Raw genomic sequence first — 129,956 nt, 5'->3', positions numbered from 1 at the left:
TTCCACCCAGTTATGCAACCCTGCACCTTAGAGGCTGTGCCCTATATACACATAGACTTTGAATCACTGTCTACTTTGATAATGGAACACTAGTCACTTTAATAATGGTTAAATAATGTTTACATACTGCTTTACTCATCTCATATGTATATACTGTATTCGATTCTACTGTAGTTCATTCTACATTTAGTCTATGCCACTCCGACGTTGCTCAATCTATTATTTATATGTTTCTTAATTCCATTATTTTACTTTTAGATTTGTGTGTATTGTTGTGAATCGTTTTTAGATGCTACTGCACTGAGCTAGGAACACAAGCATTTATCTACACCCACAATAGCATCTGCTAATTATGTGATTGTGACCCATAACATTTGCTTTGATTTAACTATTATTCTACAATGTAGAAAATAGTAAAAATAAAGAAAAACCCTTGAATGAGTAGGTGTGTCCAAACATTTGACTGGTTCTGTATATGATCAAGAGTGGGTGCGCTCTATTCCTGGCAGGCTGATCAGATTCAATAGCAGCCTCAGAGGCTGATAAATCAGCCTTGTAGTCTGTCTGCAAGGAGCCTTAGATAAGAAACAGCCTACAAGGCAGCATACTGATTTATCAGCTTTTGAGGCAGCTATTGAATCTGATCAGCCTGCCAGGAATAAACTTCACCCCCTTTTGGATTATATGCATCAGCCTATAAAGCGCCGACAGCTAATCTGCCTGCATGGAGCTTTACCTATGAAACAGCCTACAAGTCAGCATCCTGACATCAGCCTCTGAGGCTGCTATCAAATCTGATCAAGCTCTGAGGCTGAAATTGAATCTGATCAGCCTGTCAGGAGTGGAGCTCACCCATTGTAAATATTATCCACAAAACATTAAATGTGTCCCTTATAATTATAAAAGTATCAGTTATAAAAGTTAACAACCAGCATTGATAACAAGCTAACTAGCTAACAAGACTAGCCAAGTTAGAGTTAGCTGCATTGTTCCTTGCATGTGACTGGTTGTGGTCTTCGGGGAGCACACAGTCTGGGAGACAGGGCTGCCTGTTAGCCATTGTTCAGTGCTTAAATGCCCCATGAGTGCATAGCAATCACATGGCTCCTTCATGAGGTGGTTATCGTGCATCTGAACAAATTAATGGATGATGCGTGATACTTTTTATTATCTCGTGATCTTGACAAAACAACTTTTGTTATGTCATGATCATGAGATGAATACGTTTTGATCTTGACACAAGGGAACAATTGTTTTATTCATATGTCCTCTCTGGACAACTGTTCTTACCTTGAGAAGAAACTATAAACTGTTGGCCTCAGAATACTTTTGATGTCAAGTGGGATTCTAGTGTGTACTGCCGCCAGACACCTTCACTGCACTGAGGCTATTGCAATAGAAAATATTTTGTTATCTCGATAACATAGCCTAGCCTACAAACATTACAGTAGCCAATGTAGCTTGTGCTTTTATGCTTGTGTGCACAATGTTATCGATAAAGACAGGACAATGGTGCAGCATCGATTTTAGCATGTACATTTTTTAAAAGTGCGATGCCTGCCAGCAATGCCACTACACAACACTAAACAATACATTAATTGCACTATAACAGTGACAAACAGTGCCCACAAACTGTTAGGGCCTACATAAAGCTGTCCCAACAGCAGTTCCAACATCTTACCACTGCTACACCTGGCACCTCAGCGGATCCTTGTCTGGCAGCGAAATAGTTCATTCAGCGTCATTTACTGCCTTTAAAAAAAACATAGCTAATTTGGCTGACTTGCTTAAACAAATGTGGTTTCAAATGACAATTGAGATGTACAAACTATGGCACAAGGGGACGACAAGCGGAAAAGAGGCAATCCGTAATTTCAATTAAGACATTAATGAGCAAGCTAGGACGGACGCAACATTAGTCAATATAACTATTTGTTCAGCACTTTTGATATGCACAGAGGCAGAATTCAGAACATAGGCGGTTCTTACAGTGTGACTTAGAGGTACTCAGCGTCACGGCTTCATTGCTCCAGACCACCACAAGGGGGAGTTAGAGCACTTATTATTCATTTGGGTCCCAAGGTTTTTATATGACCAAAAATATTGAGTGGTTTCAATGACAAATTTTGCTGCAAGCCACCCTTACCTTGTGGCGTTCTTCAACAAAGATGGCTGACAAAACATTATGGTGGAACCAGATGTAAGTTGTTATAACATCACAATGAGTCAAGCAGAACATGTACAATTGAGAATAATATGTTAATGTAGAAACAAAAGTTTTTGTCATAAAGTTAATTTACGAAAATTGCTATTTAGCAAGTTATCTGACTAGCTAACATTAGCGAGCTAGCTAGTGTTAGGAGAATGAATTTGTAATTTGTGTTGTTTAATCTTTTAGGGACTCCTGAGAAAACCAGCAAACCAGGCTATTGTCTTGTGAAACAGTGGATGTAATGAATTTAGCTAGCTAAAGTATTTACTGCAAATTGAATGTACAATTGTGTAAGCTTGCCTTGCAATGCAGCTGAAGTTGTTCAATGTAGGTAGCTAACTATTTACTTGCTTATTGTGTAGTGGAAGATACAAATAACTGTATGCGTATGGATGTGCAGCTAGCTACAGTATGTAGCCGATCTGTGTATGGACCCAAAAACGTTAGGTTCTGAACTGATATTCATACCAGTCTATGAACCTCAGCTGTCATAGTTGTTGTATCAACTTCAAGTCTAAATGGCTTTAATGAAGCCTATGGATAGAGTAGAATATAATAACTTCATTGTGCCAAATATGCAAGTCCTATATACACATGTACTGTAGATTCCCACATTGTAGCCTGTACATTTAATATATTCACTGATCATGTACTCTTCCTTGGTAAATAAAGGTGTGGTTCAGGTATGAATCTCTGAAATATTCTTTTTCAGTCATATCAAAGTCCATTATTTGAATGATGCTGTGTCTGCATGTATGTATTACAATTATACACTTCAACAGTGTTAACCACCTGTGGCTCCTGGGATGTCAATGATTGCACATTGAAACATGATTGATTTGTAATTCAGATATACAGAAATAAAACTATGCATATCTAACTCCCTTCGTCTGCATTAATCTGAGGACACAGGAAAGTATTTCAGTGAGACACTTAATTACAACCAGTGGAGAATGTGAAAGAAGTTCATTATCCAGGTGTTATAGATACATAAATGCATTATTATAAATACAAGTTCAATCTGTACGTCAATGCACATATGGTGTGCATTATAAAACGAGGAAGAAAGACGAGGTGGGGAGAGAGGTGTAGAAGACAGAAAGGGAAAGAGGTAAGAACAGAGGCAGACAGCATATGATTCATGAATTACAGTGCTACCATAATCTTCTCTCAGTTCATTACAATTGCAGTGTCTCCTAACCAGCCATGGGCTCCCAGTTGGCCCGAAGGTTATCTTAAGAGCAGGTGAGGTGACAATGATGGGACTGGCTTCCTCTCTCAAATCAAAACATACCTGCAGACGAGAGAGCATGATTAAGCCTTGTTTTTTTATTCTAACACGGTCAGTCATCTTAAATCAGGAGGTGAAATGCAAAACTGACCTTGGATCATTAACTTTGGGATTACTACATCTCTGTCTGTATTTCAATGTAAAGCATCTCTTTAATAATACTTCCTTTTGACCCAACCAAGTGACATTTCACCTATGAACATGCTGTGCCCTCTGTGTCAGCCAGTTCAGATGCAGCAGGGGTTCACCAACACAGCTGATATAACCTAGAGGATTTAGGGAGAAGGGTGAGAGAGACTTAAGTGAAGAGAAGTGAAGAAGAGAGACTTATGTTGTGTTTGTGTGGTCTCACCTGCTGTCCACACTAAGTGGCTACAGAGTACTTTATGCTGAAAACAGATACTTGAGGACAAACAATAGAAGATAATGTCAATAGAAGATAATGTATGTGATGTAGACACCTATCGGAGTGTACCTGAAACATTTAAATATAGAGGGCTATGTGTCTCACTACTTGGTTATTGCAAGTCTAACCCCCAGGGAAATCATGACTTGGCAGCAACAGATAGTCCAGTGAAAATGGTTGTTTAGGTGGTGTGAATCTGAAAATTAGCAGCTGACATCTTAATAAAAAATAAAAAATGATGCATGTGAGACAGGTTCCATTTACAACAAGACAGGCAGAGATGGAGAAAAAGAACACAGAAGAGTTTAATTACCTCTGGTTATGGACACTTTTGCCAGCAATAAAGCTTCCACGGCCTGTTCCTCGGACAGTGAACATCTGGCAATATATACATTTCCGACCCCTTGGTCAGCTCGCTCTCTGAAAGTAAAGAAAATAGCTTATTTTTTATAGATATGAAAACAATAACTGAGACATGACCGTTCAATCTTAAGCAGCAGATGTCATTTTTAGGATATGTCAGTACAGTCCAGTGCTGCTTACCTGAGATGCCATCCGCGTAGGTGTCCGCTTTGACTTCCTATATGTTGGACAAAAGTTGCTATCAGAACAATTATTTTTGATTGAAAATTAAATGGTTTTGCTCTCAACAAAAATACACAAATGTACAACCGCTGAATTGCATAGCGCCACATTCAAATAATATTACAAAAATATTTATATTCATGAAATCACAAGTGCAATATTGCAAAACACAGCTTAGCCTTTTGTTAATCCACCTGTCATCTCAGATTTTGAAAATATGCTTTAAAGCGAAAGCAATCCAAGCGTTTGTGTAAGTTTATCGATTGCTCGAAAAAACATTATGTACACTTAGCATCAAGTAGCTCGGTCACGAAAAGCAATCAAATTAATCGTTTACCTTTGATGATCTTTGGATGTTTTCACTCAGACTTCCAGTTACACAATAAATGGTCCTTTTGTTCCATAAAGATTATTTTTATATCCAAAATACCTCAGTTTGTTTGGCGCGTTATGTTCAGAAATCCACAGGAAAGAGCGGTCACAACAACGCAGACGAAAATTCCAAATAATATCTGTAATGTCCACAGAAACATGTCAAATGTTTTTTATAATCAATCCTCAGGTTGTTTTTAAAATATATAATCAATAATATATCAACCGTAACTGTCTTTATCAGTAGGAGAGGGAGAGGCAATGGCAGCCCAACTCTGTTGCGCGTGCAAAACTCATGCCAACACCTGACGCAATGTTATCTTTCTTGCTCGTTTTTCAAAATAAAAGCCTCAAACTGTGTCTGAGGACTGTTGACACCTTGAGGAAGCGATAGGAAAAGGAATCTGGTTGATATCCCTTTAAATGGAGCAAAGGCAGGCTATGGAACATGGATTTTTCAAAATAGAAGCCACTTCCTGGTTTGATTTTCCTCAGGGAAAATCTGCAGTATCAGTTCTGTTATACTCACAGACAATATTTTTGACAGTTTTGGAAACTTTAGAGTGTTTTCTATCCTAATCTGTCAATTATATGCATATTCTAGCGTCTGGTCCTGAGACATAGGCCGTTTACTTTGGGAACGTTATTTTTCCAAACATAAACATAGTACCCCCTAGCTTCAAGAGGTTTTAACTTCTTGGATATAGGGGGCGCTATTTGAATTTTTGGATGAAAAACGTTCCCGTTTTAAACAAGATATTTTGTCACGAAAAGATGCTCGACTATGCATATAATTGACAGCTTTGGAAAGAAAACACTCTGACGTTTCCAAAACTGCAAAGATGTTGTCTGTGAGTGCCACAGAACTGATGTTACAGAAAAAACCCAGATAAAAATCCAATCACGAAGTGCCGCATTTTTTGAAAACGCCTCATGGAAATGACTCCTTATATGGCTGTGGAGGAGCTAGGAGTCAGCTTACATTTTCCACGTTTTCCCCAAGGTGTCTGCAGCATTGTGACGTATTTGTAGGCATATCATTGGAAGATTGACCATAAGAGACTACATCTACCAGGTGGTCGCTTGGTGTCCTCCAGCTGCAGTATTTTTCCGTTTGCTTCTGATGAGAAACCAACTGCCACGAATGATTTATCATCGAATAGATATGTGAAAAACACCTTGAGGATTGATTCTAAACAACGTTTGCCATGTTTCTGTCGATATTATGGAGCTAATTTGGAAAAAAGTTTGGCGTTGTAGTGACTGCATTTTCGTTTTTTTTTCTTAGCCAAACGTGATGAACAAAACAGAGCTATTTCTCCTACACAAATAATCTTTTTAGAAAAAATGAACATTTGCTATCTAACTGAGAGTCTCGTCATTGAAAACATCCGAAGTTCTTCAAAGGTAATGATTTTATTTGAATGCTTTTCTTGTTTTTGTGAAAATGTTGCCTGCTGAATGCTAGGCTTAATGCTATGCTAGGCTATCAATACTCTTACACAAATGCTTGTGTAGCTTTGGTTGAAAAGCATATTTTGAAAATCTGAGATGACAGTGTTGTTAACAAAAGGCTAAGCTTGTGTTTCAATATATTTATTTCATTTAATTTGCGATTTTCATGAATAGGAAACGTTGCGTTATGGTAATGATCTTGAGGCTATGATCGCGCTCCCGGATACGGGATTGCTCGACGCTAGAGGTTAAGAACGTTGGCTAAACTGGAACACTAGCGCGAACCCATAGCAAATTAATGTAATCCAGTTTTGACTGGAGTGATGCTTAGAATTCCATTAAAAATGTATCCCTTTTTATTTTACCACTACAATCTGTTCGTCGGACGAAACTTGGAAAAAAAAACGAGAGTCTCTTGATTAAAATGGTGCCCGTGTAACAGTTTTGCTTCCGTCCCTACCTGGGCTCGAACCAGGGACCATCTGCACACATAGACAACAGCCATCCTCGAAGCATCGTTACCCATCGCTCCACAAAAGCCGCAGCCCTTGCAGAGCAAAGGGAAAAACTACTTCAAGCTCTCAGAGCGAGTGACATCACTGATTAAAACGCTATAATATTAATCAAATTAATTAAGCCAAATTTCTTAAAATCTATCCCATATACTATGTTATTACAAAAAAAGGTTTTAAATTCTCTGTTAATGCTAATACGGAATTCTATCAAATGCTTCTCAAAGATGATCTCTGTTGGTCAAACTAGCAATCATTTGGCTGAGAATGGCTGAGAATTAAATGACGTGCCACAGAATGCTGCAGCTGCACTCAGGGTGTGCCGCAGTATGACACAACTTTTAAAGGAGGAACCACTGTTTAAGCAGACAATGAAAGCTCTTACAATATTTGATGATTACATTTCCCTAGAACAGGTTATAGGCTACGTGTGCATCATCAAGTCAGAACAGTAGGCAAAATTAAGAGGGGTAAATAGACCAAATTATTAGGATGAGGCACATGGGCTACTAATATCTTACAATTTTATACATTTTATTTAACTAGGCAAGTGAGTTAAGAACAAATTATTATTTACAATGATGGCCTACTATACAACATACACTGTTTTTAGCTACAGTATACATATCTCCCTGGCATATTACATAATTTATGCAGCACCATACAATCCATTTTTGTACTCACCTTGTTGCGCTGTGCTCACATGAACAGGAAGGTGGTGCGGCGGTCCTTTGTGGGCAAATTATGTCATCAAAGTCTGGCATTCTCTGGATTTATGGTGCATTCAAAACAACTGGAGGCCAGATTTACAATTCCTAGTTGACAGACCGTTCAAAATGTATTTTCCCAGTCGGAGCTAATTTATTCCCGACTTCCCAGTTGTCTTGCACTCCATGAAGTCAAGTTTTCACAGTTCTGAGTTAACAGTTGTTTTGAGCGCGGCACAAATCATGCTTTATTGACAGCAATGGCCAATGTTGAATGTCTATCATTTTAAACTTGGAAAAGAGCCCTTTATAATCCCAGATTTGGGACCACACTGCTACGGTCACTGATTCCTTCCAAACCACTCGTTGAATTTGCGATTTCCAACTTGTTGTGTAATGTTTATGTCCAATGGCCGATGAGCACAGAAACATTTTATCTATAATTTATCTTCCTTATTTCTCTTCATATGACAAGGATTAAAAAGGATTTGCCAGTAGATTGTCGACTTGATTCATGATGACTGCTAGCTAAGATTTTGAAAGTATGATGTTGACATGATCAGTCCAATCAAAGTTACTGAACATATAACGTGATTTGACGTTATTTTATTTGTGGCCAATGACCTTGAACCTTCTTGGATGGGCACTTCTGTAACTCTATGGCAGCACCCAAAGGGCTAGAATTTTCGAGGTCTCCTCTTAGACTTTGCAGTGACGTAGTGTCCCCATGAGTGACAGAACTGGCTTGCCCCACCACCACAAAGCATTGAGCTAGGCTGAAACACCTGCATTTTGGAGCTGCCTTACTCAAGAAAACAAAAGAGAGACCATGTTTGTACGCGGCTTTATTAATACAATGATATATTATTTTTTACATTGTGTGCAAACTGATGTGTGACATGTATTAATGCCAAAATAACATGCAAAACAGGCAAGCCCCAGCTGCCTTGAATGAAGGGTCGCCACTGCAATGGTGTAAAATGTAGCCATCTACTGTAAACCTCTGTTGGGAATTTGGCATGGCCGAACAATCACCGCAATAGCTTATGCAAGGAAGCAACATGCCTACTTTAACTTTCCTTATAATATATTATTATGGACTATTGAACTTAAACAAATGCTATGCAATGCAATGCATACCATGCAGCATTGCTCATCTTACCTGACAGTCCCAGAAACAAGATGCAATCATTTCTGCTTAGCTGTCTTGCATGTTTAAAAAAAAAATTGTCTCGTCTGCAGACATCCACCCCTTGTTACAGATATGGCCCCGCTGGAATACTGGATACACAGAAATATCGGAGTGGAGTTTTCAACCGGCAAGTTGATCAAATCAAATTTGTGAAGAAACTAAATGCCAGGTTTTGACCTTGTCGTACAGTAAAAGTCAAAACATCCTTTAATTAATTAGTCGCCAGGTTCATGTAACACATACTGTCATGTTGGGAAGATTCTGAGAACGTTGCACTTATATGCCATAAAAGAAGCACTCCTGGTTTGAATTGGGCAAATAATCAAGATCAGCTTTTCTTCAGGTGTGCTAGTTCTGGAATAGACCAAATAAGTGGAATTGACAGGGGGAAGCCTACTATGCAGGACAGTCATTAATAAGGTGAATATTCACATTTCTATCATAAAATCATAGTTGTAGTAAGTTTATACAGAAGCCTACACATAAAAGGAGACATGCGTTTCTAAATGAACAACCGTATTGCTTTATTGCCGTTTCAGCATACATCCAACACCCTATGCATTTTGGCTAAATGAAGCAGCATTTACATATTTGTCGTGTGTGTCAACATACAGTTTTAAAAATTAGGATTCATTTTTCTTACATATGATACATTTTTGCACACCTGTTTATAAATATCAATAAAATCTGTCAAACTTATCACACACCATCTAAACCAGCCTTGAAATGATGTAACTTTTTTGTATTCACAAATTCTCAGTGTATGTATCTATCAATACAGAAAAATATATAAAACTGTGACCAACCAGAGATTTACAGTTTGGCAGAAAGGCTAGTAAGGTCAAATGCCAAACAAAAGCACATGGTCCTGTGACTGACAGAATAGAAGTGGTTTAGAGCAACCTTCCTGTCTCCACTTCTACTCATAACTGCTGTTTGACAACCTGTAGTTGTATGAAAGGATTTTACCAAAAAACACAACATAAAAATGTACCTCTGGTGGGATACATAAAAGTTTAAACCCTAAAAAGAAAACTAAAATATTAAAACAGAAGGGAAAAAGCAGGTAATGTACCTCAGCCCCAGGGATAGCGAAGCCAGAGTTCTATGGTTTAGAACTTCCATATTGAAGCATATCCACTGACGTAAGTGTCTCATGACACCAGTTAGTGATGTCAGTTCACTTATGGTATTATGATAACACGATGTATTGATACTGTGTAAGCCCAATAAGACACTGCCCCTAACGTTATTCTCTTCACTGTTTAACCTACACTGAGGACATTTCATGGTATATGCCAATTAGTATTGAATACTGATTATAAAATGAACTATCAGTGTGATTTATGGTGAATGGCATGGTATGGAGAAGCCACATGATCGCTCAGAACTAGGGCACCAAGAGATGTGTCAAGTGGGTTGCTTGCTGAAGTATACATGTGTCAATGAATCTATGCTACAGGTTAACTATTCACACCAGCACAACTTTCAGAGTCAAAGACAATGTAACGCAGGATATTTTTCTGAGCCTGCAGCAGCCTCCACCTTACACAATGGCTTCTTGGTGATGGAGTTTTGAGTTGATTTCCTTGCAGTCAATGTTATAAAGAGAGCACATGTGCAATCCGTCGAGCCTCCAGTTCAGGCACTCTCCTCCGTGAACATGGAAAATACCAAAATCAGTTCATTCAGGTTCTCTATCAAAACCAAGCGAATAAATACAAAACAACCAAGTGACCAGATTCCATTGATCCTTAGTGTTGACTCTTCAGGTGAATCTCTGTGCAAAAAAATGATGCGACTTTTAGAGTCTCATCCTTATTGGCTCCTCAGAATGTGGAAGCCAATGTGTAATTGGAGTGAAAGGCAGCTAAAGGAGAGGATGTCCCTCCCCAGTCAGCAGTCACAATAGTAGAGTATGTTATGAGGTTAGGTTGAGACTGATAAAATGAGAGAGACCACTCCTCCCCTTCCCACAGAAACCTACCCTCATCTAAAACCCCCGCTTTGCTAATATGTCGTGTTCTACACATGTAGTACATTGAAACAGGTATCATACATTGAATTCCTTTACATCAGCAGGACCTAACCTCTTTCTTCCCTTTGCGTGTTTGAGATTAAAATAAATAATAAAACATTGTTCCCCATTCTGGAGAACCGCTCCAAGAACTTCTGAAGTTCTGAGAAAGTCCAGGCTGTAGTTGCTCCTCCCACCGTGATTTGATAGTGAGGGGAGATATCATTTGAGGTAATGATGCCTGGCTGGTGGCAGGGTAGATATGTAAACATTATAGACTGCTCCAACAGAGGAGCCGTAATGGAACAACTCCATTCTGCACACATTCTCTGCTGGGTTATCTGGGACCAAGAACCAAGAATGAGGCCGTGGGTTGGGCCTTCACTGAGCCCTGACACAGAGTAGGGGTAGTGTATTATCTGAGTTACGGTGGATGGTGAGTTTAGTCTCTCCTCCTCAGGCCCAGTTGAGGTTGAAGCCCTTGGAGAGCATGACAGACTCCAGGTCCTTGTCCTCCTCCTTCTCACTGAGCCTCTGCTCCTCCAGGAGGGCTACCAGGGAGTCTCTCTGCTCCACCACCTCCAGCATCTCATTCAGGATGTGCTTCTCCTGCGCCAGCTCTACCTCCGTCTTCATGTGGTCTGAGGAGGAGAGGGGGATGAAAGCAAGAGAAAGAGGGACAGATAAGTAGAGAATTCATATATGGAGAGGAACGTGAAAAAAGTGTCTCACTGAGGTAATCAGGATTTGGTGAAACCATGAATGTTGTTTCCCATGGTCCTGAACCTTTCATATTTTTTTATGCTGCGCACGAATTGCCCTTCGGGGAAAATAAAGATTTATTGAATTGAAAATTGGCGGTCCTCACCTTCAATTGCCATTCGTTCCCTCAGGTCCTGCTGCAGTCGACTCTGGCGATCCTCCAGCTCCAGTTCTCGTGCACTGGGGGACAGAAAGACAGACTTACGGCCCAACTATTACACCTGTGGCCCTGAATTATGTCTCATGTCTAAATGATGTCTCCAATCTATGTCTAAATTATGTCTGTCTGCCTTTAGTTACAGCACCTTATATAGATACAGAGTTCACCTTCAGTAGGCCAATAACATAGGATAATAATGGTTAACTCACAATATCATCAGCTCAGATTCGTATCGCACCAGGGCGTTTTTCTCCTGGACCAGTTTGAACCACTCCTGCATGAGCTTGGGGTCGTCCTTTTTGCCCATCCCTGGAAGAAGAAGCAACACGGAAAGGGGAGTGAGGGAAACGGCAGGGCAGAGGAGGCTTTAGGTGGTTCTGATGCAGACACTGACACAGGCAATGCAATGACAGCCAAGCCAAGACGTCTTTGTTGTGGGAATGGATGGCGAAGTGGGGATGATGGGCCGGGCTGGGCCGGACTGTTGACCAGGGGTCGGGATGGTCTTGCCGTACGCCTCACAGAAGATGAAGTGGAGGAGATTTCAACTTTGGAAAATGAGCGGGAAAAACAGGCGTTTCAAAGTTGAAAGTTTGTGTATCACTAACTTCTGAGACAGACGCCCTTGCTACTGTACTGTAATATAATAATAATAATCAATAACAACACACTGAACAAAAATATAAACGCAAAGTATTGGTTCCATGTTTCATGAGCTGAAATAAAAGATACCAGAAATGTTCCATAAGCACAAAAAGCTTATTTCCCTCACATTTTGTGCACAAATTTGTTTTACATCCCTGTTAGTGAGGATTTCTCCTTTGCCAAGATAATCCATCCACCTAACAGGTGTGGCATATCAAGAAACTGATTAAACAGCATGATCATTACACTGGTGCACCTTGTGCTGGGGACAATTAAAGGCCACTAAAATGTGACATTTTGTCACACAACAAACACAATGCCATAGATGTCGCAAGTTTTGATGGAGCGTGCAATTGACATGCTCACTGTAGAAATGTCCACCAGAGCGGTTTCCAGATAATTGAATGTTTCTCTCTCTACCATAAGCCGCCTCCCAACGTCATTTTAGATAATTTGGCAGTATGTCTAACTGTCCTTACAACCGCAGAACACGCCAACTCAGGACCTCCACATCCAGATTCTTCACCAGCCATCCGGACAGCTGATGAAATTGTGGGTTTGCACAACCGAAGAAATCATCTCAGGGAAGCTCATCTGCATGCTAGTCGTCCTCACCAGGGTCTTGACCTGACTGGAAAATGCTCACCTTCGATGGCCTCTGGCACGCTGGAGCAGTGTGCTCTTGACAGATGAATCACGTTTTCAACTGTACCGAGCAGATGGCAGAAAGCATGTATGGTGTTGTGTGGGCGAGAAGTTTTACTGATGTCAACGTTGTGAAGAGAGTGCCCCATGGTGGCGATGGGGCTATGGTATGGGCAGTAATAAGCTATGGACAATGAACACAATTGCATTTTATCGCTGGAAATTAGAATGCACAGAGATCCCGTGACGAGATCCTGAGGCCCATTGTCGTGCCATTCATACGCTGCCATCACCTCATGTTTCAGCATGATAATGCAGGGCCCCATGTCGCAAGGATCTGTACACAATTCCTGGAAGCTGAACATTTCCCAGCTCTTCCATGGCCTGCATACTCACCAGACATGTCACCAATTGATCATGTTTGGGATGCTCTGGATCGGCATTTTACGACAGCGCATTCCAGTTCCCGCCAATATCCAGCAACTTTGCACAGCCATTGAAGAGGAGTGGGACAACATTCCACAGGCCACAATCAACAGCCTGATCAACTCTATGCGAAGGAGATGTGTCGCATGAGGCAAATGGTGGTCACACCAAATACCAACTGGTTTTCTGAACCACGTCCCTACCTTTATAAAAAAAAAAGATATCTGTGACCAACAGATGCATATCTGTATTCCCAGTTGTGAAATCCATAGATTAAGGCCTAATGAATTCATTTTAAATTGATTTCCTTTTATGAACTGTAACTCTCTGTAAAATCTTTGAAATTGTTACATGCTGCGTTTAAATTTTTGTTCAGTATATATGCCATTTAGCAGACACTTCTACCCAAAGCGACTTACAGTCCCGCCTGCATACATTTTTAACATACGGGTGGTCCTGGGAAACAAAAACTCTATCCTGGTGTTGGAAGCACCATGTTCTACCAACTGAGCTACAGAGGACCCCTGTATGTTCAGAGCAGTTGTCGTCTCCTACCACTGTTTGTCCTACCACTGTTTGTCCCCCCCCTTACGGAGAGGGCCATAGGTAGGGGGACAGGGCAGAAAACCATGGTGTATTCCACCACATTGTACCCGGGATGTTGTACTCAGGGAACCTATGGATGTTCTACACAGAGATAAAACACCAGAAGAGTTTCTCTCTATGGAAGTTCTACATCCCTACATGCAACAAAGTACCACCAGTAGAAATAAAGTATCCTGTCAGATCCTATTCATACAGAGCAGTTCCAAAAAACCTGTGTTATGAATGATTTAATTCTCCCTATAGCTTCTACTACTGGGTCAAATGATGGCGCCGATCTGTCATTTAGACCAATAGTGAAGCTATCATACTCCCCTATTAAACCTGCCTGAGGGAGAAGACTGGTATTTGGCATGCATTACTGCAGTCAAGGGCCAGCGGCCAAATAACTTTTACCCTTATGCCACTGTAAAGGTGGCCAGTCCATGCTATGCTATAGAAAGTCTGCTAGCATTTTTCATCTGTCGCACGTAGGTGGGAGCCAAGCGGTTTCAATGAGACACAGGGGGGCAAACCATTGATGCAGCATGATGTACTTAGCTGGAGTGGTGGAGTCTCTTGCAAAACAAAAAGGAAAAACACAGCATAGACATAAATCAAATGGCTGTGCTCTCGGGTGCTGCTGCCGGTTTTCGCTGATTAACAGACAAGGACAGAGAGAGGCAAAGCGGAGTTCCTCAGACGGAGGAACTCAGACAGGACAAAGAGGAGATGGAAACAGGTGGATTTGCTAACTTAACCAACAATGTGCTTGCTTTTCCCTCTCCCTCTCTCTTTCTTTCTTTGCGCCTCGTCCACCACCCTTAGCCCAGGTTCCAAGATCACAGGAGAGAAGAGCCACAGTTAACAACATAACACACATCCAGCCTGAAAACCAGATTGCACAGAACACACACAGGCATGTTTTGTTTACATTGATCAGAAAGCTTCTCAAGCAGTTTCACACAGACATACATGTGTTAGAGACAATAGACCAGATGATCCAGAATGTTGTAGAATATGGAAAACTGAGATGCGTCACAAGTTGTAGGTCTATCGCTCTCTTTATCACAACCTTGTCACACACAGTCTTAGTTGTAACACACTATAGTCAAGAGAGAGGCTGTCAGGCAGCTTTCACACACTATAGAGAGACTACACCACTCAGTAGTGGGAGATAGATGGCTTTTCATGTCCATTAGTTTTACAGCAAACAGAGGACATGCTTTTGATTAAACACACAATGAAGCAGAGTAGTTTCCCCTTTAGCTTTAGGTGCAGCTACTTGGAATGATGGAAAAATGTGTGCACAATAGCGGTTTACTTACTTGGGTTGTTAACCAGGGTTGAGGGGTTTCTAATATGTTTCTGCTTGAGACTGTTAATCTCAAGGCAAATTAATCTGGGAGGGGGTCTATAGAAGCCTCCATGTTACATGGTTGATTCAAGACTGTAAATAAACCATTTAAAAATACTATTGGTGACAGTGTGCACTAGGTTTCTGAGTATCCTCAACTCCACAAACCAAATGTCACATTGACATGTCCTGTCCTTATTTTCTCATCTACACCGTTCCAGCAAGTTTACAAATGTCTACATAAATGTGTGTAATGTTCAGTGTGATACGACTATGGTAGATAGCGAACAGTGACATCCTGGGGAAATCTACTGAGCCTGGACACACAGAGGGAGAGGAGGAGGAGTTTCAGGAGACCGAGGGGAGGAGCCCTGCTTTGTGGATCCCCGCGGTCGGTTGCTGTGGTAACCTGAAGCAGCCAGCAGCAGGCAAGGCAATAGGTTACGTTACCTTCAGAGGAACAGCAGGGACAGAAGGAGATAGGTCTTCGGCGAGGGGTCCCGACAAAGGGCTCAACTACTTCCACAACATAGGGAAAGAGTGCCAAGAGGTGGGGTGGAGGAAGAGGAGGAAGAAGTGATAGAGAAAAAAGTGTAGAGGACATAAAGCGTGAGAGGAAGTGTAGGAGGGAGGGAGAGATGGGGGGAAGATGAGGAAGAAAGAACAGTGAGGAGAAAAATCTAAAAGAATGAGAGCACTAGGAGAAGGAGGGAGAACTGAAAGCACCTGTAGAGAGGAGGTGAGAGAGATCAGTTGTGTGGGGTCAGAGAAGGTGGAAAAAAAAAGAGTGAAAACACAAAGGGCTGGAAAGAACGGGGGAATAATCCTCATCTGTCATCTGATGTACTCAGAATAATACTCCTCAAATTCAGAAAAACTGTTGTGACAATAGAGTTCTATGGGGTGATACAGAAGCCTTCACAATACCAATGTTGTGTAATGTGTTGACAATGCTCTGCAAATTAGATTCATCTAAATGAAAACAGCTTTTTATTCATCATCACTTGAGATTTACAGAAATAGAAGATAAATCATCTAAGCGGGAAAGAGTTAATTATTCAATCTTTGAAAATATTTCAGCTCTCCCAGGTAAACATAACTTGTATTTGTTGACGTTGTGGCTACTTTTGAAGTGCAAATTAGCATTTTTGTGCAAATGCGTGTGAACCTCCGCGAGAAAGTCCTCACATATAATGAGGTCATACTGTCTACCGAATATAGTGAGGATAGATAAACACTGTACTAGGCACAAACTGTAAGGTGAAGAGGAGATATAAAGTAATTGAGTTTCTCAACGAGGAAGAGCCTTCTATCAGAGAGTGTATCGGACAAACGATGAGTAGGGGGATGGTGTCACACACCGATACAACAGGAAATGCACACAATGTACTCAACAGTCTGAGACTTGGGTGAAAGAGCTCAGAGAGAATGGAATGCTGGTGAAATTAACCACAAGAGACTATCACAGTAGAATCATAACTCTCCACTCAAACAAGATAGGCTGTCTCACATACTCACTGCTGTGAGATTTTAAAGTGCAATGGTTCTGCCTCATACCTCATCATAAAACCACAGTTATTTATTATAATGTGTATGTAAAGTACCAAATCATTGAGAATCATTGTGAAACTAGCGTGCCTATTTGAAGTGATTATGGTTGTAAATGGAGTGATAGATAAGATGTGTCACTGCAGTCAACCCTGCTGGCCAAAAGCGAGAGCATGACAGCAGTTTCCTTTGTTAGCTTTTAGCACCCCCTGCAGGGCTGCTGCACACACAGCACAGCCATGCTGCTTCCCTCAATAGCCTGTGTTTCAGTTCATGATTTGGCCAGTGCCAGCTAGATGGAAGCCAGTCCAATTCACGTCACCAGACAGGGTAACACTGTATCAGGCCAAAGTTGCAGAATGCCGACCATGTATACCGTGTCCTCCACAGCCCAGAAGCTTGAGACCATCAGACACATACTGCATTCAGTTTGGAAGATCAAACCAAGTGGCAATGGTGTCTCTCTTCAATTTCAGAAATACTTACCTTCAATGGATGCCTCATTTAACTTGCTGCGATTTACTCAAAAACCGAAACATTTATAATTGTTGCATGCAATTGTACCGAGGGTCTATAAACCACATAGTGAATATGATCACACTATTGGGGGACAATGACCAGATAGATTTTTCCAGTGTTACAACACTCCATGCCATCTCCTTTCTAATGGGTGACAACTACAACATCATCACAGAGAGCGGGACAGTCAGACAGTCAAGACACCATATCCACGCTGGGTCACTAATACAGACTCTTTTGGACAATCACAGGTAGCATCCAAAATGGCACCCTGTTACCTATGTAGTGCACTACTATTTACCAGAGCCAAATGGCCATATATGGGACACTAGTTTAGACCAGGGCCCATACCCAGTAGTGCGTAATATCGGGCCATGGTCAAAAGTAGTGCAATATATAGGGAATAGGCCATTTTGGATACACACACAATGTGAATAGGATGGCTATGAGGGGTCAAGACCAAACACTGCTTTTCAGCACAGACACGTATATTACAGGGAGTTATGCAACAGGGCAGGTATGGGAGAGTCAGAAGAGCACGAGCACCAGAGCTGGGACTACAGGGATACAGCAGCACCAGAGCTGGGACTACAGGGATACAGCAGCACAGCTCTAAGGCTAGCCAAGGGCCAGGAGTTTTGGGGTCAGTAAGGGGCAGGGTGCTGTGCTGTGCGTGTGTGCGTGTGCGTGTGTGTTTCTACTTTAACATTATCCCTGCCACCTAGCCTAGTGGTTAGAGCATTGGACTAGTAACCGGAAGGTTGCAAGTTCAAATCCCAGAGCTGACATGGTACAAATCTGCCGTTCTGCCCCTGAACAGGCAATTAACCCACTGTTCCTAGGCTGTCATTGAAAATAAGAATTTGTTCTTAACTGACTTGCCTAGTTAAATAAAGGTTAAAAAAAATGTTAGCGTGTGTGTTCTTTACTAAATGCTTTCCTAGTTATTATACTTGTACACTACTCCAATGCATAGATGTTATTATGTAATCTAGGGGTTCCCAAGCTTTTTCCACTCAGGGACCCCCTTCCAGCATTGGGGAACATACTGTGCAAGTGCCATGTCTATTTCCTGCAATTCTACACATTTTGCCATGGGATGCAATTCTACACATTTTGGGATGGGATGCAATTCTACACATTTTGCCATGGGATGCAATTCTACACATTTTGCCATGGGATGCAAAGAAAATTGTTCAGATTTTAATTTTCTTGCAATTCTATACATTTTGTGACTTAAACAACTACAACAATATTTATGGGCAAAAAAAACCATTAGCTGACATGGGCTACTTGATCTGGACATTTCTGACAAGTTATAAATAGCTCTCTAAGTAACGTATACAATGACTGATATGACAAGAGGAACTGATGACGTACTACCTCATTTCGAAATTACACCTTGCGCATTCTACTATTACAACCTTCAAGAGTACGTTTAACGCCCCACAGTTTGGGAACCACTGATGTAATCAATGCAGTGAAATGAACATTAAAATGATCAAAGAGTGTGTGAAAATGATCTTAACAAGAAAAGGGGGGAAAAAAAAGTGTGTGATCTTTCTGACTGTGTGTGCGCTAAGTTTCTATTAGAAGTGATACTGGAGGGATCTGAGAGTGACTAGGCTTCTGCCGCAGCAGGGGATGCAGCTCTGAGGAGACAAGCTCCAGACCAGTACTATAGAAGGGAAAGTCAGATATAGGTGGGTTAGCTGTTAGTTATTTGGAAGCGACAGATTTGAAATACATACCGCCCAGATGCAAGTCCATGATTTCACTGTAATTAGACTCTCCCCAATAGTCTACAACAGGGATATATTAGAGATATGAGTTATTGTACACACACATCCTCCACTGGGCAACACCAATCTGCAACAAGATGGTCATGCACATGCTTGCACACACACACACCACAACCACACACAGTTCAAACATGTACACAAGTACTCACCACAATACATATGCAGTCAAGTACACATATTGGCTTTTACTTTTCCGTAATGATAGGGTGGCTACATATATTTCCTGTAAGGCTGTGTACTGCCTCTGTGTATGAGACATTAACTATGTGTGTGTGAGGCAACACCAGGTATGGAGTGTCACGGTACCGGTGACTCACTCATCTGATACACTGATGCTTTAGAGTAGGCATACACCATATCAACCACAAGGGTGTAGTGGGTTAAGATGTCTTATATGTACAGTAGTATTCCCACTTTTGATTGGTAACCATACCAATACATCAATGCAATGTAGCATATGTATGCCCTTGGCCACAATTGTATTCAGTCTTGGTAAACAGAAACCCTTCCATATGAGGCTATGTGGACAAACACATCCAATGTGAGCACACACAAATCTATGTCGAAACACAAAGACATTCTCCAAATCGCATGCAGCTCAGACGATGACCGACAGAAACAATTAGAGTACAGTATGGGTGTTGTATTAACTACAGTGAGTCTGATGTTTTGATAAAGTACAATAAGTCCCCTTATACAGTCCTTTGAAAGCGTAGACGACAGAGAGGTTAAAGTCCACTTGAGAGAAAATTCACTCTGTGATTTAGGTTAGTATTGTGGAGTAACTAAGAATGTTGTTGATCCATCCTCTGCTTTCTCTTATCACAGCCATTAAACTCTGTAGCGGTTTTAAAGTCACCATTCACCTCATGGTGAAATCCCTGAACGTTTTTTCCTGAGTGGTTGGAAGGACGCCTGTATGTTTGAAGTGACATATTTGTAGTGACTGGGCGTATTGATACACCATCCAAAGTGTAATTAATAACTTCACCATGCTCAAAGGGATATTCAATGTCTGCTTCTATTCCTTTTTTTTACCCGTCTACCAATAGGTGCCCTTCTTTGCGAGGTGTTGGAAAACCTCCCTGGACTTTGTGATTTAATCTGTGTTTGAAATTCACTGCTCGACTGAACGACCTTTCATATAATTGTATGTGTAGGGTACAGAGACGAGGTAGTCATTAAATAATTCTGATAAACACTATTATTGCACACAGTAAGTCCATACAACTTAATTTGTCACTTGTTAAGCAAATCTTTACTCCTGAACGTATTTAGGCTTGCAATAACAAAGGGGTTGCACTTTTTATTAATTCGCTAAATTGCAAAAAAAATATCTAAAAAACATAATTCTACTTTGACATTATGGGCTTTGACATTATGGGCTATTGTTTGTTGACCAGTGACACAATATCTCAATTTAATACATTTTAATTCAAATTCAGGCTGTAAAAGTTATGGGGGGGGGGGGGGGGGGGTTGGTCAAGGGGTGTGAATACTTTCTGAAAGCACTGCGAGCATTCACCAGTTTATATAGTTCACATAGGTTACCAATAATTATAGATTATTTTGAGACTTACAAAATTGTCTCTATTTATGCTATACTTTGCATGCCTTGAAACCCTATTTAAAAGTTGTTAGCATTGTATTGTGTAATGTTCTACAGTAAACAAGAATGACTTCATCACAGTGAAAGTTCTGATGTCTGTGATAGTCCCTTGTCTTGCACAGTGTGAATGTATTGTTTCAGAGTAAGAGATACCACCAGTGTCTAGACACTGCATATCTAGATACAAGATTAACTTAGATGAGGATTTCTACAAATTTAAGAATATACTTTCATTCACTGCTAAACCAGGGCAACTGGTTTTATGAAAAGTATAGTTTGGATACTCTCAAGCAAGAAAGATAAGCAGAATTGCTGCTACCCCAGCTACTTTTTCTACATAAAGGGGAGGTCAATGCCCGTTTAGAGGAAATGTGGTACATAGATAATAACCCCTCAGTAACAGTACTTGAGAATGCTTGAATTGATTCTGTATTTACAGATCTAGAATGTAATTAACATACAATTAGCGTATAACTTACATAAATGTATTACCATAAAAACAGAGATTAACATATTCAACTGTTGAAGAGGATCATCTCCACCCAACTAGGACACTACATCAACAAACTGAATGAAAAGCTCCAAACTCATTCCCCAATCCCAACATTTAAAAAGTAGGCAGTGGCTATGGATACAGAAAATTCTCTCTTAAAGCTAAGGATCCAGATCACGTTCTGCATGTGTTATTTTACGCACACATTCATTTTTCTAACGTAGCTGCTGCGCACACTCCCCCCAGTTGTGTAAAGTACTTCATTGAAAACACTAAGTCGTTTTTGGAGTCTGTACTTTACTATTTTACTTTCACTTCACTACATTCCAAAAGAAAATAATGGACTTTTTACTCCATATATTTCCCCTGACACCCAAAAGTACTCGTTACATTTAGAATGCTTAGCAGGACAGGAAAATGGTCCATTCATGCACTTATCAAGAGAACATCCCTGGTCATCTCTAGTGCCTCTGATCTGACGGACTCACTAAACACACATGCTTTGTTTGTAAATGATGTTTGAGTGTTGCCGTGTGCCCCTGGCTATCCATACATTTAAAAAATAAAACGGTGCTATCTGGTTTGCATAATAAGGAATTTGAAATGATTCATTCTTAAGAAAATTTAAAACCAAATACTTTTAGACGAGGTACTTTCACTTCAGTCATTTTCTATTACAGTATCTTTACTTTTACTCAAGTATGACAATTGGGTACTTTTTCCACCATTGACTCCACCTCCATATTTCACTCTTTACTCACCCTCTTCTGAACCATGATGATGTTGGCTATGTCTCTGCCTCATATTTCTGAACAGCTGTCTGTTCTTCTCTGTCGGTCTGTTGTAACTAAATATTGCAGTCACCCCCAACACTTTGGAGCAAAAATAATCCGTGTTTTGTGTGTTGATGTAGGCTTACAGTGCATTCAGAAATTATTCAGACCCCTTTTTCCACATTTTGTTTCAGTACAGCCTTATTCTAAAATACATTAAATAGTTTTTTAAATCCTCATTCAACACACAATACTCCATAATAACAAAGCAAAAACAGGCACAGACCTGGGGAAGGGCACCGAAAAATGTAAAAGTACTGAGTAAAGGGTCTGAATACTTATCTAAATGTGAACAGTTTTTTAGGTTTAATACATTTGCAAAAAAATACCATTTAATCAATTTTAGAATAAGACTAACATAACAAAACGTGGAAAAAGGTGAGGGGTCTGAATACTTTCTGAACGCACTGCATCTTTATAGTTTCTGCCACATCCTAGTTCCTGAAAAAAGAACACTACTTGACTGCCTGTCTTCCTGCACAGCTTGTTTGCAATGATGATAACATTCAATCGCTAATTTTACTGCATATCTTTGTCTTGCTACGTTCCACACCTGGGCAGCCGAACGTTCTAGGCAGCTAAGCGTGTATCCGGACCGGTAAAAAGAGTCGGACAATGGGAAGTTCATTTAGTATCAACCGGTGCCATAGTTATGCTGCATATGCTGGTTTATTCGCGAGAGTAAATAGCTGCATGTACCTCATCAGCTAAGAAGAACATGAAATCGCTAGACTGTTTGTGTCGTAAGTATGTTTGATATACTGATTTGTTTATATGTTTCATATGTTTGCAATACTGAATTTTGAGTAATACATGTAAATAACTGCATATAGCCTCCTCACCTCCTGAAAAAAGAACATGAAATCAGGCTTATGCTTACTGAGAAATGGAATGCAATATTTGGAACAATTTAGTGTACAACATGACGTTTGTAGGAAATTGCGCTTATGCTTAATAGCCTACTGAGGGAATGCAAGAGTTCGAACAGTTTTGTGCACAACATAAAGTCTGTAGGCTACACCAATGACCAGACAAAGGTGATCAAGGAGGAGGGAGTGGCAGTGGAGTGGGCACACTGATACAAAAAACTAAATCCTGCACATGAGCAGAAATATCCATATTTTTAGCCTGGGAAAACTGGGATAAAGAAACTCCATATCCGTATCCACTTCGTAACAAGTATGATCCCACCCCATGTGTGGACCCTGGGGGGGATGTAACCCAATCAGAAAAAGAAGAAGTGAGTGACAGATGGGTACCTGCTTCCCCTCGCAGGGCTTTCTCTACGGCCACGCCCCTCTCCTCCAGCTGTCTTTGCTTCTCCTCCACCTGCTCCAGCTGTCTCTGGATGATCTGAGGGAGCAACGACATGCCAGAGAACAATTCAGAACACACGCACACACACACTAAAGCTTAATAACCTATTTTGTTGGGAAGTAATACCTAGTGATCACAGGCTATTGTGAAATAGTAGAACATGCTGCTAGCCATGTGATTTTTCTCCGTGACCAAAACATGATGACTTTCGATTTTTAGCTGATATGGGAATAAATACACAAATCAGCATATCAAACTGGTATATTGTTTTAGGTTACACAGGCAAGTATCAGAATATTTGCCAGAGCATATTTTTTTATTATAAATATTATTATTTCACATGGCGATGTGGGAAGCTAAAAAGGATAGCTAGCTTGCAATGTTTTTAGCCAAGCTGCTGCCAGCTATCTACTACTAGCAAAGGAAACTCTTCCTTGCTTTCACAAAATAAAAAATGTTGCTCTTTCCCCAATGTGAATAGGACCGGCGAGGATATTATGTTACCAAAATGTGTCCGCTACTCCAAAAATCCCACTCCACCTACGTGCATACACGAACATAGATAAACGGAGTGAAATGTGGAGTAAACTTAACCCTAACCCTCTGAATTATCCGAGGGAGGAACGACAGGCCAGAACCCACACATATGAACACACACACACGAACATACACAAACATGGAGTGTCTCATTGCACACATATTCATAATATTTCAATGAACTGACAGTTCCCTGGACTAAAAACTTTAGTTTAAAGTTAAAGAGTTTAAAGTTCATGTCTGAAACCCTCTTAATAATTAACTTTTAAAAGTTGGATTGGTTTTGTTCTTTGGTAAAAAGGCATACTTTTTGTCTTATAAAATATTAATAAGCAGTAACACCGAGGGTGCATAGCTAATTAGTATTGTATTGATCTCTGCATGAAGTTCTGTTTTGATGATCTTCAAAGACATGAAACTGGGCTTGCCAAAATCATTCAAAATTCACAGCGGTCTTGGTTCGCAAGTTGGACCCTTCTGTGGACTCATACACAAGATCCATACTCCACCAACTACATTTTCTTCCAAAACAACATATCCTATTGACTATTTACCTGGGCTCTGTGCAGCCTCTTCAACTCCTCCTGCTTGGCCTGTCGCCGGGCAGCTTTCTGTACCCTCCGTGTCAGCTTGGCATTGAGCTCCTCCTCTGTGTAGGTTTTCTGTAACAACATTACACCGTGTTAGAGGCCTTTAGAGAGGTGCTCCCTCAGGCTCCGAGGGAACCAAGCCCTTCATATACAGGACAGCGGAACCTCACAAGTTCACAGAATGCTCAGAAGACCTTCACAGAACGCTTTCTACAGGGGAGAAACCAGCTAGGGGTGACTGATAGATTGTAGATTACATTATACTATATGAAACCCCAGAGGAGCCTTCTCCTATGGGAGAGAACAATAGCTCTCCATCCCCACAATGGGAGTAAATAGCAAACTGGTGTTTCTTTCTGAGAGGTGGCTATCCATTATACCAAAGATTACCATTGAGAGTACAAGAAGAGATCACCAATTCTAGAAATGGCATAGCTAGGACAAAGCTAGGACAAGCCCCACAATTAAAACTGAACAGACATAAATACACATAAAACTACAAATGTCTGAGATACCTTAGATTTCCTTGTACAATATTTCACACTTGTATTATTTCCCCAGTCTATAAATTCTCAGAAATGTATGGAAATATATGGATATTTTATGAGTTGTCCATGTCAATTTGTCATCTTTCGGTTATTATTCTTCTGCACTAAAAAGCTGGAGCAATATAGGAAAAGCGATAGTAGTATAGAGAAGTAGACTATAACAAGGAAAGGTAGCTGGAATCCAAGTGGATCCGATAGCAGCACTGGAGAACACTGGGTTGGTTAACATCAGACCAGTACAGACCAAAGATAAGCTGATTGACACCCGACCAGAGAAGACAAAGAAAAAACATGGACGGCCATATTGGAAAGTTGTCATTCATTGTGACCAGAAAAGTAAGGAGTGCAGTAGTGTTTACTTCCAGCGGGGGAGGGGGTAAGTTAGGCGGTCAAATTGACCGCTGGGGCAAAATGGAAAGAGAGGGTTAGGATAGAAGTGCAACGGTTGGCGCATGCACAGGGGTGATATGACGTGGGTCAATGGACATGTATGCACACACTACCTTTGTGGCGTACGCTCTCTTGAACGCCAATGCGTGAGGGACATAAACAGACTTGGGGGAAGACAAAACAAAACAAACAAACAAATGGAATGATTAAATGTATTAATCGGCAAAACCCCCCACGTGTCAACCCAATCACTAACACAACCAAACAGGCAATGTTAAAGGCCCCCCACCTACACAAAGATGAGGGTGCAATGATGAGTTATGGATCAACATTACTACCAGGAATTATTCATGGAACATTTAAATTAAATTCTTTGTTTTTAAATAGATACCCAAGGGACAAAATGAAAAAAACATTGATGCACAACGGTTGATTAAATTAATATTAAGGGATTGCCCAAAAATAGATTAACCTGAACAGCTAACAGCAGAGCAGTCTGAGCCAAAAATAGGTGACAATAGACTACCTACTATTCCCATGAGAAGAAAATGTACTACTTCACCTCACAGAACGGTCACTACTCAACATCACATCTCTAAAGAACAACAAACACTAAATTAACCACAGAACTAAATGAGCCCTAGTATTCCTCATTGAGCGTCAGAGGGCCTATTAGGATTTAGGACTAGGTGCCTGGGTCCAAAATATGAGGAAACTTGGAGCATGTTTGTCATGCCCATTGATGCAGGAACACATGTTCCGAGACGGTTGTGACCATAACCATGGGCAAGACAATAACAACAGGAAAAGACCACTTTCCTTCTTGCCAGTTGCTTTGGAAAGTGTGTAAAAGTTTAGGATGATGAATGCGTGCCTCTGGCACTGAGATCCATCTATTCTACTGTATAAACCTCCACAAATACAGCAGCAGTGGACTAAACAAGTTTGAATTTCAACCATTTCAGCGTAATAAATGCAAATGACACTGCATATTTTGATTATTCGCTAATATGATAAGCAAAACTAATTAAATTCAACTCCCACCCTAGACGATGCCCGAGTCCAGTTATAATGTGAATATAATACTTTGCTTGCAGACAGAATAAAATTCCAATTCAATATGTAGAAAATGGAAAAGCTCCAGACCTTTTTTTTGATTACTTTTATAATTCTGTTTTGGGATGAGTTAGGGCTTCTAAATAACTTCCTGTTAAAAATAAGAATTTAGGTGATTTAGTGAAATATAGTCCTCAAACCTGTTATTGTAATTGACATTCAACATTTGAATTTTGATGCTTGTTTGAAATTCATAAGCGTTCATCCCACTGTTGCACCTGGTGTAGTACCTCTATGAATTCTTCATGATTCGATCAAGGTCTCGACCTCGTTCTCATTTTTTCTCTCTTTCTTTTTCCCTTTCCCTCAATTTTTTTCTCCTTCTCCATTTTCTCCTCTATTATTTCCTTCTGAATTCCTGACACTAGGTCATATGCCGCTTCGGTTAAGAGTTTAAATCATCATATGAAATCAAAAAAAATTACCACAGTGGGGGTGAGGTTTTCATTAGTGAACTGATCATAGATGAAAATAACATGACTCACATCTGCCTTAGACTTCAGGGACGACCTCTCCAGCACATCATCACATGACAGATCTGAGTCCTCAGAGAAGCTCCGGTTTCGGCGCGACTTCAAATCTGGAATGGAGAAACAAACAAAGACAGCATATCTACCTGTTATTTCTGTATGGACTTGAAGTGACCATAACTAAAATAACTAGCCTAGAACATATAACCAAAGACTGACCAAAAGGCTTTTACCTCAAAGCCATAAGACTGCTGAACAGTTAAACGGCTACCCAGACTTTCTGCTTTTCACCCCCTACCTACATGTACATAGTACTTCAATCAATCCCCTAACCAAACCTACATGTACATATTACCTCAATCAACCACCCCGACTAATTCGTACCCCAGTACACTGACTCGGTAGCGGTACTCCTTGTATATAGCCTGTGTATAGCCTCGTTATTGTTATTTTGTGTTATTTTATTGATGCTATTTTCTTTATAACTATTTGAAAATTGTCTTACTTTTTAACTGCATTGTTGGGAAAGGGCTCGTAAGTAAGCATTTCACGGTAAAGTCTACACTTGTTGTATTTGGCACATGTGATAAATAACATTTGATTTGATATCTAGACCAAATGCCTTGATCAAGCTCTAAGCAAGTCAGTGCAGTATGGTCCATTGTAAACTACAGGCTCCATGAACTCCCTTGTTTCTCTGTCTGTCTCACCTGATGACTTCCCGAGAGGAGATGATCTCTTCTTCCCTGAGTCATTGGTGGTAGAGCTGGACGGCGTGCTGGGACACGACTTGTCATCCTTATTCTTCTTCTTGTCTTTCTTGTACCCTGAGAACACTGCCTTCCACAGGGACTTGTGTTTGGGAGGCGACGGCGTCTCGTCTGCACCGTGCTTGTAGGAGAGCCGGCTCTCGTTCTTGACTTTCTTCTCCTTCTTGTTCTTGCGTGGCGAGAAAAGGGAGCTGCGCTTCTTGCTCTTGCCTCCCGAGGTGGAGCCGTCAGAGGAGACAGTCGAGCCGTCCAGACTCTTGTTAACCTGAATGCTGAAGAAAAGCTCTGGCAAAGTCTCCGCCTTCTTTGACTCCAGAGCAATCACCGCAGATGTCTTTGGCGAGCCGGACAACTTCTTAGTACTTTTTCCGGGTGTCTCTGATGAGGCCATGTTCCACACCACTTTAGCAGTGGCGGCAGAGCCCTTGGCCATGTCCGTCTCTTTCATCTTGCTGAGCTGCTTGGCCATAGCATCTTTTAGAGCTTGGCTCTTGATTGACTTCTCTCTGGCTCTCATCCGCTCTTCAGCTATTTCCTTGGCCTCAGGGGAGAACTGCTGTGCCTTATGGTTTTTTGAGGCCTGCTGGTTCCCGGGGAAATTGGCTGTTCCATTCTCCATAACCAGGGCCATGTGAAAAGGAGGTTTCTCCCTCTCCCTGTTGGGCCTGCTTGTGGGTGGGGTGTAGAACCTGTCCATGGTTGTGTCTGGCGTCCGCTCGTCATACGTGTCCTCCACGTCGTCTGCAAACGGGATCTCTGCCACGCATTCCACGAATGACTTCCTCACCTCCTCCCGACGTGGTTTGCTGCTCTTCTCCCGTCTCATGATCACCACAGGAGCATTGACCGGAGCTGTGATTGGTGACGTGACCAGTGTAGCCCTGGGGGCAGGCTTGGGCACAGACACAGGGCTGAGTTGGGTCCTCGGTACAGGCACAGGGCTCTTGATCTTGGTGGGTGCTGCCTTGGCTGGCTCAGGTGTAGTGGGGCCATCGATCCCATTGTTCCAGGAGACATGGTGCTTCTGCTGCTGCCTTAGGGTGGCTGGCTCCTCGTTGGGTGGGGGCGGCGGGGGGCTGGAGGGCGGGGTGAGCATGGTGGAGTCGGAGGTGTTGTAACTGTCGCTTGCTGCCTGGCTGGTCTGGCTGGTGGTCGTGCTGCCATTGAGGCCCAGGCCAGAGCTGCTGCTTAGGTCCCTTTGATCTGTGGCTTTGCTCTTGGGATCCACAGGGGAGATGACCTGGCCCTCCACTGTAATGTTAAGCCTGCGGATTACCGAGCGGCTGGTGAAGGGGGAAAGCTGCTCCGACAAGTCCTCTGGGGTGTAGGACTTGGGCGAAGAGGAGTCCGGGGTGGGAACCCTACCCACAGTAACAGGACTCTTCTCTGGGGATTTGCTGCTGCTACGTTCCATTGGGGTGAGACCCAGACTCTTTCTGATCTCTGCACTCTTCAGCCAGAACTCCTCGATGATGTCCGTCTTCTTGACAGGGGTTTCCAGGTCTGATGAGTCTAGGGATTTTTGTGGCTCGGGGATAGCCCTGTCAGATGAGGCTGGTTTGACCAGCGGCGTGGAGGTGACTGCAGGGACAGGCTGAGTCCTGACGGGGGTGTCGGAGGTGAGGGATGAGGAAGGCTCTTGGCAGGGCAGGGGCTGGGCACAGATGGGAGACAGCGGGTTCCCTGTCGGGGGACACGAGCATGACGGAGAGTTAACAGGGGATTTGGTGGTAACGGTTTCGAGCAGTGGGACAGGCTGGGAGCAGATAGGGGAATGGACGGGGGAACAAACAGGGGAGCGGATGGGGGACATAGTGGGTGCAGGGTATGGAGGGCTCTTGGCATTGGGAGTCTGAGATGTCCTCTGTGGTGTTGTGATGTCCTCCAGTGGAAAAGGTTCTGGGAAAAAGTGCATGCCAGGGGATTTGACCAGGCAGGGAGAGGGGTGAGACATCTGGAAGACAAGCAGAGGAAGAGGACCATTTAAACTCTGAGAAACTCATAGAATGCCATGAGGGGGAAACATTTCGGTAACCCTTTACATTAAGTTGCCCCTATTATTACGTAACTAACACAGTAATAACTGTGTTAACATAGGAGTTATAGTCTTTACTATGCAATTACATGGCAATACCAGAGTTGATAAATATGCTCAGACCTGGTAACAAGGAACACCCTGCCATTAACTACCGGTCATTTTCAATTTGTTAATTCTTATGTTATGACCTGGCTCAAAGGCTATACCAAATCAAGTGTAACGTTAGAACAATATAGTTACACTATAGTTACATAGGATCTACTTGTAATTGTCATGTACCTACCCAGGAGCAAGCAACTTAATGTAACGTGAAACCCAGTAGGGTATAATCTTTATAATTACTATGTAGTTACAATGTAACAACCTTTGCAGACAATAGGCTAACGAGGAAAAATTAGGAGAAAGGACAACATTAGGTATAACTCTTTTAGTTAAGATTGTTACATTGTCAGTACAAAGTAACCATATTTAACAACCAACTCAGTAATTACAATGTTGTTACACGGGATATACATGTATTTACAATGTATTTACCCAAGAGCAAGCAACAATGTAAAGTTACATTTTTTTATTACTTTGTAGTTACAATAGGCTAACCAGGAGAAATAAGGAGACAGTTTGACTTTTCTTTAATGGATGACAAACCATATTCAAACCATTCAAATTCAATTCCCCATTTCAGACTCAAAGCAATAACTATTTTAGCTACTGCAGGTGGTGGTCAAGCTAGCTGGCTAGCTCTTCCCCTTCACTCACTAATGTAGCTAGCTAGCTAACTAGCTAAGTACTGGCACAATGTCAACACATTTTCCAACTCGGTAAATAAACGTTACAAAATTGTAATAAAACCTATTAAAACATTTAGTTAACAATGTTATTTCACTATTTTTTAGAGACTTACATGCACATTTGCACATTACAAAGAAATAGCATGTGCCTTCCATTTTGGCTACAGAGGAGAGTGTGAGCTAAGACTTGTAATAACTAGCCCAAGATAGACCAGAGCCTGTTGTTTCCAATGAGAGCAAATGAATCATAGTGGGCAGAACAAGCAAGGAGGTGGGCAGAACCAAGCACAAGCTAGTGAGATCCTATTGGCATGTTCTAGCATTTATTTGCATATTTCCGTTAGGGAACGTTAACTCTGAAGTGTACGTGTGCAATAACTCAATTAGCCCTTGCACTCCTTCTAAACAACACATTTCTTAAACTCTGGCAAAGGGTAAAGTCTGCAAAACGTAGCACACTCAGTTTGTTACAGATTATAGTTTGAAAACAGAAAGCTGTATGGAGATCAAATGTTTTTTTTTGTACCTTTATTTAACTGGGCAAGTCAGTTAAGAACAAATTCTTATTTTCAATGACAGCGTAGGAACAGTGAGTTAACTGCCTTGTTCAGGGGCAGAACGCCAGATTTTTACCTTGTCATCTCGGGATTCGATCTTGCAACCTTTCGGTTACTAGTCCAACTCTCTAACCACCAGGCTACCTGCCGCCCCTGCCGTTTCATCGATGACAAGATTTGTAGAATGTCGACCAAAATCCATCTTGCGCCATCTGCTCCTACTGCCGGCCATTGGGCTTCCTCTCATCACCATACTTGCTAGTGAGTGGAAATGTCAACAGGATGCTTCACATTTATACATCCGGTGAAATATCTGGCTCATTGTTCTATCTGTGGTGTGAGAGGTGAGAGGTAAATGTGATGTCACTTCCTGGTGAATTCGTCATTATATACAAATCTGGTATAAGTGCAAGATGCTCATGTCTCTGCCCTAACAATGGGAGTCGTTGTCCGAAAGGCAGAAATGAACAGTATGAAGATAGGCAGAAACTGACGCTCCAATAAAAATCCCTGATCACACTTGTAGGTGATGTCATGGCGACGTTGGCTAGCTAAGCTCAGAAACACGTCATCAGGTCTAACAGTCCTTTGATATAAAGTTGTTTTTGACGAAAATGAAAATGGGCCAGTTTGTCACTTTCACAAGGTTGGAGAAATAACATGTTCTTGACATAAACTAGTGGGCCTGGAACCTAGTATCATATCACATTCAAAAGGCATTTAAATATTTTGTCTTGCCCATTCACCCTCTGAATGGCACACATACACAATCCATGTCTCAAGGCTTAAAAATCCTTCTTTAACCTGTCTTCTCCCTTTCATCTATACCAGTGATTCCCAAACTTTTTATAGTCCCGTACGTACACCTTCAAACACTCAACCTCCAGCTGCGTACCCCCTCTAGCACCAGGGTCAGCGCACTCTCAAATGCTGTTTTTTGCCATCATTGTAAGCCTGCCACACACAATACAATAAATGTATTAAACATAAGAATTAGTGTGAGTTTGTCACTTCCCACAAGCCAGGTTGTGACACAAAGAGCTCTTATAGGACCAAGGCACAAGTAATATAATAATAATCAATCATTTTGCTCTTTATTTAGCCATCTTACAGTTACAACTTTATTTATTCATCGAAAATTGTGAAAAACTCATCACGTTAATGAGAAGGGTGTTCTTGAAAGGATGCACATAACTCTGCACTGTTGGGTTGTACTGGAGAGTCTCTCAGTCTTAAATTATTTTCCACACACAGTCTGTGCCTGTATTTATTTTTTATTTTAGTGACGGCCGAGAATCCACTCTCACATAGGTACGTGGTTGCAAAGGGCATCAGTAACAGCGCGATTTGCCAAGTCAGGATACTCTGAGCGCAGCCCAAACCAGAAATCTGCAGTGGCTTCTGATTAAATTAAAAATGTTCATAGAACCGCTTGCTGCAATTTTGATGAGGCTCTCTTGTTCAAATATCGGTAAGTGGACTGAAGGCAGAGTATGAAAGGGATAACGAATCCAATTGTTTGTGTCATCCATGTTGGGAAAGTACCTGCGTAATTGCGCAACCAACTCTCCCAGGTGCTTTGCTATATCACATTGTCAGTAAGCTTGAGGTCATTTGCACACAAAAAAATCATACAAATGATGGAAAGACCTGTGTGTTGTCCTTGTTAATTAATGCAGACAGAGAATTGCTCCAACTTGTTAATCATAGCCTCAATTTTGTCCCGCACATTGAATATAGTTGCAGAGAGTCCCTGTAATTCTAGATTCAGATTATTCAGGTGAGAAAAAACATCACCCAAATAGGCCAGCCGTGTGAGAAACTCATCATCATGCAAGCGGTCAGACAAGTGAAAATTATGGTCAGTAAAGAAAACTTTAAGCTTGTCTCTCAATTAAAAAAAAGTGTAAATACTTCACCCCTTGATAACCAGCGCACATCTATCTGTATGTTGTAAAAGTGTTACATGGTCGGTGCCCATATCATTGCATAGTGCAGAAAATACACGAGAATTCAGGGGCCTTGCTTTAACAAAGTTACCCATTTTCACTGTAGTGTCCAAAACGTCTTTCAAGCTTTCAGGCATTCCCTTGGCAGCAAAAGCCTCTTGGTGGATACTGCAGTGTACCCAAGTGGCGTCAGGAGCAACTGCTTGCACGCATGTTACCACTTGTTGTACTTAAGCCATTTTGCCACAACTTTGGAAGTATGCTTGGGGTCATTGTCCATTTGGAAGACCCATTTGCAACCAAGCTTTAACTTCCTGACTGATGTCTTAAGATGTTGCTTCAATATATCCACATCATTTTCCATCCTCATGTTGCCATCTATTTTGTGAAATGCACCAGTCCCTCCTGCAGCAAAGCACCCCCACAACATGATGCTGCCACCCCCGTGCTTCATGGTTCGGATGGTGTTCTTCGGCTTGCAAGCTTCCTCCTTTTTCCTCCAAACATAACGATGGTCATTATGGTCAAACAGTTCTATTTTTGTTTCCTCGGACCAGGGGACATTTCTCCAAAAAGTACAATCTTTGCCCCCATGTGCAGTTGCAAACTGTAGTCTGGCTGTTTTTATGGCGGTTTTGGAGCAGTGGCTTCTTCCTTGCTGAGCGGCCTTTCAGGTTATGTCAAAATAGGACTTGTTTTACTGTGGATATAGATACTTTTGTATCCGTTACCTACAGCATCTTCACATGGTCCTTTGCTGTTTTTCTGGGATTGATTTGCACTTTTCGCACCAAAATACATTAATCTCTAGGAAACCGAACGTGTCTCCTTCTTGAGCGGTATGACAGCTGCGTGGTCCCATGATGTTTATACTTGGGTATTATTGTTTGTACAGATGAACGTAGTATCTTCAGGCATTTGGAAATTGCTCCCAAGGATGAACCAGACTTGTGAACCAGAATTTGTTTTCTGAGGTCTTGGCTGATTTATTCTGATTTTCCCATGATGTCAAGCCAAGAGGCACAGAGTTTGAAGGTAGTCCTTGAAATACATCCACAGGTACACCTCCAATTGATTCAAATTTGGTCAATTAGCCTATCAGAAGCTTCATCATTTACTGGATTTTTCCAAGCTGTTTAAAGGCACAGTCAACTTAGTGTATGTAAACTTCTGACCCACTAGAATTGTCATACAGTGAATTATAAGTGAAATAATCTGTCTGTAAACAATTGTTGGAAAAATCACTTGTGTCATGCACAAAGTAGATGTCCTAACCGACTTGCCAAAACTATAGTTTGTTATTAACGAGTTTCAACCACTCCAACCTAAGTGTATGTAAACTTCCGACTTCAACTGTATACCAGAAGATGTGCCAGGCCCGCCACATCTGCTGACTCATGCAGCTGTAACGCATAGAATTCATTGGCTTGTACGCAAAGTCATGTCACTGATGCGTTGTGAAACAGTGTTGTTTGATGGAGACATTGTATGTATAGTTTTTTTTGGCCTTTTCCCCCAGCATCGTCCCAGCCAAGTCCTCCACAATTGTATGGGGCTTGCCTGTCCTAGCCACTCGGTAGCTCACCATATAATACGCTTCTAGCGTAACGCTCATTCCTTCGACGATAAACGTGGATCCGACCATCACCTCTGGTGTGAGAAAACTGCAACTTGTCAGTGAATAGCACTTTTTGCCAGTCGTGTCTGGTCCAGTGACGGTGGGTTTGTGCCCATAGGCAACGTTGTTGCCGGTGATGTCTGGTGAAGACCCTTCCTTACAACAGGCCTACAAGCCCTCAGTCCAGCCTCTCTCAGCCTATTGCGTACAGTCTGAGCACTGATGGAGTGATTGTGCGTTCCTGGTGTAACTCGGGCAGTTGTTGTTGCCATCCTGTACCTGTTCCGCAGGTGTGATGATCGGATGTACCGATTCTGTGCCAGTGTTGTTACACGTGGTCTGCCACTGCGAGGACGATCAGCTGTCCATCCTGTCTCCCTGTAGCGCTGTCTTAGACGTCTCGCAGTACGGACATACGGACATTGCAATTTATTGCCCTGCAGTCCTCATGCCTCCTTGCAGCATGCCTAAGGTACGTTCACGCAGATGAGCAGTGACCCTGGGCATCTTTCTTTTAGTGTTTTTCAGAGTCGTTAGAAAGGCCTCTTTAGTGTCCTAAGTTTTCATAACTGTGACCTTAATTGCCTACCGTCTGTAAGCTGTTAGTGTCTTAACGACCGTTCCACAGGTGTATGTTCATTAATTGCTTATGGTTCATTGAACAAGCATGGGAAACAGTGTTTAAACCCTTAACAATCAAGATCTATGAAGTTATTTGGATTTTTACGAATTATCTTTGTAAGACAGGGTCCTGAAAAAGGGACATTTATTTTTTTGCTGAGTTTAAGTGAACCCCAAATCAATGTAGTTATCATCATATTTTCACCTCTTCGATGGTCCAACGTCCCCGTCTGTTGTTCGTTCGGTGCTTTCCAGGTAAAGGGGCAGTATCTCTTCGACTGCATCAGATTCACAACTGTCAGTGTCCATGCTAGCTGGGCTAACAACAAAGGTAGGATTACTTTTGCTAGCATTGGATGTGCTCGTGGAAGCAGAACAACTTGTGCCTTCAACAGGTGCAGGTGTAGTACTGCTGGTAGTAGCAGTACAACCAGTAGAGCTGGTATGTGTCTCTATGGACCCGGGCCTTCCTTTTTTTTAACCATTTATCAATTTTAGAGCAATTTTTTTTTTTTTTTTTTTGTATTTTTTAAAATGTATTATGTCAATCACATTTATATTTGGCGTACCCCCGTTTGGGAATACCTGATCTACACTGATTTAAGTGGATTTAACAAGTGACATAATTAAGAGATCATAGCTTTCACCTGGATTCACCTGGTCAGTCTGTCATGGAAAGAGCAGGTGTTCTTAATGTGTCGTACACTCAGTGTATATCCCTTGTAACAATATTGTAATTACATGATTGGTTATTAAAGATTGTACATACAATGTAACTAAAAGGCTTATACCTAAAGTTGTCCTGTCTCCTAATTGCTCCTGTTTAGACTAGTGTCCGCAAAGGTTGTTACATTGTAACTACATAGTAATTATAAAGGTTATACCCTACTGGGTTTCGAGTTACATTAAGTTGCTTGCTCCTGGGTAGGTACATGACAATTAAGTAGATCCTATGTAACTATATTGTAACTATATTGTTCTAACGTTACACTTGATTTGGTATAACCTTTGAGCCAGGTCATAACATAAAAATAAACACATTGAAAATTACTGGTAGTTAATGACAGGTTGTTCATTGTTATAATTGTTGTTAAAGGTCTAAGCCTATTTATAAACTCTGGTATTACATGTGGATTCAATGGTAGTGGCACCTTGTAGTGAGTGCCACATGTAACAAGGTCAGATTTTGGTTTGAGTTGTTAACATTGTAATTCACAGGTGACTTTCAAACATGTAATCACAAAACAGTTACATAGCGGAACAAGAAAATGTGTAATAACAACAAGATACACATGTGGAATAACACATTCCATGTTCCAATTGTGTAATAACTGATTTTGCAACAACACGATAACCATGTAATTATATAGTAAAGCCTATGTAACTCCTGCATTGTGAGTAATAAGGGCAACTTAATGTAAAGTGTTACCAACATTTCTTACCTGTGAATCAGGCTGTGGAGTCGGTGGTTTGACTGGCAAGAGCACAACTTCCCCAACTAACTTCACTGGACTGACACTAGATTGTTCAATGCTGAAGGCGAGCCCCTGACTTTCCGACTTCTTGTCCTCTTCAGGAAACGCTTCACTTATCTCTGACTGGTGTAGAAGAGCCTCAGCCTCGGCGTCAGAGGGAATGTCTTCTGTAATAATATAGACAATAAGTATATCTTAGAACTCGATAATGTACACTACTGTTCAAATGTTTGGGGTCACGTCCAAATGTCCTTGTTTTTGAAGAAAAAGCTATTTTTTTTGTCCATTAAAATAACAGCAAATTGATCAGAAATACAGTGGCAGCTTCATTAAATAGTACCCGCAAAACACCAGTCTCAACGTCCACAGTGAAGAGGCCGACTCCGGCATGCAGGCCTTCGAGGCAGAGTTGCAAAGAAAAAGCCATATCTCAGACTGGCCAAATAAAATAAAAGATTAAGATGGGCAAAAGAACACAGACACTGGACAGAGGAACTCTGACTAGAAGGCCAGCATCCCGGAGTCGCCTCTTCATTGGACGTTGAGACTGATGTTTTGCTGGTACTATTTAATGAAGCTGCCAGTTGAGGACTTATGAGGCATCTGTTTCTCAAACTAGACACTCTAATGTACTTGTCCTCTTCCTCAGTGGTGCACCGGGGCCTCCCACTCCTCTTTCTATTCTGGTTAGAGCCCGTTTGTGCTGTTCTGTGAAGGGAGTAGTACACAGCATTGTATGAGATCTTCAGCTTCTTGGCAATTTCTCGCATGGAATAGCCTTCATTTCTCAGAACAAGAATAGACTGACGAGTTTCAGGAGAAAGGTCTTTGTTTCTGGCCATTTTTAGCCTGTAATCAAACCAACAAATGCTGATGCTCCAAATTCTCAACTAATCTAAAGGAGGCCAGTTTTATTGCTAATTTAATCAGCACAACAGTTTTCAGCTGTGCTAACATAATTGCAAAAAAGGTTTTCTAATGATCAATTAGCCTTTTAAAATGATAAACTTGGATTAGCTAACACAACATGACATTGGAACACAGGAGTGATGGTTGCTGATAATGGGCCTCTGTACGCCTATGTAGATATTCCATTAAAAAAATCTGCTGTTTTCAGCTACAATAGTCATTTACAACATTAACAATGTCTACACTGTATTTCTGATCAATTTGATGTTATTTTAAATGGACAAAATGTTTGCTTTTCTTTAAAAAACAAGGACATTTCTTAGTGACCCCAAACGTTTGAATGGTAGTGTAATTCACCATATTTGGTTGTGAGTGGAAGTGCCAACCAGATGCTTCAAATTTATACATCCGGTGAAATATCTGGCTAATTGTTTTATCTGTAGTGAGAGGTGAGAGGTAAGTGTGATGTAACTTCCTGGTGAACTCACTTATACCAGAGATCTGCATATAATGATGAGATGCTCATGTCTCTGCCATAACAATGTACTAACGAGTACATCTTTGAACCCGATAATGTACCTCACCAGTCTAACCCTTGCTGTCATCATAGCTCATAAATTACATTTGTTCATACACATTCTGTGAAACCTCACTCTAGTATTAAATTAATAATTAGAAAACTAAACAGTAGATATGTTGAAAAAGTTGGTTGCATACCCTGATCCATCTCGGTGCCCGGCTCAAAATCATGGCTGCCAACTTCTACTTCCGGGTCCTCATCCTCACAGGTCTCTGAGGGCAAAGGAGAGCGAGGAAACAGTTAAACAGGGTACCAACTGAGCTTTTAGTTAGTTAGTTCAACTAGGGCTGTGGCGGTCATTACATTTTGTAATTGACCGTTAATTAACATAAACACATTTAGCATAGCCTACAAGCCCCTGATGCAGAACTTTGGAATATCTACATTTCAATAAATGTTAAATAAATCCATGTAATATAGCCTACACTATCACAATAAATCTATTATTTTTTGAGAGGTCTAAAGAAACATGATATGAAGAAACTATTTCAGAAGAACAGAATAGCATACTCTGCGTTGTACTTACAGTGGGGCAAAAAAGTATTTAGTCAGCCACCAATTATGCAAGTTCTCCCACTTAAAAATATGAGAGAGGCCTGTAACTTTCATCATAGGTACACTTCAACTATGACAGACAAAATGAGAAAAAAAAATCCAGAAAATCACATTGTAGGATTGTTAATGAATTTATTTGCAAATTATGGTGGAAAATAAGTATTTGGTCAATAACAAAAGTTTCTCAATACTTTGTTATATACCCTTTGTTGGAAATGACAGAGGTCAAATGTTTTCTGTAAGTCTTCACAAGGTTTTCACACACTGTTGCTGGTATTTTGGCCCATTCCTCCATGCAGATCTCCTCTAGAGCAGTGATGTTTTGGGGCTGTTGCTGGGCAACACAGACTTTCAACTCCCTCCAAAGATTTTCTATGGGGTTGAGATCTGGAGACTGGCTAGGCCACTCCAGGACCTTGAAATGCTTCTTACGAAGCCACTCCTTCGTTGCCCGGGCGGTGTGTTTGGGATCATTGTCATGCTGAAAGACCCAGCCATGTTTCATCTTCAATGCCCTTGCTGATGGAAGGAGGTTTTCACTCAAAATCTCACGATACATGGCCGCATTCTTTCCTTTACACGGATCAGTCGTCCTGGTCCCTTTGCAGAAAAACAGCCCCAAAGCATGATGTTTCCACCCCCATGCTTCACAGTAGGCATGGTGTTCTTTGGATGCAACTCAGCATTCTTTGTCCTCCAAACACGACAAGTTGAGTTTTTACCAAAAATATTTTGGTTTCATCTGACCATATGACATTCCCCCAATCTTCTTCTGGATCATCCAAATGCTCTCTAGCAAACTTCAGTCGGGCCTGGACATGTACTGGCTTAAGCAGGGGGACACGTCTGGCACTGCAGGATTTGAGTCCCTAGCGGCGTAGTGTGTTACTGGCGGTAGGCTTTGTTACTTTGGTCCCAGCTCTCTGTAGGTCATTCACTAGGTTCTGGGATTTTTGCTCACCGTTCTTGTGATCATTTTGACACCACGGGGTGAGATCTTGCGTGGAGCCCCAGATCGAGGGAGATTATCAGTGGTCTTGTATGTCTTCCATTTCCTAATAATTGCTCCCACAGTTGATTTCTTCAAACCAAGCTGCTTACCTATTGCAGATTCAGTCTTCCCAGCCTGGTGCAGGTCTACAATTTTGTTTCTGGTGTCCTTTGACAGCTCTTTGGTCTTGACTGTTTGAGGTTGTGGACAGGTGTCTTTTGTACTGATAACAAGTTCAAACAGGTGCCATTAATACAGGTAACGAGGAGCCTCAAAGAATAAGTTACAGGTCTGTGAGAGCCAGAAATCTTGCTTGTTTGTAGGTGTCCAAATACTTATTTTCCACCATAATTTGCAAATACATTTATTAAAAATCCTACAATGTGATTGTCTGGATTCTTTTCTCATTTTGTCTGTCATAGTTAAAGTGTACCTATGATCAAAATGACATGCCTCTCATCTTTTTAAGTGGGAGAACTTGCACAATTGGTGGCTGACTAAATACTTTTTTGCCCCACTGTATGTTAGTTAGGTCCTGATCTGGCTATGCCATATTGCTGTGGGCTACACTAGTTAATTTAGCAGACAAGATTTGGTTAGAATTCCGTGGCATTATTTTATAATATTAAGAATACAATTGAACATACTGTAGCTGAATAAAATAGAAAGGATATTTTCTCCAAACGATTTGAGGACGCACATGCGGCTGTTCTGTGTTGAGCGGTTAACAAAGAAACAGGTGCTCTTATATGCTTAATTATTTATATTATTTATATTTAATTATTTATGTTTTTTTTATGAGTTATTTATGTAACTTTAGTTGTGATACAAATTTTGGGCTGTATGATTTGATTTTTAATACATTCTAGGCTACATGATGTGACTAATGATGATTTGAAAAAAGTTGCATGAAAGCCATGAGCTCAGCTTTGTTTTTCGCACAGGCTGTACACACTGTAGTCTCTCATTCACAAATTTGACAAGCACTTGATAATCCCTCGAATTTCCCAGCTGCAAAAAATAAAATCCCCTAAAAAAAAAATCCATGCCTTTAGCGGCCAGTTGCCGTTGTGCCACTTCCTCCCGCTGCGTGCCGAAGCACCTTTCACTCACATGGCTTTCAGTCACGTGATCGGGTCTTTCTCACAGGCTATAAGTGAAGACGGACACATCGGGGACGTAACCTTGTGTGTCCTTATCCAATTCCAAGGCGCATTTTGAAGATATTGGAAGTACAGTCCACCTTTACTTTTCGTCAGCCAACAAGATGAGTAGGCCTAACGAACAGCAAAAGCACTAGCCTATGTCAATCTACTATCCCCCATAGTAGAAAGGTTGACCTATTCTATTCTGTGCAAGAAATAAATATTCCAAACAGTCAGATAGATTCCAAATTAATACAACCACTAGCATGAAAAAACCTGTTTGACACAATGAGCTTGACGCAACAGATGAGAACGTTTAACCTGTTGAGTGTAGGGGGCAGGATTTTGATGTTTGGATGAAAAACGTACCCAAATGAAACTGCCTATTTCTCAGGCCCAGAATCTAGAATATGCATATAATTGACAGATTAGGATAGAAAATACTCTAAAGTTTCTAAAACTGTCAAAATATTGTCGGTGAGTATAACAGAACTGATATTGCAGGCGAAAACCTGAGGAAAATCCAACCCGGAAGTGCTGTTTTTCCTGAAAGCTCTCTTGCCTGCCTTCATTCCATTGCCTGCCTTTGCTCCATTTAAAGGGATATCAACCAGATTCCTTTCCTATGGCTTCCCCATGGTGTGAACAGTCTTTAGACATAGTTTCAGGCCTCTTATTTTGAAAAATGAGCAAGAAAGATCACATCGCGTAATTGTATGGCTGGGTGCCAGCAGTGTCTTGCATGTGCAACAGCTTGGAGCAGACATTTTCTCTCTCTCTCCTATTGAAGAGCGCTACAGTCCCGGTTGAAATATTATCGATTATATATTGTAAAAACAACCTGAGGATTGATTATAAAAAAACTTTGACATGTTTCTACGAACTTTACGGATACTATTTAGAACTTCCGTCTGCCTGGTCGTGACCGCACGAGCCTGTGGTTTTCTGAACATAACGCGCCAACCAAATGGAGGTATTTTGGATATAAAAATAATCTTTATGGAACAAAAGGAACATTTATTGTGTAACTGGGAGTCTTGTGAGTGCAAACATCTGAAGATCATCAAAGGTAAGCGATTCATTTTATTCATTATTATTTTATTCGGCTTTCGCCAAAAAGCTTTTTAGAAATCTGACATGCCAGGTGGATTAACAACAAGCTAAGCTGTGTTTTGCTATATTGCACTTGTGATTTCATGAAATGTAAATATTTTTAGTAATTTAATTTGAATTTGGCGCTCTGCAATTCAGCGGATGTTGACGAAAATGATCCCGGTAACGGGATGGGTGCATCAAGAAGTTAACCTAAAATGTTGATAAACTATTAGGCTGTCACATTATAGGCACAGCAATGTGCATATGGCAGTAGGCTATAATCAAATGTTCCATTAGCAGGAAAACACCATTCTCAAAAGTGACCACAAATACGATTATGCACGATTATTATAAAAGGTAAAATTAATTTTATGGTGAAAATGATCTTCCCCAAACTTGAAACTCAAGCTCTGCGTATGTATGCCAGTTAGGCTCTACACCGCTTGTAAAGCAGATTAATGTGCTTGATTTTAAGAGGTTATTTGACCACTTTAGTTGTGATACAAACCTTAACAAAAAACACAAGCCTATGGGCTAGGCTACATGCAGCATGCGCTGTTTGTCTTAAGCTGGGCATCATTCACAAATGATAGACTAATATTGTCACCCATCAAGACCATTCTTGATTTAATCTGGTCTTTACATATAGTAAATAATATGTGTGTGAAAATTGGACCATTATCATGCACCTGTCTCGAAACAGGGGCAGCGGGAAAAAAATACATGTCATCTATCCACTTAAATAGCGAATGGAGGATGCTTTTCCTGTGGTTCATTTTCATGCCAGCCAGGTAGGCTATACTCCTGTTGTAAAGATAAGCAATGTACTTAATATTTTCTTAACATTAGGAAAGTTGAGAAATAAATGTAGTAGGCCTAGCCTATAGAAAGCGGATGGGATACTCCTCTTTTTAAGAGGCCATCACTCTGTTTTCTCACACAATTGCATAGCCGTTAGAAATGTTGCGCAACATGAGCGTTGAAGTGAAGTGTTTGATTAGATTTTCGATACATTTGCATTGATGTCAGATTGATTAGAGGGACATAATAGTGCGGGGGTACCAGGCAGTTAACAAGTTTGGTAGGTTATTAATGACCATCAGCAGCATCAGAGCTTGGAGAAGCCTAATTACCATGAGTACGGTCACATGGAATTTGACTGCCATCAAGACTCGTGACCGCCGGTGTGGCAGTAATACGGTCACCGTACCAGCCCTAGGTTCAACCAAAGAGAGCTGTCTAAGACTCCCTCAAAGCTGTCTAATCTGAACCCTCTGAACCCTCTAATCTGAACCCTCTGACCTCAGGGCAGGCAAGAAACGAAAGGTTAAACAAACACTTAAGAAAAAGACCTTTGGGCGAATATGAAGCATGGAGACAGGAATGAGAAAAGCATTTGACTAGGCCTAGGAGAAGTCAATTTCTGGGACAATTATAAAAATACATGTGTGGTAAGATGTTCATAGACACGTCATAACATTTACATATATTTGCACACAACAGGCTTTGCAGATAAACAAAGAAAAAGAAGAGCATATATTACCATGACATGATTGGTAGTTAGAGACAGACATGCACTGATCCATTACTGAAAATGCAAACAGAGGACGCTTGCATCAAGAAATTGCAAATCCACAAGGTGTTAACGGCATCCATGTTGAAGTGGAAAAGCAAAAGTATCCCTCCTGTCCAAATGGTCCTTGTGAGATCCATATACTATACAGTATGTTACAAGTTTGTATGTTTTTTTGTGTGTTTGTCAAGAACGAAACCACCCCAAAAGCTTGAAAAAGGAGTCAACCCACCTCAGAAACATGCCACTGTTAATATCAGAGGAAAGAGGAACCCCCCCCATAACTTATCTCCTTCTACTCCGATACTTTATAGTGTGATCTGACGTACAGGGAGGTGAGGTTGGGTGGTGAGAAAAACTGGTAAAGTGTTGGTCTCTTGCGATGTATAGTTCCAGCATGCATGCTTGTGAGTGTGTGTCTGTGTGTGCTGCCATGCTATAAGGAAGGTAGAGTAGAATAGAGCTGCAAAGCCAAGGTATAGGGATCATCATATATAATGATCACATATATCGCTCTGCACTACCTCCAGACACCGACTCCAACCAGACTCGCACAGCCTCATGACGGGCGGATGTGTTGGCAGGGGCTACATTTAAAACAAACATGGTTGGGACAGGATATTAACAGAACGGACACATGGGAAATAAATAACAGAACAAAGCCAAACCAAATGAACAGACAGAATAAACAAAAGGGATAAATAAAGGAAGGAACCCGGGGTGTGATTGGTGACCTTTGATCAGACCAAGTGAAACCTGTGTCTCTCTGTCCATCGGTCACAACCCCAGACTCCTTAACGTCAACACTGAGACACAACATAAATGCTCAAAAAAAGAAAGCAGGACAATCAAAACCACAGATAATTATAGACAAGAGGTTGGTTAGTGTGGAAGGGTTGGTCCTCCTGGCCCAGACACACACAGCAGTAGCCAGTCTGATGAGAGACACTGGTCCCCAACCGGGAGACCCACAGTCAGGGAGCAAAGGGGCTGGCCTGGGAAGTGTACCCAGGGATTAGCTCCTCTGGGCTTGGTTACCTGTGGAGGAGGGCTGGGAGGCTGAGGCAGGAGGCCCCTCCAACAGCACGGAGACTCCTCTGATATTCTTAATGACTGTAGGATCCACAGGCTGCGGCACTTGCTGGATCTGCAGGTATCTGGCTGTATGGAGGTGTAGGGGGTGGACCGTATATGGTTGGTGTGTGTGGATTTGAGATCCATATTGTATGAAGTGTAAGAGAGTCGTTGAGCAATGGGAGTAGGAACACCAAGGGAAACAGACAGGACAGAACGGGAAACAAGAGGGATAAGAGAGAGAAGGTATAGAGGTGATTTTAGACCAGTAGGAGACAGTACGGTTGAAATATGATATACCACAGGAAGGAGATGGAGGCTGCATGCAATAGTGTCCTGGAACAACAGTAGCAGCTTTACAGTAAAATATTATAAATCAGAAAGACAAAGTCTCTACCATGGTAAAACTGTTGACTGACTAAAAAAGGAACACTGTACATGTTCTTAGTAGAAGTGGATTATTACAAAAACAAAGTTGCAAGAAAACAATTTAATAGGAAGAACGTTAAGGGGTAGAATAAAACAGGTAGAGATATTTCAGCATGAGAATGTAAAACAGAGAATTAAAAATAACCGTCCTTCTCAGTCAAAATTCCACAATTCAAACATAACCATGCCAACCCAACACTGCAGGAGAAAGCCTGGTAAAAAGAAACAAATCCAACACAAGAGTTAATGAATGAGAATGTCCCTTCACTCGTCATTAAGTGTGCAAACCCCATCAGCAGGCAGTGGTGCTACCTTTAAATGTACCTGTATTCTCTTCATCTTTGAGGTTCTCCAGCCATACGCCTGACTGGAGCTCCCTCTCCCACGGGCAGTACTCCCCCTCTGCCAGTAGGGGGAGACATGCCCCACAACAGACAGACAGACAGGCAGACAGGGAGAGGGGGGAGGAGACACAGAGAAGATGAGGAAAACAATGACTTCACAGTGACAGGTGAAAGAGGAATACTTTTCTTTAAAAAACAGATTTAGTGAGATAAGAGGACCAATAGTCAGAGTTAAGATGAAGACAGAATGTTCACATACAAATGAGGAAGACATCATAGGGAAAACACTGACACCAGTTTACTGTAGAACCCACTGACTGAGTGACTAGACAGGTCTGCTACATTCCAAATCGCACATATCATAATTTTTTATTTTTTTATTTCATGACAGAATATCAGCACTCCAAACAGGACATCTGAAAACTGAACCTGTAGATAACGACATATAGTAGACACACTTTGTAAACTTTAAATTGTCACGTAATAAAAAATAAAAAACTATTTTACCATCACTCGATTCCTCCTCATCGTCCTCCTCTTCATCTTCCTCCTCCTCCACCTTTAGGTCTCTAACAATTTGAGCCCTGTCCTCTCCCCCGGCCCCTGGGTCGCTGTCGGTTTTCAGCTTAGCATGGATCTCCACAGCCTCTTTCCAGGGTACCCCTCCCAGGTCTGAGGGGCTGGGGGGCTCCTGCTGCTCCTCCTCCTCCTCATGGTCCTCATCCTCCTGGTCCTCCTCCTCCATGTCAGACTCAGAGCTGCTGTAGGAGTGCAAGAGAGGCAGATGTTAAAGCAAGCAGGGAAGGAGAGGATATATACACACACACCAACACTTACTGGCACCGTATATATCCAATACTTTACAAGCACTGACCATAACATGCCAGCATGCAATATTAAATTATAATTTAAGCATCAGCCACAGTTTGTGTGCATTACAATACAAATCGGAGGGCATGTTGTCCGGTCCTCTGGCAGTCTCTATGGGGTGCCACAGGGTTCAATTCTCGGGCCGACTCTTCTCTCTGTATATATCAATGATGTTGCTCTTGCTGCGGGCGATTCGCTGATCCACCTCTACGCAGACGACACCATTCTGTATACTTCTGGCCCTTCCTTGGACACTGTGCTATCTAACCTAACCAAACAAGCTTCAATGCCATACAACACTCCTTCCGTGGCCTCCAACTGCTCTTAAACGCTAGTAAAACCAAATGCATGCTTTTAAACCGTTCGCTGCCTGCACCCGCACGACCGACTAGCATCACCACCCTGGATGGTTCCGACCTAGAATAGGTGTCTGGCTAGACTGTAAACTCTCCTTCCAGACTCATATCAAACATCTCCAATCCAAAATCAAATCTAGAGTCGGCTTTCTATTCCGCAACAAAGCCTCCTTCACTCACGCCGCCAAACTTACCCTAGTAAAACTGACTATCCTACCGATCCTCGACTTCGGCGATGTCATCTACAAAATAGCTTCCAGTACTCTACTCAGCAAACTGGATGCAGTTTATCACAGTGCCCTCCGTTTTGTTACTAAAGCACCTTATACCACCCACCACTGCAACCTGTATGCTCTAGTCGGCTGGTCCTCGCTACATATTCGTCGCCAGACCCACTGGCTCCAAGTCATCTACAAGTCCATGCTAGGTAAAGCTCCGCCTTATCTCAGTTCACTGGTCACGATGGCAACACTCACCCGTAGCACGCGCTCCAGCAGGTGTATCTCACTGATCATCCCTAAAGCCAACACCTCATTTGGCCGCCTTTCCTTCCAGTTCTCTGCTGCCTGTGACTGGAACGATTTGCAAAAATCGCTGAAGTTGGAGACTTTTATCACCCTCACCAACTTCAAACATCTGCTATCTGAGCAGCTAACCGATCGCTGCAGCTGTACATAGTCCATCGGTAAATAGCCCACCCAATTGACCTACCTCATCCCCATACTGTTTTTATTTATTTACTTTTATGCTCTTTTGCACACCAATATCTCTACCTGAACATTACCATCTGATCATTTATCACTCCAGTGTTAATCTGCTAAATTGTAATTATTCGCCTACCTCCTCATGCCTTTTGCACACAATGTATATAGACTCTTTTTTTATTTGTTATTGACTTGTTTATTGTTTACTCCATGTGTAACTTTGTGTTGTCTGTTCACACTGCTATGCTTTATCTTGGCCAGGTCGCAGTTGTAAATGAGAAGTTGTTCTCAACTAGCCTACCTGGTTAAATAAAGGTGAAATAAAATAAAACATAGGCCTAAACTGGTGAGATTCAACAGTTGCTCCCACTAGCCATGCCCTCGCAGAGCTGACTGTCCCTCTGTCTTACCTGGATCCCAGCTCTGCGTGTTTGTCCTTGTCCAGCACGCTGCTCAGGTTGTGTTCAGCCAGTGTCTCCTCGGGCACCTCCTCCAGATCTTCCTCCCGCTGTAGAGAGAGACGATAGTTCTCCAGCTCGATGCGCTCCGGCGTGCCCCGCAGACGCTTAGGCAGGCTGGGCTCCTGCAACCCGTTGACCTCTGGGACTGGGGTGGATCGTGGAGGGGCGAGGGCGGACGGTTGTCGGGGAAAGAAAACAAGACAGGCTTTCTAAGAATCAGATGGGTAGCATGATTGAGGAGAGGAGCTGGAGGGATACAGCAGTGTAAGAGCCATGCAAGGTGTAGACACTAGGCAGGCTCGGGAATCATTCAAACTGGGGCTATCCTTATCTCCAAGTGCAGTATACCAGTATACTGTACCTACTGTATAACATTCTAGCAACCACATCTTTCCAGAATCACGTTTCCATCTATGTTTCTTCCATGACTATAGTTGAGCACTAATTTTGTATGAACTGATGTGTGTCATGTTTGAGCCATTGTTATGTTTGTATACACATGTCTTTAGATTCTAGGACAAACAGACAAAACCACACAGTCATTCTAATAATTTATTGCATTCATTGTTTTTCCTACAGTAGCTCACAAATATAATAGATTTATTATAGACACTATAATATATATGTATTATATAACATAAGGCTGGTACTACTTTGCCTTTTCCCATCCTTCCTAGCAAGTCTTAAAACTGACAGTCTAATACAGGGATGGGCAACTAGTGTCCCAAATCAGTACCCTGTTGTAGTAAACATGGTCAATTTACCGACTGGGGGGCCCACATTGACTTTGTTTTCACTTTCACTCAGATATCATATTAATATGGCATTAGTCAGGGCAAAATGCATTGAATTGCAGTAAATTAGCTTAAAAACGGCTAACATTTCTCTCCACCCCATGACAAAATGTGTAGAATTGCAGGATGGATATGGATGTGGGTACGCAGACCTGGATCGCATTCCCTCATGATGAGTTCAGATTTTTTGTGGCTCCAACCCCCATCAAAGTTGCCCATTCCTGGTCTAGTAGAATCAGTCTAAATTTGAGATGAGATCATCCACTTGCATAGGGCACGGCAACACTTAAAAATGTGTTCTTTAAAATTATAAATTTAGCTTAAAATAAGGTGAGAGAAACTTACCAACAGAAAATGTGTTGTAAGCAATGGCCGCATGCAACCCTCACTAAAGCATGGTTTGGTGAGGCAGAGTGTGATATTTCATTTGTTTTCATGCGATGGCGCATGTGGTGACATTTTGTCAGATTAGTGAAACTGAAGAATGCAGAACTCTAGTATCACAGAAGGACATTTAGAAGTCAATAGAGCCTGCATCACAGTCTCATGAGACAATAAATTCATGAGCCAATGAATTCTATTCGACTAACCTCAATTTTAAAGATAGGGATTACCACAGGTTAGCATGTGTTATGAAATGATCAATGTTAGCCATTAATAGAAACTATATAAACAAAATGATGTGGACACCCTTTAAATAAGTGGATTTGGCTATTTGGCTATTTCAGCCACACCCGTTGCTGACAAGTGTATAAAATCGAGCGCATGGCCATGCAATCTCCATAGCCAAACATTGTCAGTAGAATGGCCTTAATGAAGAGCTCAGTGACTTTCAATGTGGCACCGTCATAGGATGTCACCTTTCCTACAAGTCAGTTGGTCAAATTTCTTCCATGCTAGAGCTGCCCCAGTCAACTGTAAGTGCTGTTATTGTGAAGTAGGAATTTCTGGGAGCAATAACGGATGAGCAGCAAAGTGGTAGGCCACAGAAGCTCACAGAACAGGACTGCCGAATGCTGAAGCGCGTAGCGTGTAAAAATCGTCTGTGCTCGGTTGCAACACTACCATGTTCCAAACTGCCTCTGGAAGCAACGTCAGCACAAGAACTGTTCGTTGGGAGCTTCATGAAATGGGTTTCAATGGCCGAGCAGCCGCACACAAGCCCAAGATCACAGCGTTGGCTGGAGTGGTGTAAAGCTCACCGCAATTGGACTCTGAAGCAGAGGAAAAGTGTTCTCTGGACTGATGAATCACGCTTCACCATAATTGTTTTATTTATTTAACCTTTATTTAATTAGGAAAGTCAGTTAAGAACAAATTCTTATTTACAATGATGGCCTACCCCGACCAAACCCTAACAACACTGGGCCAATTGTGCATTGCCCAACTGGCAGTCCGACGTAAGGAAACTATGTTTGGCTGATGCCAGGCAAACCCTACATGCCTGAATGCATAGTGCCAACTGTAAGTTTGGTGGAGGATGAATAATGGTCTGGGGCTGTTTTTCATGCTTCGGGCTAGGCCCATTAGATCCAGTGAAGGGAAATCTTAATGCTACAGCATACAAAGACATTCTAGACGATTCTGTGCTTCTAACTTTGTGGCAACAGTTTGGGGAAGGCCCTTTCCAGTTTCAGCATGACAATGCCCCAGTTCACAAAGCAAGGTCCATACAGAAATGGTTTGTTGAGATCAGTGTGGAAGAACTTGACTGGCCTGAACAGAGCTCTGACCTCAAACCCATCGAACACCTTTAGGATGATTGGAACGCCGACTGCGAGCCAGGCCTAATCGCCCAACATCAGTGCCTGACCTCACTAATGCTTGTGGCTGAATGGAAGCAATTCCCCGCAGCAATGTTCCAACATCAAGTGGAACGCCTTCCCAGAAGAGTAGGGACTAGAGGTCGACCGATTAATCGGAATGGACGATTAATTAGGGCCGATTTCAAGTTGTTGTTTTTTTTACACCTTTATTTAATCGTTATTTAACTAGGCAAGTCAGTTAAGAACACATTCTTATTTTCAATGACGGCCTAGGAACGAGGCAGAATAACAGATTTTTACCTTGTCAGCCTGGGGGATTCAATCTTGCAACCAGTTAACTACGCTAACGCTCTAACCACCTGCCTCACGAGGAGCCAGCCTGTTGCACGAATGCAGTAAGCCAAGGTAAGTTGCTAGCTAGCATTAAACATATCTTATAAAAAACAATCAATCAACGACTGTCGTTGCTCCAATGTGTACCATAAACATCAATGCCTTTCTTAAAATCAATACAAAAGTATATATTTTGAAACCTGCATATTTAGCTAAAAGAAATCCAGGTTAGCAGGTAATATTAACCAAATTGTGTCACTTCTCTTGCGTTCATTGCAGGCAGAGTCAGGGTATATGCAACCGTTTGGGCCGACTGGCTCTTTGCAAACTAATTTGCCAGAATTTTACGTAATTATGACATAACATTGAAGGTTGTGCAATGTAACAGGAATATTTAGACTCATGGATGCCACCAGTTAGATAAAATACGGAACAGAATAAACGTTTTGTTTTCGAGGTGATAGTTTCCGGACTTGACCCAAGGCTCGTATTTATGCGTGTTTATTATACACTGCTCAAAAAACATCCTAGATCTGAATGAATGAAATATTCTTATTAAATACTTTTTTCTTTACATAGTTGAATGTGCTGACAACAAAATCACACAAAAATTATCAATGGAAATCAAATTTATCAACCCATGGAGGTCTGGGTTTGGAGTCACACTCAAAATCAAAGTGGAAAACCACACTACAGGCTGATCCAACTTTGATGTAATGTCCTTAAAACAAGTCAAAATTAGGCTCAGTAGTGTATGACCTCCCTACAATGCCTGGGCATGCTCCTGATGAGGTGGTGGATGGTCTCCTGAGGGAACTCCTCCCAGACCTGGACGAAAGCATTCGCCAACTCCTGGACAGTCTGTGGTGCAACGGAGCGAGACATGATGTCCCAGATGTGCTCAATTGGATTCAGGTCTGGGGAACGGGCGGGCCAGTCCATAGCATCAATGCCTTCCTCTTGCAGGAACTGCTGACACACTCCAGCCACATGAGGTCTAGCATTGTCTTGCAGTAGGAGGAACCCAGGGCCAACCACACCAGCATATGGTCTCACAAGGGGTCTGAGGATCTCATCTCGGTACCTAATGGCAGTCAGGCTACCTCTGGCGAGCACATGGAGGGCTGTGCGACCCCCCAAAGAAATGCCACCCCACACCATGACTGACCCACCGCCAAACCGGTCATGCTGGAGGATGTTGCAGGCAGCAGAACGTTCTCCACGGCGTCTCCAGACTGTCACGTCTGTCACATGTGCTCAATGTGAACCTGCTTTCATCTGTGAAGAGCACAGGGCGCCAGTGGCGAATTTGCCAATCTTGGTGTTCTCTGGCAAATGCCAAACGTCCTGCACGGTGTTGGGCTGTAAGCACAACCCCCACCTGTGGATGTCGGACCCTCATACCACCCTCATGGAGTCTATTTCTGACCGTTTGAGCAGACACATGCACATTTGTGGCCTGCTGGAGGGCTCTGGCAGTGCTCCTCCTTGCACAAAGGCGAGGTAGCGGTCCTGCTGCTGGGTTGTTGCCATCCTACGGCCTCCTCCACGTCTCCTGATGTACTGGCCTGTCTCCTGGTAGCGCCTCCATGCTCTGGACACTACGCTGACAGACACAGCAAACCTTCTTGCCACAGCTCGCATTGATGTGCCATCCTGGATGAGCTGCACTACCTGAGCCACTTGTGTGGGTTGTAGCCAGGAAGCATAGGAACTGAGAAGTGGTCTGTGGTCACCACCTGCAGAATCACTCCTTTATTGGGGGTGTCTTGCTAAATGCCTATAATTTCCACCTGTTGTCTATTCCATTTGCACAACAGCATGTGAAATTTATTGTCCATCAGTGTTGCTTCCTAAGTGGACAGTTTGATTTCACAGAAGTGTGATTGACTTGGAGTTACATTATGTTGTTTAAGTGTTCCCTTTATTTTTTTGAGCAGTGTAGTTAAGTCTATGATTTGATATTTAATAGAGCAGTCTGACTGAGGGGTGGTAGGCAGCAGCAGGCTCGTAATAGTCAAAGGTACATGGTTTAGAGAGAAATAGTTGACGCGTTATAATTCCTGTAATAACTTGCGGCTGAACTTGAAAGGGGTTCCTTCGTTATTTTACCGTTCATGTCTTCCATAGAGAATGTCTTGATCTACTTCAAATAAGGTCTGTGTTTCGTGCTTAAACCACCTCTGCGTTTTGGTACCCGTGTAAATCTCACTAGGATAAGGTAACGTTTGTCAACATATTTTCATAAATCCACTCTACAAAAAAAAAAGATCTTTGCTTATATTTAGCCAATATTGGTCAGAGTTACCTTGTCCTATGGATATCTACACAGTTATAAAATTGGCAAGGTGGTGTAAGCCTACACGAAACACAGACCTTATTTTAAGTGAATCTAAAAATATCCTATGGAATAAATTAATGAAGGAAGCGCTTTTCAGATTTTGCTAGAAGGTGTCATGGGAATTATGACTCGCACTTTGGAAGTCAATTCTTACCATGTCCATTATTAAAATAGGATTTCCTGCATATAGAAATTACAGTTTTTGTTTTCAACATTCATCACAGGTAACTTAAACTCTATTTTTATTCAAACAGTTGAGAGTATTTGTCTACTAAGCGGACTCTTCAGTTTCATTGTCACTTCAGAGCTGTGTGTGTGTTTTACAGATGGCAGAGAAAAGCAGAGCACCAGTGTGGGACTATTACATGGAGTTGGCACCAGGGAAAGCAAGGTGTCTTATTTGTGATAAAGATGTAAGCATGGGGTCAGCAACGGCTAAATCAAAAAATGCCACCAACCTGTGGAATCACCTTAAGAACACCCCCCCAAAAGCCCATAATATGTATTATATTAAGTTAAAATAAAAGTGTTCATTGTTCATTCAGTATTGTTGCAATTGTCATTATTACAATAATGTGTATATATGTACACTTTTTTATTTATTTATGATTATTTATTTATTTCTTAAAGCGGCCGATTAATCGGTATCGGCTTTTTTTGTCCTCCAATAAATCGGTATCGGCGTTGAAAAATCATAATCGGTCGACCTCTAGTGGAGACTATTATAGCAGTAAAGTGGGGACCAACTCCGTATTAAATGTACATGATTTTGGAGTGAGATGTTTGACGAGCAGGTGGCCACATAATCTTGTAGTGTATACATCATGTTTGCGGCCTGCTTCTATCTTATTACCAAGTATAAAAATGTTCTAGTAGTTGTGGGATGAATGCCTTATACTTACCTTAAATCTAATACTAGCCTAGCAGGCCTACAGATTTCTTAATAAAGTAATCTAAGCTACAAACTTCACATTAGATAATTAGCCGTACATTAGATACATCAACCTACACGTTTCATCTGTAGAATCTATAAAGTATATGCAAGATAAATGCAGCATTTAGCAAAACCAGTGTGTGTGTGTTAGAATGCAAAGAGGGATGCAGGAAGACAGACAGGACACCCACTGATGGTAGAGTTAGAGATGAGGGGCAGGGTGACTTTCACAATGGACCAATCACAAGCCCTGTTTCAAGCACTAGCTCTCAGCTTCAGGCTACTCTGATAGGAGGGTGAAAAGGTAAAGCTTTACAAAGAACCAATCACAAGCAGTGATACAGGCATGCTCTACTGAGAAGGTCAAATAGGACAAGGTAAAACTAAGGAAGTCAGAGAGCACTACAGGTTACAATCACAATAGAGTTGGGCCTTCAATTAAAGCACAGGCAGGCAAAAGAGCATACTCAACACATTTGTTGAGTAATAAAACATATTTAATATTATAATTAAATTAATATAAATATTACATTTAATGTACAACTATTAATCAATTCAACAGGTTACTGTTAAATTACTTAATTTGTTAAATGACTAATAACAGTGCGAAAAGGTAAGTAATTACAGTATAATTAGGTCTTAAAAACCCACAGAAGTGAACAGCGAAGGCTCATCATTTTGCCTGACTGTTATTTTAATTTCCCAGCTGAGAGAGATCGAAGATGATGCACCATTCTTTTAAAATGTAGCTGCCAGCGGGGGCTACTATATTGACCAAAAGGGGAGGGAATGCTGCATCTTCAAGAAAAAACCAACACACCACAAGCACAGAATCACAGAAATAACATCAATAGGACAGCAAGCTATACGAAAGAGGAATAGAGGACGCTAGCTAACATTCACTCAGAGTCATTAGTTGTGAAGTAAAGCCACAGAGGTCATATAAGGGAGGGGGATACAGTATGTTCTATGGGTACTGTAGTACATCATGCTACAGGTCATGCTAGGAGATTGAGCAAGGCGTTGAGGGTGAAACAGCAGAAGAGGTAGATACAGTAGGTATACAGAAGCTGAGAGTTGAGGGAGTTTAGCTCCACCTGGTGGTAGGTCCAGGACAGGGTGCAGCGGAGGGTGCGCAGGGGCCCCTCCCCCAACCATCGAGCCCGGGCCAGTGAGGCCAGGCGGGGCAGTGGCCCCACAGCTAGAGGTGAGGAAAGTGGGCTAGTGGGGGTACCTGAGGTCTGGCGCTCAGCGGGAGACAGGGATGCCATCTCCCCCCTCCCGGGGGAGTCCACGGTGACCATGACGGGCAAGGACGCCTGGTTGTCCTGAAGACAGGGGTGGAGGGGGTCAATACACACCCTACACTTCCTGATTGTCCGACATGACAGATCCAGTGTGTGTGTGGGGTGGGGAGAGAGGATGGGTCAGTAGTACCTTTGTATTGAGCAGAGCAGAGGTCGGTGCTGGCCTCTTCCTCTGAGCCTGACCAGACAAGCGGTAACAGTAGTGCGGCTTGCAGTAAAACTTCCCTGCAGGAGACAAAAACAGAGAAATATCAAATCAGCGCAAAACAAAACACCTTTCCAGATCAGCCTGCATTCCCCTCATCTGGCTGTTGTATAATCTTTAGTACGGTGAAAGCATCTGTGTGTATTAGACTATGCTGTTCATAGATAGACACTATTATTGTCCTCCTTCCCTCCCTAAGTTCCCAGTGGGCATTCTGGAGTCTGCTCTACCAGTGGGATGACTGGGATCACAAACTAAACAGGGAGAAACAGCCACTCCCTCATTGCTAACAATCTTCTACTTGTTCAATGAGCACAACAGAGACCTTAACACCCATAGAGAAAAGGGAATGACATCACAAGACTGGAGCAGGCTCTATGAGGATAATGCAGGACAATCTGATAACTCTTACTGTAACCACAAGGACAAGGCTTGGTATAATTGACCATGCTAACAGTACATGTATGTCTACCTATGAGTAGGCCAACATTTCAGTCAGCATTTTCTACAGTATCATATAATTCTCAAATGATCCCTGCTGGTCATCTATAAATGTTTGAACATCTTGAAGAACAATCTGGCCTTAATGGTCATGTACTTTTATAATCTCCACCTGGCACAGCCAGCAGAGGACTGGCAACCCTTCAGAGCCTGGTTCCTCTCCAGGGTTCTTCTTAGGTTCCTGCCCTTCTAGGGAGTTTTTCCTAGCCACAGTGCTTCTACATATGAATAGATTGCTGTTTGGGGTTTAAGGCTGGGTTTCTGTACAGCACTTTGTATCATCTGCTGATGTAAAAAGGGATTTCTAAATACATGTGATATATCTGATTGTGTGTCAGTAATGTCTGTGCCCTGTTTGAATTTTGTCAAGACAAAACAAAGTGACTGTCATTCAGTGGGGTGTTCTTGTTCACATGCAGTGAACAATGAGAGCCGGAATTCTTACTGGTTGGTAGGTGACCAAATAATTATGTCATGCAATAAAATGCAAATTAATTACTTTAAAAAAATCATACAATGTGATTTTCTGGATTTTTGTTTTAGATTCCATCTCTCACAGTTGACGTGTACCTATGATAAAAATTGCAGACCTATACATGCTTTGTAAGTAGGAAAACCTGCAAAAGTGGAGTGTATCAAAAACTTGTTCTCCCCACTGTATCAACAGCGTATGCAAGCTAGATCTGTTCACATGTAACAAACAGATCTGGGACCAGATTACATTTGTATTGACTGAAAAGTACACTACATTATGATCATTGCGAGTGGTCTAAAGACGCATCTAGGGAGCACGTACCATCCTCCACATCGAAGGCGTAGGATGACAATCTAAGCGTCGTTCCGCAGTAGTCACACTTGAAGCAGCTACGGTGGAAGAACTTGCCCTCGGCACTCAGCCGCTCCATCACGTACACACGCTTCCGGCAGAAGAAGCACACATCACTGCCCCCGATGTTCTGGGGAAACTCCTTCCTCAGGGAACCCTGTAGAGGAAGAGGGGGAAAGGAGATTAGATCAGGGGCAGGGGAGAGGTGCAGAGCGATGGAGAGAGAGGGTAGGTATTTCCATGGAGCCCCAGCTTTACAACTTAGTGGGAAAATCAAACTGATAGAGAATAATGGGATCAACTGTTCCATTGATGTCAAACCATTCACAACCTAGTAGGTCATAACATGGGCCACTAAAACAAAAGAAGTTTGCATTGTCAGAAACACCTGAGATTATAGCACATTTTGGATACCACAACAAACACAAGGTCAAAATGTTCCACATACACACACAGAACACTGGTCACAGAGTTAGTTTCTAAGAAACACACAATTACAAATCGTTCTCTAGAACTAGCAGGAAGTCCTAGTTACACTCATTATCCCCAAACACCACAGCTGAATTCGCAAGCTGGAGTCACTTCACTCTTGGGTCTACAACATGCCTAGTGCCCTACGACACCATTAGCTCTTACCAATTCCACCAATTCCCTCTCGTCAAGTAAGGGCTTGGGTTCCTCCTGAGGTTGAAGCTGATTGGCTATCTGATCAGCCAATAAGCTTACTCCCCCTGTGTACATCTTTAAATATCTCTATCGAGGGCAGAGAAAGAAAGAAAGGACGGTAGGATGAGAGAAAGAGACATGGAGGAAAAATAAATACATGCAAAGAATGCAAAGGAATGTGATAGGTAAGGCACTAAAGAGCACTGGAAAATAACTGATATCATGAGAGGGAAATGAAGCCATGTTTGGTTGATCAAGCGTGTAGATGTGTCGGCTCACCAATCCAATGAACTGCTTTGAATTAGTGTTTTCAAATATGTGCAAACCTGCATAGAACTCTTGAACCCTCATTTACACTAATAAAGCCATGAGACACACCACCACATGCAGTGTCTGACAGAAAGGGTGCTTGGAGTTTAACCATTACAACACCAGTGATGTCTACACACCATTACTTTAATGAGGAGCAACAGCTGTTGACTAGTATGCATTCCTGTATGCATTGTCCACATGCTTGTTAGGACACACATTGGAAATCAGTTCAATCACATATCAGAGGACAGGCAGTGAGTTATTTGGCCCATCTCCCAGAGGCAATGAGTGTGTTAGAGTCAGCCCCACTGCAGATCTCCTCAGGAGGGAGAGGGTACCTGTCGGAGCGTTTCAGGGGAGGAGAGGGGGCTCTCTGGGCTATGGCTGCGTGACAGGTGCCACTGTTCTATAAAGAAACGTGAGCGCTTTCTCTTAGGCTCCAGGGGAAAGAAAGAAATGAGAGGACAATTAAGGCAGGAGGACTTGGCATGAGAACAAAGAGAATAGGCAAAGATGCAAGACAAGCTGATATGGAAAACCCCTGGCTGGGTCATATTCTAATTCTACATAACACGAATGACAGATACTGAGTAAACAATAGGATTAATGGCAGTGTTTTATTTATAGTTTTATTACTCGATCTGACATTAATGACATCTTGTAAAGTAACTAAGGAGATCAGAGATCAGGTCAGTTCTTTGGGTAAAGTCCTCAACTTTGAACCCAGGCCAAGGCTATTGAGTGGTGTGTATCACCTGTGGCTTTGTCGGCTTGCTTTGAAACTGTGAGGCAAGCTGCTCAGCCCTCTCCTGTATACTAAGGCTATGTAACAGCATTTGGTCATCAGAGCGCAGAAGCTCTAGCTCCTGCAGAAGAACACATTATTAGATTACAAAGAACAGAATAGGACTGGTAAGGAAGAATTTAGCCAATGCGCAAAGCATCCCATGCTCCACACAACATCCAAATTATTTAACATTTATTTATCCAGGAAAGACCATTGAGGTTAGAAACCTCTTTTGCGAGAGCAACCTGATTGATTGTGATAGAGGTTTTAGCCTTGTGTGCTAGGTTATTTGTGCTTGCTTTAGTTGTTTAAGTGATTTTTATGTGACAGGTTCATCTGACAGGTTCATCATATGCATACTAACAACGGTGCCCTGACTGCTGTGCCTTGACATAACTGATCCACTATTAGCAGAGGTCACTACTCATTTATGGTGTACTTGTAAATGCTGCATTGTTGCAAAGCCAATTTCTATTTGCCATGCAGTAGAAACACAATAGAAAAACAGGGGCAAATTCAGCTTTGGTCAGCTATTGAGGTTACTGGTTAACAGGGTGGTTACTAGTAGCCTAGCAGTTAAGAGCGTTGGACCAGTAACCAAAAGGTTTCTGGTTCGAATCCTTGAGATGACTAGGTTAAAACATTGGTTGATGTCCCCTTGAACAAGACACTTAACCCTAATTGCTCCTGTAAGTTTCTCTGGATAAGAGTGTCTGCTAAATGACTCAAACATAAAATGTAGCAGTCGGAGGAGAAAGGTTATAATGCAGCTGTCCTTGATGGCAGTAGGTATATCTTATATAATTTAAAATCGAATCAATCTATCAAAATCAATCTAGTGAGTTTTCCAAGGAGCAGAGATGAGGTAATGTGTTAATGTAGTTCTCCCCAGAGAGGAGGGGCTACCTGTCTGAGCGTTTCAGGGGAGGAAAGAGGGCTACCTGTCTGAGCGATTCAGGGGAGGAGAGGGGGCTCTCTGGGCTCTGGCTGTGAGACCGGTGCCACTGTTCTATAAAGAAACGTGAGGGCTTTTTCTTAGGCTCCAGGGGAAGGAGAGGACAGATAAATAATGTAGGACAGTTCAGAAAAGGCAACAGGACTGAGATTGATGACAATGAGGAATTCGCTCTTAGCTAGAGTACAGTAGTAAACCAACACCAAAGACACTCAAACTATTTTTAAAAATGAATAAATCCACAAGGCCCATCACTTACAGATAATGAATTGACTGATTATATACGGCTCTGTTTTTTCACACAACATGCCATGGTGTTCACCTTTGGTTTCTCAGGTTTACCCTTAAACTTAGCGACTAATCTCGCAGACCTCTCCTGAATGCTAGGGATGTGAATAGGCTCTGGCTCGTCAAGCTGCGCGGGTTTCCATTTCTGCAGATTAAACGAAGGTAAGCATTGTGTGTGTTTACAGTCTGTGTGGCCCAAAACATGATAACACTGGTTTGATGCAGTTAGCTGGTATGGTTGGCTTGAGAATTTAAGACAGGCTATGAAATAACAGACCTCTATTGACAACCCACTCTTTCAGGGGGAGTTGGGATATTTAGAAAAAACGAATTTCAAATTCACACATGTATATTAATACACACTTGTACATGTGTCAAATAGGACAAATATAAGCACCCACCAAATTATTATTTACAAATTGCACACATATCATATAATACTGTATGAGTCAGCATGCAAGCACTGCTATGGCGATAGAGATCAAACAATAGTGCCCAAACTAAACATATGAGACTAGCCTTGAAATACTGTATACTTTCATACTGTAAGTCATCTGCTTACACTTTGTTGATTGTTTCAATCATATTCTGATCACAACAATCCCTTCCATCCCACACAAGCCGTGGAGCCACCCAGTCACACACACTATGCCTGTGTTGTTAGTTCCCTGAGGGTTAGCACTGACCACAGGCCCATTCAACCATGGTTACCCTGTGTGTCAGAAGGGTCTGGTCCTGGGTGGTGACTTCCTCCTCCATCACAATGCTGAAGGACACCCAGACACTTCAAAACTGACAGCTAGGGCCATGTTTCTCCGCTCATAAACAAACCACAGCATGCCATGTACAGCATCAGATCTTTCACTGCAGAAAGTATGGCAACAAGGCCTACCTACACGCTGGTCAGCCACAACACAAGAAACCCACTGACGAGAAGAACGGAAACTAAGACTAGATACAGTTCATTTTAGTTAGGTTGGAAGTCCTCAAATCAAATGTTATTGTCACATACACATGGTTAGCAGATGTTATTTCAAGTGTAGCAAAATGCTAACGTCTAGGACGTTAATATAGGGAGGGGAAGAAGAGTCACTACATTTAGCTTTCTACTTTGACGGCACAACTGGATAGCTTGTTCGTAAGGTAAGACAAGACCTGAGAGGATAGAGGTTAGATAAAGGATCAACAAGGCAGAGGACAGGGGAGTGTGTCTGGTCTGGTATGGACTAGACAGACTGGTCACCTGTAAGTGAAGATAGAGTGAGGAGGTGGAGGAAGAGGAGGAGAGCAGAATGGTTTTCTTAGGGCAGCTCCGTGAGCCACAGGTTGACTCTGTACTGCTTCTTGGCTTGAGAGTGGAGAGGAGGACAGGCCGTCATTTGTCACTAACGTGCACAATTCCTCCATTCAACACGTGCACACACAGACACACAGCTCTGTACCCTTCAGGTGTCATATTGCCTCATCCAAATTCACTTTTGAATTCAGTGAGTCAACAAACATTCACATATTAATTTCAATTTAACTAATGATTCACATCCAATAGGTTAAAACAATAATCTGCTACAGTATCACCCTCACACTCATTCTGTAACTACCGCTGGCATTCTACCACACTACACACTCAAGCCAACACTGTTTCATCACACACAGCCACCCACTGGACACGTGAAAATTAAGGCAAATGAACCAAATTTCTTCACATTTACCAACTAATTAGTTTACAGTTAAGCAAGCATGAGAGAAATGTTTTTTTAATTTATTTTTTACAGCCACAAAAACCTTTTGGGACACTCTTGTGAGTGAATTAGAAAAAAGCGAGAGGAATAGCATGATGAGAAAAGTATGAAATACTGTGGTGAGCGAGAGTATACTTATGTGTAGGGTTGCAAAATGTTGTTTGGAACTTTCAAAAAATTCACTAGTTTTCTAGAAATCCTGGTTGGAGGAATCCTGATCTCCTGCTTATTACCTCCTGATTCCGGGAAATCATCCAACTGGGACTTCTGAAAAACCAGGGAATTTATTGAAAGTTCCAAACATTTTGCAACCCTACTTATATGAGTCTGAAGAGCTACTAAAACATGTACACTAATCAGTGAAAATTAGTGTGAGAGATAGAAAAGTGGTATTGGAGAGCCTGCTCCTGGAGAGCTACCTACCCTCCTGAAGGTTTTCACTCAAACCCGTTATAACTAACCTGATTCATCTTATCAACCAGCTAATTATTAGAATGTGGTGCGGTAGATTAGGGTTGGACTGAACACCTACGGTAGCTCTCCAGGAACAGGGCTGGAGAGCCCTGGTCTTTATGTTAATGGATTAACGGTCTGTTAGCTAATTATTTCCACCAAAAAATATTTTTCACAACAGACTATTTCCAACCAATTAGCTCAACTGCAGATTAGCTTTCATGGGTGAATGAAGCACAGCTCTGAACTGGCCATTTCACTTAGGGGCTCAAACTGTTAGACATAGCATATTTAATTTAAAAAGGACTAAACAAAAAAACGACAAAGCAGCTTTGATGATTAGTGCACAAGCGAACTAAGTTAAAACTTTGATGATTAGCACAATGAAGCTAACTAAGCTAAGCTGAAGTGATGGCCTTTGTCTATCAAAGCAGGGGATGTTAGCTAGCTAGTAACTAGCTATGATAGCATGGTTAACTGGTTAGTTGGAGATGGGAGACTGACTAGTAGGCAGGGACTACTACAGCGTCAGACCAGCTAGCCATACCTGCTCCCCTCTGTTGGGGAGGGTCTGACACTTGAACATCTCCTTATAGCCAAAGCTGAGCTGCTCCTGCTGGGTTTGTTTCTGAGACAACATGGCAGGGGAGGGAGAGGGATAGGGATACGCCACATGAGACAAGAGAGAACATGACATCACGTCACTCACTGTCTGGAACAAACAGCAACCACCCACAGCTGGTTATTCTGACACCACACACACGGAACTACTGGTTTCATCACTCCACAGAAAATAAAGCATGCTATGTCTAGGATGAATAACAGTTAACAATCTGGACACAAAGCAGCTTTCCCCTTGTATACTACTGTAAAACACAGCAGAGAGACGGTTGGTTAGGGACATCCAGGGGTTAGACAAGGGTCTAGGGGAGGGAGTTGAAGTGTCCACTCTTTACCTGTCTCCATGCAGGGACCAGAGCTAGGCAGACAGACTCCCTGGGGGGGTCCAGGGGGGCCGGAGGCGGGGGAGGGGGCTGTGCCACAAGAAGATCCAGATTGGGCAGAGAATCCCCCTTTGATCAGTGATGATTGACAGTCAAAGTGGCCAATAAGAGACCAGGACACAGTGAGCGCAACCAACCATGAGTCAAGTTCATGATCCATGATTGGAGGAGAGGAAGAAGAGAAAAATAGAGAGGGAAGTGAATCATCAGAAGACAGAGTTATGCTGGTTGGAAAACAAACTGGGAGCAAAACCTAAGTAAATTGTGTGTGTCATAAGAATAGCATGCTGTGTAATGTAATGTGACTACAAATGTAGGATGTTCATTAGATCAATCTTTTGTTACTGAGAATTTTCAAGCAAAGCAGGAAGTACAAACTTGTAGTGTATTTAAGTTTTAAAAAGGCTTCTAAAGTTTGTAATTTCCACTAAATTTCAGACTTGATATGCCATAATGAAAAATGTTATCAACCCCTGCAAACATGTCCATTAATTATAATTCACATAATTTACATGTCCTGTTGCTCCAGGATTATTTTCCTGCTGTAACAAACTGGCTCAAATTAAGATCCTACATCTGGACAATATGACATGCATTATTATTGTACAAACTGGAACTATCTTAGGTTTGTCATTTACTATAGACTTAAGAAAAATAATATGGACACTGTGGCAAAGACATTATCAGCATTTCATGCAAAGAGCTGAGGGTCAAATAAGTGGTGAAAAGGTGAAGCCCCGTGGTTTGAAACACCCACACAGACACACTCCACTTTCAGCCATTCTGGTGCAACACACAGTCCCAATTCAACTCAGCAGCAGCAGAATCAAATTGAATATTACCACCAGTGGGACTCAACATAAGTAGGGCTTAGCGCCTATAAACCAACTTGTACTATACAGCCTCTTTGATGGGCAATGTGTAGCTGGTTATTATACCATTAGAAAAGATGACGACTCAACATTGATTTACCAATCATATTTCAGATTGTCCAAATCTGTGACCAAGAGAGAAACGCTTCTAGCATTCTGCTCGAAGCTCTAGACCTGAGGCAGGCTACTTCTAACGTGTCATCAATTCAATTTACATCAACCAAGTATTTTGTGTATCAAAGATTGTATCAGATTTCACAACAGCAAAACACACATCCCGAGCAGGAATTTTAGATTTGGCACCACTTGGGAATGCTGCCTGTGAGTTGTCTGTCTATGTCAACAATAGTAGCTTGTGTTCCACTAGCCCACAGAGCCCCCCCACTGCTCCAGGCCTGCAGTATTGCCTCTCAGGGTGACTGTCCCAGGATCAGGTCTTGAGTTGGGTCTGTAAACCCATTTCTCCCCGTTGTCTGGCTCCTCCGGGACAGTCACCACTATCATCCTACCAACTGTAAGCCGCCAGGCTTAGCATTCTGGACCCGTATTCACAAAGCATCTCAGCATAGGAGTGCTGATGTAAGATCTGGTCCTTTGTAGCTCAGTTGGTAGAGCATGGCTCTTGCAATGCCAGGATAGTGGGCTCGAATCCTAGGACCACCTATTAGAGGTTGACCGATTCAATCGGAATGGCCGATTAATTAGGGCCGATTTCAAGTTTTCATAACAATCGGAAATCGGTGTTTGTTTTTGGGCACCGATTTGCCTATTTTTTTTTATAATACCTTTATTTAACTAGGCAAGTCAGTTAAGAACACATTCTTATTTTCAATGACGGCCTAGGAAGGGTGGGTTAACTGCCTCGTTCAGGGGCAGAATGACAGATTTTCACCTTGTCAGCTCGGGGGAACCAATCTTGCAACCTTACAGTTAACTAGTCCAACGCAAATACGACCTGCCTCTCTCTCGTTGCACTCCACAAGGAGACTGCCTGTTACGCAAATGCAGTAAGCCAAGGTAAGTTGCTAGCTAGCATTAAACTTATCTTAGAAAAAACAATCAATCATAATCACTAGTTAACTACACATGGTTGATGATATTAAAGGTTAAATAAAATAAAAATTACTAGATATTATCTAGCGTGTCCTGCGTTGCATATAATCTGACTGAGCATGCAAGTATCTAAGTATCTGACTGAGCGGTGGCAGGCAGAAGCAGGCGTGTAAACATTCATTCAAACAGCACTTAAGTGCGTTTTGCCAGCAGCTCTTCGTTGTGCGTCAAGCATTGCGCTGTTTATGATTACAAGCCTATCAACTCCCGAGATGAGTAACCGAAGTGAAATGGCTAGCTAGTTAGCGCGTGCTAATAGCGTTTCAAACGTCACTCGCTCTGAGCCTTCTAGGAGTTGTTCCCCTTGCTCTGCATGGGTAACGCTGCTTCGATGGTGGCTGTTGTCGTTATGTTGCTGGTTTGAGCCCAGTGAGATCTAATAGTCAAAGGTTAATGAAATACAAATGGTATAGAGGGAAATAGTCCTATAATTCCTATAATAACTACAACCTAAAACTTCTTACCTGGGAATATTGAAGACTCATGTTAAAAGGAACCACCAGCTTTCAAACGTTAGCTTTCTTACATGGCACATATTGCAATTTTACTTTATTCTCCAACACTTTGGTTTTGCATTATTTAAACCAAATTGAACATGTTTAATTATTTACTAAATTGAGGCTAAATTGGTTTTACTGATGTATTAAGTTAAAATAAGTGTTCATTCAGTATTGTTGTAATTGTCATTATTACAACAACAAAAAAACACACAAAAAAAAGGCAGATTAATCGGTATCGGCTTTTTAGGTCCTCCAATAATCGGTATCGGCGTTAAAATCATTATCGGTCGACCTCTACCACCTATACTTGGAATATATCCACACATGACTAAGATGCTTTGGATAAAAGTGTCTGCTAAATGGCGTTTTAATTATGCATTTTACTTAATCATTCATTATGATCTAAAAAGGAAAACTGATCCTAGAGCAGTACTCCTACTCTGAAGCTTTATGAATACAGGCCCTGGAGTTCAACACATGAATACAGTAGTACAGTGTTGCTACACACTCAGCATCACGAGACTTGGAGTCATGTTAGACGCCATGAGATGAAATAGATCTACATCTAACTTCTGCATAGTTACTCTGTCTAGACATATTTACTCTGTCTAGACAAACAAAACACTGTCTAGACAAACAAAGCTGTCTTCATGTCATTATCATCCAGGAAAGCTAAATCTCAAGCAACAGTTCTCTTGTTTAAAACAGTTTACTCCGTCTCTAGTCTCTTTCCCCATCCAGGCAAGCAAGACTACTCCTTCTCCCATCGTCAACACCACCCAGACATAATGTGAGTCTCTCCATACCTGTCGTTTGAGGCCCTTGGACTCTGCAGGAGCATTCTCCTCAAACTTGGCGAGGAGCTGGGTGGCCATGGACTTGACTTTGTTATGGTTCCCTACAGCTGCTGTCTCTTCCTTCATCTTCCTCTCCATTAGAGCAGTACTGTTGGACGGCCTGTCATCATGGTTACCCCTCAAAACCTCCTCCTGTTACAAACACATGGACAGTACGAAACCAGAGAATGAGTTTAACCTGAGAGACATTTCTATCCGTCTGCAAAGCAGAGTTCAACGCCTGAATTATATTTTTAACCCTTGAAAGTTTTACGCACTTCTTCAGAATGGCCAGCCTGGCTAGTCTTCCTCCTCTTCCCCAAACCATCCACATCCTTCTCCTTCTTGTCCTGTTGATCACATAATCACATGTTGTCACTGGTTATTTCAGGCAGACAGCTATGGACTCCTACAGTAGCATTATAAGATGATGATATACACAGCAGTAACACAGTGCTGAAGGGAAAGGGACTGCTGAGCTGACAATGATGCATTGGAGAACCTTGGGGTTGCGTTTGCGGGATATGGCGATGCTCTGGCCCAGCTTGCTAAGGAAGGAGATGGGAGACTTAGTGCTGTTGATCAACGCAGCCTTCTCCTCAGGGCTCATGTTCTGGTTATCTGGAAATATAAAATATACAAAATGTAAGGCGTTACACTAGGGTTATGAAAATTACAAGCATTTCCCATTGGACGAGTTCAGGTAGTCCCTCCCTGTTTCTGGTCTGTTTGGTGCATAATATATATTACTGATCACTCAGTGTGTATAACATTTCAACCAACCTTCAACACTCCCCCCACCCCCCCAAATAAAAACTATATTCATGAAACTAGCATTACTCACCTCCGGCCCCAGGGGGAACTGTGTCCTTGAACATCTCGTAGAACTGGCTGAGGTACATGACCATGGAGAGCTTGTCGGGCTCTGACACCTGGGACATCTCCTTGCCCGTCATGCAGGGGGAGATTCCAAACTCCCGCTCGGCCACGTCGAAGCCCAACTGGTTGTTTTTCTGTTGGTCCCGTTCGTCCAGGGAGTCAAAGTCACTGTAGGGCAGAGAGAGACAGAATGTCTGGGAGTCAAAGTCAAGGTGGACAGAGAGAGACAGAATGTCTGGGTGTCAAAATGGGAGTCAAATTCACCGTGGGCAGAGAGAGACAGCATGTCTGGGAGTCAAAACAACCAGTAACACTGAATGTTATCACTTGGCTTTCCAAATAAACATGACACGCACACTAAGCAGGTTCTAATGCAGTGGATGCAGAGGTTGACATTAGCACCCCTTTCCTTGTACGGTTAGTGTTGCAGCATCAGCACCATGCTATTAGCAGTGCGGGAAGTCAGTGAGATACCTGGAAATAGAAAATATAGAAAATATAAGGCATTACACCAGGGCCGTATCCATTAAGGTTTTGCAATGGAAAATAGGGATACCTTCAGAGTATAAGAATATTTTGAAGATAAATACACAACGCAGAGACAGATGACAAGACGTCAATAGAGTACGAGAGGATAAGAGGACGAAAAGTCAATAACGATCCACGGAAAGTGTTTTTTCTGTAATAGGGGATTAATGAGCAATGAGTCAGAGACATGGGAGGAATGTGTCTATACAGTGAGCCTGAAATAGAAGGGGAACTATACAGGTATGGTCATGTTAGACTTGCAAAAGCTTTTGACACTGTGGACCATGGTATTCTCCTGATGAAACTGAAATGTTTGGGTCTAAATGATGTAGCAGTGAATTGGTTTAGGTCTTATCTGACCAACATAAGACAAGTATGTAATGTTGGTGATGTTCTGTCAGAGGCTAAAGAAATATCCTGTGGAGTACAGCAAGGATACATTTTAGGGCCTATCTTATTTACAGGTTAATGATATGCTAGACACACTAAAGTGCAAACTCCTGCTTTATGCTGATGACACAGCCATACTGGTATCAGGGAAGGATACAGTTTACAAAGCCAGAAGAGGACTGGACACCCCTCATAGCCTGATTCCTCTCTAGGTTTCTTCCTAGAGAGTTTTTCCTAGCCACAGTGCTTCTACACCTGCATTGCTTGCTGTTTGGGGTTTTAGGCTGGGTTTCTGTACAGCACTTTGAGATATCAGCTGATGTAAGAAGGGCTTTATAAATAAATTTGACAGAGGAGACCCTGAGTAAGGAATTGCATTTTGTTAGAGATTGGTTGACGGACAACAAATTGTTGCTACATTTGGGAACAACTGAATCAATTTTGTTTAGAACAGAATGTAGATTGCTTAGGTTTGACAAGATAAAAGGTCAACTGTGCAGGCAAGGAGATCTAAAACAAGTGTAATTTATCTTTGTGTGTCCCTAGAGCAATTCCTTTCTAGAGACCTGATTGCTGCTAAAGTTCTTTCTAAAATGGCAAACAAATGTATATTTTAATATAGTAACACTAGATGTTTTAACATCAAAGTTAAGAAACTGCTTGTCTCAGCCTTGGTTCAGTGTCATTTTGGTTATGCCTGCTCTGCTTGGTATAGTGGGCTATCAAAAAAGATGAAGAAGAGAATGCAGGTCATGCAAAATAATGTTAATGTTATCAGCTAAATGTGCCCCCTAGGACCCACATAGGGGTACAATTCCCGGGAGGTGGGCTTGTTGCCTTTGGAGTCCAGAGTGGACCGACTTTAATCATATGTATGACACCTTAAATGATTGTGCCCCAGGTTATATGAAAAACAACATTGATATGGTCTTTAACCAACACAGTTACAATACCAGAGCTACAGTAGTATTATGTCTTGTAAAATCCCAAGAGTAAGCAGTACTGTGAGGAGCACGTTTTTCTATACAGGCATTTGTCTATGGAATAGCCTTCCCTTGGAGGTCAAGCAAAGAAAAAGTAGAAATAGCTTTAAAAAGCAGGCAAAGGTTTTCATTTGGACAAAGTTGTCTTAAGAGAACCCACTCCACTGCCCCTTGTGCCCCTTTCCGCTGGTCAAGTGGATTTATTTTAATGATACTGTACGATCATGATACTGTATGATGTGCAATGAATAAATTGTTTTAATGTGAAATGAATATGGTTGATTTTTAAGGTTAGGGAAAAGTGCAGTGAAAAGTACCACTTTTTAGCATGTCAATATAAATTAATGTATTTATGGTTGTTTGTAATTTGGTCTCGTCTTTTAATCATTATATGTATTATTATTATTATTACCATCGAAGACCACTTTGGAAACCAGCGTTTTAATTAATAATTCCAAGTGATATCCTCTGGGTCCACATTGTACATTTTGTGGTATGTGTTACCTTTATTTAACTAGGCAAGTCAGTTAAGAACAAATTACTAGGCTACCTTGTTACCCAAAATAAATTCAATTAAAATGTGAACTAATTGGAGCCGTCTGTACACTGCCCTTAATGCATATTTCCCATCCATGCAGCCTTTTCCCACAACCCTGCCCCAGTCATCTGGACAATGAAAGGCAGCAGGGCAGAAGAGAACTACTTGGTAAACGTCAGTCAGGGTTATAATGCTAATCGCTGTGTAGCCAGCAGAGGGTAACAACTTAATCTCTCCCCTCGTTAGGCAATGTGTGTGTCTCTGCTGTGTGTGTCGTCTCTGCTTTGTGTGTGTGTAGTAGGGGTACCATACATCATTTTCCCTGAAGCTACAGGCAATTTGACTCTGAGCTTTTACCTAATGTAAAAGCCAAGGCCTTGACAGGAAGTGCCAGGAGATAAATAACACATGCTACAAACAAAGTGGTAAAGCAGTCACATCAGTCAGGCCTTTCCAGTCAATGAAGGTTTGAATAGTTGCTGTTGCTGACAGTAAGGACCATGTTAATGCCAGGATGTAAGGACCTGACAAAGATCTAAACCATGTGCATATTGACTATCCTGATGAATATTTACTGGCCTAATTCATATTTAATGGCCTAATTCATATTTACAAGCCTAATTACGTGATGGAGCAATCATGTGTGCCGGTCGTACTTCATTCCTATGCTTATAATAATAATAATAATAATAATAATAATAATAATAGGAACTTAGATAGCGCTTTTCAAGGACCCAGAGTTGATTTACAAGTAAACCTAACCTGTTAGCATTTCTACAGGAGAAATCCAGATATACAGAACCAGTTCAAAGTTTGAACACACCTACTCATTCCAGGGTTGTTCTTTATTTGTACTATTTTCTACATTATAGTGAAGACATCAAAACAATGAAATAACACATATCCAATCATGAAGTAACCAAAAAAAGTGTTAAATCAAAATAGATTTTATATTTGAGATTCTTCAAAGTAGCCACCCTTTGCTTTGATGACAGCTTTGCACACTCTTGGCATTCTCTCAACCAGCTTCATGAGATAGTCACCTGGAATGCATTTCAATTAACAGGTGTGCATTGTTAAAAGTTAATGTGTAATTTGAGCCAATCAGTTGTGTTATGAGAAGTTAGGGATGGTATACAGAAGATAGCCCTATATGGTAAAAGACCACGTCCATATTATGACAAGAACAGCTCAAAAAAGCTAAGAGAAATGACAGTCCATTACTTTAAGATATGAAGGTCAGTGAATCTGGAAAATATCAAGAACTTTGAAAGTTTCTTCATGTGCAGTCGCAAAAACCATCAAGCGTTATGATGAAACTGGCTCTCATGAGGACCAACTAAGGAAAGAAAGACCCAGAGTTACCTTTGCTGCAGAGGATAAGTTCATTAGAGTTAACTGCACCTCAGATTGCAGCCCAAATAAATGCTTCACAGAGTTCAAGTAACAGACATCTCAACATCAACTGTTCAGAGGAAACTGAGTGAATCAGGCCATGGTCGAACTGCTGCAAAGCAACCACCAATAAAGGACACCAATAATAAGAAGAGACTTGCTTGGGCCAAGAAACACGAGCTATTGACATTAGACCGGAAATCTGTCCTTTTGTCTGATGAGTCCAAATGTGATATTTTTGGTTCCAACCACCGTATCGGGGCGGCAGGGTAGCCTAGTGGTTAGAGCGTTGGACTAGTAACCGGAAGGTTGCAAGTTCAAATCCCCAAGCTGTCTTTCCGACCCTGAACAGGCAGTTAAACCCACCCATCTAGGCCGTCATTGAAAATAAGAATTTGTTCTAGTTAAATAACGGTAAAATCTTTGTGAGACGCAGAATAGGTGAACGGATGATCTCCGCATGTGTAGTTCCCACCGTGAAGCATGGAGGAGGAGTTGTGATAGTGTGGGGATGCTATACTGGTGATACTATCTGTGATATATCTATAATTCAAGGCACACTTAACCAGCATGGCTACCACAGAATTCTGCAGTAATACACCATCCCATCTAGTTTGCGCTTAGTGGGACTATCATTTGTTTTTAACAGGACAATGACCTAACAAATCTCCAGGCTGTATATATCTATCCCTTATATTGTCCAAGAAGGAGATTGATGGAGTGCTGCATCAGACGACCTGCCTCCGCAAATCACCCGACCTCAAACCAATTGAGATGGAGTTGGAAGGAAAAGCTGTCATCAAGGCAGAAGGGTGACTACTTTGAAGTATCTAATATATATATATATTTTTTTTACATTTGTAGTACATTTCATATGTGTTATTTCATAGTTTAATGTTTTCACTATTATTCTCCAATGTATAAAATAGTAAAAATTAAGAAAAACCCTTGAATGAGTAGGTGTCCAAACGTTTTACTGGTACTGTATACTGGACAAAAATATAAATGCAACATGCAACAATTTCAGAGATTTTACTGAGCTACAGTACATAAAAGGAAATCAGTCAATTGAAATAAATACAAAAAGGCCCTAATCTATGGATTTCACATGACTGGGCAGGGGTGCAGCCGTGATTGGGCTTTGGAGGGCATAGGCCAACCCACTTGGCAGCCAGGGCCACCCACTGAGGAGCAAGCCCCAGCCAATCAGAATGAGTTTTCCCCCCAAAAAGGGCTTTATTACAGACAGAAGTACTCCTTAGCAGCACATAAATACTCCTTAGCAGCAGCAGCAGCACCCCCCCCCCCATTTTTGTGCATAGAGAACTTTTTTTTCCCGGGAATTTTCCGTATGTTCACCTTCCAATAGGAAATCAACCCTCAGCAAACAGTCAAGCCGACACAGGAGTGGCTTCGGGACAATTGTCAATGTCATTGAGTGGCCCAGCCAGAGGCCGGACTTGAACCCGAACCAACATCTCTAAAGAAACCGGAAAATAGCTGTGCAGCGACACTCCCTATCCAATCTGACCGAGTTTGAGAAGAATGGGAGAAAATCCCAAAATACAGGTATGCCAAGCTTGTCGCTTCATACCCAAGAAGACTCAATGCTGTAATCGCTGCCAAAAGGTGCTTCAATAAAGTACCGATGAGAGGGTCTGAATACTTACAATGGCTTGCAAAAGTATTCACCCCCCTTGGCATTTTTCCTATTTTATTGCCTAACAACCTGGAATTAAAATAGATTTTTGGGGGGTTTGTATCATTTGATTTACACAACATTCCTACCACATTGAAGATGCTAAATAATTGTATTGTGAAACAAACAAGAAATAAGACAAACAAACTAAACTTGAGCGTGCGTAACTATTCACCCCCCAAAGTCAATAGTTGGTAGAGCCACCTTTTGCAGCAATTACAGCTGCAAGTCTCTTGGGGTATGTCTCTATAAGCTTGGCACATCTAGCCACTGGGATTTCTGCCCAGTCTTCAAGGCAAACTTCTCCAGCTCCTTCAAGTTGGATGGGTTCCGCTGGTGTATCGCAATCTTTAAGTCATACCACAGATTCTTAATTGGATTGGATACTTGGATACTAGGCCATTCCAAGGCATTTAAATGTTTCCCCTTAAACCACTCAAGGGTTGCTTTAGCAGTATGCTTAAGGTTATTGTCCTGCTGGAAGGTGAACCTCCATCCCAGTCTCAAATCTCTGGAAGGCTGAAACAGGTTTCCCTTAAGAATTTCCCTGTATTTAGCGCCATCCATCATTCCTTCAATTCTGACCAGTTTCCAGTCCCTGCCGATGAAAAACATACCCACAGCATGATGCTGCCACCACCATGCTTCACTGTAGGGATGGTCTTTCAGGGTAATGAGAGGTGTTGGGTTTGCACCAGTCATAGAGTTTTCCTTGATGGCCAAAAAGCTCAATTTTAGTCTCATCTGACCAGAGTACCTTCTTCCATAAATTTGGTGAGTCTCCCACATGCCTTTTGACGAACACCAAACGTCTTTGCTTATTCTTTTCTTCAGGCAATGGTTTTTGTCTGGCCACTCTTCCGTAAAGCCCAGCTCTGTGGAGTGTACGGCTTAAAGTGGTCCTATGGACAAATACTCCAATCTCCGCTGTGGAGCGTTGCAGCTCCTTCAGGGTTATCTTTGGTCTCTTTGTTACCTCTCTGATTAATGCCCTCCTTGCCTGGTCTGTGAGTTTTGGTGGGAGGCGCTCTCTTGGTGGCAGGTTTGTTGTGGTGCCATATTCTTTTCATTTTTTAATAATATGTTCAAAGTTTCAGATATTTTTTTACAACCCTATAGTGATCTGTATTTCTCCACATATTTGTCCCTGACCTGCTTGGAGAGCTGCTTGGTCTTCATGGTGCCCCTTGCTTAGTTGTGTTGCAGACTCTGGGACCTTTCAGTACAGGTGTATATACACCTAGATTGCACACAGGTGGACTTAACTAGTTATGTGACTTCTGAAGGTAATTGGTTGCACCAGATCTTATTTAGGGGCTTCATAGCAAAGGGGGTGAATACATATGCACACACCACTTTTCTGTTTTTTTTTGTTGTTTTTGTTTCACTTCACCAATTTGGAACATGAAATCCAAATAAAAATCAATTTAAAATTACAGGTTGTAATGCAACAAAATAGGACACACGCCAAGGGGGATGAAAACGTTTGCAAGGCACTGTATGTAAATGTGATTGTTTTGCTTTGGCATCATGGGGTACTGCAAATAATTATTTCCGAATGCACTGTATATACACACGACTCACATGAGGTCAGGTCTGTAGCGGTGGATGAGGGAACACAGGGCCATGCCACTCTTCCAGGACATGGTGAGGTCGGTCACACTGACTTTCCTGTAGCCCTCTGTCTGTCTCTGACACCAGTTCAGCAGCTTGCTGGAGCGAGCGATGGACTCTGGGAAAGGAAAAGCAATAAGTGACTAGTGGATGATAACATGTTTGGGACCAGGGCTTAGGGTGTTTTAGACCAAACAGTCAGAAGTTTTGCTCTTTGGAGTGTTCATACAGTCATTGAACACTGGTCACTTCAATAATGTTTACATACCGTTTTAACCACTTTATATATAGTGGGGCAAAAAAGTATTTAGTCAGCCACCAATTGTGCAAGTTCTCCCACTTAAAAACATGAGAGGCCTGTAATTTTCATCATAGGTACGCTTCAACTATGACAGACAAAATGAGGAAAAAAAATCCAGAAAATCACATTGTAGGATTTTTTATGAATTTATTTGCAAATTATGGTGGAAAATAAGTATTTGGTCAATAACAAAAGTTTCTCAATACTTTGTTATATACCCTTTGTTGGCAATGACAGAGGTCAAATGTTTTCTGTAAGTCTTCACAAGGTCAATTAGAATCACCACTTTATTTTAAGAATGTGAAATGTCAGAATTATAGTAGAGAGAATGAATTATTTCCGCTTTTATTTATTTCATCACATTCCCATTGGGTCAGAAGTTTACATGCACTCAATTAGTATTTGGTAGTATTGCCTCTAAATTGTTTGAAATACATCCACAGGTACACCTTCAATTGTCTCAAATGATGTCAATTAGCCTATCAGAAGCTTCTAAAGCCATGACATCATTTTCAGGAATTTAACAAGCTATTTAAAAACACTTAGTGTATGTAAACTTCTGACCCACTGGAATTGTGATACAGTGAATTATAAGTGAAATAATCTGTCTGTAAACAATTGTTGGAAAAATGACTTGTGTCATGCACAAAGTAGATGTCCTAACCGACTTGCCAAAACTATTGTTTGTTAACAAGACATTTGTGGAGTGGTTGAAAAACGAGTTAATGACTCCAAGTGTATGCAAACTTCCAACTTCAACTGTATGTACGTATGTATGTATATATGGTACCAGTCCAAAGTTTGTGTCATTTCACCATCCCGTTAATGACCAGGTTAGTGAACATAAAGTATATCAAATAAAATCAGTCCATCCAGCAAGTCACATGACATCATGGCAGTTGCTAGTTTCTACGGTTAAGGACTATTATGAAGGAATCGTCAGATGGTCATGCATTTGGACCTAAACCATTAATGATATTACCTTGGAAATGCTTCTCAAGCAGGTTATGGTCTAGGTTGAAAGCAATTCATTGTTACATTTCGGTGATTGTAATAATGTCCAGGTCCCAAAAACAAGAGACTTTGAAAAACAGACATGAATGACAATTAAATAATATGAGCTAAACTAAATAACTGAATACATTTGCTATGAAACATCGTATAGCTTATTCGAAACACTACTTACCATTTCGGGTGAGCTTGGGTGTTGACGAGGTCACTACATTCTCCATTTCGATACGCATTTCGCGGCTTGAATCCCCTGTGTCAATGAGGTGTTGTACCTGACAACAACAGAGTGGGGTGGGATTTCACATAAGACATCTTCCATAGGTCATGGCTACTGCCAGGAGTTTTTGCTGAGCATGCATCTGGGCTGAAAAAAACTCTGCTTCTTAGTTATGTTTTGAGCTGCTGCCCTCCAGACGGAGTTTAAGGGTCCCACTGTTCAGTAAGAATAGGAACAAGGCAAGTTTCATTCCATCAGCCACCAGACTGCTGAACAGTGGGATATAGGACAGATGCAGGCCAAACACACGGTCAGACAGTAGGCCGCAGAAACTTTGAATATGTGAAAATGTAGATGTGTGACTTGTGTACTAACTTTCCAGTTTTACATACTACATGTAATAATATTACATGTGTTGTGTTTTTGAATGTATAATTATTTATGTTTTACCTTTATTTAACTAGGCAAGTCAGTTAAAGAACAAATTCTTATTTTCAATGACGGCCTAGGAACAGTGAGTTAACTGCCTTGTTCAGTGGCAGAACGACAGATTTTTACCTTGACAGTTTGGGGATTCGATCTTGCAACCTTTCGGTTACTAGTCCAAAGCTCTAACCACTAGGCTACCTGCAGAATGCTGACATCACACAATGAAATGGACAATAAAGTATATCGCATCGTGTGTGTGTGTGCGCCTCTCTAGTTACGCAGACACAGGGTTTTCATTCACAAGATGGTTAGGTAGTCAGGACAAATGTTAGGTAGTCAGTCCTGGCCCTACTCAAACTGGATATCATACACAGAGCATTGTGGGTACTGTAGTTCATCATGTTACAATCACACAGTCCTATGATGTCAGTGTATACACTACCTGGTTGGGCCTGAGGAAGTGGAGGCTGATGTTAGGGTAGCGCGTGGTGGGATCCACACTGTAGTGGCTGAAATTTTTACTGATGTTCTCTGGCGTTGTCTGAGGCAGCAGGCGATATATGCTCTCCCTGAAAAAGAGGAGACCATGGTTACAGAATTATAGAAGGCAACAGAACAGAGGATTCAAAATATTCCATTCAGAGCTCCAGAGGCTCTTCTTCCATTACAACTACAGGAGGGGCAGACAGTGAAGCACTCAGAGATAAAGCACTCAGAGATAACAGTGTGTCGAGGGTGTGTGAGTGTATGAGAGAGAGAGGGATAATGAGTATGTGTGTGAGAGTGTGGAGTGTGCGAGCGTGAAATTCTGACATGCGAGTATAATGTGCGTGTTATGACATGTCTGCTCCCTCACCTCTCAGCCAGCACGTCCAGAGGGGTGTTTCCCTGGGCCCAGCTCTTCACCATCCAGCCCGAGTCCATGGCTGCCAGGAACCCCCGGGCTATACCAGTGCCCATGGGCCAGAAGGGCTAGAGAGAGGGACAAATACACTAACATGGTGAACTCCGAAGTAAGCATACAGAGAAGAATAAAATCTACTTAAACAATACACCTTTTTTTAAATATATATGTAGGTATATATGTATACATACATACACATTTTTGTTAATGTAAAATTGCCTGTTTTAAGTAAGTAAACGTCAATCCACATGTCATCCTTGATAACTTGAATCTCTCTCTCGATTCACTGTAATTTCTCCACACACATGCTCACGCTTTACTCCCATTTGTATACACAAGACAGTCAGACACTACCTTATCCAGAGTGACAGACAGAGTATATCTTCTAAGTGAGGCTGAAACACCCTCGGCCCAGTAGCCTTCCTCACCTCCAGTAGACTGTCCCCCACCAGAGACACCAGTAGCTGGCGTCCATTGCGTTGGCGCACGAGCGCCGCATTTTCTGAGGCGTACATGCAGGTGAAGTCGAACATGGCCACATCGGGCTGTCCGTAGTGGTTGATGGCAAAGTCCAGAGTGGGCAGCTGGTGGTTGGTGGAGAAGTCTGCGGCCTCGCGGGCATAAGAAAGAAGAGCCTCCTGGTCCACGTTAGCCCTAGACAGCAGCATCTCTGTGTCTGCATAATCCTGGAGAAGACTGGGAGGTTAGAAGGCTCAGATGACTGGAGGACTGAGAGACACTAAGGATAAGAGACTGCATGTAACATGGCCTGTCACGCAAAGAATGGTGCATGACATCCATGCAGTGGTATTTGGAAATGGAAATATTTTACACAGGAGGTTATCCTTGACCACCAAAGCAGTTCTTTCATTTCAAATCAAGCCAATGTCATTCTGAAGTAATATTGAATTTAATAAACATAGGGCCATTTAAATGTCTTTCATTCGTACTAGAACAATCTAAACACCAACATAGTCTATAATACCCAACTCCCAGCTACTGTGTGTAGCGAGACGCCTATCGATCTCCAGAATGTAGCATCAAATCAAGGCCTGCTTGAACCTGTTTGGGCTAGGGGGCAGCATTTTTACTTTTGGATGAAAAGCGTGCCCAGTGTAAACTGCCTGCTACTCAGTCCCAGATGCTAATATATGCATATTATTAGTAGTGTTGGATAGAAAACACTCTGAAGTTTCTAAAACTGTTTGAATGATGTCTGAGTATAACAGAACTCATATGGCAGGCAAAAACCTGAGAAAAACATCCAACCAGGAAGTGGTAAATCTGAGGTTTGTAGTTTTTCAACTCAGCCCCTATTGAAGATACAGTGGGATGTTGGTCATCTTGCACTTCCCAAGGCTCCCACTTGTTGTCAACAGTCTTTAGAACATTGTTTCAGGCTTCTACTGTTAAGGGGGGCTGAATGAGAGGGGAATGAATCAGAGGTCTGCCAGAGAGCAATGAGCTGGTCACGGGCATTCACATGAGAGGTAGCTCGCGTTCCATTGCTTGTCTACGGACAAAGGAATTCTCCGGTTGGGACATTATTGAAGATTTATGTTAAAATCATCCTAAAGATTGATTCTATACTTCGTTTGATATGTTTCTACGACCAGTAATATAACTTTTTGTACTTTCCGTCCAACCTTTCCGCTGGACTTGCACACATGTTTGGATTTGTTTACCAAACGCCCTAACAAAAGGAGGTATATGGACATAAATTATGAACTTTATCGAACAAATCAAACATTTGTGGAACTGTGATTCCTGGGAGTGCATTCTGATGAAGATCAAAGGTAAGTGAACATTTATAATGCTATTTCTGACTAATGTTGACTACACAACATGGCAGATATCTTTTTGGCTTGTTTGGGCTCTGAACGCTGTACTCAGATTATTGCATGGTGTGCTTTCGCCGTAAAGTTTTTTTAAAATCTGACACAGCGGTTGCATTAAGGAGAAGTTTATCTAAAGTTCCATGTATAATAGTTGTATCTATTATCAATGTTTATGATGAGTATATCTGTGAATTGACGTGGCTCTCTGCAAAATCACTGCATGTTTTGGAACTACTAAACATAACATGCCAATGTAAACTGAGATTTTTGGATATAAATATGCACTTTATCGAACAAAACATACATGTATTGTGGAACATGAAGTCCTATGAGTGTCATCTGATGAAGTTTAGTGATTCACTTGATCTATATTTCTGCTTCTGTGACTCCTCTCTTTGGCTGGAAAAATGGCTGTATTTTTCTGTGACTTGGTGGTGACCTAACATTATCGTTTGTGGAGCTTACGCTGTAAAGCCTTTTTGAAATCAGACACTGTGGCTGGATTAACGAGAATGCTATCTTTAAAATGGTGCCTAATACTTGTATGCTTGAGAAATTTGATTTATGAGATTTCTGTTTGAATTTGGCGCCCTGCAATTTCACTGGCTGTTGGCGAGGGGTTCCGCCCCGTTCCCAGACAGGTTAAATTACTGTTTTGAAAGAGGGCGGTGAGAGGCACATTCTTTTCCTTCCCTGGCTAGGCTGGGCCGGCACCGCCAGGCTGACTGACTGGCGAGATGGATGGGTGGGGAGGAGCAGACAGAGGATCTGAGAGGGTGTTGTTCTCTGATTCATGGTGCTGGGTGGAAGTGTGGACCCGACCCAGCACTCGCCCGCCCGCCTGCCCTTTCCCAGGGGCAGGATGGAGCAGTAAAAAGAGACTAGAGAGTGATTTCCATTGCTATAAAAGGACCTCGCTTGGAAGTCTGTAATCTTGAAGAAAAGAGTGTGAGCAGTAGGGGGTCTGTCCACCCACACCCCCATTGCAACACACACACAGGTCATTAGGGATTATGCAAACTTGGCAGGCGTGGAGACGGGCGACCCCGTGTGAAAACAGTGAAGTCTGAAACACAGGACATAGTGTGTCCACTCTCACGTCCCCCCTCAGCCTACAGCCTGACCCAACTCATCAGGGTCATATTCATTAGTGCACACTTGTAGCAAAACTTTTGCAACTGAAATTGTTTGTCCATTTTCTTCCCTTTGATGGCTAATGACTACGACCCAACACAAGACCTACAGTGCCCTGTTCAGCCCTTCAACTGTATTGCCCTGATTATGACTGCTGATGAAAACTCAGTCAGTGCTAATTAAATTATCCAATTTATCAAAATTATCAAAAGGGTAACAATTCCTAACTTTTTGAATGCCTTGGTAACAATTTTGATATGGTTTGCAAAACATTACCAAACACCTACACCCCCCACGGCTTTCATCTCAAAGGGAGATAGAAATGCAGTGGGAACCGTTACTGGAACATGAAAGCTGAACTTCTAAGAGATGTCATAATGTCCTAAAAGCTTGTGACTGATTTCCTGTGGAAAGTGCCCAGTCTAGTCAAAGGAAACAGCAGTGTTCTGAAGTGAAGTGTTGGGAGTGGGGCACAAACTCATTAAATGTGGTTGAGCTGGTGGTTTGTTCCTGGCCCAGTTTTGGCTTGGTCCTTTGACAGGGAGGAGGCACACATAAAGTGTGTTTGTGTATGAGAGAGAGACAGCTCCAGATGTGTCTCTCTCCCCCTCTGCGACCGCCCCTTTGATCACTCACATGCAGAATGACTCCCTTCTCCAGCAGGCTCTGTTTCTTGGCAGTCATGACAAAGTAGTGCGTGTCATCCTTGTAGTAGACAATGTTTTCTAGGTCAATTCCTACAGAGTCAATAGAAAGAGAGAGTTTTGTTATTTACTTTTGGAAAACCAAGGTTGTTTCTATGGCTATAGCTGCTCCTACAGCTCCTCTATTGGTTGTCTTTGTTAGGGGAATGAGGACAAAGTTGGCGATGACACGACCCAGGAGACAAAACTAAAGGCCCATATAGACAGGACTAGCTCAGCGCCAAGCTCTCATGGCATGGGATCAAAATGTTTCATTGAGAAATGTGAACAGATTTCAGTTCCCCAATCAAGAAGTGCCTCTTTGTTGACATTTTCCCTAATCCATAGATGAACCATGCAGATAGAAACTGACGCGGCTCAGAGATGACGCATGGCAACATAAAACTATTCCTAGGTGATACACTGCTCGGCTATTCATTTATCTACAGTTCCTTCAGAAAGTATTCACACCACTCAAAGAGGTGACTTTAAAACAGTTACAGAGTTTAATGACTGTGATAGGAGAAAACTGAGGATGGATCAACAACATTGTAGTTACTCCACAATACTAACCTAATTGACAGAGTGAAAAGTAGGCAGCCTATTCCAAAACATGCATCCAGTTTGTAACAACGCACATATTTTCAAGCATAGTGGTGGCATAGTGGGTATTCTTGTAATCGCTATGGAATGGCGAGTTTTTCAGGAAAAAAAAAAAAATGGAATGGAACTAAGTACAGTCAAAATCCTAGAGGAATCCTAGTCTGCTTTCCACCAGACACAGAGATTAATTCACCTTTCAGCAGGACATTAACTTTAAACACAAGGCCAAATATACACTGAGTGTACAAAACATTATGAATGCTCTTTCCATGACATAGACTGACCAGGTGAATCCAGGTGAAAGCTAGGATCCCTTATTGATGTCACTTGTTAAATCCACTTCAAATCAGTGTAGATGAATGGGAGGAGACTTTTACACTTGAGACACCGATTGTGTATGTGTGCCATTCAGAGGGTGAATGGGCAAGACATAATATTTAAGTGCCTTTGAACGGTGTATGGTAGTAGTTGCCAGGCGCACCGGTTTGTGTGTCTCAAGAACTGCAACGCTGCAGGGCTTTTCACGCTCAACAGTTTGTGTGTATCAAGAATGGTCCTCCACCCAAAAGGACACCCAGCCAACCTGACACTATGGGAAGCATTGGAGTCAACAAGGGCAAGCATCCCTGCGGAATTCTTTCGACACCTTGTAGAGTCCAACTCAATATTAGGAAGGTGTTCTTAAAGGGACATTTCTAAATGTTCAACATCATATTCATCATCTCCAGCTCCAATAAGTGTTTCCAATGACATCATCAACCAGTTAGTAGACAATTAGAAGGCAATGCATACTCATAATGGTTAAAAATCACACAATGCACACTGATGATGTAATTGGACACATGGTCTTATTTTACTACAAAACATTTTTCTTTCATGTTTTGTACACTCAGTGTTCACTGGAGTTGCTTACCAAGAAGACAGTAAATGTTCCTGAGTGGATGAGTTGCAGTTTTGACTAAAATCTGTTTGAGAATCTATGGCAAGACTTGAAAATGGTTGTCTAGCAATGACTAACAACCAATTTGACAGAGCTTGAATAATTTAGAAAATAATAAATGAGCAAATATTGTACAATCCAGGTGTGTAAAGCTCTTAGAGACTTACCCAGAAAGACTCACTGCTGTAATCACTGCCAAATGTGATTCTAACATGCATCTACTCAGGTGTGTGACTACTTATGTAAAGTAGATTGCTAATTTATTGAAAATGAAATACAGCTAACATTTTGAAAAACATGTTTTCACTTTGTCATTATGGGGCATTGTGTGTAGATGGGTGAGAAAAAATATATATTTAATCCATTTTGAATTCAGGCTGTAGCTTGTGGAACAAGTCAAGGGGTATACTTTCTGAAGCCACTGGATGTGTATCACCTAAATCTAGAACAATGTGTAACATTTTACTAAAAGCCTAGAATTATAATGCTTTATAACTTGTTATAAGCACCTATGAGCCTTTATAACATCATATAACAAGGATTATTACATGTTATCTCTGCCTATGGCAAAATTACTGACCCGTGGCTTCCCGGAGGTCCTGGAAGAACTTCTGGTTGAAGATGAAGGCCACTCCACTGATCTCCTCCACCTTGGCCTCGGCTGTGGTGTTCCTGTTGATAAAGTTGGCTGTGATGGCGATGGCCAACTTGCCTCGGAACTCCTTCCTCCTGAACCCTGTTTGGAGGAGAGGAAGTAGACAGGATGTAAATGTTAGACGGGGACAGTGACATTATGTAGACAGTGAATGCCAGTGTTCTTTGTTAGGTTCAGAAATGAAGAGAACATTTCCTTGTATTACACACTACTCACATGTTTATAAAAGGAGAAATGAAGGTGGCGCTTGTTAGGCTTTGATGCACACTGTCATTGACTAACTATCAATGTAACTGCAAGACTTTTTAATAACCTCATGTAAGGTTGCAGGCTGAGTACGGACACTGTATGAAGTGACTACTGGCTAGCCCTGAGGGAAACTGTTTCCCTCCTCTCTAGAGAGAATCAGACACCAGCAGCAGCAGAGGAGAGGGGTCAGAGCAGTCCACACACTACAGGGCTCCCAGTGCTGCTGAGGGATGTTAGATCATACAGGAAACAGACAGCCAATTCACAGGTTCCTGCTCCGCTCCAGTGAGAGGCCACGGAGGATTGCTCTCTGAAGATGGATGGAATGAGGGAGGGCCGGGGAGACTCACATCACATGTGCACAACATGAGGCAGGAAAAAAAGGAGTGAGAGAGGAAAAGAGAGAGGGTTGGACCCGTAAACCAACCACAGGTGTGTTTTTGAGGGCTTCAGTTCTCATGGTGTTTTACACAACTCATTTGGAAACATGTGTTTCTTAGTGGCTTTTTACCTGCCAGCGTGTTTCTTCTTCCGTCTGCCCCAATGATGACGTCAAACTCCAACTCGTTGACTGGGTGTGTCCTGGGGTGGACCTCAGCCCTCCACCCTATCCCTGCAAAAACACACCATGGGAAAAATGAGCAAGACAAGACATGTAACGTTCTATTATTTAGCATATGGTTTCACTGAGAACCATGAGGGATGAGAGAGAGCTCTCTGTTAGCACTGTAGCATACAGTAACATGAACACATTGCCCTTCCTTGTTCCCATAAATGTTTGGATGAAGAGCAGGCATGTTATATGATATGGGTCTTAATGCAGTCATTAGAGCAGTCACTTCACAAGGGTCTTACTCTCGTTCTCCTGGTCCTCGGGGGGCTCGATGAGACCCTTGAACTCCACATTGACGTGGATCTCGATGCCCAGGAGCAGGGCCACCTTTAGCAGCATCAGTTGGAGCTGGCGGATACCTGCACAGAGAGTCAGACAGATTAGAGGAGAACATTTATTAGCCTCAACAACTGAAAATACCACAATGTTACAGCTGATCTATGGTCCTGGAAAGCACCAGAAGTCTTCTCCTCATAGATGATAATGCTGTACACAGTAAAACATGAAATAATTTTCTAAAAGACAGAGTAGGAAATTAGAGTAGGATAGTCTTATCCACTCACTGATATGGTCGATGGCTCCAGCGCAGAACTTTCCGTGGAATTTCTTTGCCCCGAGGCCCCTGAGGTCCTGGATGGAGAAGGGCCACAGGTGGAGCACGTTGTTCCTGGAGAAAGCATCTCTCTTCTCCAGCAGCACCACCTTGGCCCCCAGAAAGCCCAGCTCGATGGCCGTCCGCAGGCCACATGGTCCCGCCCCAATGATCAGACACTAAGGATGTGGAAAATATAGCATACACAGTACTAGAGCTGGCTGATATTAAGATATTATCGAACACTGGAGATATCGATTAAAGCAAAATATTACAATATTCAACAAGGGCAAATAGACAATATTACAATGTGGATATGAGCACAACCCTATTATATATAGAACAATTATCTCTGAGGTACTTTGAACAAGGATATGAGACAGAAAAATAGTCACACCTTAGAGTTGACACATGCTCGTCCCTTCTTGTACTCCTTCTGGCCTGCCCGCTTGTCTAGCTTAACCCAGAGTGCCTTGGCCTTCCAGTAGTTGAGCCTGGACTTGAGCTTGTGGTAGAAGATCCGGTACTCGCAGGGCTTGAGATCCAGATGGTCACAGAGCTCCTGGAAGGCCTTGAGCGTGCCTTTACAGGTGGAGGCCTGGGTGAAGCGGTCAAACATTACGTGGGCAGGGTTCACCCGCTCTCCTGTGGTGGTGAAGCCTCCAGGATCCCCCATGGTCCCCATGGACCTGCAACCCTCTCAGGGGCCTCTGGTCAGGCCCCAGCCCCTGGCTCTAGCACGCCCTCCGCTCTGGTGAGGCCTTTAGCTCCCTGCCTCAAGCATCTTCGTTCTGTCAGGGAGCGAGAAGACAAGCACAATTATTACTGAGTTAGGGTAATGTCTGCATATTTCACAATGTCATCAAGACCCATTACTGAGGCTGATTTGGAACTTCCTTTTTTTTTTTTTAACTAGGCAAGTCAGTTAAGAACTTGTTCTTATTTACAATGATGGCCTACACCGGCCAAACCAGGGCCAATTATGTGCCACCCTATGGGACTCTCAATCACGGCCGGTTGTGATACAGCCTGGAATCGAACAAGGCTGTCTGTAGTGACGCCTTAAATGATCTTCAATAGGAACTTGCTGGACATACCACAGGTGACAGTGTAGACTCTCTCCTTTATGCTGTTCTATTAATAGTCTAGAAAAAGGAGTGATCCAGCAGGATCTAATGGGATATCATGTTCCGTTCCTGCAGGATATCAAGTCCACTGCATCATAAACAGGGTATGGAAGATTGGCCTAATCAGCTATAAATGCCAGAACATCAACAAAATATCCATAGGCTGATTGTTGTCATTCAAATTCTCATGTACAATCTAGCTGATCAGCCTTTGACTGACCCTTCCTTGCCTTTCCTCTCATCACAAGCATCAGTTGTGACTGTGAGCCATTATGTTGGTGAAATCCCTCTGTGATCAATTACAAGACAGCCTTTTTGACATAAATGCAATGCTTGCAAGGGAGGTAGCCTACCTAGCTAGCGAACCAAAGAGTGGTTACCTCAGGTCTTTGTTGCAGTGCCAGTGTTTCCTGACTGTTTTTTGCTGACTGTTTGCTGATTGGTGAGGGCTTCTGTGGCCACAGGACCTTAACCCTGTTATCTAGGAATGAGGCCATTGCCACCAGAGACAGGAAGTCCACTGAACACACAGGCCAAACAGGAAAAGCAACAGGGGCACCAGTGAGCATGGCACGCTGCTCTCAGTGGTACAGGATTTCAGACTCTGAACACAGGAAGTCTTTCCTTCTGTCATCCAAAAACATTTGAATTAAAAAATTAAAAAAATAACTCCCATTCATTCAGCTTGTGGTGGTTTAATGGAATCAACAGTAGGCACCCGGCAATGTCTCTTGTTTATGAATGTTCACTTTCCTCTGTTCCATTTGTTAACCTGCTAAAACATGCAATGTGGTTTTAAAATGGTCTTGGTCTAGCCCTTTCACCTCAGGGGAGAGTTCCCTCACACATGTTGGTGTCTATAAATCAGCTGTCAGGTTTGGAATGCCTCTCTGTCTACTCTCTTCAAGACTGGATTAAAGTGCAGACTGTGCCCTTTAAAAACACCCATAAGCCGACATGCTAAAAAAATGGAGGAAGCATGAGCAATGCAAACTGGTCAGCAGTGAATGAAAGGAAACAGCTCTGTACTCTACTCGGTTTGATCCAACCATTTTTTTGAGCAATTGATGAGTTGGTGGGTTTCAGATTTCCCAACCTTTTCAGGTTTTCACTCTCAGAATCACACTTTTTTCATAGAAAAACACAATTGGATGTTCTGGGTAGGCTACACAACAATGCTATATAGGAAATGTAGTTTATTTTTTAATTGTATGTACCTACCCTTTAATTCAAGTACACATTCACCTAGCACTGTTGTTTTGTTAGCTGTGTTTCTGTAGCTCACATGTATTTTTAATTTTTTAATTTCACCTTTATTTAACCAGGTAGGCTAGTTGAGAACAAGTTCTCATTTACAACTGCGACCTGGCCAAGATAAAGCGTAGCAATTCGACACATACAACAACACAGAGTTACACATGGAATAAACAAAACATACAGTCAATAATACAGAAGAACAAAAGAAAACAAAAAGTCTATACACAGTGAGTGCAAATGAGGTAAGGAAATAAATAGGCAATGGTGGCGAAGTAATTACAATATAGCAATTAAACACTGGAATGGTAGATCGGCAGAAGATGAATGTGCCGGTTGAGATACTGGGGTGCAAAGGAGCAAAATAAATAAATACCAGTATGGGGATGAGGTAGGTAGATAGATGGGCTGTTTACATATGGGCTAAGAAACAAAGAGATCTTCTGTTGAATCTGACAATTAATCTTAATGGTTGTACAGTCGTCTCAAATAAAACTGTGAAGGACCTCGGCGTTACTCTGGACCCTGATCTCTCTTTTGAAGAACATATCAAGACCATTTAAAGGACAGCTTTTTTCCATCTACGTAACATCGCAAAAATCAGAAACTTTCTGTCCAAAAATGATACAGAAAAATTTATCCATGCTTTTGTCACTTCTAGGTTAGACTACTGCAATGCTCTACTTTCCGGCTACCCGGATAAAGCACTAAATAAACTTCAGTTAGTGCTAAATACGGCTGCTAGAATCCTGACTAGAACCAAAAAAATTGATCATATTACTCCAGTGCTAGCCTCCCTACACTGGCTTCCTGTCAAAGCAAGGGCTGATTTCAAGGTTTTACTGCTAACCTACAAAGCATTACATGGGCTTGCTCCTACCTATCTCTCTGATTTGGTCCTGCCGTACATACCTACACGTACGCTACGGTCACAAGACGCAGGCCTCCTAATTGTCCCTAGAATTTCTAAGCAAACAGCTGGAGGCAGGGCTTTCTCCTATAGAGCTCCATTTTTATGGAACGGTATGCCTACCCATGTCAGAGACGCAAACTCTGTATCAACCTTTAAGTCTTTACTGAAGACTCATCTCTTTAGTGGGTCATATGATTGAGTGTAGTCTGGCCCAAGAGTGGGAAGGTGAACGGAAAGGCTCTGGAGCAACGAACCGCCCTTGCTGTCTCTGCCTGGCCGGTTACCCTCTTTCCACTGGGATTCTCTGCCTCTAATCCTATTACAGGGGCTGAGTCACTGGCTTACTGGGGCTCTCTCATACCGTCCCTGGGAGGGGTGCGTCACCTGAGTGGGTTGAGTCACTGATGTGGTCATCCTGTCTGGCGACGAGTATGAAGCGATGGCCAACCAACGAGAATGTACAGGTCGCAATGGTGGGTAGTGTATGGGGCTTTGGTGACAAAACGGATGGCACTGTGATAGACTGCATCCAGTTTGTTGAGTAGAGTGTTGGAGGCTATTTTATAGATGACATCATCGAAGTCGAGGATCGGTTGGATGGTCAGTTTTACGAGGGTATGTTTGGCAGCGTGAGTGAAGGATGCTTTGTTGTGATATAGGAAGCCAATTCTAGATTTAATTTTGGATTGGAGATGCTTAATGTGAGTCTGGAAGGAGAGTTTACAGTCTAACCAGACACCCAGGTGTCCACGTATTCTAAGTCAGAGCCGTCCAGAGTAGTGATGCTGGACGGGCGAGCAGGTGCGGGCAGCGATCGATTGAAAAGCATGCATTTAGTTTTACTTGCGTTTAAGAGCAGTTGGAGGCCACGGAAGGAGAGTTGTATGGCATTGAAGCTCGTCTGGAGGTTAGTTAACACAGTGTCCAAGAAGGGGCCAGAAGTATACAGAATGGTGTCGTCTGCATAGAGGTGGATCAGAGAATCACCAGCAGCAAGAGCGACATCATTGATGTATACAGAAAAGAGAGTTGGCCCGAGAATTGAACCCTGTGGCAGAAGTAGTTGGTAAACCAGGCGAGGCAATCATTTGAGAAACCAAGGCTGTCGAGTCTGCCAATAAGAATGTTGTGATTGACAGAGTCGAAAGCCTTGGCCAGGTCGATGAATACGGCTGCACAGTAATGTCTCTTATCGATGGCGGTTATGATGTCGTTTAGAACCTTGAGCGTGGCTGAGGTGCACCCATGATCAGCTCTGAAACCAGATTGCATAGCAGAGAAGGTATGGTGGAATACGAATGGTCAGTAATCTGTTTGTTAACTTGGCTTTCGAAGACCTTAGAAAGACAGGGTAGGATAGATATAGGTCTGTAGCTGTTAGGGTCTAGAGTGTCACCCCCTTTGAAGAGGGGGATGACCGCTGCAGCTTTCCAATCTTTGGGAATCTCAGACGATACGAAAGAGAGGTTGAACAGGCTAGTAACAGGGGTTGCAACAATTTCGGCAGATCATTTTAGAAAGAGAGGGTCCAGATTGTCTAGCCCGGCTGATTTGTAGGGGTCCAGATTTTGCAGCTCTTTCAGAACATCGGCTATCTGGATTGGGTGAAGGAGATATGGTGGGGGCATTGGCGGGTTGCAGTGGAGGGTGCCGGGCAGTTGACCGGGGTAGGGGTAGCCATGTGGAAAGCATGGCCAGCCGTAGAGAAATGCTTATTGAAATTCTCAATTATAGTGGATTTATAGTGGATTTATGTGATGGAGCTTACAACACAAATGCCCACTGGATTAATGCAAATAATCCTGATATGATTCTGCCAGGTATGCTAGGACAGCAGAGTCCCTGCCCATCTTCCGAAAACATCTGAAACCCTACCTCTTCAAAGAGAAGCCCACGGCTGTTTTATTCATTCAATTTCTATGGCAGAACATGAAGTCAGAAGCGTACATGTTACTATTCAAAACGGATAATACGGTGACCGCGGTCATTTGGCTGGCCAATTACAGTCATCCAAAATTCCATGACCATCACAGCACCAGTGGTGGCAACAGTTTACAGTGCCTTGCGAAAGTATTCGGCCCCCTTGAACTTTGCGACCTTTTGCCACATTTCAGGCTTCAAACAAAGATATAAAACTGTATTTTTTTGTGAAGAATCAACAACAAGTGGGACACAATCATGAAGTGGAACGACATTTATTGGATATTTCCAACTTTTTTAACAAATCAAAAACTGAAAAATTGGACGTGCAAAATTATTCAGCCCCTTTACTTTCAGTGCAGCAAACTCTTTCCAGAAGTTCAGTGAGGATCTCTGAATGATCCAATTTTGACCTAAATGACTAATGATGATAAATACAATCCACCTGTGTGTAATCAAGTCTCTGTATAAATGCACCTGCACTGTGATAGTCTCAGAGGTCCGTTAAAAGCGCAGAGAGCATCATGAAGAACAAGGAACACACCAGGCAGGTCCGAGATACTGTTGTGAAGAAGTTTAAAGCCGGATTTGGATACAAAAAGATTTCCCAAGCTTTAAACATCCCAAGGAGCACTGTGCAAGCGATAATATTGAAATGGAAGGAGTATCAGACCACTGCAAATCTACCAAGACCTGGCCGTCCCTCTAAACTTTCAGCTCATACAAGGAGAAGACTGATCAGAGATGCAGCCAAGAGGCCCATGATCACTCTGGATGAACTGCAGAGATCTACAGCAGAGGTGGGAGACTCTGTCCATAGGACAACAATCAGTTGTATATTGCACAAATCTGGCCTTTATGGAAGAGTGGCAAGAAGAAAGCCATTTCTTAAAGATATCCATAAAAAGTGTCGTTTAAAGTTTGCCACAAGCCACCTGGGAGACACACCAAACATGTGGAAGAAGGTGCTCTGGTCAGATTAAACCAAAATTGAACTTTTTGGCAACAATGCAAAACGTTATGTTTGGCGTAAAAGCAACACAGTTGAACACACCATCCCCACTGTCAAACATGGTGGTGGCAGCATCATGGTTTGGGCCTGCTTTTCTTCAGCAGGGACAGGGAAGATGGTTAAAATTGATGGGAAGATGGATGGAGCCAAATACAGGACCATTCTGGAAGAAAACCTGATGGAGTCTGCAAAAGACCTGAGACTGGGACGGAGATTTGTCTTCCAACAAGACAATGATCCAAAACATAAAGCAAAATCTACAATGGAATGGTTCAAAAATAAACATATCCAGGTGTTAGAATGGCCAAGTCAAAGTCCAGACCTGAATCCAATCGAGAATCTGTGGAAAGAACTGAAAACTGCTGTTCACAAATGCTCTCCATCCAACCTCACTGAGCTCAAGCTCAGGAATGGGAAAAAATTTCAGTCTCTCGATGTGCAAAACTGATAGAGACATACCCCAAGCGACTTACAGCTGTAATCGCAGGAAAGGTGGCGCTACAAAGTATTAACTTGAGGGGGCTGAATAATTTTGCACGCCCAATTTTTCCGTTTTTGATTTGTTAAAAAAGTTTGAAATATCCAATAAATGTCGTTCCACTTCATGATTGTGTCCCACTTGTTGTTGATTCTTCACAAAAAAATACAGTTTTATATCTTTATGTTTGAAGCCTGAAATGTGGCAAAAGGTCGCAAAGTTCAAGGGGGCCGAACTGTAGTAGCAGCGGTGTGCCACAGCTAAATTAATACAGGGGGAAACACTGCTGACCTAGGACCTGTTAGTGTCAGACAAGACTAGATTGTGAGGCAGGTACATGGGCTCCAAATCGCTGTTTCGCACCCTGCCAACTCCTCATCGCTGTCAAAACAACTAGGCTCTGGATTTGGCTCTCCCTCCCAGCTCTAGAAGAGCAGCACCGGCAGAGGTGGCCTCTCCACATTGGCCCCCTTATCCCTTTGCTCAACACCACCTCCATCCCTAAATACCTCAAAGGGCTCCTTGAGAAGGCTTTCTGCACCTGTGGGTTCAGTCTGTGTGGGTTCACCTGCATAGGTGGACTGGTTTAGTTCCTCCCTGTAACTTGGATAACCTCTGAAATATACCAGCATCAGACTAGAACTATATAGTAGAACTATGAACCAGGAAGTATCTATTTCTGGGATTCTCATTTCATACAAGGTGTATGTTTCCTCAAACTGAATGTAGTGGAACTTCAAAAACACCTCTGGAGTTAGTCCTCAAGTTCCAAAAATAAATCTCGGCTGAAAACAGGGGGTCAGAATAAGACTTTAAACAGCACATGAGAGGGGAGAGGAGAACAGTCCCACTACTGGAACACTGAGGTCAAGAAGAACCAGAAAAGCAGAGTAAACATTTCCCAGATTTCAGTGGACAAAGTATCTTGGTCTCCTTGTTTGCTCTGGCAGGACAATATCACCCTTTTGAGACTGGCTGGAATTGAGCCGAGCCTGAAAGTTAACTTTAGAAGCGCTCACTGTGGTAATTCCCCACACTGACTCACTGCTCACAGGGACCAAAGGATTTACTCTCAAGGTCCTGGAAACCCAAACCGCAAGGCTCTAGTCTGGAGGAGGACACATCATGCGAGACCAGAGGAGGAGCAAGGAGCACTCCCCCAGAATTACAGCTCCCTGGCACACTTCACCTCACTACAACCCAGAAATGACTCAAGTTTGTGCAGGGTGGGGGGGGTTTGCTGGGTGATTCAAGCCAGACAGTCAACACAGGATGTGCCATGTCACCGGTGTGCAGTATGCTAGTGTGCTTCCAGAGAAGCCTATAATTAGATGTGCTAGAGCAATGTGGATACTCATATTATCCTCGCCACAGGAAATGCTATGCATGCATCTCTGTTACATAGTGTATGCATAAATAAAACTCAGCACATTAAGAACTAGCCTATCACATTTCAGTGTCGGGAACTTTTACGGCACCAATTACGAATGGGAGAAGGGCATTGACATTAACAAATCATGGACATTATAGAAATAGCTAAGTGACATCAAGAGTGAGATGCAATGCAAACAAGTCAAGCTTTTCTCAAGATGAAGCCTGTGAATCAATATGTTTATTGTGTAGGCCTATTCAGGTGTCCTTAAATCAAACCCCCAGCACAGTGTTTGTATGGGTAAGAAATAGAGGTTGACCGATTAATCGGAATGGCCGCTTAATTAGGGCCGATTTCAAGTTTTCATAACAATCAGAAATATGTATTTTTGGACACCGATTTGGCCGATTTTTTTTTTGTTTACACACCTTTATTTAACTAGGCAAGTCGGTTAAGAACACATTCTTATTTTCAATGGCGGCCTAGGAATGGTGGGTTAACTGCCTTGTTCAGGGGCAGAACGACAGATTTTTACCTTGTCAGCTCGGGGATTCAATCTTTCAACTTTACAGTTAACTAGTTAACGCTCTAACCACCTGCCTTACATTGTACTCCACGAAGAGCCTGCCTGTTACGCAAATGCAGTAAGAAGCCAAGGTAAGTTGCTAGCTAGCATTAAACTTATCTTATAAAAACAATCAATCATAATCACTAGTTAAACTAGTAATATCATCAACCATGTGTAGTTATCTAGCGTGTCCTGTGTTGCATATAATCGATGCGGTGCGTATTCGCGAAAAAGGACTGTCGTTGCTCCAACGTGTACCTAACCATAAACATCAATGCTTTCTTAAAATCAATACACAGAAGTATATATTTTTAAACCTGCATATTTAGCTAAAAGAAATCCAGGTTAGCAGCCAATATTAACCAGGTGAAATTGTGTCACTTCTCTTGCGTTCATTGCACGCAGAGTCAGGGTTTGTGCAACAGTTTGGGCCCCCTGGCTCGTTGCGAACTAATTTGACAGATTTTTTTTAAAAACGTAATTATGACATAACATTGAAGGTGGTGCAATGTAACAGGAATATTTAGACTTATGGATGCCACCCGTTAGATAAAATACGGAACGGTTCCGTATTTCACTGAAGGAATAAACGTATTGTTTTTGAGATGATAGTTTCCGGATTCGACCATATTAATGACCTAAGGCTCGTATTTCTGTGTGTTATAATTGTCTATGATTTGAGAAAGCAGTCTGACTGAGCGATGGTCGGCACCAGCAGGCTCGTTAGCGTTCATTCAAATAGCACTTTCGTGCGTTTTGCCAGCAGCTCTTCGCAATGCTTCAAGCATTGCGCTGTTTATGACTTCAAGCCTATCAACTTCCGAGATTAGGCTGGTGTAACCGATGTGAAATGGCTAGCTAGTTAGCGGGGTGTGCGCTAATAGCGTTTCAAACGTCACTCGCTCTGAGACTTGGAGTGGTTGTTCCCATTGCTCTGCAAGGGCAGCGGCTTTTGTGGAGCGATGGGTAACGCTGCTTCAAGGGTGGCTGTTGTCGATGTGTTCCTGGTTCGAGCCCAGGTAGGAGCGAGGAGAGGGACGGAAGCTATACTGTTACACTGGCAATACTATAGTGCCTATAAGAACATCCAATAGTCAAAGGTATATGAAATACAAATCGTATAGGGAGAAATAGTCCTAAAATTCCTATAATAACTACAACCTAAAACCTCTTAACTGGGAATATTGAAGACTCATGTTAAAAGGAACCACCAGCTTTCATATGTTCTCATGTTCTGAGCAAGGAACTTAAATGTTAGCTTTCTTACATGGCACATATTGCACTTTTACTTTCTTCTCCAACACTGTGTAGTTGCATTGTTTAAACCAAATTGAACATGTTTCATTATTTATTTGAGGCTAAATTGATTTTATTGATGTATTATATAAAGTAAAAATAAATGTTCATTCAGTACTGTTGTAATTGTCATTATTGCCAATGACTGGAACGAACTACAAAAATCTCTGAAACTGGAAACACTTATCTCCCTCACTAGCTTTAAGCACCAGCTGTCAGAGCAGCTCACAGATTACTGCACCTGTACATAGCCCATCTATAATTTAGCCCAAACAACTACCTCTCCCACTACTGCATTTATTTATTTTGCCCCTTTGCACCCCATTATTTCTCTCTACTTTGTACATTCTTCCACTGCAAATCTACCATTCTAGTGTTTTACTTGCTATATTGTATTTACTTCACCACCATGGCCTTTTTTTTGCCTTTACCTCACTTATCTCACATCATTTGCTCACATCGTATATAGACTTATTTTCTACTGTATTATTGACTGTATGTTTGTTTTATTCCATGTGTAACTCTGTGTTGTTTTATGTGTCGAACTGCTTTGCTTTATCTTGGCCAGGTCGCAATTGTAAATGAGAACTTGTTCTCAACTTGCCTACCCGGTTAAATAAAGGTGAAATAAAATAAATAAATAAATTACAACAACAAAACATTTTTTTAATTAAAATCGGCATCGGCTTTTTATGGTCCTCCAATAATCAATAATAATTGAAAAATCATAATTGATTGACCTCTAGTAAGAAACAAATGAAATACAAAGAAGCAGCAAAACATAATTTGCATCATTCTCTGCCTCACAAAGAAAATATGTTGTGGCATCTGGACACATGGCAGGCTTTCACATGTACAAATAGTACACACACACACAAATTTAAAGGGTACACAAACGCAAACACACACAAACGCAAACACTCACAGACAAACACACACACGCACAATCAGGCAAATTAACACATTCATATGAGGTTTTGATTTGATTTGATTTGATTTTGGTTGGATTACATCACTCTGGTTAGCAAATATAGCGGATTGCATGTTTGAATGGACATCCTCGCTGTCCATTGGTTGTTTGACATTTAACCTTTATTTAACTAGGCAAGTCAGTTAAGAACAAATTCTTATTTACGTAAGACGGCCTACCCTGGCCAAACCCTAACAACGCTGGGCCAATTGTGTGCGCCGCCCTATGGGACTCCCAATCACGGACGGTTGTGATACAGCCTGGAATTGAACCAGAGTCTGTAGTGACGACCTCTAGCACTGAGATGCAGTGCCTTAAAACACTCGGGAGCCAAAACATGGAGTGGACTTTAGAGACATTAATTCATGACATATATTCTGCCGGTTCAGAGGATTTTGGAGAGATGGTCTGAGGTCCCAGACACAATAAACAGACAAAGTGCCCAGGCTTCAACCTAAGACTAAGTGTTCATTCTCCACAGCAGATGATCAACGCCTTTAGACTGAGAAAGGAGCAAATAAACCCTCAATCATCCAATTTCTCCCTCCTCCTTTACCTCCTTCTCCAGATTCTGCTTCCCTTTGTCATTCCCCTCTCTCCTTCTTTGTTCCAGAAAGAAGCGTTCTCCTGGTGAACTCCGTGACGGGAGCCTCCAGAGACTGTTCCGGAAAGGGCTCCCCATGCTCCAGACACTCTGCTGTCTGAACTAAAACACAGCATGATGACGGCATGATGTCATCCCCTCCACAGAGCAGTCAGGTGGTGTAGAGGAAGTGAATACCACTCCTGGGGGACCAGAGGAACCTGGGTAATCACAGTGGTACAGCTAGTGTGTCATCACACAATCATCCTTCTCTTGGTGCTCCTGGGATGAGGCTGTTTAAGGTAGAGTAGTCTCAGTGACAGACGAATAGCTAACGAGCGCATGCAAAATGTGATTCTAGAGGGACTGGGAACTGAGGCAAAATTGGACAAAGAAGAAGAGATCAATTATGACGTCTGGACACAAAACATGTTTCATTCTTGCTCACATTAGGCCTATGACTGCCCTTTTCTGAGCAAGAAAAAAAGGTTTTATTTTCATTGTTGGACATAAAATACTTTCTATTTTTTTTAAAGCAACTCCAAGTGATTTTAATGTAATAAATCTGTTCAAGTATTCCCACGCATAATAGAGACACACTTGATCATGTACAAACATAAGCAAGGTTTGTGTTTTAGTCAAACATATCTGTTTGGGATTCTTGTGGTCAATTTGCAGTCTACAAATTATTTGTAATCATGTTTCTGCCCACCGACCATCCGCTTAGCAATTGTTTTTTTATAATAATTTTAAAAATCTAGTTGATGATCCCTGATATACAGGGTCAGTTCCAATACCATATTTACACTGTGCAGAGATACTGGAGTGATGGAGGCAGACATGTAAAGGGGTAAGGTGACTAGGCCTCAGGTTATAAGATAAACAGTAGCAGCAGCTTGTATGTGTTATGCAGTTATGGGGCACATACAGACTATGGACCTGGACATACTACGTAAGTTCTATATCATTCTTTGCACAAGTCGCTCTTACTGGACCTTTACTGGGCTTTCAAAGGGAAACCCAGGAGCGAGCTCCCCAATGATGCGAGCCTACCAGACGAGCTAAATGTCTTTTATGCTCGCTTCGAGGCAAGCAACACTGAAGCATCCAAGAGAGCACCAGCTGTTCCGGACGATTGTGTGATCCCGCTCTCCGTAGCCGATGTGAGCAAGGTCAACATTCACAAAGCCGCAGGGCCAGACGGATTACCAGGACGTGTACTCAAAGCATGTGCCAACCAACTGGCAAGTGTCTTCACTGACATTTTCAACCTCTCCCTGGCCGAGTCCGTAATACCTACATATTTCAGACCACCATAGTCCCTGTGCCCAAGGAAGCGAAGATACCCTTCCAAAATGATTACCGCCCCGTAGCACTTCACAGCTACTGATGTGAGTGCTACGGGGCGGTAGCTGTGAAGTGCTCGAAAGGCTGGTCATGGCTAACACCATTATCCCAGAAACCCTAGACCCACTCCAATCCGCATACCGCCCCAACAGATCCACAGATGACGCAATGTCTATTGCACTCCACACTGCCCTTTCACACCTGGACAAAAAGGAACACCTATGTGAGAATGCTTTTCAAATCAAATGTTATTAGTCACATGCACTAAATACAACCTTACAGTGAGATGCTTACTTACGAGCCCCTACCCAACAACACAGCTTTAAAAATACGGAAAATAAAAGTAACAAGTAATTTAAGAGCAGCAGTAAAATAACAATAGTGAGACTATATAAAGGGGGGTACCGGTACAGAGTCAATGTGCGGGGGCACCGGTTAGTTGAGGTTATATGTACATGAAGGTAGAGTTAAAGTGACTATGCATAGATGGTAAAAACAGAAAGTAGCAGCTGTATAAAAGAGGGGGAGAGGCAGGGCAATGCAAATAGTCTGGGTAGCCATTTGATTAGATGTTTAGGAGTCTTATGACTTGGGGATAGAAGCTGTTTAGAAGCCTCTTGGACCTAGACTTGGCGCTCCGGTACCACATGCCTTGCGGTAGCAGAGGGAACAGTCTATGACTAGGGTGGTTGGAGTCTGACAATTTTTAAGGCCTTCCTCTGACACCGCCTGGTACAGAGGTCCTGGATGGTAGGAAGCTTGGCCCCGGTGAAGTACCTGGCCGTTCCCACTAACCTCTGTAGTGCCTTACAGTCGGAGGCTGAGCAGTTGCCATACCACAGGCAGTGAAGCAACCAGCCAGGATGCTCTCAATGGTGCAGCTGCAGAACCTTTTGAGGATCTGAGGACCCATACAAATCTTGTCAATTTAATTAGACATGTGATATCTTCTGAATTGGAAAGAAATTGTTCATTAAATTCATCCCAACCTGGACTATGGATTTGTTAGGGAACTCAGTCACTGACAAACGGGAAAATAATTAATTAGCCTACAGTAGTAACTGCATATCTCTTAACTACTCATGGGAAATATTTAGCACCAACAAAGGATTACTCTTAACACATTTCTATTAGTAACAGGAGCCGTGTAATTTGATTGCAAGCATTTCGCTACACAAGCATTTCGCTACACTCGCATTAACATCTGCTAACCATGTGTATGTAACAAATAAAATGTGATTTGATTTGATTGTGTGGCCAGTGTGTGTTTGCTTTGTGGTGTTATGCCTCCACGTGCTCGATTACAGGAGCCTGCCAGGCCAGTCAGTCACCTGGATTAGGCAACCTCTCAAATCTCAGCTCAGACATCACAGCCCTCCTAGCTTCTAACATGCTTCTAACATGTCTTGTTGGTAGTGGTTCCAGGGATGGTTCCAGGGATATTGGACTATCTTTCAAAGCATTTGCATATTTTACTGCAATAGTAGGGTGTGTGGTGGCGTATCTCCAGGTACTCATTAGATTAGATGTCTAAAAAACCCAATCTGAAACCTGGGCGCAAACAGAGCCACACAGCAAGTAGTTTCCTAGTTTCCAAGGCTTAGTCATGTCAACTGTGGAATGGTGGAGCCGTAGAGGAGGAGGCCTCAGCCTCAGACCAGGAACATGTTTGCTTTTCATCATCTGTAATCCTTTTGTTTGAGAAAGAGTAAATTATTATGTGGGCTGAGCCATAATTCTCCTCCTTACCAATAATATTACAACACAGACTCTCTCTGTTGGTTTCCATCGTGAAATATCTCACTTGCCAGTCAGAGAGGATTCAAGTTTCCCGTGACCATGATACAAAACAAACACAGAATGTTAAAAGGATCCCTGGAGGCTTTAACTCGCTCTCGCCACTTAGGCTAAAAACGTACGATTGATAGGTTAGAGGTCCGCACATGAACAGTAGCTAGGCTATATCCCACAGTATTATGACATATCTGCATAACACAAAGCAGCTAGTCTAAACTCCATTGGCTTTCATAGTAGTCATGCATGGGAACCTACAGCTCTCTGCACTCTACTCCATTATTGTTGTTCATATTAATTACAAAGCCACTGTTTAAACTTTGGAGAGCCTCAGCAAATAGCCAGAATTCCAGGCCGCTTGGCTGGGCGCTAAAGATAACCGCAAATGGCGCAGTACATCATACAATCTTAAGAATGAGGAGTGAACTGCACTGTAACATTTCATGCATTTTAGGGTGAACTGCAAGATTTCGGGATGTCAAAATCCTTGCAGAATTTGTTTATGACCGTCTAGAGCCAAATGTGTTGTCTCCTGCCACGAAGATGGATTTTCTAAGTAAGAGATCTTAAAAGCAGCAGTTGATGAAATAACTCTGGGTTGAAAAATTTTGGAGAATAAATCAATAAATGCAGTCAACTCACAGCAATGTTACAATGAGCCATGGAAAGTTCAATGGACATTTCAGTAGGTCCCAAATATGAACAAATGTCCTGCATTACAAACATTGGCAAATGGACAATGTAAGTCTATTGGGGCTATCAAGCTGACAATGTTATTCTCATTCGAAAGTGATATTGCAACGATGGTAATTCCATGACAACAGGGTCATGATCAGTAATGTAGTGACTAGCATTTTACCGCTTAGGCCTACGACATGTCTTTCTCGTGCCACACACAGTCCTAGAGCACACCAGAGACATAATCCTGCAGCCTACAGTTCACACACACACACACACACACTAGCTTTAATCCCGCTGCGTGGTTGGAGTTATGAGCAGTTATGAGGGTAGTAAACCAGTGGACCTATGGTCCATCATGGAAAGACCAGTGAGACAGAGAGAAGCAGACCCCACCGGCCCTCTGCCCCCAGGGCCCTGGATCTCTGGGCCTGTGACCAGGGCAGCTTTGACCCGTTGGACCCCACCATGACCTGTGACCTCAGGTCATATGGACAGACAGGCAGTAAAACAGCTGTTGCCCCAGCAGGCCTCCAGGCAGCACTGGAGAAGTCTCCTCTCACAGTCTCCTCTCACAGAACCAGGCCTAAGTTCACTGTTATTATTCCAGTAAGAGGGAATGGTTGGGCCAGGCTTCATAAAGCCAGGAATAACCCGTTTCCAGCTAATGTTTGAGCTCAAGGAATCTCAGTCTTAGCACACTCATTTGTTGGGATAAGTTATTGACATGTCACTAAGGAGTTGTCTTAACAAAGAGTAGACACAGAAGACAATGCAAGGCTATATCCCCTTCTCATCAATCAATAGGAAAAACCTGCTAAAAAGAAATAATCTACCCTCACCATACCTAAGCAGCATTGGAGTGTTAGGCCACCTCTCATTAGAAAGCTTCAGGCCAACAACAGGCCAGGCCAACTTGGCCAAGACGGACAGGAGAAGTGGGAAAGGACTGGTTTAACTTGTGAATGGCTTTCCTAAGAGTAAGAGGACTTGCTGCCAGCTGCACTCAGCGCAGCACCACACATCCTGAGCCATAGGAAGAGAGGTTTTCCTGTGTGAATGGAGCAACGCTGCTGTCGATTAATTAAAATGGGAAGGTAACCAAAGCCCTGCACTGTGCAGAGCCATGCTGATAGCTTTACCTGAAAGCATGAAAACCGATTCCTACTGAATTACTCTTGAATCCCAAACTGACTTTACGGGCTGCAGGCGCTAGTTAAATTGACGCTTGGCCAAACGTGGTGTGAAGAAGCCTGCAGGTGACAAGTTGGTTCTTCATGTTTTCTGTCGTGAATGTAACTCAGAGTTCATTTCAAGTGACTGAACATGATAACAGAGTTCTGACTTGAGAAAGTGAGCCTATATCAAATGTGACCACACAATGGAAGAAGTATGCTTCTTGTTGTCTTGGCAGCTGTCACAGTGGTCAGGAAGTCAGCGCATGGAGTTTTGCACCTGGAGAAAATAATCCACATAATTTTTAACAAAACATTGGACAAATAGTCGACCTACAAAACAAAGCCTCAATCCTAATGAATCTGTGGAGTCCCACTCGTTGACTCACACGCCTGTAGGCCTATTCCTACTACCATCTCCCTCTGCCTGCCCCCTCTCCTGGCATCCCCCACTACTGTTGCTAAGGAAGTGAGGAACAGGATGAGGGGTGAGTGAAAGGAAGTGACAGTGTGCTTTGATGAGCAGTGGACGACAATGGGGGGGAGAGGGTGGCAATGGACTGGAACTGGGGGAAGGTTATCTCTGAGACACACAATGGTGGGCAGAACACAAAACCCTGAGGGAAGGAGGGATGGGCCACCATGGGCATGGAGGGAAAGTCTGACATTCTGACAAGCAGGGACATTTTTGTTAATCTGTTCCATTATTTTCTTTAGATAAGGTAAAAGAGCCAAGGGCACCTTCAAATGCAGAGTTAGGGAATGTGAAATATGGTGGTCTCAAGAGGCAAAAGGTTTACATGAGAAGAGGGGCTGGAGTTCGAGGGGTGTGGTGGGAGCAAAAGTTGCAGCTGTTTGCAATATAGCCTGATCGAAAAATCACATTCACCTTATAAAGTGTTCTCTTACATCAAGGACGGAACATTTTAAAAGTGAACTGAAAAAGTGTTGGATGCATGTGACCTGACAGGCAGCGTCAGCCTCCATCTTGAAGGGTATATCTGCTGTGTACTAAACCCTGGGCTGGCACTGCTCCCTGGCGTTTCTGTGCACAGGCATGCTATAATTAATCATGTCTTCAGGGTTTGTCGTTTAGATTTCATCAAAGCACACATAAATATCAGCCAGGGTATCTTATTAAGAGGTGAGGTCACTAAGCTTAGTGGTATAGTATATAGTCTATTCCAGCATGGCATTGACTAATGACAGTTTAACAGAGGTAATTTCAGGAGTCACTCCTCCTGCCTGCACAGGTAAGTCCACTCCTGCTGAATACTTCCACTGACATGTACCCTGCATTCCAACAGGGGGAGGTTCCAAGCTTGCAATACGACTTATATTGGAAAAAGCTCCCGCGCCTTGAAAGTATGCCTTGAAGAACATAATTCCAGTATTAGATGTCAAGATAATCACCACACCAGTTTCGAGACACTTCTTAGAACAAAATTATTAAATAATGAATTGCGGTGTCGGGATGGAAAAAGTTCATCCCCCACGTAGGTGATTACGACAACAAATTACTCCAAAGAGAAGCCATGTGGATATATTGTATAAAATATATTCTGTATCTCCACATGGTTTAAACAAAGAATTAGATTTCAAATTTAGACTTCTACAAGAACACTGTCCAGATCAGATATTGCATGTTGTTTATGAGTTAGCCCCACATATTTATGAATGACTTTAGTCTGATGGTCTTTGTGGTAAGCCATTTATTTTATTACACCTTTTTCTAACCAGGTAGGCCAGCTGAGAACAAGTTCTCATTTGCAACTGCGACCTGGCCAAGATAAAGCAAGCAGTTCGACAATGTACAACAACAGAGTTACACATGGAATAAACAAACATACAATCAAAAATACAGTAGAAAAATCTATATACAGCAAGTGCAAATGAGGTAGGATAAGAGAGGTAAGGCAATAAATAGGCCATGGTAGCGAAGTAATTACAATATAGCACTTAAACACTGGAATGCTAGGATGTGCAGAAGATGAATGTACAAGTAGACATACTGGGGTGCAAAGGAGCATGATGGATGAATAAATAAATAAATAAATAAATACAGTATGGGGATGAGGTAGATTGGATGGGCTATTTACAAATGAGCCATGTACAGGTGCATTGATCTCTGAGCTGCTCTGACAGCTGGTGCTTAAAGGTAGTGAGGGAGGTAAGAGTCTCCAGCTTCAGAGATTTTTGCAGTTCCAGTCACTGGCAGCAGAGAACTGGAAGGAGAGGCGGCCAAAGGAGGAATTGGCTTTGGGGGTGACCAGTGAGATATACCTGCTGGAGCGCGTGCTATGGTGGGTACTGCTATGGTGACCAGTGAGCTGCGATAAGGCGGGGCTTTACCTAGCAGAGTCTTGTAGATGACCTGGAGCCAGTGGGTTTGGCCACGAGTATGAAGCGAGGGCCAGCCAAAGAGAACATACAGGTTTTGCAGTTCTTTCAGAACATCAGCTATCTGGATTTGGGTGAAGGAGAAATGGAGGCTTGAGCGAATTGCTGTGGGGAATGCAGGGCTGTTGACCGGGGTAGGGGTAGCCAGGTGGAAAGCATGGCCAGCCGTAGAAAAATGCTTATTGATATTCTCAATTATAGTGGATTTATCAGTGGTGACAGTGTTTCCTAGCCTCAGTGCAGTGGGAAGCTGGGAGGAGGTGCTCTTATTCTCCATGGACTTTACAGTGTCCCAGAACTTGTTTGAGTTTGTGCTACAGGATGCAAATTTCTGCTTGAAAAAGCTAGCCTTAGCTTTCCTAACTGCCTGTGTATATTTGTTCCTGACTTCCCTGAAAAGTTGCATATCACGGGGGCTATTCGATGCTAATGCAGAATGCCACAGGGGGTTTTTGTGCTGGTTAAGGGTAGTCAGGTCTGGAGAGAACCAAGGGCTATATCTGTTCCTGGTTCTAAATGTTTTGAAAGGGGCATGCTTATTTAAGATGGTGAGGAAGGAACTTTTAAAGAATGACCAGGCATCCTCTACTGACGGGATGAAGTCAATATCCTTCCAGTATACCCGGGCCAGGTTGATTAGGAAGTCCTGCTTACTGAAGTGTTTTAGGGAGCGTTTGATAGTGATGAGGGGTAGTCGTTTGACCGCAGACCGTTACGGATAAAGGTAATGAGGCAGTGATCGCTGAGATCTTGGTTGAAAACAGCAGAGGTGTATTTGGAGGGCAAGGTGTTAAGGATTATATCTATGAGGGTGCCCGTGTTTAAGGATTTGGGGTTGTACCTGGTGGGTTTAATGATAATTTCTGAGAAATTGAGGGCATTAAGCTTAGATTGTAGGATGGCCGGGGTGTTAAGCATGTCCCAGTTTAGGTCACCCAGCAGCACGAGCTCTGAAGATAGATGGGGGGCAATCAGTTCACATATGGTGTCCAGGGCACAGCTGGGGGCAGAGGGTGGTCTATAGCAAGCGGCAGCGGTGAGACTCTTGTTTCTGGAAAGGTGGATTTTTAAAAGTAGAAGCTCCAATTGTTTGGGTACAGACCTGAATAGTAATACAGAACTCTAATGAATTGATATAACGTATCCAAGTGAGGACACCTAAGGCAATTGATTCATGAATTGCCCTTTGTGCCAGCTCCCATACAATTCTGTATTTCTTTGTGACTAACTTGTAGACAGGGAGACCAGAAAAGCCACAACCCTGATTAGAAGCACCTGCTGCTCATTGGTCCCTACAACTGCTGTTTTGAATTAAAATAACATTTTACCAACAAACAGAAGGCCAAAAAAAAAAGCCAAAAATTCTGTGTACGCTATCCCTGATGGAGTGAAGATATAAAAATATAAAAAATACAAAATTAAGTAAGCTTTATGCAACATCTTTTTGAGTGTGGAACCATTACACTTTTGTTTGTCTGAAGTTCCAAGCTTCCAATGATATATTGGACTTGAGTGCAATATTTTTGTGTATGAAATATGTGATGAGAAAAACATCATGCAATCAAATCAAAATTAACTAATTGCACACACACTTGGTCATTCAAATAGGTTATGAAATGCACAATGAACACAATGAAAATTGGGTTCACTCAAACAAATTATGTGCAATTTTGCAAGCACTCATATAGAGTACATAAAAGTATCATGCTTTTGGGATGAACCGTTAAAACAAATGGTTTTACTGTGTAGGCAAGCTACAGTATCTATCTGGTCTTAAAAATGTTAAAATCCTACATTACCTGTAAAGTCTGGTTTTCATACAGTTCATCAAACAAACAAAAACACTGCATCTCCACTGGAAAAGTTCAAGGGTCCCTTAACTGGCTAAATGTAAACGCATCATCTGACTATGGAATGCTTGTCACTCTGACCCATTCCTGACCCTCAGAGAAAGACCTGTGAACGCCAAATCAACATAGCAAAAGGTTGTGACACGGCATATTATGCCCTAAGATTTAGCAATTGACCGTTAGATTTCATGCTTTAGTCAGACAATAAATAATGCCTTTTTCTGACTACACTTTCACCACATTCTTGAAATAATCACATTTCTAAATCCAGCTCATTAATCTTTGATGGCATACTTCGATATTTGGTTAAGTTGGCAGCAAGGTAGGAGGATAACCGCTTTATTGTAAAATGTCCCATAGGTCTGTTCTATTTTGATAGAGTTGCCCTCATAGGCCTAAAAGTTAAATATGACAATGACCTTCAGAAGAACATAAAGTTAAAAATCCAGGGTTACATATTAGATTGAATAGATCAAATCTATAGCCCATTACCATCTTGTGAAATAAAAGAGCTTTTGTATGGAAATGTGCCCGAGTGACCCTTCATCATAAATGTGGACACTCCTTAGACCCAAATAACTATAGACCTACTTCCCGACCCCTTCCCTTTTTCTACATTTTGTCACGTTACAGCCTTATTCTAAAATTGATTCCCTCAATCTACATACAATAAATACCCCATTATGACAAAGCAAAAACAGGTTTTTAGTAATTTTGTGCAAATGTATTAAACAATGTACAAAGTGAAATACATTATTTACACAAGTATTCAGACTAGGGTTGCACATTTTGGGGAAAATTCAGGTGGAAACTTTCCGTGGGAATTAACAGGAATATATGTGAATTAACGGGAATAAATGCTAATTAATATTAATACCATTTAAATATAGATTTCGTTTGCATTGGATATATTTACCATATTTCCAAATCATGTCCAATCAATTGAAATTACCACAGGTCTACAATCAAGTTTTAGAAACATCAAGGATGGTCAATGGAAAGCGGAGGTCAATTTCAGGTCTCATTGCAAAGGGTCTGAATACTTATATAAATAATATGTTTTTAATACGTTTCCAAAAAAACAGTTTTCGCTTTGGTATTATGGGGTGTTGTGTGCAGATTGTTGAGGAAATGTTTTTATTTTATCCATTTTAGAATAAGGCTGTAACGTAACAAAATGTGGAAAAGGGGAAGGGGTCTGAATCTTTTCCTGACCACACTGTATAGACCTTTAGGATAATTATGAACGTGTTTTAATTTGGAAATTACAAACTTTTTAGGCACGCTCAGGTTGACTTTCCCACAAAATCACCCATGTCCAGAACAACTGACAATATGTACTGCTCTCAATGGGAATGCACACATTTTCATAAAATTTTTAAAAATGTAACAATAATATAATTCATTGATACTAGTCTGGTACTGGATAAGAATACCTCAGTGTTTCTTGACATTATCAGTTATTACTTCGACTGCCACATTAACTGCATGGTAGGCTGCTTGAACAAGGTGTGTCCTTTTTTCATGAGTGAAAAGGAGACTTGACTCAACACAACAAAAAAACGGTCTTGACTGACCTCATTTGGAACACGTGGTCGATTTAAAAATGAAAGATGGCGGCTTGCTCAATAAATTCCTGAGGTAGCCGTTCCAAAACATAACATTAAACATAACAGTTACCGGCACAGACATGAGCTTCAGACTTAAGAAATCTCCTTTTAAGGCAAACCAAACACACAAGACAAAGTTTCCATGTGAAGTCCATTGTGTCAGTTAGGGAGTGTGTTTGAAACGGTCAGTAGCCTACAGGGAGGGTTTTTCTGAGGAGTCAAGTCACCATGCTTTTCAGGGAAAATTTGACAGTCACTTCCAGCTGTTCACTTCCTCCACTGCAGAAGTTGACTTTAAAAACTTCCTTTCATCTCCCTGGTGTTTACTTATGTATCCCACGCAGTCACTTTCTGTGGCCACAGAGGTCAGAGGGTGCACGGTCGCAAAACATTTTGCAATAGGTGTTTTAGTCCATTTTCCCTAATGAACACGACCCCTGTGTGAAGTGGCATGGGGGGGGGGACAAAAGAGAGAGAGAGAGCGAGGTTAGGCGGTATACCGTATTTGGAAATAACCACGGATGGATTTAATACTGTCCAGCGTTGAAACTATTTATTTGAAGTCTTTCAATACATTTTAATATTTGTAGCTATTTTAAGTAAATACCTGCAGTCAACTTGTGCAATGCGTTAGGAGAAAGCAGATTGCGTTCTTATTTCACTGGTCACATTATGAAGCGTACTTTGTTCTCCAGCAGAGAAAAATAGGCTGGCTACACTGAGAAAAGTAGCTACACATCAGTCAGAGCGCTGTCTGCTGATAGAATGCCCATTTGTGAATTCTCATCCGGTTTAGAAGTGCAACTGAAGCACAAAATTAGTCTAATGCCGAGTATAAATTATAATAAGATGCATTTTAGATCTTTGATTACAAAACGCAGCAAGATATTTCTTATGCATTTAATATTTTTTTCCCTGCGTGAAAACGCAGAATTATGCATCAACACAGCCCCTAGTTAAACATGCTATCGAAGTAAGTGGCTGAATTAATAAGGTGACAGTGCATCATATGCTGTTGCGTTATGCCGTGTTTAAGAAGGCAAAGCCCTTTGGATGAGATATTTGTACAGCTGCCACTGCTATCTTAATTTCCTTGTATTTTTTCCTCCTCTCCGTTCTCTGCTCCTCCCCCCTCTTTTCCAAGCAGAGCAGGCAGGCCCCTTGTCCTAGTGCCTCCAGACTAGAGGTCAACTGATTCAATCGGAATGGCCAATTAAATAGGGCCGATTTCAAGTTTTCATAACAAATCGGCAACAAACAAAAAAAAATAAAAATCGGCATCCAAAATTACCGATTTCCGATTGTTATGAAAACTTGAAATTGGCCCTAATTAAGAATTCACAAAGAAAATGTACACACCTTTATTTAATTTTTATTTAACTAGTCAAGTCAGTTAACCTGTTATGACTGCAATCCCCCTATCGGGATAAGTGTAATCAACAACCGCTGAATAGCATAGCGCTACATACAATAAATATCACTATAAATAGTGCAATATAGGAAAAGACAGCTTAGCCTTTTGTTAACCTGTTGCGACGACCAAACCCGGATCCGGGATTCTATTTATAGACCTAAGCTCATTACCATAACGCAACGTTAACTATTCATGAAAATCGCAAATGAAATGAAATAAATATGCTAGCTCTCAAGCTTAGCCTTTTGTTAACAACACTGTCATCTCAGATTTTCAAAATATGCTTTTCAACCATAGGAAAACAATCATTTGTGTAACAGTAGCTAGCTAGCGTAGCATTTAGCGTTAGCATTAGCGTTAGCATTAGCGTTAGCATTTAGCAGGCAACTATCACAAAAACAAGTAAAGCCTTCAAATAAAATAACTTACCTTTGAAGAACTTCTGATGTTTTCAATGAGGAGACTCTCAGTTAGATAGCAGATGCTCCGTTTTTCCAAAAAGATTCTTTGTGTATTAGAAATAGCTCCGTTTTGTACATCACATTTGGCTACCAAAAAAAAAAAAAAAAAAAAAAAAAAAAACGAAAATTCAGCCCTCAAAACGCGAACTTTTTTCCAAATTAACTCCATAATATCGACTGAAACATGGCAAACGTGGTTTAGAATCAATCCTCAAGGTGTTTTTCCACATATCTCTTCAATGATATATCCTTCGTGGAAGCCTGGTTTCTCCTTGCTCTCAAATGGAAAAATAATTGCACCTGGCTTTACGCTCCAATTTCGACGCAGGGACACCAGGCGGACACTTGGAAAATGTAGTCTCTTATGGTCAATCTTCCAATGATATGCCTACAAATACGTCACAATGCTGCTAACACTTTGGGGGAACGACAGAAAGTGTAGGCTCATTCCTTGCGCAATCACAGCCATATAAGGAGACAATGGAAAACAGAGCTTCAGAAATTCTGATCATTTCCTGGTTGATGCATCATCTTGGTTTCGCCTGTAGAATGAGTTCTGGGGCACTTACAGACAATATCTTTGCAGATTCTGAAACTTCAGAGTGTTTTCTTTCAAAAACTGTCAAGAATATGCATAGTCGAGCATCTTTTCGTGACAAAATATCGCGCTTAAAACGGGAACGTTTTTTATCCAAAAATGAAATAGCGCCCCTAGAGATCAAAGAGGTTAATCCACCTGTCGCGTCAGATTTTGAAATTATGCTTTACAGCGAAAGCAATCCAAGCGTTTGTGTAAGTTCATCGATCGCACGATAAACATTAAGTACACTTAGCATCAGGTAGCTCGGTCACGAAAATCAGAAAAGCAATCAAATTAATCGTTTACCTTTGATGATCTTCGGATGTTTTCACTCACGAGACTCCCAGTTACACAACAAATGTTCCGTTTGTTCCATAAAGATGATTTTTATATCAAAAATACCTCCATTTGTTTGGCACGTTATGTTCAGAAATCCACAGGAAAGAGCGGTCACGACAACGCAGACGAAAATTCCAAGTAGTTTCCATTATGTCCACAGAAACATGTCAAACGTTTTTTTATAATCAATCCTCAGGTTGTTTTTAAAATATATAATCAATTATATATCAACCGCAAATGTATTTCACAGTAAGAGAGGGGGAAACAATGGCTGTCCAAATTCTGTTACGCAAGCAAAACTCTGTGATCACTTGGCTAATTTTTCTGGCTCATTTTTCAAAATAAAAGCCTGAAACTATGTCTGAAGACTGTTGACACCTTGAGGAAGCGATAGGAAAATGAATCTGGTTCATATCCCTTTAAATCCAGCAAAGGGAGGCTATGGAACATGGAGTTTTCAAAGTAGAAGCCACTTCCTGTTTTGATTTTCCTCAGGGTTTCACCTGCAATATTAGTTGTTATACTCAGACAATATTTTGACAGTTTTGGAAACTTTAGTGTTTTCTATCCAATACTAATAATAATATGCATATATTAGCAACTGAGACTGAGGAGCTGGCCGTTTACAATGGGCACCTTTTCATCCAAGCTACTCAATACTGCCCCTGCAGCCATATGAAGTTAAGAATTTGTTCTTATTTTCAATGACGGCCTAGGAACGGTGGGTTAACTGCCTCGTTCAGGGGCAGAACAAGCCCGCCTGTTACGTGAATGCATTAAGAAGCCAAGGTAAGTTGCTAGCTAGCATTAAACTTAATCAATCATAATCACTAGTTATAACTACACATGGTTGATGATATTACTAGTTTATCTAGCGTGTCCTGCGTTGCATATAATCGATGCAGTGCGCATTTGAGAAAAAGGACTGTTGTTGCTCCAACGTGTTCCTAACCATAAACACCAATGCCTTTCTTAAAATCAATACACAGAAGTATACATTTTTAAACCTGCATATTTAGCTAAAATAAATCCAGGTTAGCAGGCAATATTAACCAGGTGAAATTGTGTCACTTCTCCTGCGCTCATTGCATGCAGAGTCAGGGTATATGCAACAGTTTGGGCCGCCTGGCTCATTGCGAACTAATTTGACAGAATTTTACGTAATTATGACATAACATTGAAGGTTGTACAATGTAACAGGAATATTTAGACCGATAGATGCCACCGTTAGATAAAATACGGAACGGTTCCGTATTTCACTGATAGAATAAACGTCTTGTTTTCGAGATGATAGTTTCCGGATTCGACCATATTAATGACCTAAGGCTCGCATTTCTGTGTGTTATTATGTTATAATTAAGGATGTGATTTGATAGAGCAGTCGGACTGAGCGATGGTAGGCAGCAGCAGGCTCATAAGCATTCATTCAAAACAGCACTTTTGTGCGTTTTGCCAGCAGCTCTGCTGTTTATGAATTCAAGCCTATCAACTCCTGATATGAGGCTGGTGTAACGATGTGATGGGAAATGACTAGCTAGTTAGCGGGGTGTGCGCTAATAGCGTGTCAAATGTCACTCGCTCTGAGACTTGGAGTGGTTGTTCACCTTGCTCTGCATGGGTAACGCTGCTTCGAGGGTGGCCGTTGTTGTTGTGTCCCTGGTTCGAGCCCAGGTAGGAGCGAGGAGAGGTAAGGAAGCTATACTGTTACACTGGCAATACTTAAGTGCCTATAAGAACATCCAATAGTCAAAGGTATATGAAATACAAATGGTATAGAGAGAAATAGTCCTAAAATTCCTATAATAACTACAACCTAAAACTTCTTACCTGGGAATATTGAAGACTCATGTTAAAAGGAACCACCAGCTTTCATATGTTCTCATGTTCTGAGCAAGGAACTGAAACGTTAGCTTTCTTACATGGCACATATTGCACTTTTACTTTCTTCTCCAACACTTTGTTTTTGCATTATTTAAACCAAATTGAACATGTTTCATTATTTATTTAAAAATCGACCGATTAATCGGTATCGGCTTTTTTTGTCCTCCAATAAATCGGTATTGGTATCGGCGTTGAAAAATCATAATCGATCGACCTCTACTCCAGACTCCACACAGACACAGCTTGTAGACATACTGCTGGAGAGCCAGTACTGCATGTATCAAAACTGTGTTCATTTGTACATCTCTCATTCACATTTGCTTGCAAAATGTCCAGACTTACCAAAAATGACAGTCGGTAGCTCCTACCTATACATGTATACTTTTATGAGCTGGATTGCAGGTATTTTGTCAGCATTCTGGTAATAAACACCCAATGGGCTTTTTGTTTTTTTGGCACACCCTTGTGTACTAAACTTGTAAAACCGTAAATTCCGGGTGAGAGAAGGACGGTACAGCAATATGAAAATCTGGATAGCACCCAACCCTAATCAGTCTTTAGGTAGAGGTAATGCAGATCTGCAGTAGCACAGATCAGAGGAGCCTGGGTTAGGTGCATTAACCCAGACACCACTGCTAGCATTATATCAAAATCCACATTACTATGCACACTGAGGCCAGACCTTTGCTCTTATCTAGGATCACCAGAGCATACAGTACACAGAGGGCCTGGCAAAATGCAACACATATCCATAATCCATAATCAAATTCAATGATGTAGGCTAAATGCACTGGATTACTCCGCTAAGACAGAGTAAGAGCCCATTTGTCCAGAGGAAATGTGTCACTTAGCCACAGACTGACCTTTGCGTACGTGCTGATGAATGGTCAAATCTGGGTCAGATGAAAATGTTAAGTACATTAGACTAGTGTTGTTGGCATCAGTGTACAGTCAATCTACAAAGATCAATGCAAGACAGTGACCCCCCCTAAAATGGCAAACGAGAGTCGAATGTGGTTTGACAAGTGCACATAGGCAACAAAAGCAGATTATCTTTATAGTACATTGTAACATAATAGTCAAACATAGATTGAGGTTATTTTGTTGTCATTGTGCAATATTTCCCATTCATTGTGCAATATTTCCCATTCATGTTGCCTAAGGACTTACAGTGCCTTGCGAAAGTATTCGGCCCCCTTGAACTTTGCGACCTTTTGCCACATTTCAGGCTTCAAACATAAAGATATAAAACTGTATTTTTTTGTGAAGAATCAACAACAAGTGGGACACAATCATGAAGTGGAACGACATTTATTGGATATTTCAAACCTTTTTAACAAATCAAAAACTGAAAAATTGGGCGTGCAAAATTATTCAGCCCCTTTACTTTCAGTGCAGCAAACTCTCTCCAGAAGTTCAGTGAGGATCTCTGAATGATCCAATGTTGACCTAAATGACTAATGATGATAAATACAATCCACCTGTGTGTAATCAAGTCTCCGTATAAATGCACCTGCACTGTGATAGTCTCAGAGGTCCGTTAAAAGCGCAGAGAGCATCATGAAGAACAAGGAACACACCAGGCAGGTCCGAGATACTGTTGTGAAGAAGTTTAAAGCCGGATTTGGATACAAAAAGATTTCCCAAGCTTTAAACATCCCAAGGAGCACTGTGCAAGCGATAATATTGAAATGGAAGGAGTATCAGACCACTGCAAATCTACCAAGACCTGGCTGTCCCTCTAAACTTTCAGCTCATACAAGGAGAAGACTGATCAGAGATGCAGCCAAGAGGCCCATGATCACTCTGGATGAACTGCAGAGATCTACAGCTGAGGTGGGAGACTGTCCATAGGACAACAATCAGTCGTATATTGCACAAATCTGGCCTTTCTGGAAGAGTGGCAAGAAGAAAGCCTTTTCCTAAAGATATCCATACAAAGTGTCGTTTAAAGTTTGCCACAAGCCACCTGGGAGACACACCAAACATGTGGAAGAAGGTGCTCTGGTCAGATGAAACCAAAATTGAACTTTTTCGCAACAATGCAAAACGTTATGTTTGGCGTAAAAGCAACACAGCTCATCACCCTGAACACACCCTATCCCCACTGTCAAACATGGTGGTGGCAGCATCATGGTTTGGGCCTGCTTTTCTTCAGCAGGGACAGGGAAGATGGTTAAAATTGATGGGAAGATGGATGGAGCCAAATACAGGACCATTCTGGAAGAAAACCTGATGGAGTCTGCAAAAGACCTGAGACTGGGACGGAGATTTGTCTTCCAACAAGACAATGATCCAAAACATAAAGCAAAATCTACAATGGAATGGTTCAAAAATAAACATATCCAGGTGTTAGAATGGCCAAGTCAAAGTCCAGACCTGAATCCAATCGAGAATCTGTGGAAAGAACTGAAAACTGCTGTTCACAAATGCTCTCCATCCAACCTCACTGAGCTCGAGCTGTTTTGCAAGGAGGAATGGGAAAAAATTTCAGTCTCTCGATGTGCAAAACTGATAGAGACATACCCCAAGCGACTTACAGCTGTAATCGCAGCAAAAGGTGGCGCTACAAAGTATTAACTTAAGGGGGCTGAATAATTTTGCACGCCCAATTTTTCAGTTTTTGATTTGTTAAAAAAGTTTGAAATATCCAATAAATGTCGTTCCACTTCATGATTGTGTCCCACTTGTTGTTGATTCTTCACAAAAAAATAAAATTTTATATCTTTATGTTTGAAGCCTGAAATGTGGCAAAAGGTCGCAAAGTTCAAGGGGGCCGAATACTTTCGCAAGGCACGGTAGGTGCTTTGCAGTCAGTTTCCCTCCCGTCCTGGAGCCTGACCAGAAGACCGCTTCGTCTGCCCCTTTTACGGCGTTGTTGTTTTGGTTCGCCGGCTGGGATCCAATCCATTGTCCTGGGCGAAACAGAGGATCCGCTTCGGGAAAGTCGTATTCCTGGTCGTAATGATGGCGAGTTGACGTTGCTCTTATATCCAGTAGTTCCTCCCGACTATATGTAATAAAACCTAAGATTACCTGGGGTACCAATGTAAGAAATAACACGTAAAAAAAAAATAATAATACTGCATAGTTTCCTAGGAACGCGAAGCGAAACAGCCATCTCTGTCGTTACCGGAAGTGTGTGTGCGTCTCCATGGTTCTAAATCAATAGTTGTTAAGCAGTCAGAAAATGTCAGAAACATTACCTTGCTTGACCAGGTCACTGTTTGTTACATGGAATATGTTTTGTGGAATTCACCGGATTTGTAACGAAACAAATGTGTGATTGAATTTTTGTGAGCTAGACAGGCTACTGCCTGGGAAGGTCTCCCACTCAGAAGTACGAGATGGGGAGGGGGGCGGGGGTAGGTTGACCTCAGGTCTCCCCACTAGAAGCCTGAGGTAAGGGGAGCGGCTAGTCTATCAAATAGCGCACCTCCAACTTTGTACAGTACTAACACAATTAGTCAAATCTGTCACACTATGAAATGCTACCAAATAAACCACAATTCATTCATAATACTATGAATATATCGTTTCAGATATATTGTTGCATTTTTTTCTTTTTTTTTGCAAAATTGTCAAGATAATATAAAACCAGTCTGCACACCACCAAGGTGAATTGGTTTAGTCTTGACTCTTGGTTGACAGTGTTGGGGGATGGGGAATGTAGTCTTGACTCTTGGTTGACAGTGTTGGGGGATGGGAATGTAGTCTTGGCTCTTGGCTGACAGTGTTTGGGGATGGGTAATGTATTGATGTTCGAGTGCCAAATCAACACAAATGTGTTTCTATTTGTCTTTGTTGCTACTTTTGAAATTTATGAGTCTTATTTTTTTATATATTAAGAGGTCAACCGATTATGATTTTTCAACGGCGATAGCGATTATTGGAGGGCCAAAAAAAAGCCGATACCAATTAAAATCAGCCGAGATATATATATATATATATATATATACACTGCTCAAAAAAATAAAGGGAACACTTAAACAACACAGTGTAACTCCAAGTCAATCACACTTCTGTGAAATCAAACTGTCCACTTAGGAAGCAACACTGATGGACAATAAATTCCACATGCTGTTGTGCAAATGGAATAGACAACAGGTGGAAATGATAGGCAATTAGCAAGACACCCCCAATAAAGGAGTGGTTCTGCAGGTGGTGACCACAGACCACTTCTCAGTTCCTATGCTTCCTGGCTGATGTTTTGGTCACTTTTGAATGCTGACGGTGCTTTCACTCTAGTGGTAGCATGAGACGGAGTCTACAACCCACACAAGTGGCTCAGGTAGTGCAGCTTATCCAAGATGGCACATCAATGCGAGCTGTGGCAAGAAGGTTTGCTGTGTCTGTCAGCGTAGTGTCCAGAGCATGTAGGCGCTACCAGGAGACAGGCCAGTACATCAGGAGACAAGGAGGAGGCCGTAGGAGGGCAAAAACCCAGCAGCAGGACCGCTACCTCCGCCTTTGTGCAAGGAGGAGCAGGAGGAGCACTGCCAGAGCCCTGCAAAATGACCTCCAGCAGGCCACAAATATGTGTCTGCTCAAACGGTCCGAAACAGGCTCCATGCAGGGTGGTATGAGGGCCCGACATCCACAGGTGGGGGTTGTGCTTACAGCCCAACACCGTGCAGCACGTTTGGCATTTGCCAGAGAACACCAAGATTGGCAAATTCGCCACTGGCGCCCTGTGCTCTTCACAGATGAAAGCAGGTTCACACTGAGCACATGTGACAGACGTGACAGTCTGAAGACGCCGTGGAGAACATTCTGCTGCCTGCAACATCCTCCAGCATGACCGGTTTGGCAGTGGGTCAGTCATGGTGTGGGGTGGCATTTCTTTGGGGGGCCGCACAGCCCTCCATGTACTCGCCAGAGGTAGCCTGACTGCCATTAGGTACCGAGATGAGATCCTCAGACCCCTTGTGAGACCATATGCTGGTGCGGTTGGCCCTGGGTTCCTCCTACTGCAAGACAATGCTAGACCTCATGTGGCTGGAGTGTGTCAGCAGTTCCTGCAAGAGGAAGGCATTGGTGCTATGGACTGGCCCGCCCGTTCCCCAGACCTGAATCCAATTGAGCACATCTGGGACATCATGTCTCGCTCCATCCACCAACAGATTGTCCAGGAGTTGGCGGATGCTTTAGTCCAGGTCTGAGAGGAGATCCCTCAGGAGACCATCCGCCACCTCATCAGGAGCATGCCCAGGCGTTGTAGGGAGGTCATACAGGCACGTGGAGGCCACACACACACTACTGAGCCTCATTTTGACTTGTTTTAAGGACATTACATCAAAGTTGGATCAGCCTGTAGTGTGGTTTTCCACTTTAATTTTGAGTGTGACTCCAAATCCAGACCTCCATGGGTTGATAAATTTGATTTCCATTGATAATTTGTGTGATTTTGTTGTCAGCACATTCAACTATGTAAAGAAAAAAGTATTTAATAAGAATATTTCATTCATTCAGATCTAGGATGTGTTATTTTAGTGTTCCCTTTATTTGTTTGAGCAGTGTATATATATATATATATATATATATATATATATATATATATATATATATATTTGTAAAAATGACAAATACAACAATACTGAATGAACAATGAACACTTATTTTAACTTAATACAATACATAAATAAAATCTATTTAGTCTCAAATAAATAATGAAACATGCACAATTTGGTTTAAATAATGCAAAAACACAGTGTTGGAGAAGAAAGTAAAAGTGCAATATGTGCCATGTAAAACAGTTCAAGTTTAAGTTCCTTGCTCAGAACAGGAAAACATATGAAATCTGGTGGTTCAATATTTCCAGTTAAGAAGTTTTAGGTTGTAGTTATTATAGGAATTATGACGTGTTGACTATTTCTCTCTATACCATTTGTATTCATATACAGTGCCTTGCAAACGTATTCGGCCCCCTTGAACTTTGCGACCTTTTGCCACATTTCAGGCTTCAAACATAAAGATATAAAACTGTATTTTTTTGTGAAGAATCAACAACAAGTGGGACACAATCATGAAGTGGAACAACATTTATTGGATATTTCAAACTTTTTTAACAAATCAAAAACTGAAAAATTGGGCGTGCAAAATTATTCAGCCCCCTTAAGTTAATACTTTGTAGCGCCACCTTTTGCTGCGATTACAGCTGTAAGTCGCTTGGGGTATGTCTCTATCAGTTTTGCACATCGAGAGACTGAAATTTTTTCCCATTCCTCCTTGCAAAACAGCTCGAGCTCAGTGAGGTTGGATGGAGAGCATTTGTGAACAGCAGTTTTCAGTCCTTTCCACAGATTCTCGATTGGATTCAGGTCTGGACTTTGACTTGGCCATTCTAACACCTGGATGTGTTTATTATTGAACCATTCCATTGTAGATTTTGCTTTATGTTTTGGATCATTGTCTTGTTGGAAGACAAATCTCCGTCCCAGTCTCAGGTCTTTTGCAGACTCCATCAGGTTTTCTTCCAGAATGGTCCTGTATTTGGCTCCATCCATCTTCCCATCAATTTTAACCATCTTCCCTGTCCCTGCTGAAGACAAGCAGGCCCAAACCATGATGCTGCCACCACCATGTTTGACAGTGGGGATGGTGTGTTCAGCTGTGTTGCTTTTACGCCAAACATAACGTTTTGCATTGTTGCCAAAAAGTTCAATTTTGGTTTCATCTGACCAGAGCACCTTCTTCCACATGTTTGGTGTGTCTCCCAGGTGGCTTGTGGCAAACTTTAAACAACACTTTTTATGGATATCTTTAAGAAATGGCTTTCTTCTTGCCACTCTTCCATAAAGGCCAGATTTGTGCAATATACGACTGATTGTTGTCCTATGGACAGAGTCTCCCACCTCAGCTGTAGATCTCTGCAGTTCATCCAGAGTGATCATGGGCCTCTTGGCTGCATCTCTGATCAGTCTTCTCCTTGTATGAGCTGAAAGTTTAGAGGGACGGCCAGGTCTTGGTAGATTTGCAGTGGTCTGATACTCCTTCCATTTCAATATTATCGCTTGCACAGTGCTCCTTGGGATGTTTAAAGCTTGGGAAATCTTTTTGTATCCAAATCCGGCTTTAAACTTCTTCACAACAGTATCTCGGACCTGCCTGGTGTGTTCCTTGTTCTTCATGATGCTCTCTGCGCTTTTAACGGACCTCTGAGACTATCACAGTGCAGGTGCATTTATACGGAGACTTGATTACACACAGGTGGATTGTATTTATCATCATTAGTCATTTAGGTCAACATTGGATCATTCAGAGATCCTCACTGAACTTCTGGAGAGTTTGCTGCACTGAAAGTAAAGGGGCTGAATAATTTTGCACGCCCAATTTTTCAGTTTTTGATTTGTTAAAAAAGTTTGAAATATCCAATAAATATTGTTCCACTTCATGATTGTGTCCCACTTGTTGTTGATTCTTCACAAAAAAATACAGTTTTATATCTTTATGTTTGAAGCCTGAAATGTGGCAAAAGGTCGCAAAGTTCAAGGGGGCCGAATACTTTCGCATGGCACTGTAACTTTGACTATTGGATGTTCTAATAGGCACTTTAGTATTGCCAGTCTAATCTCAGGAGATGATAGAGGCTTGAAGTCATAAACAGCGCTGTGCTTCAAGCATTGCTAAGAGCTGCTGGCAAACGCAGGAAAGTGCTGTTTGAATGAATGCTTACAAGCCTGCTGCCGCCTACCACCGCTCAGTCAGACTGCTCTATCAAGTCATAGACTTAATTATAATAAACACAGAAATACAAGCCTTAGGTCATTAATATGGTCAAATCCAGAAACTATCATTTCGAAAACAAAACGTTTATTCTTTCAGTGAAATACGGAACCGTTCCGTATTTTATCGAGCGGGTGGCAAACCTAAGTCTAAATATTGCTCTTACATTGCACAACCTTCAATGTATTGTCATAATTATGTACAATTCTGGCAAATTAGTTTGCAACGAACCAGGCAGCCAACTGTTGCATGTACTCTGACTCTGCGTGCAATGAACGCAAGAAAAGTGACACAATTTCCCTAGTTAATATTGCCTGCTAACAAGAATTTATTTTAACTAAATATGCAGGTTTAAAAAAATATACTTCTGTGTATTGATTTTAAGAAAGTCATTGATGTTTATGGTTAGGTACATTTGTGCTTTTTTTTGTTGCTAAATCATCCCCCATTTGGCAAGTAGGCTGTGATTCGATGACAAATTAACAAGCACCGCATTGATTATATGCAACGCAGGACAAGCTAGTTAACCTAGTAATATCATCAACCATGTGTTGATTACTAGTGATTATGTGAAGATTGATTGTTTTTTTATAAGATAAGTTTAATGCTAGCTAGCAACTTACCTTGGCTCCTTGATGTGCTCGCGTAACAGGTGGTCAGCCTGCCATGCAGTTTCCTTGTGGAATGCAATGTAATCGGAGTCCAAAAATGCTGAATACCGATTGTTATGAAAACTTGAAATTGGCCCTAATTTGAAATCGGCCATGCTGATTAAATTGGTCGAACTCTAATTTCTATAGTTTTAAATGTTATGATTATTTATTTGTGTTGTTCCAAATGTCTGAATAAAATGTACAGTTATTGCAGAATGGTGTTTGTTTTTGTTGGTTGGAGGGGAGGGGAGGTCGCCCAGGGAGCCATACAAGCTAGAACCACCACTGCCTATATATCACGGTGTCAAGGCATATTAACTAACAGGTTATAGAACAAACAATGCAATTATCACAACCCATAGGTTGTAATGTGGCTTTTATTTGGGGTTGGCTATCCCGGTGATTTTACCAGCTACTGGAGGACAGATGTCACGGTCATTAGCCCACTTATAGCATATACATATCTTAATCTACACTTTATAATGTCTACCAGTTAGCAATATGAGAAAACATGGGACCAATAATTATCATGCCCAATGTAATGAAAGGGCGACCTAATATCTTCTGTAACAAAGAATGCTTCATGCAAAATGAGACAATGTAACAACCTGGGTGAAATGTTAATAACTTGCAGTCTGTGAAACGTCATAATGCATGCATAATGAATAAAAATGTATACAATTTAACTCATTCATGTGTTACAATGTTGCAAACCAACACGCATATTCAACTGCCAATGTAAACAACGAGTGAAAATTATATTTTGGAGCCGAATGCACATCAATATAGAGGAGAAGCACTTCGAAAAAAAAGGTAACGTATGTGAAAGAGTTAATTACAAAAATAAAATCACCAACGCGTGGCATTCTGAAATGTGCAGTAGTAACCCACTTACCTAGCTAGAATCTTAGAAAATGGACACTCTTACAAACGATCCGCGAATGCACCTCTTCTTAGCTTTGATCCATATGTTTATACAATCCTGTCGTATATCCGGAAGATTTATCCCATTTCGGTTATTATTGCCGTTTCTATATTCCGCCTGGTAATGTATGTGTGTGTAATCTATAGTTTGTTTGGCACATTCAACTATACTGGGAGAAGGCGCAACTTGAAAACGGACAGAGGGTGCGGGAGAGCGCATCACGATGTTGTAGAGGGGGGACATAAACCTTCGATAATAGAAGCTTTCATAGTCAACATTTTTCGCAAAAATGACAGAAATTAAACCACTATATATAAAAACTAGATTGTTTTAATCAAAGAAAAGTGTTTACATGTTGTGATACAACTCTAAATGTTCAGAGAACTGCAATGAGAAACCCCCCTCAACTGTTCAAAGTGAGACATGCTTTAACTCAGTTTAATCTGATTGGTTTCATCGAACGTGAAGCTGGAGTGTGAGGGTGTCAATAGACCAAAAACTTCGGTAGGGGCAGCAAAGTCTTGTGTATTTTTTTCCTCAAATCTGTGTGATATAAGGTACGTCGAGACAGCGATACCTGCGATGTCGCCCTACTATATGCGTGTGTGTGTGTGTGTGTGTGTGTGTGTGTGTGTGTGTGTGTGTGTGTGTGTGTGTGTGTGTGTGTGTGTGCACGTAGGTGCTCCAACAAATTGTTATTGTCACCTAGTCTAGAGTCTAACGTATGTGGGCAGGGCGAGCTTGTCAAACTGTGAAGTTTAAACTGTAGATGAGAAAAGGCTGAGCGAATGCAATACCTTTCATCAAACCGAGATTACATTTTGAGAACATGATAGGTTTTCCACTTGATCACTTTCATACAGTATGGCAAGATATCACATGAAAATGCCCAGAGCAGAGAGAGACTTTACCGACAAAAGTCAACATTTTCACTGTTACATTCTGCATCAAGCATCCAGCAAATTAAATATGTTGTCAAGGATCCTGCCTTGCCCTGCCAGAACAAACACATCAGAGGGGCATTACCCTAAAGATCATCAGAACAATTGACCTCCATGAGACCACCATAAACTTACATTGCCTCTTGTACTAATAACATTAAAGTGTTGTGACTGTTGGCATTGGTGTTTTGGTCATTTATTAGGATGCCCATTAGCTATTGTGAAAGCAGCAGCTACTCTTCCTGGGGTCCACAGAAAACATGAAACATGTCATAACAGAGAACATTAATAGACAAGAAGAGCTCAAGGACAGAACTACATCAATTTAAAAATGACCACATAGCCTACATAGCAATGCATACAGACAAACTATCTAGGTCAAATAGCCAGCTACTAAGGGAAAGGACAATGACATACTGATGCTAGACAAGGTGACAATAATAAGAGGCTGAAGGAATTCGGCATGGTCGCCAAGACCCTCACAAACCTCTACAGGTGCACCATTAAGAACATCCTGTCTGGCTATATCACCGCCTGGTGGGGCAATTTTACCATCTGCGACCGCATGGCTGTCCAGAGGATGGTGCGGTCAGCCCAATGCATCACTGGGGGCACACTGCCTGCCCTCCAGGACATCTACAACACCCAGTGTCACAGGAAGGCCAAGAAGATCATCACCTTCTAGAAGGCAGAGACAGAACAGGTGAATCAAAGCTGGGACCAAAAGAGTGAAAAACAGCTTATATATATATATACATATATATCTCCAGGCCATCACTGTTAAATCGTCACCACTAGCCGGCCTTCGCCCAGTACCATGCCCTGAACTTTAAAGGCTGCTGCCCTATATACAGTACATAGTCATTGAACACTGGTCACTTTAATAATGTTTACATACTGTTTTACCCACTTCGTATGTATATACTGTATTCTAGTCAAGGCTCATGTATAACTTCTGCTGTACACACCTTTCCTATTCATAAACTGTCTATACACACTATTATGTACACACACGCATATACAGTACTAGTCAAACGTTTGGACACACCTACTCATTCCAGAATTTTTCTACATTGTAGAATAATAGTGAAGACATTTAAACTATGAAATAACACATATGGCATCATGTAGTAAGCAAAAAAGTGCTAAACAAATCTAAATATATTTAATATAATAATATATTCTTCAAAGTAGCCACCCTTTGCCTTGATGACAGCTTTGCACACTTGTGGCATTCTCTCAAACAGTTTCATGAGGTAGTCACCTGGAATGCATTTCAATTAACAGGTGTGCCTTGTTAAAAGTTAATTTGTGGAATTTATTTCCTTCTTAATGCGTTTGAGCCAATCAGTTGTGTTGTGGCAAGGTAGGGGTGGTATACAATAGATAGCCCTATTTGGTAAAAGACCAAGTCCATATTATGGCAAGAACAGCTCAAATAAGCAAAGAGAAATGACAGTTCATCATTACTTTAAGACATGAAGGTCAGTCAATAAGGAACATTTCAAGAATTTTGAAAGTTTCTTCAACTGCAGTTGCAAAAACCATCAAGAGCTATGATGAAACTGGCTCTAATGAGGGGCGCGACAAGAAAGGAAGACCCAGCGTTACCTCTACTGCAGAGGACAAGCTCATTAGAGTTAACTGCATCAGGCCTTCATGGTCAAATTGCAAAGAAACCACTACTAAAGGACACCAATAAGAAGAAGAGACTTGCTTAGGCCCAGAAACATGAGCAATGGACATTAGACCAGAAAAACCCTTGAATGAGTAGGTGTGTTCAAACTATTGACTGGTACTGCATATATATATATAAGGGTAAAGGGTGTATATATATAACATTGCTTGTTCTGATATTTCTTTATTTCTTTCTTAAAATTGTTTTGATTTGTGTGTATTGTGTGTATTGTTAGGTATACTGCACTGTTTTGTTGGATCTATAATCCGGGTGGCATTTCCACTCATTACCAAATATGGTGGTGAGAGGAAGCCCAGTGGCCAGCAGCGGGAGAAGATGGAGCGAGATGGATTTTGGCCGACATTCTGCTATTTTCTGATTGATGAAACATTCGATCTCAATAGAGTTTTCTGTTTCCAAAACCAGACTATGTTATGAACATAGTGGACTAAGTTTTATAGACTTTACCCTTTGCCAGTTTAAAAAAATGGCATTGTTTAGGAGTGCAATGGCAAATGTAGTTATTGCACACGCGCACTTCACAGAGTAGGCGTTCCCTAACAGAAATATGCAAATATTTACTAGAACGCGCCAATAGGCTCTCGCTAGCTCCTGCTTAGTTCTGCCCACATCCTTGCTTGTTCTGCCCACTATGAATAATCTGCTCCCATTGGAAACGACAGGCTGTGGTCTATCTTGGGTTAGTTCTAAAAATCTTTGATAACATCTGTTAAATATGTGTCTGCGACCAATAGAATTTAATTTGATTTGAAATCAGGCTACCTGATGGGACTTATGCAGAAAATAGGCAATCAAAATAAACATTCATGCTGGCTGCCCCTTAATAAGAAACACTTCTGTATTAGTGACTTTGGTTGCAAATGTACAAATGTTCACAAAGGACAGGGAGGATCAGAACACAGCAACCGCTCTACGATGTGACTTGTTGAGATAAAGCCCAGATAAATGTGTCAAAAATAGGCCCTTATCTGTTCTAACATGAGTGTTCAGGGGGATTGTGTGCAAACCGGAGTGTATTATTATGCTGGCAGGAGGCGACATTGTAACACACACACATGAATACACACACACACAATTTCAAACACACACACAAACCCACTATCAGCTTTCTGCACATTAGAGACTGACTGCTCTCTCGCTATGTCCCAGAAAGGCAGACACTTGAAATGTTGACTCGACGCTACGTGGCATGTGTGTGAGAGGCTAATTTGTAATTGGTTATAAGAATTTAAAGCCAGGGCCATATTTTCAGCTTAACACATTTCTTACATCAGCTGTCCACTGATATAATAGATAACAATGTCAATACCATAAGAAAACCACCGGGTTGGTGGCAAGGTAATTACAAATTAGCCTCTCACACACATGCCACGTAGCGTCGAGTCAACATTTCAAGTTGAAGTTCGTGCTGTATCAATTTCAGTGGCAGAGATAGAGAACCTTTATCTATCTGTCCTGTACATTGAAGTCAGCTTGGCTGTCCACTGTGTCTAATGATAGGAGGTGACAGGAGAGTGTCTGCCTTTATCTAGTAAGAGAGAAAATATATATGACCAGGTAACTATGTTATAATACACTAAATGCCTATGGTATCTGACAGATATATGACCAGGTAACTATGTTATAATACACTAAATGCCTATGGTATCTGACAGATATATGACCAGGTAACTATGTTATAATACACTAAATGCCTATGGTATCTGACAGATATATGACCAGGTAACTATGTTATAATACACTAAATGCCTATGGTATCTGACAGATATATGACCAGGTAACTATGTTATAATACCCTAAATGCCTATGGTATCTGACAGATATATGACCAGGTAACTATGTTATAATACACTAAATGCCTATGGTATCTGACAACCACCGCCCAAAGTGATAAAACTGTCACCTCACAAGTAAAGCACTAAAAATAAAAAACATTTCAGAGTCAAAAAATGTCAAATCCACAGGAAAAAGCATGAAGAAAAATGCCTCTTACAAAAGCAAAATGATATCACACACAGGGCTCTACATTAGACATTTTCATTGGTAGCACTGATGCTTGCAACTTCAAAAAGTTAAAGAGTACCAAATGAAATTTAGGAGTATCAGAAAATACGATTTTTAAAATTGATAGAGATACAACCTATATGAATACCTGTCATTGAAATAACAACGTTATTTGTGGAATATTAGGTTTCTACATTGTGTAAAAGCACCAATTTCCTACTGGGCTTCTCTGCTGCACCGCCAATGCAGACGTCAGATTGACCATGTAGCGCCTTTCAGGGCATCGCTGAACAGCGCAGAGCTGTTGTGAAGGAAGTTGTCAAGGAAGTGAGTTTGTATTTATACAGGACCTCCCGCCCTACCGTCAACCAATCATGTCACTGCAGAGCTATACAGAGCCATCCGCATTGTTACACAAGTTGAGGGGCGTGCAAAAGAGCTCAATTGGGCCTCTGCGTGCCTCAGCAATTGCGTCACATCATCCATATGGCGCCTCCGACCACATGTTCGGACAAGCATAATTAGCTGTTAGGGTTAGGTTTAGCTACAATGCTCCAGTTGGTTCACAACTGTTGTCCTTCATGCGAAAGAAACAGCCACGACCAATGACGAGCATCAATGGGTGTAACTTGATATAAAGAATCGCCTATATCAGAAAAGGCCCCTAATTGCGGTCTGCAAATACACCTTTCTCTTGGGATGCATTACGTTGAAATTGTACACTGTCTTTAAAAACGTTCTTGCGATGACGACATGCAAGAGATCTGTCATTCATTCATTGCTATGATCATTTATCCCCTGAAGAAGCTAGCCCCTTTCCTTTCTTTGTGTGCCCCCAAATGTTTGGATATACTGGTAAAGTTACCAGGTTGTCAGCCAATGAGGTAACAACTGAACAAAGTGTAAACAAATGGTTAACGACGCGCAAGTAGTTGTAGAACGGACCACCACATGTATGATACAAATGTAGTCCTTTAATGTGTCAGTTCCAGATCTTTTGACCTGGTTGGGGTAGAAGCAATCCATTTTCGTTGTAGTAATGGTGCAACCATGGCGCTATCGAATCTGAACTCCTCTGTTTCTTTAGAGCACTCGGAAAGAATCGTACAGCGCGAAGCCTTATCATTACAACAAATTCTGGAAGATTTTTTCATAGTCACACACTGCTCTCAAAATAAAACTTGTGGTCGCACAACAAAATATTTCGTCACACTTTAGAGCCCTGATCCCACACACTGCTGCCTCCATCAATTTCTTATCATGCAGATGATCTAATAGAGGTTTAGTTAGGCCTACAGTACAATGGCAGGCACATGGGCTCCTGGGTCTACAAAAACTCACACACGGACTCTCAGTCCAGCTAAAAATAGTAGCCAGTTCAGTAGTGTAAAGTCAAGTAAACATACAACTCTGATCTTCCTGATTACATTAGTTCCTATTTACAGAGCTGTGATAGAAAGGAGAAACCAGCTTCTATGAAAAATCCTGCTGTCCAATAAATGAAATTACTGTACCGTAGTGTGTAGATTGCTTGTTCGCTGCATAATAACTCAATAATGATCTTTTACGACATTAATGTTTTGCTATGTAATGTTATGAAACAACCCTACAACCTCATATTGATTGGCAAGGGTTCACAACATTTCAAATTGCTGCTCTCACATATCTTAGGTTAAATACTGATTGCATAATGACAAAATTACCACACCACACCTGTCACATCACAGCACAAGACAAGGTCACTCCATAGGACCAAAAATACATTCAGGCACGACAACAACCGCTTGACTTTGAAGAAACCTGTAGTGCTTCCCATAGGGAAGGATAACATAATTGTCTCCATTCTCCCTCCAAGGACATTCCACATCCTGTCGGAACAGGTTGCCCTAGTTGTATTTGCAGGGGTTTGCTAATTAAACTAACCACAGGGGGCCCGAGGATATCGACTGACTCCAATTGACTTGAGACAGAGGGAGAAACCTTGCTGGGCGAGGAGCTAATAAAGAGAGCTCATAGAAAAGAGGAGTTTCACAACCTACTGTGAGGATAACAGTCATTAAGAAACATCAGAGAGGGATCCATCCAGATCTCTGCAGGTGACATTATTTAACTGTCTCTAATTTCAATCTAACCAAACCACCCCTTTTTTAAAAAAAAATTACGACATCTCTTTCCCTCTGAAGATCTGTAAATTACAGACACAGAACAACTGTGAGATCTCACTGACTCCTGCAAACAAATGACTCACGTAAGGTAGACAGCTCTACACACATTCCACATGTAACAAAGGAAACATGCACAATGTCATCCCTGCAATCTTCAAAGGCATCTACCAGGTATGACATTGCTAATGATAAACTCACAATATCAGTCATGCAGCAAATATGAATTCAGTGTGCTGGATGTGTAGGAGAGAGTGGTGGCAGTACTTACAGAGGGAAGAGGCGCAGCAGCTGAAGAGCTTAGGTGATTCCTCTGTCTGTGGTTTGTTCTCGTTCTCTCCCTCCCTCTATCTCTCCTTTCTTGTCTTCCCTTCTCACCACAGCAAGATGCTGCCTGGTCCAGTGCACGTTACCATGGCAACCTGAAAGGGGGGATTCTTATGTGACCTAGTCGCCGAGTTTGAGGATTGGCCAGACAGGGGATAGGGGGCCCCTCCTCTCAGCGGTAACGTCACACACCCACTGGCTCACAAAGGGGGGGCTCCCGGGCCGCCTGTAAAGAAACACACAATGGGAAGTCTTGAGGAGGGGTGGGGTAATTGGAGCTAATGCACCAAGGCAACAGGGAGGACTTGACTGACAGATCTGAGAAGTATTTGTCTGTCTGTCTACTACTACTGAGCTTGGCACAAAATGTACCCCCAGTGCTCCAAGCTGGCAGGGTACAGAAATAACACATGTTCAATAAGACATACCACTTGTCCCATATATGGGAGCTTGACCAGCATACCTTAAACAGGCTTACTGGGAGAGAGGCTATATATAGATCGCTTGAGAAACCAGACAGATGCACTGCTGTTGTTTCATTCAAAGCTATGTGTGATATTCTACGCTGCGTGCAAATGCAAACACTTGAACAATGCACATTAGATACCTGTCTGTGAATGATAAACAATACATCACATGCTCAAGCACATACACACCCTGACAATGCATATTATAATATTAATTTGACAGGTCTCACCTATTACAGAACTCATTGAGTCTACACACTCTGTAGCACAGACCAAGACCTCTGTTCGCAGTAGGGTAAAACAGCATTGATTGTCCTTGCATTCGCTGATAAACCATATCTAACAATACGTGGTCGAGATTAATTTCTTGAATGAACAGATTACTGCACACTTACTTTTATCATAAAAATAAACTTGCCAGAGTCGCAGTTGAAGAGGGATACAAGCAAGAAACCCGAGCGACCGTCATAGGGCAGGCTGCTGGATCCGCATAAGTGCCATGATTACATAATGATAACAACCTGCTTTACATTTTCAGCCATTTTACAGTCAAGAAAATTGATCTTGAGGCTTGGACCAAGCGCAGCTAGCAACTGGAGCACAGTTAGCTAGTGGCTGGGAAGCTGGGAAAGAACATTCATTCCACTGTTCATGGCAGCAACAAAATCATTTGGAAAGAGGGTTGAGAGTATTTTACACTCCATCTGGAAAGAGGGGCTCTCTGTCTATTTCACTGTCCCTCCAAATGATGACATATGTAAACTGTGATAGCGGTCCAGGATACACCCTGAATGAACCAGACCACAGACACTGATGCAAAGATAATGGTCTGTGATTGGTCCAGTCTGCCAAGCCAGGGAGGAGACGTGAAGTGTTTCTGGGACATCGGTAAGGTCATTGTGTTGTCTTTGCCAGGAACATACTTACTCTCAGAGCATCCATAGGCATTTCTTCATAGTAAAATACACATTCAATACCGTTTTTGCTTCCTACAGTATACATGGAATACTGTAATGGACCAATGACATTCCTTTCTGAAGCTTTGAATCGAAGCAAATAATAATAATCATTAGATTTAGTCAACAACATGTGGTTCCACTATTCTCCACAGACAAGGAGATATGTTAGTGATTCACTGCCAGATCCATCAGCTCTGGCTGCAATCAAGCTTGATAACCACAACAACAAATAAAACAGTTTTCTCAACGTCAGGATCACTCCACACAGACATACACAAAACAACAGTGTACTCTAGAATACGGTTTAGCTAAACTTCCCCGGGTTTTCAGTAAACAATTCATTAA

General features: G+C 41.9%; 1 protein-coding gene across 11 annotated transcripts; it reads right to left on the bottom strand.

Moving 5' to 3' along the window:
* Positions 1 to 8,365: 8,365 nt before the first annotated feature.
* LOC139374107 (protein-methionine sulfoxide oxidase mical3a-like) lies at positions 8,366 to 121,250 on the bottom strand. Of its 11 annotated transcripts, XM_071115106.1 has the most exons (41): positions 121,023 to 121,208; positions 85,125 to 85,518; positions 84,699 to 84,906; positions 84,378 to 84,494; positions 84,034 to 84,135; positions 83,199 to 83,354; positions 81,029 to 81,129; positions 77,849 to 78,106; positions 77,373 to 77,488; positions 76,959 to 77,085; positions 76,046 to 76,142; positions 74,529 to 74,676; positions 67,377 to 67,579; positions 67,035 to 67,153; positions 66,811 to 66,882; positions 66,503 to 66,685; positions 63,164 to 63,280; positions 61,259 to 61,363; positions 60,050 to 60,160; positions 58,741 to 58,851; positions 58,324 to 58,422; positions 57,644 to 57,760; positions 56,978 to 57,164; positions 55,606 to 55,700; positions 55,403 to 55,496; positions 47,950 to 48,145; positions 46,117 to 46,370; positions 45,590 to 45,667; positions 44,801 to 44,923; positions 44,287 to 44,349; positions 38,541 to 38,615; positions 36,882 to 37,081; positions 27,809 to 29,822; positions 27,114 to 27,208; positions 25,626 to 25,676; positions 24,539 to 24,646; positions 23,390 to 23,483; positions 19,145 to 19,195; positions 11,881 to 11,980; positions 11,618 to 11,691; positions 8,366 to 11,390 (listed from the first exon to the last, which is right to left on the bottom strand). In XM_071115106.1, exons 2-41 carry the CDS (start codon positions 85,410 to 85,412, stop codon positions 11,206 to 11,208), a joined length of 7,092 nt encoding a protein of 2,363 aa, XP_070971207.1. In that variant the 5' UTR covers positions 85,413 to 85,518; positions 121,023 to 121,208; the 3' UTR covers positions 8,366 to 11,205. The 11 variants fall into 11 exon arrangements, with proteins under 11 accessions (XP_070971207.1, XP_070971215.1, XP_070971223.1 ...); XM_071115114.1 differs by lacking the exons at positions 19,145 to 19,195; positions 44,287 to 44,349 and adding an exon at positions 15,777 to 15,845 and having other exon boundaries at positions 121,023 to 121,220; XM_071115122.1 differs by lacking the exons at positions 19,145 to 19,195; positions 44,801 to 44,923; positions 45,590 to 45,667 and adding an exon at positions 15,777 to 15,845.
* Positions 121,251 to 129,956: the final 8,706 nt, after the last annotated feature.

Source organism: Oncorhynchus clarkii, chromosome 2 (assembly GCF_045791955.1).
Source record: "Oncorhynchus clarkii lewisi isolate Uvic-CL-2024 chromosome 2, UVic_Ocla_1.0, whole genome shotgun sequence".
Classification (NCBI taxonomy): domain Eukaryota; kingdom Metazoa; phylum Chordata; class Actinopteri; order Salmoniformes; family Salmonidae; genus Oncorhynchus; species Oncorhynchus clarkii.
This window is presented reverse-complemented; position numbering and strand designations above follow the sequence as displayed.

Coding starts and splice junctions, on each gene's coding strand:
- LOC139374107 (XM_071115106.1), bottom strand. CDS start 85,412: ATGGGGACCATGGGGGATCCTGGAGGCTTCACCACCACAGGAGAGCGG. Junction 55,497..55,605: donor CTGCTCTGCTCAATACAAAG/GTACTACTGACC, acceptor CCCTGTCTTCAG/GACAACCAGGCGTCCTTGCC. Junction 11,692..11,880: donor GAATCTGAGCTGATGATATT/GTGAGTTAACCA, acceptor TCTGTCCCCCAG/TGCACGAGAACTGGAGCTGG.